At 44.7% G+C, this 144,179-nt stretch overlaps 1 protein-coding gene across 1 annotated transcript; it reads right to left on the bottom strand.

Annotated features, from left to right (window-relative positions):
- Positions 1-47,712: 47,712 nt before the first annotated feature.
- Positions 47,713-114,479, bottom strand: NOTCH3 (notch receptor 3). The gene is made up of 34 exons (XM_040414731.1): positions 114,359-114,479; positions 84,213-84,294; positions 76,664-76,806; positions 76,245-76,580; positions 76,038-76,160; positions 73,931-74,164; positions 73,519-73,674; positions 73,218-73,403; positions 72,999-73,112; positions 70,923-71,036; positions 70,239-70,472; positions 69,190-69,300; positions 64,833-65,025; positions 62,556-62,707; positions 62,360-62,473; positions 61,354-61,473; positions 60,121-60,273; positions 59,791-60,019; positions 58,053-58,254; positions 57,068-57,221; positions 56,801-56,985; positions 56,588-56,720; positions 55,773-56,024; positions 54,763-54,875; positions 52,704-53,257; positions 52,161-52,493; positions 51,903-52,066; positions 51,619-51,823; positions 51,439-51,523; positions 51,179-51,341; positions 49,999-50,297; positions 49,695-49,842; positions 49,514-49,611; positions 47,713-49,370 (listed from the first exon to the last, which is right to left on the bottom strand). Exons 1-34 carry the CDS (start codon positions 114,423-114,425, stop codon positions 48,102-48,104), a joined length of 7,218 nt encoding a protein of 2,405 aa, XP_040270665.1. The 5' UTR covers positions 114,426-114,479; the 3' UTR covers positions 47,713-48,101.
- Between the last annotated feature and the right edge of the window lie 29,700 nt (positions 114,480-144,179).

Raw genomic sequence — 144,179 nt, 5'->3', positions numbered from 1 at the left:
CATCCTGAACGGATTGCTCCCTCTTCAGAATACATGGGGATATGCCTGATCAGTTCTTTTCCGGTATTGAGCCCCTAGGACGGAACTCTATGCCGGAAAAGAAAAACGCTAGTGTGAAAGTAGCCTTAAGCTGTGTAAACCCGATCTGCTGCCGGGAGACAATGAGCCTGTATGAGGAAGAGCGATGGCATTAGCGATCACGCCTCCTCATACTCTGGAGGAGATCGCTGCATGTAAATGCAGCCGTCTCCTCCGCTGGTGAACAGCAGATTGTCGGGAAGGAGCGCTTTCTTCCCAACAATCTGCTAGATCGTCGTCTCATGTAAAGGGACCATTAGAACCACTATCTAGACCTTCACCAGATTTATCACAGTGGCTTAAGGCGGGTTTACACTGGCCGAGAAGTGTCGAGAAGGAAGCGACAGTCAGCTGCGTATTCAGTGAAGGTGACTGCTGCATTTACATGTAGCGATCTCCTTCACAGTATGAGAATGAGGCATTGCTATTGTCATCGCTCGTCCTCATACATCTGCATTGTTTATGAGCAACAGATTGCTGTTCAGACAGCACGATCTGCTGCCCAGAAATGATCATTGAGGTGCCTGACGAACAACAGGATCACCCGATGAACGAGCGTTTCGCTTGTTCATCGGGTGATCGGCAGCACCTTAACACGGGCAAATTGTAAGGAACGAGCGTTCGCAGAAACGTTCGTTCCCGACAATATGCACGACAATTGGGCCTTTAAATCTACCTTTTTGCTGAATGATAAATCTGGGTCAGGGATAGACACTTCTCAAAGGGGTTATCCTAGACTAAATCAGACCTCCAGAAGTGGCCGACCTGCAGTGGCGATGATACTCACCTGATCCCTAATACCGGATTCAGTCTCCATGTGTCCCGGACCAGCACTTCCTCTACCTTCTGTGCCGATATCAACATGCGATGACGGAGGGACACATGACTGCTGCGGCCCGTGCGTGATGCAAGGAAAGCAGGTCACTGCTGCGGCCTGTGATTGGCTGCAGCAGTCATGTGCCCCCCTGTCGATGGATGTTGATATCGGTGCAGAGGGAAAAGTAGGTGCTGGTCCGGGAGCAACAGAGACTGAATCCAGCGGCATGGATCAGGTGAGCATCATCACTACTGTAGGTTGGCCATGTCTGGAGATCTGATTTAATCTTGGATAACCCTTTTAAGGAATTTTTGCTAGGGGTCATCACATTCATGGACTGGATATCTACAGGGCACAATAAAACTCCTTAGGTATTATTTACAAAGACCGGCATTTTACACCGGTCTTTGATTCCCACCTATGCCGCCAGAGGACGTGCAGAATTTATGATTAGGCATAGGTCTCATCATAAATTAGGCACATCTATGGAAGTCTGTGAGCCTGTAGTGAAAATCTCCATCTTTTACACCTAAAGGTGGCGTAAAGGTAAATCAATATCCCAGGGCCGATGGAGTGGCCCTGGAACCCCCACCACAATACCCTAATGAGAATCTTAAAAAAGTCCTGGTGGGAAGAGCAAAAAAAAAAAGAGATGTTATCTCTGGTTCCCACAGCAGACACGAGGTCTACAGTTTGGTGCTGAAATTTATAGCAAAAGCGGGGGGGATCTAAATGCTGGGAGCAGTGGCGTACATAGAGAAGTAAGGGCCCCATATAGCAAGGATCAAACCCGGCCCCCCACACAGGACAGAAGGGTTTCCGCCTAAACCTCTTTCAGTGACCCTTGGGCTATTTTTCCACTGTCTCATTTGCTAAAAGTTGTTCCTTTAGAGCAGAAGTGGCCAACCTATGGCTCTTGAGGCGCATGCGGCTCTTTGTTTCTTCAAGTGCGGCTCTAGCTGTGGAGCCGGGAAGCAGTAAGGGGGGGCTCACTCTCCACCCCATGCTCAGATCTCTTTTCCTGATCGGGCACTGTTGCTACTTTGCAGCTCCAGCTCACGCTCCACTACGTCCTGATGCACACAGTGTGAGAACGTAGTACATGGAGACATGCACTGACCTGACGTTGTGCTCATCAGGTCACAGTGGAGAGCGTGTCAGACCTGCAGAGTAGCAGGTGCCCGAGCAGGAGAGGGAAGAGATTTTTTTAAATTATAGAACTGAGCATGGAGGTCTGATCTAAGCATGGGAGGTTCTGATCTGAGCAATGGGGGTCCTGATCTGAGCAATGGGGGGGGGGGGGGCAGATCTGAGCATGGGGGGGTCTTGTTTGAGCATGGGTTGGTCAGGCCTGAGCATGGGGGTCAGATCTGAGAAGGGAGATCTGAGCATGGGTGGGGGAATCTGAGCATGGGGGGGGAGATATCTGAGTACTGAGGGTCTGACCACCCTTGCTTTAGAGGGTGGAGTGCTGACCAAGTTCCCCCCCCCCCCTCCTCAGTAGAAGAGGAGATGATCCCAACTATGACTGGGCCCCTTCTTGCCCTGGGCCCCATAGCAGTCGCCAGGTCTGCCGATATGGTAGTTACGCCCATGGCTGGGAGTGTAAAAGATAAGGGATTAAATGAGCAGGTAAAGACTGCAGTGGCCGGGATAGAAGAGGAGAGGTAGCATGTAAATAGTGGAAGTTCAAGTACTTTCACACTTGCGTTGTTGGATTCCGGCAGGCAGTTCCGTCGTTGTCGACGTCTGTATGCAAACGGATACACTATTTGTTGTCGGATCTGGATGCGGATCCATCTCACAAATGCATTGCAATACCGAATCCGTCTCTCCTGTTGTCATCTGGAAAAACGGATACAGTATTTATCTTTTTCACATTTTTAAAGGTCTGCGCATGCGCAGACCGTAAAACCGGATCCGTTTTTCCGGAACATTAATGCATTTCAATTGAAAATAATGATGGATCCGGCATTCCGGCAAGTGTTCCGGAGTTTTGGACTGAGAAAATACCGCGGCATGCTGCAGTATTTTTTACGTCCAAAAACCGTACAGTGACTGAACTTAAGACATCCTGAACGGATTGCTCTCCATTCAGAATGCATTAGGATAAAACTGATCAGTTTTTTTCCGGTATTGAGCCCCTAGGACGGAACTCAATACCGGAAAGGTTTAACGCAAGTGTGAAAGTACCCTTAACTTCTTTGGTTATGCCTTCAGGGATAGTGGAAGGCTTGGTCAATCCCCAATATTGCGGACAAGAATAGGACATGTTCTATCTTTTTTTGCGGGGCTGCGGAACGGAACTACGGATACTGTCTGCATCTTTTGCAGCCTCGACTGAAATGAATGGGTCCGCGCCTGTTCCGCAAAATTGCGGAACGGGTGCGGACCCGTTCATACGGCCGTGTGAATGGGCCCTAAGACTGTATTACACCTGTTGATGTAATACTGCCGCTGTTTGCCTGATGAACATGCCTAAAGATCCTCGTTTGCCAGAGGCAGATCATGCTGTCTAATTACGATCTGCCGCCGGCAAACCACAAAACAGCATGAGGATGAGCGATGACATAACGGTTGCTTCTCCCCATACTGGAGAGGAGATCGCTTCATGTAATAGCAGCTGTCTCCTCCGCTAGTGAGCAGGCGATTGCTCGGAGGGAACGCTTCCGACAATTGCTTGAGAGGCTTTAGAAGATAGCTACCTTACGTCTGGTGGCATCAGAAGCTCAGCTTTCTTCTCTTTTTGGAAAGAGAGCTAATTTGCATACCTATTTTCCAAAGCACTATTGTATGGTCTAAAATACGTCTTATCTCTATTAGGTGCTCCCCATAAGGAAAAATAGTACCCCCGGATCCTGATGAAGGCCTCTCACCTCGAAACAGCTGTTGGCAGATGAGGTGCTGGCTTGCTATAATCCTAAATTTTGTGTCAAGGCCTGATAAAAGGTTGAACGTTGACTTATAGGACGCTTTACATCTGGTGGCATTTGAGGCTCAGCATTCTTTTCTGTTTGGAAATAGAGCTCATTTACATAGGAAGCAGCCTAAAGGAGCAGCTGAACTAAATCAGTAGCTTATAAAAAATGCTGATCTCAGTCACACACGTGTATGTGTTTCTGGAGTTCTCAACAATCGTAAACTCAGTGAAGAACATTCTGGCTGATAACAGGGAGCAATAGATTCAACTGGACAATTGCAGTACGCAGCCCTGCAGGGTAAATGTGATCCGTAGCCTTCTTTTGCTAAAAAACAGGTTTTACTAACCTGTCACTCAAAGAAATAAGGTGCCCAAGGGGATGTCAAGGGATGCATGATGCCCGCCGCACCCACCGCCGTTCGTGCCCAGCGCCGCCTTTCCAGACTTCTGCACCGCCTCCTAATCCTCTGTGCCGCCTCTCGCTCCCCCTCCATCCCCCTCCTCCTGCTGTAAGATCTCGCTCGTGCGCACAGGGCTCTGCCTGATGCGCCCGTGCGGACTTCTCGATTTGGCTTCTTGAAGCGAAGTGTGCATGCGCCGGCACTTCGCTCAACCCAGGTATGACCTGCACTCTGGTGCCGGCCTCTCAGAGCCCTGTGCGCACGCGCGATATCTTACAGCAGGAGGAGGGGGGAGGGAGGGAGAGCGAGAGGCGGCACAGAGGATTAGGAGGCGGTGCAGAAGTCTGGAAAGGCGGCGCTGGGCACGAACGGCAGTGGGTGCGGCGGGCACCTTGCATCCCTTGACATCCCCTGACATCCCCTTGGGCACCTTATTTCTTTGAGTGACAGGTTAGTAAAACCTGTTTTTTAGCAAAATAAGGCTACAGATCACATTTAGAAGCCCACATTAGGAATCGTGATGAGGCCCTGAACATCAGCATATGTTTAGCTGACAGGGGTCAAACCTGGTGACAGAATCCCTTTAAATATAATGAAAATATACATTAAAATGACATATCAAATACAATGGCCCTGTTCCACAGGAGGTGGAGAACAACGTGGCCCAATTGACCCTTGTGTAGTGCCCACATTTACCTAGTGGGACACTACACAATGATAGAAGAGAAGATAGACTTCAGGTTTTATGTCCCTTTATTTTTTTTTCTAGTATAGTAATGAAATGCCCTCACTGACATAATAAAATAAAGCACCCAGACAGAAATGTTGATTTCTACAAAACTCGACATGCACTTATGTCAGGGGTGCACCACCAATGAGGCCAGGTGAGGCGAAGCTACAGGTAGGGGCAAGAGGGGGGGGGGGCAGCGGTAGGGGCATGGGCAATGAGCACTTACATTGTGGCAAAAGGATTAGGTTGATAAATTGGCATGGGGGGGGAGCCGTTTCAGTTTTGCCTCAGGCAGCAGAAAGGCTAGGTGCACCCCTGACTTATGTCTCAGGCAGATATGTACACCCCTCACATTTTTGTAAATATTTTATTCTGTCTTTTCATGGGACAACACTGAAGATCTGACACTTTGATACAATGTACAGTCGTGGCCAAAAGTTTTGAGAATGACACAAATATTAGTTTTCACAAAGTTTGCTGCTAAACTGCTTTTAGATCTTTGTTTCAGTTGTTTCTGTGATGTAGTGAAATATAATTACACGCACTTCATACGTTTCAAAGGCCTTTATCGACAATTACATGACATTTATGCAAAGAGTCAGTATGTGCAGTGTTGGCCCTTCTTTTTTAGGACCTCTGCAATTCGACTGGGCATGCTCTCAATCAACTTCTGGGCCAATTCCTGACTGATAGCAACCCATTCTTTCATAATCACTTTTTGGAGTTTGTCAGAATTAGTGGGTTTTTGTTTGTCCACCCGCCTCTTGAGGATTGACCACAAGTTCTCAATGGGATTAAGATCTGGGGAGTTTCCAGGCCATGGACACAAAATGTCAACGTTTTGGTCCCCGAGCCACTTAGTTATCACTTTTGCTTTATGGCACGGTGCTCCATCGTGCTGGAAAATGCATTGTTCTTCACCAAACTGTTGTTGGATTGTTGGAAGAAGTTGCTGTTGGAGGGTGTTTTGGTACCATTCTTTATTCATGGCTGTGTTTTTGGGCAAAATTGTGAGTGAGCCCACTCCCTTGGATGAGAAGCAACCCCACACATGAATGGTCTCAGGATGCTTTACTATTGGCATGACACAGGACTGATGGTAGCGCTCACCTTTTCTTCTCCGGACAAGCCTTTTTCCAGATGCCCCAAACAATCGCAAAGAGGCTTCATTGGAGAATATGACTTTGCCCCAGTCCTCAGCAGTCCATTCACCATACTTTCTGCAGAAGATCAATCTGTCCCTGGTGTTTTTTTTGGAGAGAAGTGGCTTCTTTGATGCCCTTCTTGACACCAGGCCATCTTCCCAAAGTCTTTGCCTCACTGTGCGTGCAGATGCGCTCACACCTGCCTGCTGCCATTCCTGAGCAAGCTCTGCACTGGTGGCACTCCGATCCCACAGTTGAATCCTCTTTAGGAGACGATCCTGGCGCTTGCTGGACTTTCTTGGACGCCCTGAAGCCTTCTTAACAAGAATTGAACCTCTTTCCTTGAAGTTCTTGATGATCCTATACATTGTTGATTGAGGTGCAATCTTAGTAGCCACAATATCCTTGCCTGTGAAGCCATTTTTATGCAACACAATGATGGCTGCACGCGTTTCTTTGCAGGTCACCATGGTTAACAATGGAAGAACAATGATTTCAAGCATCACCCTCCTTTTAATATGTCAAGTCTGCCATTTTAACCCAATCAGCCTGACATAATGATCTCCAGCCTTGTGCTCGTCAACATTCTCACCTGAGTTAACAAGACGATTACTGAAATGATCTCAGCAGGTCCTTTAATGACAGCAATGAAATGCAGTGGAAAGTTTTTTTTGGGATTAAGTTAATTTTCATGGCGAAGAAGGACTATGCAATTCATCTGATCACTCTTCATAACATTCTGTTTGAAATCTCTTTTTATTAGATAAATAAAGATCATAATACAATAAATCAAATCAAAGTTGAGTGAGTCACCTCATTATGAAGGCAGATAAACATCATCAAGGGCAAAGCCAGACAATACACGTAAATACGAGGTGACCACTCATCTGAGACCACCAATCTCGTTAGACAAGTGATCTTACAGGAACAATAGTGTTGTACAAAACAGATGAACAGAGCAACGGCTCTAACACTGTGTCACCTCACCCATCAAGCTATAGTCCGTACAATGTTTGAGAGCAAAAAATATAGCTTAACGTAATAGCAAAAGGGGTCAGCATGTACATCTCGCCTCTCATAGGTTAAGTAGTGTCAGGATGCAATGAGTTTAAGTATTCCGCTCTATAGTGCAGCCAAGGCTGCCAGATCTGTAGAAAGCGGTCTCTGTTATGGTATGTCCATCCAATCAGTTCCTCCATTTGACATATCTGGTGGACCCTATCTCTCCACATATCTAGGGTAGGGGGATCCACTGATCTCCATTTTATAGGGATCAGGAGTTTAGCAGCCATCAGCAAGTGTGTGATCAGGTTGTGTTTTCCAGGGCGAAAAGCTGGGGTAGGTAGCCAGAGTAGTATCAATTGGGCTGTAAGCTTCAAAGACGTGCTACAAATCGAATTTATAGTACTCTCGACCTCCGCCCAGAACTTATGGATGCCTGTACACGTCCACCAAATATGAGAAATGGAGCCAGTGGCAGTATTGCATCGCCAGCACAAATCTGTGGCAAGCAACTGGATTTTATATAGAAATTCAGGTGTCCTATACCATCTGAATGCTACTTTAACTGAGTTTTCTTGTATTTTTATACATTTAGAAAAGCCGTGTGAACACTTTTGGATCCATTTCCTATCAGCTTCATTTAAAGTAAGTTGCAGTTCCTTCTCCCAGTCAGCTAACCATAGCGGGGCCTTGGAGTCCCTGGCATTAAGGATTTGTCTGTAAATGAGAGTGGTGCATTTATGAGGCAAACGTGGGAGTAAGACAAAGTTTTCCAGCCACGTTGGGTCTACTAAGGGGACTAGCTCGGAGGATTTGAACTGTCTACACATGGACTCAAAGTCATTTCTCTGAACAAAGTTTTTCCCTAGGTCTATATCGCCTGAAAGGGTGCTGAAGTAATCAATAGTATCATCAAGTTTCCCTAACTCTCCCAATCTATGGTTTGACAGTGAAAGCCATAAATCAGAGGGATGTTCAATTTGGGGGCACAGAAGGGTGGGTAAAACTGAGATGGGAGCTAAAGGGGAGATCCTGCTTTGCCCTGAATTAAGTTCCTTTGATCTATGGCAGGTGTGCAACATACCTCTGGTGAGCACACTATCAATTTTGGTCTCTCTCCCGGATCTCCTAGGTAGCCATATTCCATGAAACGAGCCTTTGCCTAAGAGGGCCAACTCCAGATCAATGTGCAAATATTGAGATTCACACCTAGCCAGTGAAAGCCATCTTTCTAGGTTAATAGCTTGTATATAGGTTGGAAGATCCGGAAAGGAGATGCCTCCTTGTTTTTTCCTGTGTGAGAGCAAGCGGAAGGACATTCTAGGGTGACCTCCGTTCCAGAGGTATTTACTCATAATTGATTGAACTTTATTTATATAGCTATTAGGGATAAATATGGGAAGGGCTCTGAGGGTGTACATAAGCAATGGGAGAATATAGGTGGTCAGGACATTCTTTCTGCCTAACCAGGAGAGAAACGGCGAGGAGCTTTTTGAGAGGATGGAAGTCACTTTTGAGAGTAAAGGAGGAAAATTAAGCTTAAATAAAAGTTTGGGATCTATTGGGATCATGACACCCAGATATTTAATTGCCTGCGGAGGCCACTTAAATGGGGTAAGGGTTTTAACTCTGCTACGTAGGGCAGGTGGTAAAGAGATACCTAAGGCTTCCGACTTATCAAAGTTTATCTTAAAGTTCGAGAGTTGACTAAAAGATTCAAATATCTGCATAACCTCCGGCAAAGCCTCCTCAGGGTTAGACATAAAGAGCAGAAGATCGTCCGCGAAAGCTGCCATCTTGTGACCAAACTTCCCCAAACTCACACCCTTAATCACCGGGGATTGGCGGAACTTTAATAACAAGGTCTCTAGGACGAGAATAAACAGGGTGGGAGATAGCGGGCAACCTTGTCGGGTGCCATTTTTAATTTGGAAGGCGTCCGATAGGGTCCCATTCACCATTACTCTTGCAGAAGGTGCCGAGTATAGAGTGAATATGGTTTTAATAAAATCTTCAGGAAAACCGAATGCATCTAAGGCTCTTTCCATGTAGCTCCAACTGACCCTATCGAACGCCTTCTCAGCATCCGTGCCCAGGAGCACCAGGGGGGACTTGGTTTTGATAGCGTGCGTAATCACATGTACCACTCTACTGATATTGTGTCTGCCCTCCCTACCCGCCACAAAGCCCACCTGTTCTTCACCCACAAGCCCAGGAAGCAACTTCGAAATTCTGTTGTTAAGCAGTTTGGCCCACCATTTCAAATCGGTGTTAAGCAATGAAATTGGCCTATAGTTACCACACGCCTCTCTATCCTTTCCTTCTTTATGGATAATTGTTATATGTGCCTCCTGGGCTTGTGGGGTCAGAGAGCCCCCCTTCAGAAGGGAGTTGCAAACGTCTACAAAGTGGGGTGTGAGAGTTTCTCTAAACCTTTTGTAGTAATAGATGGGGAACCCATCGGGTCCAGGACTTTTACCCGAGGGAATAGAGGATAGGACTTGGTCTACTTCTTCCAACGTAAAGGGCTGGAGTAGGCCACTTATGTCGCTTGCGGAAATTTTGGGGATGTCAATAGAGCTTAGGAATTCTGCAATATGTCCAGCTAACTGCTGACTTCTGCTAGGTGCCGGGAGGTTATACAGAGATGAATAAAAGGAGCAAAACTCTCGTGCTATCGCGGGGGTGTTGATGAGTCGGGAGCCTGTGGCTGATTTAATCGCTGAGATAAAGGATCTGTTCCTTTGACCTCTTAAAAGGTTAGAGACTAATTTGGAGCCCCTATTTCCATGCAGATATTGCTTGAAGCGCAATGTCTTCAGTGCTCTAGCCGCTCGTACATTCAATAGGTCAGTGACCTCATATCTCAACCGTTTAAGAGAATCCAAAACCTCAACTGATCTCGACTTCTTGTGCAAGATTTCAAGAGTAGAAATCTGCTGAAGGAGTGAGTCTAGTTGTCTCTGCCTATTTCTCTTAACTCTAGAACCCAAACTAATGAGCTCCCCTCTAATTACTACCTTGTGGGCTTCCCATAAGGTCGTCCCATTAGTTAAACCTCTAGCATTTTCCAAAAAGTAATTTTTGAGGCATTGTTCTATCTCCTTCTTATGTGACTCGTCCTCCAGGAGCGTCTCATTCAATCTCCAGACCCAGGATCTCGGAGGGACGTCATGTAATCTCATCCTCACACTCACCGGCGCATGATCGGATACAACTATGCTTCCAATACTGGCCTCAGAAACCGAGGGCAATAATTGGTTAGTTATAAAAAGATAATCGAGGCGCTGATATGTGTCATGCGTCCGCGAGTGGAAGGTGTAATCCTTATCTTCTGGATGTAGAATGCGCCAAACATCCGAGATCCTGAGGTCCGTGAACGCGAGAAGAAGCCTTCTCATTTGCTTTTTAGAGGGAGGGCGGCCCACAGAGGTCGAGTCCTTAGAGGGGTCAAGAGTAAGATTAAGGTCTCCACCTATGACAAGGTGGCCTTCTCCAAAGGTTTTTAGAACTCTAAGAGTGTGGAGTAACCATGTGAATTGGCCACTGTTTGGGGCGTAGAGGTTGACTAAAGTAAACATAGAGTTCGCTACCTTGCCTTTTAAGAACAGATAACGGCCCTCAGGGTCCACTAGCTTGGACACCAAAGTGAATGGGAAGTTTTGTCCTATGCCTATTGAAACTCCTCTAGCTGCCGAGGTATATGCAGCATGATACCAAACAGGGAAGTTATTGCTAATAACATTAGGGACGTGCAGGTGTCTGAAATGTGTTTCTTGTAAAAGAACCAAGTCAGCCCTTTCTTTGCGAAGCAAATGATAGATTTGACTCCTTTTTTGCGGTGTGTTCATGCCATTTACGTTAAATGACACAATCTTTATATCAGACATGGTGATATTTTGTGGATCTGTTCTGAGGACTAGCTAGGAGGTGACACATAAAAACATAAAAAACAAAAATACATAAAAAGAAATATAAACATTGTACACTGCAGAGAGACATCTTGCAGTGTCTATCTATGAGGTTAAGAAGAAACCCCAGTAGGGGGGGAAGTAGTGTGGACGTATCAAGATACCCAGGTCCCACACACTAAACCCAACATGTAAAGAAAAATGCATAGAGTGGAAATGTATGGAACATTCATAAGCATAAGCATGAGGCCCCTAGTTAGAAGAGCATTCTACCATTCCAACAACCCTTATCTTTTTTTTTTTTTTTTAATCCAATCACATCTGGATGGGGCACATCTAATGAGCTGCTGCCAATGTGAAAATGAGTAAAAAGAGAGATGCAGAGTGAGTGAAGGAGGGGGGGGGATAATAGGAGATGGGAGAGGTATGGAAAAAGCATATGGGTAATAAGGGGGGGGGGGGGTAAACGGAAAGCAAATAAGGAGAGGTAGGTGAGGGTCTAAGTAGTAGAGAAAAAATAAAAACCACAAGCAGGGTGGCTAATGTGGATAACAGAAGAGCTAAAGAAGGCAACCCCCAAAATAAGGCACCGTGTTGAATGATTTGCATAGAACCTGAGTCCTGCCAGGTGGCGATGCGGTCGTACGATCTCAATGACGCTGGATCTCAGAGTTTCTATTCATATCGAAGATTGTTTTCTCATCTTCGGGTAGAGGCAAATCAAAAGGCCCTCTTTTTTGGCGATTTTTTCTTCTGTGCCAGACGCCATTCCTCTGGCTGGGGAAGGCCCGGAAGGTCCGGGGATGGATTGCAGGGGAGCCAAGACGGAATGTCCAGGGCCTCGATTCCTAAAGCCTCCCACACAGACGGTAAGTCCTCCGGTGTTCTCACCGTGAATTGTTTCCCTTCGATCGTAGTAAATAAGCCGAATGGAAAGAGCCATCTGACCGGCAGCTTCTTTTCCCTTAATAATGAGGTTAGCGTGCGCAGGTTTCTTCGCTTGGCTAATGTACTAGCCGCCAAATCTTGAAATAAAAGAACCTTATTGCCATCTAGGGTGGCGTCTCCTTTTTCTCTAGCCGCTCTCAAAACGGCCGCTGTATCCAAAAAGTTCATCAGGGCGCATACCACATCCCTAGGTGGTTCTCCTGCAGCAGGTTTGGGCCTAAGAGCTCTGTGGGCCCTTTCAATGGTAATGGCGGCAGCCTGTTCCTCGCCTACTAGGGTAGCAAATAAGCGGCGGACTGTGTCCATCAGGTCTTCAGCCTGTATTGATTCGGGTATACCCCGTAGCCGAACATTTTTCCTCCGGCCCCTGTTTTCCTGGTCTTCCAGGTTAAAGAAGGCCGTGTTTATCATTTTGACATGGCTGATAAGTGGCAGTGAACCCCCCTCTCATGCTGGAGAAGAAGATCATGGCTGTCTTCCAGGCGTTCAACCCGGTGACCTAGCTGCAAGAACTCCGTCTTGATGTCTGAGAGTTCTTTCATGACCGGTGAAAGGGCTTGGGCCAGGGATTGCTGTAAGAAGCCGCGGGTTTGAGGGAGGGAATCAACCTCACCCCCAACGTAGGTTTCAGCGTCTGAGCTGTCTGCCTCTGAGTCGGCTCCTTCTCTCTCGGAGTTGATTCGCGCCTCCCGCGCCATCTTGCCTCCGTCAGGGTGAGAGATGATCTCCTGTTGAGGTATTTTGTCAGGTCCCCCTGCGTCTTTTTTGTCTTCAGGGTGTTTCCTGATGCACCATCTTTGTCTCTAGAGGTTTTCCCCATGTTGGATCTGTGTCCACTCGATTTAAAAGCTAATGAAGCTGGGATAGCGGTGAGGAGCTCCGGCAGACACGTCCTACACCATGACTTGCTGGCTCCGCCCCCCTTCATAACATTCTGGAGTATATGCAAATTGCTATTACAATAACTTAAGCAGCAACTTTTCCAATTTCCAATATTTATGTAATTCTCAAAACTTTTGGCCACGACTGTACAGTCAGTGTACTGCTTGTATAACAGTGTACATTTAGTGTGCCCTCAAATTAACTCAACACACCGCCATTAATGTCTTAACCGCTGGAAACAAAAGTGAGTACACCCCTAAGTGAAATTGGTCAAACTGTGCCCAATTAGCCATTTTCTCTCCCTGGTGTAATGTGAAATGGCACACTGACTGCTTCTCCATTCAAACCGACTACAGGGCTCAGATATCTTTGGCAGTCTCCTGGAGCTTGAATAGGGTGGCGGTGTGCATGCTTGCCCACCATTCCATTCATCCAAAAAAGTTCAGACAGCGCTCCAGACCTGGATACGGTAAGAAATCTGTGTACACCTTTAGTATGGAGTTGGGTCCAGACCAGCTTCTAAATAATAGTCCATACAAAGGGGGGGGGGGGGGAAAAGGAAGTGCTGTTTGTCTCCTGTTGGTCATTTCACTGTATTGGGCCACCCATGTGAAAGCCAATTGCTCTGATCCCACCAATCAGACATTAATTTGATGGTATATGTTTGTGATATGCGATCAGTGTTTGTCCTGACATGACTCTTAGAGCAGTATGAATATATTCTTGGAGCAAAGCCTTGTTAGTATAAACAAGGTTTCTTCATTACAATTATACACAAGAATGCGCAAAACACTATCAACTTCACAAAAACTGTATAATAAAATGTGGGATATGATAGATGCATGATCGTCAGCTCAAATGTCACTGATTATTCATGAACATGTTGTTCCATGTACAGGGTACATACTAATGAGTACGGTAATCATGGAGTCTCATGGCAGAATTTTAATGAGAGGCCTACATGGAAATGAAAGATTCCTCATGGTCCAGAGCACACACAGAGAACTCACACAGAAAATACATCACAGAGGAGGACATCTAGGACACTTTCAGAGACTGCTGCCAAAGTGAAAGACATGTCTAACCATGTCTACAACCATCATTGATGCTTGGTAGGAGCTTGGGGGCGGGGGACAATCACATGTGGAGTTGGTGATTGGTTTTGGTGAAAGGATTTTTTACTCTGAGGATCATGACATACTTATCAAAGAAGCTGCTGGTGTTCTCAGGACAATGGACTAGCCACCCAGCAGACTTTTACGTCATTGTGGATGTTTGGGATTACTTGGATTATGAGAAGCAAAAATGGTTCCAACTTCTGAGACAAAATCCAAAACTGCAAGGAAAAACTGCAAAAAGTTTAATTTTCCTTGTGGCCTTCTCTCCAGCCACTGGCTCCTTCCTCATGAAAAATTGTGGGCCAGGAACCTTTGTTCACCTGCTAGGTGGGCCTAGCCTTGTCCTAAAGGCTATGTGGGTCTTATCTTGTCTACAGTTACAGAAACATTAGCAAATTCGGCGGAATTTCTGTTTTCCCTGATTTATCTGCGGCCACTCTGGCTAAGCGCCGGGAATTTGCAGAAACCACCAAAATTCTACGAGACCACCAGGTCAGGTACCGGTGGGGTTTCCCGTTTTGCCTTCTCATCTTCTAAAATGGAGTGCAACACGTGTGTCGTACCGCTCAGCTAGCTTCTCAGAACCTCCAGGAATGGGGCCTCCAGGAATTGTATCTCCGTCGACCCAAAACCCCGATGTCCAACAAGACAAGCCCGACAAGGTCTCTCCTGAATGGGACACGGTTTGAGGACACTTCAAGATATTATTTATTAGGGGCGCTCCCCACTTTCTTTGCTACTCTCAGGGGTGTGTTATGGACCCGCCGTTTGGTTCTCTTTTACCCCTTTCTAGGTGTGACTCATGAAAGAGTCACGTCTCTCAGGACTCCCGACTCTGCCACACTGTAAGCTAAGTATCTTCTATGTTTTTTCCATGTTTTCTTTTTCGTTACTTTATGGACGTGTTATGTATGTTTTTTTTTTTTTTACATGGTATGACTGCACTGTGTTACTTAGACATGTGGCCCAGAATCTTCAGTACACTATGCACATGCTTCTCTGGAATCTTTCTACCTCAGTAGATCTACCTCCTTCAAACAATGGGACTGAAGGTTATCTCTCTAAATGTTAAGGGATTAAACTCCCCCTTTAAACGAGCACAGCTGTGGTGGGATGCCATTCAGTTCCATTGTGATGTTATTTTTGTGCAAGAGACGCATTTGCTATCTGCAGATGCACACAGGTGCTCATACCGCTTATTTACTCATATATATCACTCTCACACTCTCAAAAAGCGCAAAGGTGGTGTGTTTATAGCTGTTAGGAATATGATGTCTTTCTCAGTACAGAAATGTATCCCAGACCCTCGTGGAAGATATGTGATTCTGATTTGTCTGACTGATAATGTGCCCTTTACCATGGAAGCAGTGTATGCTCCTAATGCACACTAGCTCAGATTCTTGAAGCGGTTTCTTAATAAGGTGATGACCGTAGCTAGTGGTTCAATCTTCGTTGGGGGGGACGGACTTCAACCTACCAATTGACATTAAGATGGATTGTGACAAAGTGTCTACCTCTGCCAGGGGGGAACTTAAACAAACTGTCAGGGATTACTCTTACATGACTGTGGCGGAACCTGCCTCGCCACTGGGCATTGGAGAGGCCTGGCTGCCCGCCTCCTACCTGCTGACTATGGCCCCTGGTAAATTGGTACGTTTGAATGCAATATTTGGGCATGTGGTATTTTATATTGCTGCTACTGGCCCTTTAATGGCCATCCGTGGACATGTTATGACTTTTAGGAACAATGCCCCTTTAAGACTGTGTAGCAGATTGCATTCAGGCTGTCTTAAATATTATGTATGTTATTATGTGTTCGGTTAAATTGTATATGTGTATGCCAGGGTTCAAGTTAGTCCATTACGTTTGGTAATTGTATTTTGTGGATTGCGTCTCAGACAATGCTTATTGTGTTGGTTAATTACATCTCAGACAATGCTCATTGTGTTTTGTTTATTGCGTTACAGACAGAGGGAAGGGGATTTTGTGTACAATTGCTGGGAAGGTTTAAATACTGTAGATACATATGATTGGCTGTTTTTGCAGAGCCCTGTGGGTGGTAACCTTGTTGGAAGATGTGTATAAATCAATGCTTGTGTTAAAATAAAGTCAGTTCCTGTTTTAACCCTCAAGGTGAAGTGTCGTCTCATTCTTGGGGGAGGATCTATTGCATGCTGTCCCAGTTTGACTGCTAGGAGTGAAAACCTATTCGTATGGTTTCCTATTCAACTGTCTACAGCATTCATATGCTTGAAGAGGATTTATCTGCTTCTTCGGTTCAGTGATTGTGGTGTCTGCCAGAGTGCTTGGAAACCTCAGGAAAACGCTAGGCGCATCCGTCAACGGAGGTACTCAGTCGGGGTGCTGTCACGACTGTATGTGAGCAACAAGAGCATACACAGTGAATTAGCTACTGACCAGACCCAAACTAGGGAGGATGAAGGGTGACCCCTGTCAGACCCTAAAAGCTCTCCCTATGCTGCTAAGCACATGTCCAGATCCAGATGGTGGATCGAGACATGCCCGCATACCTAAGGCTGATGACCACTGTAACCCCTACAATAGTGGAAGGGGCACGGCCACCGGTGCCCTGCTCAGTATATGGACGGAACCGGGGTCGCCTCGGATCCAGTCAGCAAACAAACAGAAACACACAATGTCTGCACACTTAACTGAAGGAGCTGCAGCAGCAGTGAAAACAGATCCAAAGTCAGCAGACAATATCCGAAGTACTTGCTTCGGCAGAACACAGGTCCAGTGAAAAGATATCACACAAGTGAAGATACTCAAGCGAGAGATACAGCTCAAATGAAAAGTATAATCCGCACCCTACAAAGGAGGAGGGGTGATTTAAAGGCAGAGAAATCAAACACAGGAGGGACAGCTGGGAGGAAGGAAACAGAAAGTAAAGACCTCATCACAGGGGCGGAGAAACAGAGCAGAGAGAACTCCTCCAAGCTCTAGTAGTGACCACATCACAGGGGAGGAGAAACATAGCTGTGAGAACGTGTCAAAGCTCTGGTAATGACAGGTGCCAGGTGATCCGTTACAATGACATCTGGCGATATCAACATGCGGGAGAGAGGGATTATACTTTCATTTCCCAGGCCCACATATCCCAATCGAGACTGGATTATTTCCTAGTGTCAGCTGACCTGATCCATAAAGTCACCTCCTCTCATATGGTTTGTGCCACATGGTCAGACCCCCCCCCCCATCACTGTAGCAGTTGACAATAATGTCCCGAGTCCAACCCCTCCATAATAGTGGCTCAATCCATATCTACTCCGTCGCCCAACCAGAATGGAAGACTATCTTTCTTCCTTGAAAGAATATTTTAATCTTAATGATGTGGGATGTATACCTATTATATCACTGTGGGGAGCTCAAAAGGCGTATATGAGGGGTCTATTTCTCCAAACTGCTTCCAGACTCAAAAAAGCACGGGAGAGAGAGGTAAACGGCACGATTCAGGCCCTACACACTGTAGAAACACAACACAAAGTCACACCCACAGTAGCCCTCCAAAAGCAACGCATAGCTCTATGCTTTAAACTACGTTCCCTATTATTGTACAAATATGAACACTAAGTTCGCCGCATGAAGGCAAGATTTTACCACATGGGGGACAGATCAGGTGCCTTGCTAGCCAAACGCTTGCACTGCAGAGCGGCGTCTAGCAGAAAAGAGTTGTTCCAGTTCGGAGATGGCTCAGTAATAACACATCCCCAGCAGATTACTGATGCATTTGCTAAGTTCTATTCCTCTCTATAATCTCCGAGATGACTCACATACCCCCCCCAACCCTCTACAACTGGGATCCAGTCATTTTTGGACTCTATTGCCCTACCCTCCCTATCTGCGGAGGACTTAGCTGCGATCAATGCCCCCATCTCTGAATCAGAAGTTAAATCTGCTCTCAAATCTAAAGCCCCGGCCCAGATATATATGTTGCAGAATATTATAAGACCTACGCTTCTGTGCTTACACCTATTTGACCAAACTATTCAATTATTTCTTCACAACGGGGAACATCCCTAGGGACATGTTATCAACCACTATAGTCATGCTACAGGAAAGACTCCGAACCACCCGGCTAACTTTAAACTCATCTGATTGCTTAATGTGGATCTGAAACTCTTTTCTAAAATACTAGCAACTAGATTATACACAGTATTGCCTGAATTGGTTGCGGAAGACTAGGTGGGCTTTGTCCCCAAGAGCGAATGTAGAGATGGGACGAGACGTCTTATTAACCTAGTCCAGATTGCGGAGCTCTCCAGGACCCCCACTATTTTCCTATCACGTGATGCTGAAAAAGCTTTTGATAGAGTTCACTGGGGGTTCCTGGAGCAAGTCCTGAGCAAATTTGGAATTCAGGGACACATGTTGCTGGCCATTATGGGTCTATACTCTGCCCCGGAGGCGAGGGTACTGTTGTCTGGATTTCTCTCTGAGCTCTTTCAAATTACCAATGACACTCGCCAGGGGTGACCTTTGTCACCTTTGGTGTTTGTGTTGGTCATGGAGCCCCTGGCAGAGCTCCTCCGTACCAGCCCACTGGTGGAGGGAGTTCATGTAGGATCCTCGGTCCACACCATTGGACTCTACGCTGATGATGTGGGTCTTGTTCCTCACAAAGCCCCCTGAATCTTTTGCAGCTGCATATGCCATCCTACATTTTTCAGCTGTGTCATACTATAAACTGAATGTTACTAAATCTTCTATTCTGCCTGTCCAGATCCGGGAGGAATCCTGAGACCATATCCACCGTGACTATTGCTTTCATTGGGCAGATGACCATATTACCTATTTGGACATTCTGATCCCCAACTCGGTAGGGAGACTGGTGCCACTTAATTACCAAGCACTGTAGAGGGAACTAGCGAGTGAATATCAGAGGTACTCGAAACTTTGCTTGTCCTAGATTGCAAGGATTAATACTGTGAAAATGATGATTCACCCAAGAATTTTGTATAGATTCCGTTGTATCCCTTTACGTGTTCCTACCCATATACTCACCCACCTCCAAAACAGCTTGTTACAGTTTATTTGGGGCTCCTCCCTGCCGCGAATCTCCAAAAGGGCCTTGTTTCCCTCTATAAAGAATGGAGGGTTGGGGGTCGCGGACCTTCGCAAATATCATATAGCTAGCCTGAAAGACCAAACTAGGGTGTGGTGGTTTCCATCCAATACTCAAAGATGGCTCCAAATAGAGGAGTCTCTTATCAAAGGACATTCTCTCAATGCCTACTTAGGCTACTTTCACACTGGTGTTTCTGGGTCCGCTTGTGAGATCCGTTTCAAGGCTCTCACAAGCGGCCCCAAACGGATCAGTTTAGCCCCAATGCATTCTGAATGGATAAGGATCCGTTCAGAATGCATCAGTTTGGCTGCGTTCCGCCTCCATTCCGCTCTGGAGGAGGACACCAAAACGCTGCTTGCAGCGATTTTGATGTCCGCCTGACGATGCGGAGCCAAATGGATCCGTCCTGACTTACAATGTAAGTCAATGGGGACGGATCAGTTTACATTGACACAATATGGTGCAATTGTAAACGGATACGTCCCCCATTGACTTTCAATGTAAGTCAGGACGGATCCGTTTGACTTACACTTAGACTTAGATTTTTTTTGGACAGAATAATGCAGACGGATCCGTTCTGAACGGATACCAGCGTTTGCATTTATAGGTGCAGATCCGTCTGTGCAGATACCAGACGGATCCGCACCTAAACGCAAGTGTGAAAGTAGCCTTAGCAGCCCACAACCTAAGTAAACTTACACACCATCTCCTGTTACTCACCATGCAGACCTCCCTTTTTGCATGGGACTGCCTTCTCCGATCACTCCCTCCCTCCCCATTCCATATCCCAGATTTCCCACTTACAGTGCTGGAACACCACATTCCCCATTAAAATCTTTCCCTATGGAAATCTAAGGGTATTAATACCATTGGTCAGTTATACCAGGGTCAAATTCTTTTGGAGTTTGCCTCTCTCTCCACAGGTCCTTTTCTATTCCCAACTCTACCTTTTACCAAGACCTGCAGATAAGACACTATCTGAACACAGTCTCTCTTACCAACACTGCGAGTCCATCTTTCCCGCTTCACCTCCTATTCTATGACAAAGGCCCACACCGTAGAGGACTCTCCATAATCTACTCTGAACTCCTGTCCCCGATGCAGGGATCGGAAAAGTTGCTAGAGGAGGTTCTGGACACCCACACTCCCTTGTCTCCAGAACTGGCGATTCTGAGTATTGGTCTAGATGGCATTCATCCATCCTTCCGATGGCTACTGTCACATATTCTTACGGCCACGCGCAAGGTAATAGCATTGGACATTGGAAACAACCAGCCACCCCTAACATATCGGAGGTCATCCAAATGGTAAACTTACATATGATGTATGAGCTGGTTTTCACCCCCTCCTTGCAATCCAGGATAAGAGCACACAACTAATGGCTGACGTGGCTTTCTAGTGCCCACGCTACTCCACTGCCGACCGCCCTACTATAAAGGAATGTTTAAGGACTCAGTAGCCTGGATATAGACCCTCTTCACAGATCACGCTGTGGAGACTGTGGGCTATGAAAATTTGCTCCTGCAACTGTATATGTAAAGCATATACTGTACATGTAAATGTGACAATGCCATGGATCACGTCTTCCTTTTGTGTCATTTCGGATCTTCCTTTTTTTTTATTTATGTATTACTCAACATATATAATGTTGAAAAAATAAATAAATAAATTTAAAAAAAAACCTTTGGTGAAAGCTAATTGAGTTTCTCTCTTTGGGACCCATTACTATTAGGCTACTTTCACACTGGCGTTTTGGCTTTCCAGTTCTGAGATCCGTTCAGGGCTCTCACAAGCGGTCCAAAACGGATCAGTTTTGCCCTAATGCATTCTGAATGGAAAAGGATCCGCTAAGAATGCATCAGTTCCGCTTTGGAGACGGACACCAAAACGCTGCTTGCAGCGTTTTGGTGTCCGTCTGACGAAACTGAGCCAAATGGATCCGTCCTGGCACACAATGCAAGTCAATGGGAACGGATCCGTTTTCTATGACACAATCTGGCACAATAGAAAACGGATCCGTCCTCCATTGACTTTCAGTGGTGTTCAAGACGGATCCGTCTTGGCTATGTTAATACGGTTGTATTATCTGAACGGACCCGTCTGTGTAGATACATGACGGATCCGCACCAAACGCGAGTGTGAAAGTAGCCTCAGCTAAAGCTGCTAAATTAGTCTACAGGGCTCAATACAGTCAGTGGACTCCACTCCTTAGGTTTTAATAGGCATCCTGCCATGCTAGTGTTGATTGCTAGGACACACAGCATTGAGATTCCTCTCCCCCAGAAGGGACAGCCTTTTAATGGAACCTAACAGGAATGGAGTTAATTTAAAGTTGACCTTTTTGTGATTTTTTTCTTTCTGTTTTTACATTTTTTGTACCAGTGCCTGGATACAGCTGCTGTTCAGTATATTCACATGTTACTTTAGAAACTTAAAGGGGTTTTCATATTCAGACATTGATGGCATATCGCTAGGATATCCCATCAATGTAAGACAGAAATGGGACCTGCACCTAAGACCTGCTCCAGAATGGAACCTCCCAAGGGTGAGAGGAGAGCAGACGTGCATGTGTCACCACCTATGGGAGTTCCCATAGCATTGCATAGCCAAGGGCTCTTGCAGGTCATCGCTAACAAACTCCCATGGCAGTAAATGGAGAGCACTCCGGCGCATGCGCAGTGTGCTCTCCTTCACGTCTGGGGCCCCCTTCTGAAGAAAAGAGTGGGAACAACACCTATCTGACATTGATGGCATCTCCTATTGATATGCCATCAATGTCTAGGATGGAAATGCCCCTTTAAGACGTGGTTGGTTGGAGATAAGTGCTGCCACATGGTTGTATTCATGAGGTCTTATGTACAGGATAAGTGCTATATATTTAACCATAAGCATGAAATGGGAATCAGCCCGGTCATCTGTGATGAAATACTCCCTCTGCTGGAGGCCGTGCGGATAAGATGTATGGGAATGTAAGGCTATCATGGAGGGTAAACATCTTTCAGGAATACTTGTCAGTCATGCTATTGAAGAATAGCCTAGCCTCTCTTTAAAGGGAGTCTGTCATCAGCATTTCACTTTTTTAACCCTTCCCATAGCTCCCTAGCATGCTTACATTTAATAAAAACGTTACCTCTGAAATCAATCCTGGACTTATAGAACCATCAAAAACGATCTTTATAACTTATGCAAATGAGGGCTCGCAAGTGCCCAGGGGCGGCGTTACACTCGTAGGTGCCCTGCTAGCTCAGCCTTTTCATTGCATCCCCCCACCCCTTTTTACCCCCCGCCCGCCCATTCTTTCCCTCTGACCACCTATCTACCAACTTGTTATTCCGCCGAGATCCCGCGCCTGCGCACTCAGTCCGTCGGCCGGCGCATGCGCACTGCGATGCCCATTCCTTGTACGGCATCACAGTAACTATTGCGCATGCGCCGGCTAACGGCGCGAAGCTGGTGCATGCGCATTAATTACTGTAAAATCAGTTTTGAATACCTTGAGGGGTGTAGTTTCTAGAATGGGGTCATTTTTGGGTGGTTTCTATTATGTAAGCCTCATAAAGTGACTTCAGACCTGAACTGGTCCTTAAAAAGTGGGTTTTTGAAAATGTCTGAAAAATTTCAAGATTTGCTTCTAAACTTCTAAGACTTGTAACATCCCCAAAAAATAAAATGTCATTCACAAAATGATCCAAACATAAAGGTAGACATTTGGGGAATGCAAAGTAATAACTATTTTTGTAGGTATTACTATGTATTAGGCCTCTTTCAGACGGTCGAGATTTCCGCGCGGGTGCGATGCGCGAGTTGAACGCATTGCACCCGCACTGAATCCGGACCAATTAATTTCTATGGGGCTGTGCACATGAGCGGTGATTTTCACGCATCACTTGTGCGTTGCGTGAAAATCGCAGCATGCTCCTCTTTGTGCGTTTTCCACGCAACGCAGGCCCCATAGAAGTGAATGGGGCTGCGTGAAAATCGCAAGCATCCGCAAGCAAGTGCGGATGCGGTGCGATTTTCACGCACGGTTGCTAGGAAACGATTGGGATGGGGACCCGATCATTATTATTTTCCCTTATAACATGGTTATAAGGAAAAATAATAGCATTCTTAATACAGAATGCATAGTACAATAGAGCTGGAGGGGTTAAAAAAAATAATTTAACTCACCTTAATCCACCTGTTTGCGCAGCCCGGCTTCTCTTCTGTCTTCATCTTTGCTGTGCACAGGAAAAGGACCTGTGGTGATGTAACTGCGCTCATCACATGGTCCGTCACCGTGGTAAAAAAGATCATGTGATGGACCATGTGATGAGCGCAGTGACGTCATAAAAGGTCCTATTCCTCAAAGAAGAAGACAGAAGAGAAGCCGGGCTGTGCGAACAAGTGGATTAAGGTGAGTTAAATTATTATTATTATTTTTAACCCCTCCAGCCCTATTGTACTATGCATTCTGTATTAAGAATGCTATTATTCTCCCTTATAACCATGTTATAAGGGAAAATAATACAATCTACACAACACCTAACCCAAACCCGAACTTCTGTGAAGAAGTTCGGGTCTGGGTACCAAACATGCCGATTTTTCTCACGCGCGTGCAAAACGCATTACAATGTTTTGCACTCGCGCGAAAATTGAAACTTGGAAATTTGCTAATTTTTCCAAATTTTTGGTAAATTTAGTATTTTTTTTATAGATAAAAATGAATTTTTTGGACTCCATTTTACCAGTGTCATGAAGTACAATATGTGACGAAAAAACAATCGCAGAATGGCCTGGATAAGTCAAAGCGTTTTAAAGTTATCACCACATAAAGTGACTGGTCTTTAAGGTGAAAATTAGCCCGGTCCTTAAGGAGTTAACCTTGTCAATAAAGTGGAAGGAGAGTGTCCAAAGAAGTAAAGCTAAGGGGCACCGAGTAGCTATGGCCCGTCCTCGGGGCATCCATTGCATTCTCCATGAAAGCAGCCATCCATTTACTGTAAGGCCACTTTCACACGGGCGAGAATTCCACTGAATCCGGACCCATTCACTTAAATGGGGCTGTGCACATGAGCGGTGATTTTCACGCATCATTTGTGCGTTGTGTGAAAATCGGAGGAGGTTTTATATTCTGCGTTTTTCACGCAACGCAGGCCCCATAGAAATGAATGGATATGCGTGAAAATCGCAAGCATCCGCAAGCAAGTGCGGATGCGGTGCGATTTTCACGCACGGTTGCTAGGAAACGATTGGGATGGGGACCCGATCATTATTATTTTCCCTTATAACATGGTTATAAGGAAAAATAATAGCATTCTTAATACAGAATGCATAGTACAATAGAGCTGGAGGGGTTAAAAAAATAATTTAACTCACCTTAATCCACCTGTATGCGCAGCCCGGCTTCTCTTCTGTCTTCATCTTTGCTGTGCACAGGAAAAGGACCTGTGGTGACGTAACTGCGCTCATCACATGGTCCGTCACCGTGGTAAAAAAGATCATGTGATGGACCATGTGATGAGCGCAGTGACGTCATCAAAGGTCCTATTCCTCAAAGAAGAAGACAGAAGAGAAGCCGGGCTGTGCGAACAAGTGGATTAAGGTGAGTTAAATTATTATTATTATTATTATTTTTAACCCCTCCAGCCCTATTGTACTATGCATTCTGTATTAAGAATGCTATTATTCTCCCTTATAACCATGTTATAAGGGAAAATAATACAATCTACACAACACCTAACCCAAACCCGAACTTCTGTGAAGAAGTTCGGGTCTGGGTACCAAACATGCCGATTTTTTGTATTTTTTTTATAGATAAAAATGAATTTTTTGGACTCCATTTTACCAGTGTCATGAAGTACAATATGTGACGAAAAAACAATCTCAGAATGGCCTGGATAAGTCAAAGCGTTTTAAAGTTATCACCACATAAAGTGACTGGTCTTTAAGGTGAAAATTAGCCCGGTCCTTAAGGAGTTAACCTTGTCAATAAAGTGGAAGGAGAGTGTCCAAAGAAGTAAAGCTAAGGGGCACCGAGTAGCTATGGCCCGTCCTCGGGGCATCCATTGCATTCTCCATGAAAGCAGCCATCCATTTACTGTAAGGCCACTTTCACACGGGCGAGAATTCCACTGAATCCGGACCCATTCACTTAAATGGGGCTGTGCACATGAGCGGTGATTTTCACGCATCATTTGTGCGTTGTGTGAAAATCGGAGGAGGTTTTATATTCTGCGTTTTTCACGCAACGCAGGCCCCATAGAAATGAATGGATATGCGTGAAAATCGCAAGCATCCGCAACCAAGTGCGGATGCTTGCGATTTTCACGCATGGTTGCTAGGAGATGATAGGGATGAAAGCAACCCCGGACCCCATTAAAGTGTATTCCTTGTATTATTTTCTCTTATAACATAACATGGTTATAAGGGAACATAATAGCATTCCTATTACAGAATGCTTAGTAAAACGTAGATTGAGGTATTAAAAACTAAAAAAAATTAACTTACCTGTTTCAATTGATCGCGCAGCCGGCATCCTCTTCTTGCTTCTTCTTTCAGGACCTGCAAAAGGACCTTCGGCGACGTAATAGCACTCACCACGTGGTGAGCGCGGTGACGTCAGCGCAGGTCCTGCTGAATGAAGATAGAAGATTTCTAGATTATTTCACCGAAGGTCCTTTTCCAGCCAGGTCCTGCAAGAAGAAGAAGAAGAAAGAAGACGATCCCGCGGCTGCACGATCAAGTGGATAAGGGGAGTTACATTTTTTTTACATTTTTAACACCACAATGGACCTTTTTACTTAGCGTATTGAATTAAAGAATGCTATTATTTTCCATTATAACCATGTTATAATGGAAAATAATAAAATATACAGAAAACTGATCCCCAACCCGAACTTCAGTGAAAAAGTCTGGGTTTGGGTCTGGGTACCACAGTCAGTTTTTTATCACGCGCGTGCAAAACGCATTGCATCCTTGCGATAAAAACTGAACATCGGAAAGCAATCGCAGTCAAAACTGACTGCAATTGTGTACCTACTGTCACGATTTTCCCGCGACGCACCCGCATCCTATCCGGCACTCACACGCAACGCCCGTGTGAAAGAGGCTTAAATGTGGCACCAGGATTTTTGCATCTCCACCACCAGTAACCTCATGACTGCCCCAGGTAAGAGAAGGGAAACCATGGCTAACACTTTCAATAGGGCACTGTTACTAGCTTGGGGCCGGCAATGTTATGATTTCAAGGGCATTACATATAGTTTATAGAAGGGTACAAGTCTAAAAATCCTATGGGGCCTCTAAACAAAGCAGTCATGGACATAGATCAGAACATAGGAAATTATTGTCACCTCACTTGTGACATTTTGTAACGCCGCCAGTTGTATACATGTTGCCCAGAGTCTGCTTTCTACAGGGCACAATGGGACCTGCCACTCTAAAGGGAAATAAAGTCACAATATGCTTATTTGCCAGGAGGTAATATATGTTAAAGGACAATGACAGGAAACTAATTGTAATTTCTGACAGGAAGTAATATTCTGAATGAAGAACAACAGGAACCAGGACATGGGACAGGAAAACATTATAGTGACAATGAAGTAGCTGTGACACGGGGCTGGAGAGCGAGCTCAACGCTGCAGGAAGGTCTGAGGTTGTGCCTGTAGTCATAGTAGATACAAATATTTCCCACCATGCAGTGGATTTACATGAGGTATATACTGGATTGAGCACGTTTAACACATTTTTTACTTAGAGTAATGAAAAAAAATCCAGCAACAGGCTCGGGATAAAATCGCATTTCTTTATTGCATCTTCATAAAATCTTTAGGCCATGGTCATGATTAAGACGGTCAGTTGAAACGCGTAGACCTTTATCTTTCTGGTCAGCCTATGGATTGTTTATTTGTTTTTTTATCCCGAGCCTGTTGCTGGTTTTTCTTCATCACTCTGATTATTTCCCGTGCACGGCGAAGGAGGACGGTGGGTGAGCTGAAATCTCTTTATATTTCAAATTTTTTACTTGCCCAATTTTCAAAGTTCCAACAAAATAGGTGTCAATCACAGAAACCACCATAAGTACCTGGACGCTTGTAGCTGGCCAGGTAAGAACTGTCCTAGGTTGCTAACATAGCTTATATGTGTATACAGCTAGACCTGCCAATAACCTTAATATAGTTCCTATGTTTGTGTGTTAAAGACAAAAGCAGAGTTATTTACAGTGACTTCATGTTTGGATGTCATATAACTGTTATATATATTGTGTTCACAGAAGCAGAAAAGATAATATGCCTTTAAGATTCATTATATAGATGTAAGGTAGGCTCAATGACACAGCAGAAACAACAGAAAGCATAGAGTTAAACTGCTGTTGCTGGGCAGGAGTCTAGACCAATCCCAGCCAGCCTCACACACTACCTGTGTGGGAAATTCCCCTAGCAGGAGCTGCTAGAAATTATTATTCACTAGAGAGAGAAGCTGAACAGACATTTACTCCACTAAGAGCTGTGTTTTATGGAAGCAGAGAGGCCAAAATAGGTATTTTAAACAGTTATATAATGTTCCTACTGTTAATATAGTGATTAGAACTGTATACTGAACCAGTTATATATGTGTTTACTTACAGTTCCACCAATTGAAAACTAGAAAGTTCACAATCCAAATTCCAATTCCATATTGCAATCCAAATTGCATACAACCATACCAGATCATACTCAACCAATCTGCAAATAGCTACTACTAAACGCATATTGCAAATTGCGACCAAATTCAGCAAGTGAACTATTAGTTTGACCTCAGCTATACCTCTCAGAGAGATAATAAAGTGCTTAAATAACTTAAAGTGAGAGAACAGATACTGAAGAGAAAAATATATAGACCATTTTATGTTGAATGACAAGATTGAACAGTTGAACCACCATCTTATGCATACCGTTTTGTGATACACGTATTTTGTACATAGACTATCTGCTGCGGAGACGCCAGTGTTATATATGAAGAAAAGTTGAAGTTAATAAAGAAGTTATTTCAAGCATTTGGTGTGCTCTTTAAACCTACTGTTTCCATAGAACGGCGCTAGAGGAATTACAGAGTAACAGACAGTCTGGTTAGACTAAAAGTCAGAGATATCAAAATTCTTCTAATGCCACAGCGCAAAAGGCACTTCATAGTGCCGCGCCTGCCACAACACTATGCACTTTATAAACCTTTGTTCGTGTGTCGGCCGCATCTCCTGGGCCAGCCGCTGCTCCCCTGACCCGCAAGTGATTGTTTCATAGCTTTTTATTAGACAGTACTTATATGATGTGAGCACAGGACAAGTAAGATATTTTGGGCCAAGTGAAACATGCATGCTCTCAATTCACTTCTATGGGAGAATGCTTAGAAATAAATGGAGGGTGGTCGCACATGTGCGTTGTGCTCTCTTTCATTTTAGGGGCTTCTTTCTAGAGATGGGTGTGGGTCCCAGAAGTGGAACTTGCACCTATTTCACAATAACATAGTAACATAGCATATGAGACTGAAAAAAGACATCTGTCCGTCCTGTTCTCCTGCAATTTGATCCAGAGGAAGGCAAAAAAGAAAAAAATTCCTTCCCGACTCCAATCAGGCAATCAGAATAACTCCCTGGATCAACGACCCCTCTCTAGTAGCTATAGCCTGTAATATTATTACACTCCAGAAATACATCCAGGCCCCTCCTAAACTCTTTTAGTGAACTCACCATCACCACTAGAGATGAGCAAATTTCTAAAAAATTTGATTTGGCCGGTTCGCTTCGATCTGAATTAATTCGCGACGAATCGCATTAAAAAACATCTATTTCCGGGCTGCATAGAGCCTTTATAGTGGTGTAAAACACTGTACCTTGCAGTAACACGCATAGGGAGTCTGCTGGGGTAGTGAAATAATACTGTGAGTCCGTTTGACATGCAGATGACAGGCGTCGCTCTTAGAATCACTGCACACTTCACTTATTAGGGCAGTCACGGGGCCGAAACTGACCAAATAACTCAAGTATGAACTCAGCCTTACAGGTCAATGTTAGCGTCAAGAAGAAGCGCACTCCTTTTACACCCTCGTCAGCCGATTTCACATAGATGTCTATATCTTTTTCTCTAGAAATATGACAATAAATGTTTTTTAATGCAAATAACACCAAATGTGAACGGCGTGTATTTTTCTCTTTTTCTATGGAAATATGACAAGAAACGCTTTTAGCGCAAGTAACACCAAATGTGAACAGAGTCTATTTTTCTCGTACTGTACTATAATAGGGCACTAAACACTTTTACCGTATACAGTCGTGGCCAAAAGTTTTGAGAATTACATAAATATTGGAAATTGGAAAAGTTGCTGCTTAAGTTTTTATAATAGCAATTTGCATATACTCCAGAATGTTATGAAGAGTGATCAGACGAATTGCATAGTCCTTCTTTGCCATGAAAATTAACTTAATCCCAAAAAAACTTTCCACTGCATTCCATTGCTGTCATTAAAGGACCTGCTGAGATCATTTCAGTAATCGTCTTGTTAACTCAGGTGAGTATGTTGACGAGCACAAGGCTGGAGATCATTATGTCAGGCTGATTGGGTTAAAATGGCAGACTTGACATGTTAAAAGGAGGGTGATGCTTGAAATCATTGTTCTTCCATTGTTAACCATGGTGACCTGCAAAGAAACGCGTGCAGCCATCATTGCGTTGCATAAAAATGGCTTCACAGGCAAAGATATTGTGGCTACTAAGATTGCACCTCAATCGACAATTTATAGGATCATCAAGAACTTCAAGTAAAGAGTTTCAATTCTTGTTAAGAAGGCTTCAGGGCATCCAAGAAAGTCCAGCAAGCGCCAGGATCGTCTCCTAAAGAGGATTCAGCTGCGGGATCGGAGTGCCACCAGTGCAGAGCTTGCTCAGGAATGGCAGCAGGCAGGTGTGAGCGCATCTGCATGCACAGTGAGGCGAAGACTTTTGGAAGATGGCCTGGTGTCAAGAAGGGCAGCAAAGAAGCCACTTCTTTCCAAAAAAAACATCAGGGACAGATTGATCTTCTGCAGAAAGTATGGTGAATGGACTGCTGAGGACTGGGGCAAAGTCATATTCTCCGATGAAGCCTCTTTCCGATTGTTTGGGGCATCTGGAAAAAGGCTTGTCCGGAGAAGAAAAGGTGAGCGCTACCATCAGTCCTGTGTCATGCCAACAGTAAAGCATCCTGAGACCATTCATGTGTGGGGTTGCTTCTCATCCAAGGGAGTGGGCTCACTCACAATTTTGCCCAAAAACACAGCCATGAATAAAGAATGGTACCAAAACACCCTCCAACAGCAACTTCTTCCAACAATCCAACAACAATTTGGTGAAGAACAATGCATTTTCCAGCACGATGGATCACCGTACCATAAGGCAAAAGTGATAACTAAGTGTCTCGGGGACCAAAACGTTGACATTTTGGGTCCATGGCCTGGAAACTCCCCAGATCTTAATCCCATTGAGAACTTGTGGTCAATACTCAAGAGGCGGGTGGACAAACAAAAACCCACTAATTCTGACAAACTCCAAGAAGTGATTATGAAAGAATGGGTTGCTATCAGTCAGGAATTGGCCCAGAAGTTGTTTAAGAGCATGCCCAGTCGAATTGCAGAGGTCCTGAAAAAGGAGGGCCAACACTGCAAATACTGACTCTTTGCATAAATGTCATGTAATTGTCGATAAAAGCCTTTGAAACGGATGAAGTGCGTGTAATTATATTTCACTACATCACAGAAACAACAGAAACAAAGATCTAAAAGCAGTTTAGCAGCAAACTTTGTGAAAACTAATATTAGTGTCATTCTCAAAACTTTTGGCCACGACTGTACAGCTGCAGAAGTGAACAGAGTATATATTTCTCTTTTTCCACAGATATAAGCCACTAAAGGCTTTTCAACATAACACTTGCAACATAACAACGCTTTTCAACATAACACTTTCAAACATAACCAATTGCTGTAATGACAGAGCTGTATAAAGGCTATTTGGATCCCCAAATAATCTTTCCCTGCACTTGTAAATCGTATTTTATTTCCCAATGATGTTTTCTGCATGACTCTCCCCATTCCAGTTATTACTTTAGTTGCCCTCCACTGAACCCTCTCCAGCTCTGCTATGTCTGCCTTGTTCACAGGAGCCCAGAACTGTACACAGTACTCCATGTGTGGTCTGACTAGTGATTTGCAAAGTGGCAAGACTATGTTCTCAAAATATGTAGAAAAGAACCGCGGCACTCCAATGTCTTCAAAAACTGTTATTGTGTTTTATTCCCACCGGATAAGCAACGTTTCAACTCTGCGAGTCTTTATCAAGCTCAATGTGATACATAAAGTGCAACCTATATACATCCTATCCAAACATTTCATTGGACGCAGACAATTGAGGAGACGGCTTCAAAGATTAACTCCTCCCCTATCATATTTATCATAGGGGAGGAGTTAATCTTTGAAGCCTTCTCCTAAATTGTCTGCGTCCAATGAAATGTTGGGATAGGATATACAGTCAGGTCCATAAATTTTGGGACATCGACACAATTCTAACATTTTTGGCTCTATACACCACCACAATGGATTTGAAATGAAACAAACAAGATGTGCTTTAACTGCAGACTGTCAGCTTTAATTTGAGGGTATTTACATCCAAATCAGGTGAACTGTGTAGGAATTACAACAGTTTGCATATGTGCCTCCCACTTGTTAAGGAACCAAAAGTAATGGGACAGAATAATAATCATAAATCAAACTTTCACTTTTTAATACTTGGTTGCAAATCCTTTGCAGTCAATTACAGCTTGAAGTCTGGAACGCATAGACATCACCAGACGTGGGGTTTCATCCCTGGTGATGCTCTGCTAAGGCCTCTACTGCAACTGTCTTCAGTTCCTGCTTGTTCTTGGGGCATTTTCCCTTCAGTTTTGTCTTCAGCAAGTGAAATGCATGCTCAATCGGATTCAGGTCAGGTGATTAACATTCCACTTCTTTCCCTTAAAAAAACCTTTGGTTGCTTTTGCAGTATGCTTTGGGTCATTGTCCATCTGCACTGTGAAGCACTGTCCAATAAGTTCTGAAGCATTTGGCTGAATATGAGCAGATAGTATTGCCTGAAAAACTTCAGAATTCATCCTGCTGCTTTTGTCAGCAGTCACATCATCAATAAATACAAGAGAACCAGTTCCATTGGCAGCCATACATGCCCACGCCATGACACTACAGCCACCATGCTTCACTGGTGAGGTGATATGCTTAGGATCATGAGCAGTTCCATTCCTTCTCCATACTCCTCTCTTCCCATCACTCTGGTACAAGTTGCTCTTGGTCTCATCCATCCATAGAATGTTGTTCCAGAACTGTGAAGGCTTTTTTAGATGTTGTTTGGCAAACTCTAATCTGGCCTTCCTGTTTTTGAGGCTCACCAATGGTTTACATCTTGTGGTGAACCCTCTGTATTCACTCTGGTGAAGTCTTCACTTGATTGTTGACTTTGACACACATACACCTACCTCCTGGAGAGTGTTCTTAATCCGGCCAACTGTTGTGAAGGGTGTTTTCTTCACCAGGGAAATAATTCTTCAGTCATCCACCACAGTTGTTTTCCGTGGTCTACATGTCTTTTGGTGTTGCTGAGCTCACCGATGCGTTCCTTTTTAAGAATGTTCCAAACAGTTGTTTTGGCCACGCCTAATGTTTTTGCTATCTCTGATGGTTTTTGTTTTTTTTAGCCTAATGATGGCTTGCTTCACTGATAGTGACAGCTCTTTGGATCTAATCTTGAGAGTTGACAGCAACAGATTCCAAATGCAAATAGCACACTTGAAATGAACTCTGGACCTTTTATCTGCTCATTGTAATTGGGATAATGAGGGAATAACACACACCTGGCCATGGAACAGCTGAGAAGCCAATTGTCCCATTACTTTTGGTCCCTTAACCTCCTCCCAACCGCCTAACGCAGGGATGCATCCTGCGGGCGCTCGGTTTGTTCCTCTTGGACGCATCGGCGCGTCATCTCGCGAGACGCGAGATTTCCTGTGAACGCGCGCACACAGGAGCGCGCGTTCACAGGATCGGAAGGTAAACGAGCTGATCTACAGCCTGCCAGCGGCGATCATTCGCTGGCAGGCTGTAGATGCGATTTTTTTTAACCCCTGAAAGGTATATCAGACGTTGTTTTGTTAACAGCATCTGATATACCTGCTACCTGGTCCTCTGGTGGTCCCTTTTGCTTGGATCGACCACCAGAGGACACAGGCAGCTCTGTAAAGTAGCACCACACTACACCCCCCCCCTGTCACTTATTAACCCCTGATCACCCCATATAGACCGCAAAACACGGACACCGGCAATGTGCTTTCCGCATTTTGCGGATCTGCACATTGCCAGAACTATATAGAAAATGCCTTTTCTTGTCCGCAATTGCGGACAAGAATAGGACATGTTCTATAGGCTCTACAAAAAACAGTGTTCACCCGCCCCACCGCAGTGACAGAATTATTTTTTTTCTGATCACTGCAAAAACACCGTAAAATCGCTGTGGCGCTATAAAGATCACTTTTGAGGGGCATGGCGAGTTCATAGAAGATTTATTTTTTTTTGGCACAAGTTAGCAGAAATTGATTTGTTTTTTTACGTTTTTTCTTACAAAGTCTCATATTCCACTAACTTGTGACAAAAAATTAAATCTCACATGAACTCATACCCCTCACGGAATCCAAATTCGTAAATTTTTTTAGACATCTATATTCCAGACTTCTTCTCTCGCTTTAGGTCCCCTAAAATGCCAGGGCAGTATAAATACTCCACATGTGACCCCATTTTGGAAAGAAGACACCCCAAGGTATTCCGTGAGGGGCATGGCGAGTTCCTAGAATATATATTTTTTGGCATTCTCATTGGAATTTGGGCCCCTTTGCGCACCTAGGCTGCAAAAAAGTGTCACACATGTGGTATCGCCGTACTCAGGAGAAGTAGGGCAATGTGTTTTGGGGTGTATTTTTACATATACCCATACTGTGTGAGATAAATCTCTGTAAAAGACAACTTTTCCCATTTTTTTTATACAAAGTTGTCATTTTACAGAGATATTTCTCTCAACCAGCATGGGTATATGTAAAAATACACCCCAAAACACATTTCCCTACTTCTCCTGAGTACGGCGATACCACGTGTGACACTTTTTTGCAGCCTAGGTGCGTAAAGGGGCCGAAAGTCCAACGAGTACCTTTAGGCTTTACAGGGTTGCTCACAATTTAGCCCCGCCCAAAATGCCAGAACAGTAAACACACCCCACAAATGACACCATTTCGGAAAGTAGACACCCCAAGGTATTCGCTGAGGGGCATATTGAGTCCATGAAAGATTGAACTTTTTGTCACAAGTTAGCAGAAAGGGAGACTTTGTGAGAAGAAAAAAAATCAAATTCCGCTAACTTATACCAAAAAAAAGAAAAAACTTCTATGAACTCGCCATGCCCCTCACGGAATACCTTGGGGTGTCTTCTTTCCAAAATGAGGTCACATGTGGGGTATTTGTACTGCCCTGGCATTTTAGGGGCCCTAAGGCGTGAGAAGAAGTCTGGAATCCAAATGCCTAAAAATGCCCTCCTAAAAGATACTCATTGGAATTTGGGCCCCTTTGTGCACCTAGGCTGCAAAAAAGTGTCACACATGTGGTATCACCGTACTCAGGAGAAGCAGGGCAATGTGTTTTGGGGTGTATCTTTACATATACCCATACTGTGTGTGAGAAATATCTCTGTAAAATGACAACTTTGTATAAAAAAAATGGGAAAAGTTGTCTGTTACAGAGATATTTATCTCACCCAGCATGGGTATATGTAAAAATACACCTCAAAACACAATTTCCCTACTTCTCCTGAGTACGGCGATACCACATGTGTGACACTTTTTTTGCAGCCTAGGTGGTATGGCGAGTTCATATAAAATTTTATTTTTTTTCACAAGTTAGCGGAATATGAGACTTTGTAAGAAAAAATAAATAAAATAAAATCATTTTCCGCTAACTTGTGACAAAAAATAAAAACTTCCATGAACTCACTATGCCCATCAGCGAATACCTTAGGGTGTCTACTTTCCGAAATGGGGTCATTTGTGGGGTGTTTCTACTGTCTGGGCATTGTAGAACCTCAGAAAACATGACAGGTGCTCAGAAAGTCAAAGTGCGTAAATTCACATTTTTGCACCATAGTTTGTAAACGCTATAACTTTTACCCAAACCAATAAATATACACTTATTGCATTTTTTTTTTGTCAAAGACATGTAGAACAATAAATTTAGAGAAAAATTTATATAGAAATGTAGTTATATTTGAAAAAATTTACAACAGAAAGTGTAAAATGTCATTTTTTGGAAAAAATTTCGGTCAATTTCGATTAATATAAAAAAAAGTAAAAATGTCAGCAGCAATAAAATACCACCAAATGAAAGCTCTATTAGTGAGAAGAAAAGGTGGTAAAATTCATTTGGGTGGTAAGTTGTATGACCGAGCAATAAACCGTGAAAGTAGTGTAGTGCAGAATTGTAAAAAGTGGTCTGGTCATTAAGGGGGTTTAAGCTAGGGGAGCTGAGGTGGTTAACAAGTGGAAGGCACATATGCAAACTGTTGTAATTCCTACACCGTTCACCTGATTTGGATGTAAATACCCTCAAATTAAAGCTGACAGTCTGCAGTTAAAGCACATCTTGTTTGTTTCATTTCAAATCCATTGTGGTGGTGTATAGAGCCAAATATGTTACAATTGTGTCGCTGTCCCAATATTTATGGACCTGACTGTATCTATGTTGCACTTTATGTATCACATTGAGCTTGATAAAGACTCGAAGAGTTGAAATGTTGCTTGTCTGGTGGGAATAAAACACAATAACAGTTTTGAAGACAGTTTTGGAGTGCCGCGGTTCTTTTCTACATATTTTTCATATTGGGAGTCCATTGGGCCGGGACTCGACGCTGCTGGCACCACTACTAAATGGATGTTCTGAGAAAGTATCAGTAAGTAGTGCTGTCTTACGTACTAGGACTATGTTCTCTTTACGGGCTACCAATGGTGGTAGCGATATGGCACCAATGTTTGAGGTTTGACAACCCCTTTAATGGCAATTTTCTTTGCATATCTTACATGTTTATGTAGGAAAGTATAAACCCCTCTATAATGTAACTTCCTCTATAGAGTAGTATGCAAAAAATGCATTGGTTACAAAAAAAAATGGTGATGAGGAAATTTTAAATGAAGACTATTCAATTCAATGGTATTTTTGGAGAACAATTTTCTGGCCACAATACATCTCACAAATATCTACCTGCAAATACTCATGTTATCCAGACACAGTAAGTTTCTCAAAATCATAGTGCACACAAACTCGGACAGTCTCATCTGTAACTCACTTTTCATTTGCTCCCAGAATGTTTACCAAGATCACAGTATTTCTAAGGATGCAAGGTGTGTCCTCCATACCACAGTTTCTGGTGAATCTGCACTCAACCATGCTGCTGTTAAAAGATCATGGCTCCCCGATGAATTACATGAAGTCACAGTTTGTCCCAACTGAGGAGATGACATACTTTGTTTCAACATAAACTCTCATCAGCTAACAATAAAGTTGTCAGAGAGGAGAGTCACAAAGTGTCTTTTTTGCTGTGCCATAACATACTATGGGCCATAACTCATGTCCACTCTCTCAAAGACAATATACACACTTGTTGGAACAGATGTCACAAGAACCTAGACAATGGACTGTGGGATGTATTCATCAACTTTCAAGAGCTGAAGTTGTAGCTAAAACCCCAGCATCTGCCATGTGGTAAATCAGATTGCCCAGCCACAGTCCTCACTACAGAAGCTTCCACTTGGCACTGGGGTGCGCAGGTAGACAGATTGTGGATCCAAAAAAATGTGGCACAAGAAGAAGGGATTATCAGCCAACCTGAAAGAGCTCACAGCTGTCAGACTGACCTTAGTTCACTTCCAACCATACTTGCACAACCACTGAATGCTTGTTTAGTCAAACTACTTACCAAGCAGTTTATAACAAACAAACAGGCGCTCAAGGAGCTTCATAGAGCGAAGTGTAGCCTCAACTCTACAATTTTCTCTCAGGTGGTAAAGAAAACGAGCTCTGGATGTCCTGGCCTCAGAGGGATATACTAAAGTATCCAACTTTGCTCTATATTGTTCTCACCATGCTCTAGCATCAGGCAGTCTGTCGATCATCTGGGAGAAGAAGCTGGTGTATGTATTCCCACCACTTCTATAGTGCCGAGAGTGCAGAGGGCCTGGTTCTCACTTCTGTGGTCATTCTTGACAGGCTGGAGACTATCAGGCTTTCCAGACCTTGTCTCCCAGAGGAGGATTCTTGTTCCTCATCGATGCAAGTTACATTTCAATGCCTGGAAGCTGGCAAGTATTTTTACTGAGGTTGTTAGCGTTATGTTGGCTACCTGAAGGCCTACAACATTTTGCAGAATGGATTCATAAAAAGGCTTGAAGTTTGACATGCTAGGTGCACAGGGAAGATGGAGTGGACTTCTTCGGAGCCTTAAAGAATCTCAGTCCAGCCCAGTCCAGTTATTGCCCTGCTCCTCTTGTGACTTGTCCATGCTGCTACTGACTAAACATCAATTTACGCCATTGGCAGACTCTTCTGTCCAATTCATCCTATTCAAAATCTTCTTGATAGTTGCCATCACCTTTGCAAGACGTATTAGGCTGAGTTCACATCTGCGTTGTCAACTGCGTCACTGTATCCGGCGAACATGCTGCCTTTCAGCCGGACAAAAAAAATGCTACACGCAACATTTTTTGTCCGGCCAAAAGCTGGTATATATGCTGGAAAGCAGCTGGATTACCGCCAGATCTCATTACAGTGAAATGGGAATCTGGCTATGCCGGATACGGTGAACTACGGAACAGACTGCTGGAGTTCACAGCACAGATGTGAACCCTGCCTTAGTGAGCTACAGAATTTTCATACAAGGAACCTTATGTCAAAGATTTTGAGGATTGTCTAAATGTTATGAACCATGCCTGGTTTCCTTCCTAAAATCGATAAACTAAGAATATTACCTTGGAAATTGTCCTTTTTTTCCCCAGATCCACAAGGTCAGGAACATGGACGAATAGAACTTCCTAGATGTCAAGAGGGCTGTCTTAACATACATTCAAAAGACAGATATTTTCAGAACATCTAAAGCAGTTTCTTCAACATCAAGGGCACAATAAGAACCAGACAGCAAGTAATGCCACTAGCTCTGTGGATAAGGAAACCTTTGAGAAGTGCTACAAGCTATTTCACTTAAGAGTGCACTCTACCTGCTTCACTGCCACCTCCTGGATTGAACTGGGGCATATTCCACTGGAAAAAATGTGCAATGCTGCCACATTGTCAACATCTTCCCCCCAATAAAAAAAAAATTTGAGTAGCGTTCTCTCTGTAAAGGGATATAATTTTAGCAGAGTTCTTGAAAGGGGGTCTACTATCCCACCCATTTACACACTGCTTTACAAATCTCATTTGTGCTTGTGCTGCCTTAGGAGGTCCAGGAAAACAAAAATTTACTTACCGAAATTTTAATTTCCCGAAGTCTGTAGGCAGCACAACTTTCCCTCCCTTTAATAAATTTAATATTGCGCTACAAAAAATAAAATGGCTCCTTTCTGATTAGCTTTATAAGGTCATTGGTGATTGGTTAATTAATTGATCATCACTGCTTATTGACGCGTCTGTGTCTGGTTGTACCTAGTGGACTTTAACCCTTTTGTGCGCTAGTTTCGATTAGCACATTTTCGTTATACATGCTAGAATCAAAAACTGCTCCCTGTTAAAATGCATGGCGCCATCTGGTAATCCAAGCCAGGCAAATGTTGGCTGTCATACCCTCCATCTGCATACAGTGAGAATCTGACAAGAGCAATGTAGGTTTATGTGAAGGGGCTAAAAATAATACAGTCTTAATGAATAATCAGTGAAATCCATCCTCGTCCTCATATTCATATCCTGCCACGTTTCTCATCACACACCAAATTTATTTTTATTTTTTTAACACAAATAATTACTAAAACAGACATGTCAAGAGACGGGACAGGTGGACAAGTCCTCATAAGAAGCAAACTGTATGTATTCTTCTAAAGCATGGTGAGGTGGGAATAACTAATTTAATCTGAGGACCACATTGTTTGATGGAACATTTTGAAAGGATCACAATATGAAAAAAGAGACTTGTATATAGTCTCTTGGTATTCTAGATAAGAATGGCCTACTGCATGCATGCTGCCTATACTGTAGGTAACAAACAGTCCATTTGTGATTGGGGTTTCCTAGGCCGACCAGAAGTGATCTCGATTGGAACATAAGCATGGCCATTTTTAATTGTAATCTGTGTCATCATCAATAACATGTATGTTATTTGTGATTGTGAATAAACCCATAGACCATAGTTGGAAATGTTTGGTTTCATAATTATAATCAGCACCAAATTGAGTTTCCTTCTTTTGTCTTGTAGTGGAATGTAATAAACTTGTCCCACCACAGTCCAACCCTGTTTAGTGTATTCCTAAAAACTACTTTGTACCTACTTAGTCAAGCCATAGTATCTGCCCTTGGCTTCATCAGTCAAGGGTCTCCATATTTTCATTGTGTAAGCTGGACATAAACATGATTGAAACTGAGCTCATCTCAGGATCCTCTGGTAGTCTGGAGGGCCAGTCCAACCATGTTCACTGTATTTCTACATACTGCTGGTATCTACTGTGTCAAGCGCCAGCAAATTTAAGAGTGATCCCTTAACAATCTCAAAGACATGTGGACTATCCGCTTGCCTGTCGGCATCTGGTAAAAAAGGATTTAGAGAGGTAGATTTCAACCCAACCCATACTACTACTTTCCTCAGAAGCAGTCAAAAACCTTAAATGGCTATTCCCATCTCAAAATTGGGCCCTCCTGACCTCTTCCCACTTGGATGTGGTGGTCAGAACTAACCTGAGATTTGGAAACAGCACAGCATGGGTTGCTTGGCAGTTTCCGTAGTTAACTTCCAACACCTCAGGTGGGACAGGGTCAGAGAGGTGTGACTTTCATGTAACGTTTATGGCATATCCACAGGATGTTTGAGATAAGTATACCCCATAAAAAGGGGTTTTCTGGAATTGATATTGATGATCTATCCTCAGGATACATCATCAGTACCAGATCGTTGGGACACCCCACCATTGGCCGTTCATGGAAGCCAAAGTTATCTGAAGCTAAACAGTGAATTAAGTCAGAAGGAGAAGGTTCTATCCACTGTGTACTGACCATACCGGGGTGACTGGGAGCTGAGCTGTAGTATGCTGGCACTGGAAACGACATAGTGGACAGACCATTCTGTTGCCTGCTGAATAGATAAGTCATCAATAGCCATGTCTCGGCAAACCTCTTTAAGGCTACAATAATGCAGTAGTTTGACCATCAATATACAAAGGGTGTATATATGGTGTACCTGTAAAAGAAGATTTGCAAAACTGCATCCTATATAATGCACCAACATATGGCTTATGTGTCTTGTATTATAGGGTTTCAGTAGTTGGCACAGCCACGTAACTGGAACCATTCTGCAGACACAGCAAAATGTGATGGCACATTGTGATGACACTTTTATGAATAACTGTGTGTCAGGTACTCTACTAGGTGCAGTTCTACATTAAGGATTTTACTGTGCTGGTACTACTATGTGGCCTGTTCTTTTTATAGGCACCACAGTGGGGAATAGCTGCAAGGTTTGAGTTCCTAGGGATCCTGGTCATTAATGTGGCTCCTATTAGGAGGAGGACTGTCTACCCCGGTCTATAATTTGTCATGTTCACTAGTCTGTTTGCCACCACATAAAATGATGGTAGAGCCCCATACATTCCTATGGGTATCATATTAACAGGGTTTTCTGGAATGGCTTTTAGCAGATCTGATCATGTAGATGCTTGCTTCATATACATCTTCCCCGTGCTTTTTTTTTCCAATTTGGACTCTCCAGACCAGTGCTCACTAGGGCTGCGCATCTTCACTCGTCTCACGATTCGATGCGATTACGATTATCAAGTCCACGATTCGATTCGATTCGATGATGCATCACGATGCATCAAGATTATTACCCAAGTCCCCTTGTTTTTCAGAGGATTCCGGCAATCTGGACGCAAACGGATGCATTTGTCAGGCGGATCCGTCTGACAAATGCATTGAAATACCGGATCTGTCTCTCCGGTGTCATCTGGAAAAACGGATCCGGTGTTTATTTTTTTCACAGATTTAAAGGTCTGCGCAGATCGGAAGAACGGATCCGTCAATGCAGCAATTTTAATGCCGGATCTGGCACTAATACATTTCAATATAAGTTTAAAGCTGGATCCGGCAAGTGTTCAGGATTTTTGGCAGGAGAGAAAACTGTAGCATGCTGCGGTATTCTCTCCGGTCAAAAAACGTAAGAGGGACTGAACTGATGCCTCCTGAACGGATTGCTCTCCATTCAGAATGCATTAGGATAAAACTGGTCAGTTCTTTTCCGGTATTGAGCTCCTAGGACGGAACTCTATGCCGGAAAAGAAAAACGCAAGTGTGAAAGAACCTGAGAGACCATCAGTATGTTAGTCCTGGAGGTTTCAGGTTGATAGATCCTGTGTATGCTACATTGTATCCACAATAACCATCCTCTCAGTAGGGACTGATACACGTGTGAAGGGGCTCTGATGGTGCAGGATCAGTAACTGTCAGTAAATCTGACACCCCAGCAGTTTCAGATCCCTGCCCTTAGCTGAGAGTTGTCAGTGTGGATCACCTCCTGCTGGGAGCAATCTCCAATAGTGTGAGATAAATGTAGACATTCCCAGACTGGCCACTAGGGGCCGCTGTTTGACCGCCTTTCATAGACCCGGAACCTAAAGTTCCGTCCACTGTAGTAGACGGAGGGGAAGAATAAGAAGAGACACAACCGAAAAAAATAAAGAAGAAACATGGCGCGGGCGGCAAAGGTATGAGAAGTGGCAATATGAGCTGTGTAGGTGGCAGGCGGTAGGTGGGTGTATATGCTGTGTAGGTGGCAGGCGCTTTGGAGGTAGATATTACATACTCATAGGTGACAGAACTTACCTCGCCGCCAGCCACCGCACGTCCGCACTGCCGCCTGCTTCTGAGTGTCTGACTGGGAGCCGGAGATGCGCGGAAACCACCCCTCCGGCTCCTCCTCACTCAGTCAGACCTGGCTCACTCAATGTTGTGGCCACCCCCTCTGACACGTCAGCGGGAGGCGGGAAAGAAGGCGCCCAAAAACTTTTTTCCGACTCGGCTGCACGGCGGACGCGACGCTGACGTCATCAACATGCATCGATTATTTAAAGCAACCGCATCGATGCAGAATCGCCGGGGGTCGAATCGCGATGCATCGATGCATCGATTATATTCGACAGCCCTAGTGCTCACCATGTAAACCAAATGCTGGTTTGTTTCCATCCTGTTTGTAGCATGTCCGGTTGCTGTATCCAACCAAACCCATGATGCACTTCTTTATGTGCCAGTGTAGTGCCATGGAACAGGAGTACTTTGAAGTCTGGACATTAGTGAACATCTGTCCTGTTTCCCCTATGCAAAAATCAGGAACTCCTTACTTTATGTCACTTTAAAGGATTAACTTGCAGTGACTTAGGCCTCTTTCACATGACCGTATGGCTTTTTCAGTGTTTTGCGGTCTGTTTTTCACGGCTCCGTTGTTTTTTCGTATGGCATATACAGTATACAGTAATTGCATACAAAAAATTGGGCTGGGTATAACATTTTCAATAGATGGTTCCGCAAAAACGGAACGATACGGAAGACATACGGATGCATTTCCGTATGTGTTCCTTTTTTGCGGACCCATTGACTGAACTGAATCGCGCGCCTGTGTTGATTCGGCGCAGGCGCTCTGAGATGGAGGCTCGCCTCCTCAGCACTCCCTCAGTGCGCCTGCGCCGATGACGTCTTCCATTTCGGTGATGTCATCGGCGCAGGCGCACTGAGGGAGTTCTGAGGAGGCGAGCCTCCTCATCTCAGAGCGCCTGCGCCGAATCAACACAGGCGCGCGATTTTTGAAATGCTGACAGGGCCGGCCGGAGGAGGAGATCCCGGCTGGCCCTGTCAATCAACACGACGAGGGGGCGGTTTTCTGCAGCTGCTACCAGCAAGTAGATGCCCTACTTGCTGGTAGAGACCTAATTTACATATCATAAAAGTTCGTTTTTAGAAGAAACTGCTGAAGCAAAGTAAGTAAGACCATTATATTTTCATATATCGCAATATAAGTAATTTAACTAGCCCAAAAAAATAAAAAAATTACTTTAGTGGGGTGACAGAAGCCCTTTAATACTGTGTACTGTATACTATACTGCATTTTATATGTTGTGATATATATCCTGTTCATTTGGACTGTATTTGTGAGGCTCTGGGGAAAGGGTTAATGAATACTGAGAGACTTTTGGGACTTTGAATGAGAAGCTGGTAATTTTCCACAGCTGCCATAGGGTTTAAAAAAAGAGCATGCTTTAGGGGGAAAATCCAGACACTGTTTACCACAAAAACCAGACAGACTGACCTTTTAGATGTCTGGTTTAGCTCTGTTATTATGTGTGAAAACTTGTTTGTATCATTGAAACTCTAATGTAATTCAATGACAGACGGGAGTGAGAAACGAGAAGAGAAGCGAAACGAGAAGAGAAGCGAAACGAGAAGAGAAGCGAAACGAGAAGAGAAGCGAAACGAGAAGAGAAGCGAAACGAGAAGAGAAGCGAAACGAGAAGAGAAGCGAAACGAGAAGAGAAGCGAAACGAGAAGAGAAGCGAAACGAGAAGAGAAGCGAGACGAGAAGAGAAGCGAAACGAGAAGAGAAGCGAAACGAGAAGAGAAGCGAAACGAGAAGAGAAGCGAAACGAGAAGAGAAGCGAAACGAGAAGAGAAGCGAAACGAGAAGAGAAGCGAAACGAGAAGAGAAGCGAAACGAGAAGAGAAGCGAAACGAGAAGAGAAGCGAAACGAGAAGAGAAGCGAAACGAGAAGAGAAGCGAAACGAGAAGAGAAGCGAAACGAGAAGAGAAGCGAAACGAGAAGAGAAGCGAAACGAGAAGAGAAGCGAAACGAGAAGAGAAGCGAAACGAGAAGCGAAGCGAAACGAGAAGCGAAACGAGAAGAGAAGCGAAACGAGAAGCGAAACGAGAAGAGAAGCGAAACGAGAAGCGAAGCGAAACGAGAAGAGAAGCGAAACGAGAAGAGAAGCGAAACGAGAAGAGAAGCGAAACGAGAAGAGAAGCGAAACGAGAAGAGAAGCGAAACGAGAAGAGAAGCGAAACGAGAAGAGAAGCGAAACGAGAAGAGAAGCGAAACGAGAAGAGAAGCGAAACGAGAAGAGAAGCGAAACGAGAAGAGAAGCGAAACGAGAAGAGAAGCGAAACGAGAAGAGAAGCGAAACGAGAAGAGAAGCGAAACGAGAAGAGAAGCGAAACGAGAAGAGAAACAAGAGAAGCGAAACGAGAAGAGAAGCGAAACGAGAAGAGAAGCGAAACGAGAAGAGAAGCGAAACGAGAAGAGAAGCGAAACGAGAAGAGAAGCGAAGCGAGAAGCGAAGCGAGAAGCGAAGCGAAGCGAGAAGCGAAGCGAAACGAGAAGCGAAACGAGAAGAGAAGCGAAACGAGAAGAGAAGCGAAACGAGAAGCGAAACGAGAAGAGAAGCGAAACGAGAAGAGAAGCGAAACGAGAAGAGAAGCGAAACGAGAAGAGAAGCGAAACGAGAAGAGAAACGAAGAGAAACGAGAAGAGAAGAGAAACGAAGAGAAACGAGAAGAGAAACGAAGAGAAACGAGAAGAGAAGAGAAACGAGAAGAGAAACGAGAAGCGAAACGAGAAGCGAAACGAGAAGCGAAACGAGAAGCGAAACGAGAAGCGAAACGAGAAGCGAAACGAGAAGCGAAACGAGAAGCGAAGAGAAGAGAAACGAGAAGAGAAACGAGAAGAGAAACGAGAAGAGAAGAGAAACGAGAAGAGAAACGAGAAGAGAAACGAGAAGAGAAGAGAAACGAGAAGAGAAGAGAAACGAAGAGAAACGAAGAGAAACGAGAAGAGAAGAGAAACGAAGAGAAACGAGAAGAGAAGAGAAACGAAGAGAAACGAGAAGAGAAACGAGAAGAGAAACGAGGAGAAACGAGAAGAGAAGAGAAACGAGAAGAGAAACGAGAAGAGAAACGAGAAGAGAAACGAGAAGAGAAACGAGAAGAGAAACGAGAAGAGAAACGAGAAGAGAAACGAGAAGAGAAGCGAAACGAGAAGCGAAACGAGAAGCGAAACGAGAAGCGAAGCGAAACGAGAAGAGAAACGAGAAAAGAAACGAGAAGAGAAGAGAAACGAGAAAAGAAACGAGAAACGAGAAGAGAAACGAGAAGAGACAGCTAGCTCAAGCTCAGCATCAAACCCTTCTTCTGCCCGGGAGGAGACTGGAGAAGCCAGCCCTATGCCTCCCCTGTATTGTTTTGCACCTGAATTCCTCCAGTAGAGAAGCACCCTGGTTTACTGCAGGCCCTGGCTCTCTCGACCTATTTTCCATTGGGGTGCACCACACCTTACCATCCCTTCCGGAGAGCAGCAACATGTGGTGACACCTTGACGGTGTCCGGGGGACCCAGTGTAGCGTTGGGGCCACCACAAACCCAGCCACGGCACCACAGCTCCAGCACTGCCCATTACACTCCCCTATCCCTGCCCCACCCATGGACATACTATCTCAATAAATAGGAAAGAGCTGCATGGTCATGTGACCACAGCCCAGATGAGGAGATAGGAGCAATAAACATAAAAGAAAATACATTACAAAATTCCAGCTACCTTCATAAATGATTATTTTATAGGATGTTGATGCAAATCGGAAAACACAGGGTTCATCTTATTAGGCGCTTATATGGAGCCATAATATGAGGCCTTAGCTGCAATGGAGGTTTGTTGAAGTGGACCTGTCGTTCAAACCCAATAAATTCTTCCGAATCATAAAATAAGTTCCTATCTCAGGATTACCAGCAATTTCAATGATTTAAATAAAAATAAAAAAAATATTTCGATGACTACATTATTTAGTTTTTATTGAATTAGGCACTTTACATGAAGAATTCTGTATATTTACAAAGTATAAAGCTACCGTACATGTTTTTGTATTTTTTTATAACTTTTATTATTTCTTAAAAAAAGGACATTATGTCAAGAGTAATAAAATATACATATTGTTGATTAATAAAAAATATCTAACGTTCTATTTATTAAAAAGAAAAAAAAATGTGTATAAAAAACCCTCAGAAAGAATGTTTCTCCATTTAAAAAAAAAAAAAGCATATTTTTTTGGTCGTGAAATAATTTAAGACTGAGTGGTATTTAAAAAGTAACAGGTTATAATTAATTAATCCACAACACAGTTGCTGTGCAGCCTATGGCATACTGGCAGTGCCCAGGATAGCTAGCTGTCAAAATTATTTATATATTTTTCTTTTTCTTATAAATAATTTTGGGATTGTGACTTTTTTCATGGTATGCCTTGGTATCATACAGTGACATCTTATATAATTTATTTTCTTTTATTTATGGGCATAATGCATTGGAAAAAAAATTTGAAAAAAATAAAAAATAAAAATATTTTGGAAGAGGAACAACTCCACCTCCAGCGTCTAATGGTGCAGGCAGTTATCAGTCTGTACTTAATGCATAAAAAATAAAAAAATTAAAATAAAAAACTATCATATTCGTAAGGCAGTGTAAAAATTACACACAAATCATGATCTAGATATGTGCATATATATATATATATGTATTTATACCACAGTATAAATAAAAAGTACAATTTATTTTGTATATTATTAATATCCGCGCTTGGCTCAACCGATTCTTTTACTGAGCCTTTATGTCGCATTTCCAAAAATAAAAAAAAGGTTAATCTCTTCTATGTATACCCAGTACACAAAAAATATATATATATTTAAAAATATATATATAGACATATATGTGGCTACAGCCTAGCATTATACAATTTAAGTATTACAATCTTGGTAACACCAAAAGGTCTTCCCCCATTAACCACAGGGCATTGTACGCAGAAAAAACCCAAAATAAAATGCTTCAGCGTGAAAATTCGAAGCGATTCTTAAAATTTGATTAAAAGCCGGCCAAAATTGATCCCCACCCTCCCCCAACTTCCTTGTAATTTAATTCTCACATGAGAAATACTACTTACAAATTAGCAAGAGACACACATAAAAAAGACGAATGTAAAACATAGAGTCCAAACAATTTGCAGCTTTTACGCCCAAGAAATTGTCAAAGTGTCATATAAAAATTAAAAAAAATATATATAATTTTTTTTAAAGTGACGAATCGTCACTGACTATTTAATCCCAATAGGAGGTGTAAAAGCTGCAAATTGGTGACTTTACTACAAAGAGATTACACTTCTTGCTAAATTCTGTACCGCTTCCTTCAGACTCAGTCCAAGAGGAGATATATTTATGAAAACTCAAGAGCGAGAGGAATTTAAAAATCTTGTCTATTAAAAGTCCATCTGAAGTCATAATTAACCCCTGAATGTGGAGCAGCACAGGGCAGTGACAATAGCTTTTCTAAAATAAAATAAAAAAAGCAGGGAAAGTCCCCGTTAAAATGTAACATTTTTTTCTTTGCACATAATACATTTTATATCTGCGGATAGAAAATAAAATGGCAGTCTTTTATCCTTTCAACAAAAAAAGTTACTGTTATGAAAATGTCTTTACAAAAAATACAAATATATATATAATGGTCCCCTTGTAGAGAAGTTTTTTTTTTTTTTCTTCATGGTCCCGTCATAAAAACATTCTTACAGAATCATATGAAACTTCATTATATTTTTTTTCACTTGGTAGATTAAGAAAGAGCAAACTGGCAGGAGAGCCACCGCCTAAAGGTGGCAAGTCGAGAGTGGAACGTGAAGAGTAGGCAAGAGGTGAAGGCAACTACAAAACACTTAGGAAGTCCTGCGCAGGTCAGGCAAAGACTTGCATATTGGTGGCTTGCTCGGGTAGGCGAGACGTCTGGCCTTGAGTACCACCAACTACCACCGGGCTTGGGGTGGCGTCAGACCACTCCGATACCGAGTGAGGCGATGGGCTGGACCACTGCTCTGGTGACTCTGGAGAGGGTGTCAGATAAGGGTGCTCACTTGGGATGTGTAGGTAGTGTTTAGGTGTTTCTTCTTGAGAAGGGGCGAAGGTCGGTTGAGACGAGGCTGGCACAGTCGTTGGCGTCTGTATGCTGCCTTCATTAGGAACACTTTGCTGCTTAAAGAAGTTTCCTTCACTGGGGGTGAGTGGCTGAACAGACCGGTCAGCTACATGAGGCATGCTCTGCTGCCTTAGATGAGTTGTGTTGGGCATCTGGCACTGCTCCATAGATATCTTCACAGGACTCTGCATGGCCATCTGGTTATGTAACATCAGAACCTGCTGAGCATGAAACTGATTCAAGTTAGGAACAGACCCGGCAGGAGCCCCTGCCATTATGTTTCGTGCCTGATGGGGAGGATTCACAGGGCTTTGCCAAGTAAAAGGCAAGTTGCCTGGATTTATCATGCCAAGGTTTATGCCATTGACAACACAGCTTGGTGCCCGCTGCAATGGTATTCTTCCTTGCAGAGCCAGCATTGCATTCCCTTGAGACTCTCCTATCTCATTTAATCGTGCCAGTGACACCGCAAAAGGCCCTTCCATAAGCCCATTCACAAGAGGAGTAGAAGGCACCGACATGGAGCCAAGGTGAAACGTGCCAGGGGCCTGCATTGCTGGGGATCCAGGATTGGCACTATAAGCACGGGGTGAATCGAGGGAATCTACTGGTGAGAGGGTGACTGAGCTCTCCAGCAATCCTCCACTCCCAGGAGGGCAGTCGAGGGACAACTTTTTGTTTCTATTTTTTGCTTCCTTGGTATCTCCTCGGTTCAGACTGGCTCCGCCAGATTTGGCACCTGACCGGCGATTCTTTTTCCCTTGTTGTGTCTGCTTCATGTTGCCCATGAAGCCATTGGGAGGGCACAGAAGTGGTGACATGGTGTGTCCTCCCATCGTTCCCTGCGACCCTCTGACCGTGTTGTGTTCCTCCAGGAGCTGAACAATGTCATGGTGCAGTCTCTCCTGTGCTATGTCGCGTGGCAGTCTGTCCATGTGGTCAGTAATTTCACGGTTGGCATAGTGGTCGAGGAGAACTTTTGCAGCTTCGTAACTTCCCTCTCTGGCAGCCAGGAATAATGGTGTTTCCTCCTGGAGGGTAAAACATTTATTTAGAGAGGGTAGTACACATACAAGCTTTGTCACCCCTTTCATTCTACTTACAAATTGATAGCCTATCCTATGAAAAGTACCCTTTAACTAGATTTAGATGTACTTGTACCCTACACACTCACCTTGCTATCCTGCATGTCTTTATTGGCCCCATTCTTGAGCAGAGCCATGGCAGCTTCAATATTGTTGACAGCCGCTGCCCAGTGCAGAGCGGACTTGCCTGTTGAGATACACAATAATTATACTGCACTGAAGGAAAAAAAATAAAATAATACATAAATGGACAACAAAGTCAATACTGACCAAGTTCATCCACGGCATTGACGTCAGCGTGGCAGGCTATCAGCTCTTCCACCATACCCTCCACAGCCATTCGGGCAGCCAAGATTAGTGCTGTGGAGCCATCGCCCATCCGAGCGTCCAGGTCTGTTGAGCGGTTCCTGATCAGGATCTGCAAAGAGGAGGAAAAGGATATATTACTATTGGATTGGTAACAGCAGGCGTGCGGAAAACCAAGTAGCAACCTCTACGGAAGCTGTAGAGGCAACCACACAAGTTGTCAACCAACTTTTCCTAACACCAGATATAGCTATAGATTTAGCCTTGCCTGGAAAACTCCTTGCGCGTCGGCGGCCACTGCTGCGTGCAGTGGGGTGCGGCCTGTATGATCTTGTGCGTTAGGATCTGCTCCGGCATCCAACAACCTCTTGGCAGCATCTGCTCGGGCATAACGAGCTGCAAGATGTAACGCAGTCTCTCCGGTCCGATCTGTCTGAGCCCCGAGAGATGCTCCTTGGCAGATGAGGTCAGCGATAGCGGAAACCTCCCCTTCCTCCTCCTCTTCTTGTGATTCAGGCTCCAGGCCACCTCCCAGGAAGGAAGCCAGCATAAGTGGGGTGAATCCATCTAGAACAAGACATGACGAACAGTCAGAATCCTACCATTAGAGCACAGGGCTTGGAGGGTTCAACTCCACCATGGTAACTGTAAAATTACAAAGTTTTCTGCAAGGTGTATGGGTGTACTCAGGTCATTTAGCAATCAGCTATTTCTTGTTTGTGTGACCACCACATGTAGTGATGTACCGGTCAAAGCTCTATCATGTACTGCCTTGTAACCATACTGCAGAAGAAATCATGCAGAATCAGTATGAAAAAAGAACCAATAAATATATATATGTCTTAAAGGGAATCTATCGCCTACATTTTTACTAATTAAAACCATATACTGACTTGTTTTACCAATGGTATGGTTTTATTTTAACTTTTCTTATTCAGTTATCTATACATGACTACAGGGGAGGCCATCTTGCCTGAGATACTAATACAGCAGCCCCATGGACCTTAGGAAGTGGTAGTCTAGAGACTTTCATTGCCTTCTATGAGAAAGTTTTGTGGGCATGCTTTGTGACCTGTACCTAGGTCATTGTGCAGAGAGGGGGAGGAGGTGAGCTGCGGCCATCACCTATAGTAAATGGTAAACGTGTCACTTGTCATTGTAATCCTGACTGTGATAACGAGGGAGCTCTACAAGAAGTGTCAGACTATTGTGAGACAACAAGATTTAGATTTTTCCGATATAGAAAATTGCAAATTGCAAGGGAACCCCCCCCCCACACACACACAACAAGTCTAAAATAATCCACAGACGTTTCTTCAAAATATGTAACATTAAAACTTGATTTTTAAAAAATTAAAATTTCCTAGAAATGGTGGAAATGGATTCACTTGAAGTCCAAATCATAAATCTGTGAACTATTACTAGGAAGTCTTATTCTGCATCCTCACCTGGCCCTCTAACATTGACATCCATGCCATCACTCTCATAGTCACCCTGAGGTGGCGTCAATGCTGTAGCTGGAGGGAGTCGAATATCTGCAGCTGCTAAGTGGTGCTGTGTCCAGGGACGGGGGTCAACCGGATCCTGGCGACATGGTGAAAGCTCCTCAGTCTTAAAGGGATAAAAATGACACATTTACTCACACGATCAAGGGAATGTTCAGCATAGGATCCAACACATAACATAACCTGTACCTGTATTTACTTACCTTGAGTCTCTTTGTCTCTGGGCAGTCTGTCTCTGTCCAGTCTTCAGATGGATCTTCCATAAGACGTTCTGCTTTGGCAATGTTTCTGGAAAGACAAAAAAATAAAAAAAATTAAAATATGAGCATGGCATCATAAGTGACCTCGGACATAATCAACAAGAGGTCTTGGTCCATCCTTACTTGAGTCCAAGGGCATCTTGACCAACAGGCTCCCTGCGGTCTCTGTCCTTCTTCAAGATGAATCCTTCAGGGAACCACAGAGTGCTATGGGCTCTCTTTCTGCGAGACACCAGGACACCTAACACAGCCACCACCAATACCAGCAGTCCAGCTACTGCTACTAGTGGCAGCAGATGGAAAGAAGAAGGTTCTTCTATCTTATCACCTGTGAAGAAATACATACATTTATATGATAAAGTCTACCTCTTGTCTGAATCCCCCACCCCTTTGGTTCCAGGACTTACTGTACACAGATGTCACAGGGTAAGGAAAATTCAGCATGTCTACTGCATTGAGTGCCGCCAAGTAGTCTGCCGCGCCCTCTGCATCGGGGAAGCATTCAGTTATCTTCTTGTTGTCCACTTGTTGCTTACAAAAGCGATTGTCAATTTCCAATGACACCTCAGACCTGAAAATACGAGATAACAGAAATGATTCTCGGAAACTGGTCACAGAAAGATCAGGAATGAATACCAGCCCACTAACAGCAGCATCACCCTTACCCAATGATATCATGATCCATCTCTCTCCGTGCGCGCCGTTCAGAAGACTGGCTTTTTCGGTAGGGTTTAATCATGTACTGTCCGTTTTTATCCCGACGGAATCTCAGACTGGTCCTCAAGATGGCACTGAGCCCCTGCAGGAACGCCTTGCTCTGCTTCATCAGCTGCTCAGGTGGAAGCAGGACCACTATGACCAGCACTCCATCCGCTAGTTGTTCTCCATCTTGGCCTCCAACACAGTCGAGGCCATCCCATCCACATTCCTCAGAGTTGCATCCTTGATCACAGCGGCCATCTCCATAATGGTCCATGCAGTACTTTGCATAGACTGGGCTAAAAGCAAAAAAGTAAAAAAAAGAATAAAAATTTATGATAAAAAAAATAAAGTCTTAAAGCGCACATTCTAAAAATGATGATGAGATTATGGGAATCTACACTAGTTGTACAGTTCCCATGGTCCTATATCCATCACTCCATAAGCCAAACCTCCACCATCTCACTGCTCCTCCAACTATAGCCTACGCCCCAATGGATATGGCTTACTTGCAGCTGCGTTCTCCTCCACCTCGACAGTCAAAGTTATCGTAGAGGCAGTCTGCTGTTGCACACTGGAGGTCACATTGCGAGTTGTTGAAATTGGCCCTGCAGTCTTGTCGAGGACAGTTCTTCCATGGGTCTTCCCTTTTGAAGATGCAGTCTCCACCATCGTACTGACACTCCTTGGAACTGCATTCCTTATCACAATGCCCATCGCCAATCTTATTGAGGCACTGAGGCGGGCTACATTCTGGAGCCTGAGGTGGGAAACTGATTATAGGAGCTCTTGCATCACACCTTGCTCCTAAAAACCCAGCTGGACAAATGCATGTGAAGTATGGAAATTTGGGCGAATACACGCATTGGGCATTGTTGTGACATGGAGAGGGGGAACAAGATGCTACGCGGGGTGTCATCATAGTGGTGTTGAGACGACAATCGATGCCAGGTGGGCAAACACAGCGAGGGCCCTGGGGTGATGGGACACACGTGTAGCCAGAGGGACAGGTAAGGTCTCTGCAGGACTTCACTGGGTGCTCGCATGAAGGTCCAGAATAACCCTAATGGGGGCAAACAAAAAAAATAGTTGATCAAACTTTAGCTTTAATAGGATAGGAGAGATTAAAAAGGGGTGGTCTAGACTGGATAACCCAACAACCTATAGTAAAGGAGGAGAAGAGAGGAATGGCAATTTCAATGGATGCCCAGCTACCACTAGAGGGTGCTTAAAGAGAACCTGTCACCAGTTTTATGGTGTCCTAACTAAGGGCAACATAAATAAGTGACTGATTCTCTTAGCACAATGCTGGGTCACTTTCTTTAATTGACCCAGTCAATCTGCCAACATCTTGTATTGAAAAGCTCCAGCTGATAATGATGAGTCCTGAATATTCATGAGCTCCTGACTCTCCCCGCCCACCTGCTGCTGAGTGACAGTTATTTTCCATATGAATCAGCAGCAGGCGGGCAGGAGAGTGGCTATAGCTCTGAATTAAATATACGCTGGACTCACTGACATCACGCTGGACTCAAATCAGCTCATTAGCATGCAGCATCTTTGTGTGTATATTATAAGGTAACCATCTGTCACGCCAGTAAGTGAATACATCTAAGGTACTTTTTAGTAGTTAATGATTGTATATAATTAGTTAGATTATAATCAAATATCCACATGACAGGTTCCCTTTAACACTTGCTAATACATTGAACCCAGACAAAGGCTCCCTCTAGTGGTTGCTGAAGGAAGCCAAACTCTCAGAAACCCCCTTTGAAGTGTATGTCCGCCATTTATCATATTTTTAAGTCCAAAATTCTATACAGAGTAACTTAATGTGGCAAAGGATGCCTTTTTCTGAAAACAGAAAAAGGAATCCTTTGCCACATTAAGTTACTCTGTATAGAATTTTGGACTTAAAAATATGATAAATGGCGGACATACACTTCAAAGGGTTTTTCTGAGATTTTTATACCGATGACCTTTCCTCTGGATAGGTCATCAATATCTGATCTGCGTGGGTCTGACACCTGGGACCCCTGCCGATCAGCTGTTTGAGAAGGCCTTCTCACAGCTTCTCCTAGGCCAGTGACGACATGTTCATCGGTCATGGCCTAGGAGCAGCTAAGCCCTATAGAAGTGAATGGGACTGAGCTGCGATACCAAGCACAGCCACTATACAATGTACGGCGCTGTGCTTGGTAAGCGGTAAGAAGGAAACGTCACTCACAGGAGCGCTGGTGCCTTCTCAAACAGCCGATCGGCGGTGGTTCCGGGTGTAGGACCCCCACAATCAGATACCGATGACCTATCCTCTGGATAGCTCATCAGTATAAAAATCTCGGAAAACCCTTTTAAGTTCCAGGGAGGACTAAGAAGACTAAAATAAAGTATAAGTATATAGATATAGATATATATATATATATATATATATATAAACACGGGATGTTTTGCTGATTCAGTCATCCTACAATGCTCTAGATCAAGTTCTACAGTAATATATATGATAAAATATTGTAATATTGGAAGTGCTTGAACACACAAAAATAGGTATAACAGGAAAATACTTACTGAGGGGCAGCGGCAAGTGTACCCAAGAGGAGTATTTACGGTCACACGACACACTCCGCCATTGTGACAAGGCCGGAACTCGCAAGTGTTCACTACGCTCTGGCATCGGCGACCTGAAAGAAGAGGCATAAAAGTTAGCTATCCTAATGGATACACCAATATGGCTGCTAGTAAGACACTAGTTCATACCTATGAACACACATGGCGTCATAACCTTAGAATTCCTTTAAAAGGGTTGTCCAGCCTTTTTTTCAAGTGACAATGCATCCTAAATATAGGCCTGAACTAGCTGATCGGTGGGGGTCCGGCTCTCCGCACGCCTGCTGATCAGCTGTTCTGTGTAGCTCTGTCAACTTTACAGTGGACAGTGCCTGCCGCTGCAGTGTCGCTTCTATTTACTTTAATGGGAACCGCGCTGCAGTGTCAAGCACTGTCCACTAAAATGTTGATGGTGCAGTGTCATTCCAGTGACGGACCTACACTGGAATAGCTGATCAGAGCCGGTGCTGGACCCTGGCCAATCAGCTAGTGATGGTCTATCCCGAGGATAGATCATCACATAAAAAAGGCTGGACAACGCCTTTAGGGTCCATTCAGACGTCTATAAAAGTGTTTTGAAAATCCGCAAAACACGGATACTAGGATAGAAATGCCTATTCAAGAGTAGGACATGCTCTATCTTTTTGCGGGGCCGTGGAACGGAACTACGAATGCTGACAGCACACGGTGTGCTGTTGGCATCTTTTGCGGCCCCATTGAAATGAATGGTTCTGCACCCGTTCCGCAAAAGATGCGGACGCGTGAATGAGCCCTTAATCTGGCATCAAACCGGACGTCAGATAGTTGGACGGGGAATAAATTGCTATTCTACAAAGTTAAAAGTTGTTAAGTTGTTACAAGCTGTTCCTCAGTTACATCCTTCCCTAGATAACCACCATAACCTCTCGCTTGGGTTTCAGCACTCAGACAATTCTTACAAGACGTAAGATTTCCAGATCTCGTTCTCTTACCAGTATACCCGTTCTTGCACATGCACTGATAGTCATTGGCCATCTGGACGCAGTCACGGGTGTTATGGGCAACACAGGGTCCGGACAAGCACTCGTTGATGTCACCCTCGCATCTCTCGCCAGTGTAGCCCGGAGGACAATTGCAGCGGTAGCCACCAACTTTATCCACGCAAGTCCCGTTGTTCAGACACTTGGACTGTCCCGTATTTGTGAGGGTGGAACAGTCGTCCTCATTGATCTCACAAAGCACTCCTGTAAAATTCGGTGAGATGGGGGGGGGGGGGGTTGTTAGCAGAGTAATCCAGAGCCTGGAAACCTGTTCAGGTAGCAGCACAGTATATATGGGCCCCATGAAGAATGCAGTTGAAATTTTACACCACTATTCAAAATAGGCAGCCCAATATCCCATAATGTATTCCTATGTTTAAAGGGGTTGTCCCACAAAAAATATTCTACATTTTTCAAACCAGCAGGTCATGAAAAATTTTGTATAGCCACTGAGTTATTCAATAAAATTTATCTGAACAGCGCCACCTGCTGTTTGCTCTTTTTCCAATTTCTCTGTCCTGCTCACAGAGATGGAAGCACATGCTCAGTTCCATCCTTTAACGGTCACCAGCTGCAGTAGAAAGGACATACCCCCTAAGCTGCTAGCTTGAAATAAATCTAGCAGAGCAAAGAATGTGGAGAACTCGCTATCCATGTGAGGTGCAGGGCTGGTTCTAAGTGTGTTACAAAGAGACTGTCGTGTAGTATTTGATATTGGATTTTCATTTTATACATTAATCATGGGTTCAGAGGAAAGCTGGCCTTACCAAGTGTGCCAGGAGGGCAAGAGCAGATATAGCGTCCAATCAAGTCAATGCAGGACCCTCCATTTTGGCAGGGATGGGACTGGCACTCGTCAATGTCAATCTCGCAGTTCTTTCCTTCAAATCCAGCCGGACACTAAATAGGAAACGATGCCACGGTAAGTTATGGTGAGTCGCTGCCAGGAAAAGTTATACACACACATGAACTCTACTCACCTCACACACATATCCACCCAGGTAACTATGACAGGAGCCTCTATTCTGACAGGGGTCTGGGTCACACTGATTGATGGGGGTCTCACAGTAGCTGCCAGTGTAGCCCCCTCTGCAGTAACACTTGTGAGAATTGCCAGTAGTGATACAGGTTCCCCCAGAGTGACATAGCTGATCTACGCGAACACCTAAGACACAAGTACGGAGAGAATTACACGGATGTACTGGATGTATGAACACCAACCATGACCACTGTCGTCTCAGTCTTACCTTTCTTACTGGCTGCCACTTCACAAGAGACGCGGGGCACATCACAGTATATTCCCGCCCATCCTGGAGGGCAATCGCAGTGTAGAGAGGGGCCCTTCTGTGTACACCGACCTCCATTTTTGCAAGGATAACTCTGACACAGATCCACCAGACTCTGGAACAAAGAAAATGGACTAAAAGGGTTAAAAACCAGAGCATTTAGTTCCAACAAGAATGACAAGTCTTCAGTTTTATGTCCTTGTCAATAGGGGGCAGTGTTACAGTGTTTCGTGTTGGTAGATTTAAGTGCATCCAGGAGAGAGAAAAAATAAAAATACGCTTCTCATCACTCCTACACCCTCATGCACAGTGCTTTGTGGAGCCTTCTCCTAAAGATCAGTTACTTGAGCTGCTGACCTCTCCTAATCCACTAACAGGAAGCCACTGTCCCTGTCTGCCATGTTCCACAGACACAATCAGGCTGTAACCCACACAAGATAATCATTTCCACAAGCTTGCTGGCTCACATTACACCATTACCCACCCTCACCTACTAATACACTTCTACACAATGCTTGACACTGTGCAGAGGCTGCTGTAATCACAAGACTTTAGTTTATCAATACAGAAAGTGAATTCCGTGTTTGGTTAAGATATTCACGTTATTTTAGCTCTCTCTATAGCCTGCACCTGACATAAGCAGAGAGGAAGCAAAACGTCTTTAGTAGTTCGCACCTCCTCCTACTCTGCCCCTTATTGAAATGGAGTGTGCAGCCTGCCCACAAGTGAAGCTAATAAGCGGCATGGAATGCCCATTTCTAATTCTAAACTAGGCCTTGTGCACACGACTGTCATGGATTTGCAAAATATGCATACCTTCAAAGTGTGTTGCAACAGGTTTTATACTGGATTACAGGGGTATTGTTTCTGAACCAGTTTCTGAATGCACCCCCCCCAACATGGACAACACTCAGGATGGCACCCGCTAACACAGTCTATGCCTCACCTGACATTGTGTTCCCGTGTACCCATTAGGGCAGATACACCGATAGGACTCCACCTTGTCCACACACGTGGCTCCATTCTGGCAGGGATGGGAGGCACACTCGTTAACTTCATGCTGACAATGAGATCCGGTGAAGCCAGGGTGGCAGATACAAGTGTAGGTGTTGACGCCATCCACACAAGTACCGCCATTGAAGCATGAACTGTGGGCAGAAGGTAAATGGGGTGAACAGAGATTGGGGGCGAGAAATTGTCAAACACAAGAATCACACTTCCAAATTTAGTCAAAGTGCTCACTGATGAATTTTTTTTTTTTTGGCCATGGATCTGATCTTTTACATCCAAACTATAAACGGATACTCAAAAATAGACACAGAGAGGCAAGAAAAATTAGATGGACTAAGCTGTTTAATATTGGGTGTGTTAGGCTGGATCTCCTCTTGTCTGGCAATGACGCTCTGCCCCTTTTACCAAAATTAGACCCTATAAAAAATAGTTTGCCTCGCCTCAACAACACCTTTCCATATACCCTATTAATACAAGAATGGTCTCTCTCGCTGGGGTACCCGGCCCAGTCATGAACTTCACGTAGTGTCATTCACCATGAATAGTCACCTGTAATACCTCAGCCAGCAAAATTAGCTGATCATCATGGTGGCTTATCAGAGGGATTGTCTAGGATGAGACATCCACTTTAAAACTGGTTGTACAGGATTAGAAAAACATGAATGCTTTGTTACAAGAACTGCGCCACACCTGTCTGTGGGTTGTGTGTAATATAGCAGCTCAGTTTTACTGAAGTGAATGGAGCTGAACTGCAATACCACACACACAACCCACAGACAGGTGTGGTGTTTCTTTGCAAGGTACACAATTCTGTTAGTTATATTAGCGCGCTCTCTGTATTTTTCATTCTATATTTCCTGCACCACACATCAGCAGGGAGGAAGTAAAGGTCCACAGTAAATTTAAGTCTCCTGCTATTCTGCCCCTTATTGAAATAACTGGAGTGTGCAGTCTATCAGTGAATGAAGCTTAAAAGGGGTTGTCCGCTTTTTTTTTTTTGCATTGATGACCTATTCCCTGCTGATCAGCTGTTTAAAGAGCCCTCACAGCTGCTGCCTTCTCTTCACGGTTTACCTGCTAGCATTCGGAATTGCAGTGGTGAGCAGGTGTAATAACTACGCCGTCCCCATTCACGTTAATGGGATGGTTCCTTCCTGTTCAAGTGACTAGGACGGAGCTATCCTATTGAAGTGGATGGCGACGACAGGAGTTGTGATTAGACCTGCTCACCGCAGCGATTGCGAATGCAAGCAGGTAAAGCGTGAAGAGAAAGCAGTAGCTGCGGTCTCTTCAAACAGCTCATCAGCAGGGAATAGGTCATCAATGTAAAAATAAAAAAGCGGACAACCCCTTTAAGCTTAATTCACTGACAGGCTGCACACTCCAGTTATTTTATTAAGGGGCAGAATAGCAGGAGACTTGAATTTACTGTGGACCTTTACTTCCTCACTGCTCGGACGAGCATTGCTCTCTCTTCTAACAGCTGATTGGCAGGTGTGCTGGGTGTTGGACCCCCGCCAATCTGATATTGAGGACCTATCCTGAGATAAAAAGAGGCAAGAGAAAAGGGAAAACGTGCAGGGAACAAGAAATATCGGAAGGTATGTGCCTGTGAGATGAAGAGAAACTACCAAATGCTGTAAAAGTAATGCTATAAGACTGGTGACCATTACCTATCTGTGCAGTCCTGTATATTGGTCTCGCAGAACGGTCCTGTGTACCCGGGCGCACAAATACACACATAGCTATTCACATAGTCCAAGCAGCTCGCTCCGTTACGACAAGGGTTACTAAGACATTCGTTAATTTCATTCATGCATCTTGATCCTGTGAATCCAGGCAGACAGGTGCAGGAGAAGGAGTTTATCCCGTCTCTGCAGGCGCCGCCATTAAGGCAGGGATCTAGGAGAAAGACGAAGACAATAGAAAGCTTAATGTCTGCCAGGGACTGAATGCTGAAGGACGAGCTCTTCTGTGGGGGGGGGGGGGGGGGGGGGACTTACTGGGGGAGCAGTCATTAACGTCCGTCTCACAGTTGGCTCCGGTGTATCCTGGTCTGCAGGCACAGTTGTACGATCCAGGGAGGTTGGTGCACTGGCCGCCATTTTGGCAAGGACTGCGGCTACATTCGTTCACATCAGTGTCACATGAATCACCTGTAAGAGGGAAGATGGTGTGATGCTTTTTATTTTATATATGCATTTTAGTTTATACTGTATTAGTTGAAAAAAATTATATATATAGTTAATGTTATAATTGTGCAGGATAACGAATAAGAATCGATCATTTAACAGTTCTTCAACGTGTTGTCCCACGAACAAAATACTTTTGTAATAGTCTGTAATTAAATTTTTTTTATAGCCAGTGAATTCAATAAAATCTTTTGGTATAGCGCCACCTTCTGTTTGCCCTTTTCCTTATTTATTTGGCCACCTCAGTAACCTGAAGTGGACGCACATGCTCAGTTCCATCCTTCAACTGCTAATAGTCATATCTTCTGTTAGGACAGTTACAGTAAGAGTTCTGCAGCAGAGAGGACACAACCCCCCCGAGCTATGACAGGGAAAGAGCTGCAGAAGAGGGGACACACCACTGAGCTGTGATAGGAAGAGAGCTGCAGCAGGAAGGACACCCCCTTTATCTGCCAGCTCAAAATAAATCTAATAGTGCAACTGGAGTAATGAATGGGGACAAGTCTGGATCCATGTGAGGTACAGGGCCGGTTCTAGCCATAAGACTGTCACATACTATATAATGTCAGATAGGGATATAGATAGGGATATAGATAGGGATATAGATAGGGATATAGATAGGGATATAGATAGGGATATAGATAGGGATATAGATAGGGATATAGATAGGGATATAGATAGGGATATAGATAGGGATATAGATAGGGATATAGATAGGGATATAGATAGGGATATAGATAGGGATATAGATAGGGATATAGATAGGGATATAGATAGGGATATAGATAGGGATATAGATAGGGATATAGATAGGGATATAGATAGGGATATAGATAGGGATATAGATAGGGATATAGATAGGGATATAGATAGGGATATAGATAGGGATATAGATAGGGATATAGATAGGGATATAGATAGGGATATAGATAGGGATATAGATAGGGATATAGATAGGGATATAGATAGGGATATAGATAGGGATATAGATAGGGATATAGATATCCCTATCTATATCCCTATCTCATATGTTGTTTCACGTACCACTCCATCCTTGTGGGCATTTGCAGGTGTAACTTTCATAGTCTGCGGTAGGCATGCAGACTCCACCATTACGACAAGGCTCATGGCTGCAGGGAGCAAGCAGGGTTTCACAGGTCTGACCTGTAAGGAAAAGAAAAGGTCAAAAAAAGAGTGCCAAAAAGTTTTAACAAATAGCAGCTTTTTTTTGTATCATTTGACAAAAACACTACTGCAGATCTTGAAGCCAAAGCCAGAAGTCAATCCAGCAGGACGAGTAGAAGTCCTTCCTTGATTTATAGTTTCCATTCTCCAATCCACTTCTGGCTTTGGCTCAAAAAAACTGCAGTGACGTTTTTCTAAAAAATAAATGCTGTGCATGAAATGATCCCTGGGCCCCACGCACACGACCGTATCCATTTCGCAGTCCGCAAAATACAAATGCCGTCTGTGCTGCGTCTGCATTTTTTGCAGATAAGATTCTATCAATTTGCGGAGCGGATAGACGGATGCGGAAAGCATGCAGATCATCCATCTGCAAAAAGACAGAATATGTCCGCAAAATGCTGACCACTGACCCATTAAAAACAATTAGTATGCAAATAAAAACACAGGTGGCACACAGACCTTATTTCGTATTTTGCGGCTCTGCGAAACAGATACTGTCGCTGACATGAGGGTAACATCACAAAAATAAACTTTGGGTAAAGCCCCTGTTCAGACCTCCATCAATTATCAGCAAGCCCATGCATTACACTTACAGGCCATTGGTTTCAATGGACAAGTGTAATTCTCCATGACTCCTGTGGGGGCACTGCTGGGCAGCTGCCAACTACACCGCCACCTTTCCCTGAGATGACAGCTGATCGATGGGGGGGCAGTTAGTGTCTTCAGCTTATTTTCAGGGGACCCTGCTGGAGCAGACTACTGGATTTACCAAACCGATATGTGAACTTGGCCTCATAAGGCAAGATCTATTGTCCGATTAGGATTAACCCTTTAAGTCCCACCCATCCCAGCGCACACCTACCTGTGTATGGCAGCATGCACAAACAGCTGTATCCTGCAATGCCGTCCACACACGTCCCTCCGTTCAGACAAGGTGCCGGGGCGCACTCGTTGATATTGGTGTTACACAAGTTACCTGGAAAGGAAAGATCACCATAACTTACACGTCCTTATAATCTGCACCGAAAGCTACGTTCCAGCACGCGCAGCGACATTACCTATGAATCCTTCCCGGCAGCGGCAGACAGGCGCCCCCTTGTGGTCCACCATGCACGCGCCACCATTTTGGCAAAAATAGCCGGAACAGTTGTCGGTGCTTCGTCTGTCACATGATCTGCCATGCCAGCCTGGGTGGCATTCACAAGAGTACCTGCGATTGAAAAGGGCCAAAGACATTAGTTGATGTGCATTATAGAGAGCACAAAAGGGTTAAAGGTTATACTGAACCACACCGATAGACTATGAAGGTAGTGGGAGAGGGAGAAGTAATTGCTGCCTATGCACTGTATTATGTAACGTTCAGAAACTTTCTAATATACGCTGGCCAGATCACTATTATCAAGAGCACTCCTCTCGGTCAGGGAATGAAAACCCTACAAGACCTAGTCCTAACACACTGCTAAGGGCTCTTTCACACCTGCGTTATTGTCTTCCGGCATAGAGTTCCGTCGTCGGGGCTCTATGCCGGAAGAATCCTGATCAGTTTTATCCTAATGCATTCTGAATGGAGAGAAATCCGTTCAGGATGCATCAGGATGTCTTCAGTTCCGGTACGGAACGTTTGTTGGCCGGAGAAAATACCGCAGCATGCTGCGCTTTTTGCTCCGGCCAAAAATCCGGAACACTTGCCGCAAGGCCGGATCCGGAATTAATGCCCATTGGAAGGCATTGATCCGGATCCGGCCTTAAGCTAAACGTCGTTTCGGCGCATTTCCGGAGCCGACATTTAGCTTTTTCAGAGTGGTTACCATGGCTGCCGGGACGCTAAAGTCCTGACAGCCATGGTAAGTGTAGCGGGGAGCAGTGTACTTACCGTCCGTGCGGCTCCCCGGGCGCTCCAGAGTGACGTCAGGGCGCCCCAAGCGCATAGATCACGTCATCCATGCGCATGGGGCGCTCTGACGTCATTCTGGAGCGCCCCGGGAGCCGCACGGACTGTAAGTATACCGCTCCCCCGCTCCCCGCTCCTACTATGGCAACCAGGACTTTAATAGCGTCCTGGGTGCCATAGTAACACTGAAAGCATTTGGAAGACGGTTCAGTCTTCAAATGCTTTCAGTACACTTGCGTTTTTCCGGATCCGGCGGGCACCTCCGGCAACGGAAGTGCATGCCGGATCCCAACAACGCAAGTGTGAAAGAGGCCTAAGAGTTTGTTACAACTGCATACAGTTTGGGGTGCAAAATAAATAAATTAAATAAATAAAAAGTTTCCATTCATTTACAGCAACCCAAGAGCTTGGAAACTGAAGAACTGAATAGTAAAGTATATTGGAAAGTTGCAGAACTTATTATATTATGAATAAGCTTCAATTTACAATAAACTTAAAAACCTGTTTTAGGCCTCATGAACACGACCGTTCCAGTTTTGTGGGCCGCAAATCACGGATCGGCAAAATACTGATGTGTGTCCGTGTGACGTCCACATTTTTGTGTGCGCCCATGGACTTAATCGGGTCTGTGGTCCCATTCGGCCGGCCAAGTATGAGACATGTTGTTTGCAAAATGGCATCACAGTCCCACTGAAGTCAATGAGTCCACAAAAAAAAAAAACATGGATACAACACGGATGGACTGCAAAATACACCTGGTCGTGTGCAAGAGGCCACCGACAGACCATGAGGAATCCGCACGGATTTTTACCAACCTTATCTCGCGTACACTTTGCGTACTTTGTATGTGCAGAAATTGACTTGCCGCGTAGATTTTAAAATCTGCAGCCTGTCAACTGTTTGTGCGACTCCGCACCTTCTGTAGAGGGGTTTTCCCCCATAGACTTCAATGGGATTTTCGGCATACATTATGGCAATGTGAGCAGGTAGCCTAACCAGTTACCAGTGGGAAAGTTATGTATTTTTCTTTTTTTGTGCATTTTTTTTGCAAGGATTGTTCAGGACCATCCTTGCAGAGTTAAATGTGGTCCGCCCAGATGTATCCAATCAATAGGCACAGTTGGTTAAAGGATGTGGCACAGGAGTCAAATGAATGCCAAACCCATGTCCACAATGGGTCATTGCTGGGGTCAATTGGCATATTCACCACACCAGGAGTTACAGAAACCTATTGGTGCCCTCACTCTTGGCATAATCCTTCATGGTTTTGGTAGACTGGTGCCATCCTATATAAAGCTTCCTCTCCTGAGAACTTCTCAGCACTTCTTCAGCCAGGACGACTGTGATCAGTGCTTATATTATAACCCTGGATGATTAATGCCCGACCTCCATTACAGCTGTAAGGTCACAGGACACCGTTCTTGGGAGTCACAATGTCACTTACCCGTCGCCGGACTTGCGGCATGTCCCGTGAATGCACCCGGGTATACAAAGCTGAGTAGGGTTGCACAGGGAATCGCGAAGCACACCATCGTCTAGGCAGACGCATCGGAAGCCACTGTCAACAACCTGGCAGGTACCCCCGGCTTGGCAAGGGTTAGATGCACACGGGGACACCTTCACATTGCAGAGGGGACCTGGGAGACAAAAACAAAAGGCACATCAATAATCAGGTGTGAAAATTCACCGACCATAGGCGATAATAATCAATGTGCCAATCATGAGGGCATAGGGTACACTGGCACACTGTTATACCGGCACTTTTGTCTATGGGCTGTGTCTGGTATTGCACACATTGAGGGGGAATTTATGAAGAGCGGCGTTTCATACCCCAGCTTTGGTCCGGTTTACGCTGGCATGGGATGTGCCAAATTTAGGTAATTAAATTTGGTGACTTTTGGCAGTTCCATGCGCCAAGAACTGGAGTACATTTTAGGCGTAATTTATGCCAGTTTTCGGCTGTAAGTAATCTTGAAAATCAGTCAGGGAGCCTATGTCCTGTCCACTCACTTTTGAGAAAAGAGGACCTGTGCAAACATTGGCAACTTTTTGGCACCTCTTCTGTGTCTCACTGGATTGACTACCCCCATTTCATTGAAAGGGGCCGAGCTGCAATACCAGACACTGCCAAGAACAAGAGTGGCGCTTTTACTTAGGTCAGCCTCTTCGGTTTCTGGTAAAACTAGTATGGCAGAAATTCCAGCCTGCACAACAAGCTCCTCAAAAGACAAATCTGTCTACAAGTCAACCTTTCCCTTTCCCAATGTGCAATTCGTGGCTATGAGAAAGCTGGGGGAGGACCGGTATTGACGGCCATAACGTTCGCCCAGCTTTTCCAAGAGCAGAATTTGCCTAGACACAAATTAAGAACTTGGACAACTTTCTGGAAGACGATGAGTCAATGACTTCCCATGTCCAACGACATTCCTCAGTGTCTTTGCACTACTGTACCCAGTCACCATCTCCGCTTCCTAAAATGTGCTCTTCCTCCCAAATACCATCGCCATCTGCTCCTCATTAGGACGTCCCGCTTTATTTACTGACCATTTATGGTCCCAAGTCAAGGCTATGGTCATGGGAGTAAAGAAAAAAAGATCCTCCTCAGCTCATCCAAAAATAGATGAGAAAACAAATCAATTTACTAAAGTCCAGAAAAAAAGGACAAAAGCTCTATCCATTACCCAAAAATAGCCCACGTGGGTCATAAGTGCCAGCTGTCTGCATGTGAACCATCCTTACTTGGGCACCTGGTAGTTACATAAAGACGACTCCCCACCCACCCCCAATAAAACCACAGGGGGGTCGTCAGACTTTACAGTACAGACAATGACTGTAATTAGTCGTGAGGGGCATGCTGCGCAAGAACAGGCTCCAGAAAGGAGCACACAGAGGAGGCCTGGTTCTTATTAATATACAGGGACACCCCCACCAAGCTGTTTGAAGAAGCCACGGCGCAACGGTGAGCGCTCCTCACCGCTTACCAACCACAGCGCCATACGTTATATAGTGGCTGCGCTTGGTATGGCAGCCCAGGCCCATTTAAGTCAATGGGCCGAGCTGCAAATAGGTTACGTGATGTCACTGGCTGATTGAAGAGGCCGTGTCGCTCCATACAGCTCATCGGAGGGGGGTGTTGGCAGGTGATGAGATTTTGAGGATCTATCCTGAGAATGGGCCATCAATACTGAATCTTACACAGGTTGACGCTTGGCTGGAAAAGTGACTTCTTAAACACCTACCAACGGATGATGCTTCTAAAGGGCATCTGTCAGCAGATTTGTACCTATGACACCGGCTGACCTGTTACATGTGCGCTCGGCAGCTGAAGCCCTCTGTGTTGGATCCATGTTAATATGTGCCCACATTGCTGAGAAAAATGATGTTTAACAATATTCAAATGAGCCTCTAGGAGCAACGGGGGCGTTGCCATTACACTTAGAGGCTCTGGTCTCTCTGCAATTGCCACATCGTCTGCACTTTAATTGACAGAGCCAGGCAGTATAAACGTGGTCACGCCTGGCCCTGACTCTTCCTAAAGTCAATGAAAGTGCAGGAGGACGCAGCAGTTGCAGAGAGAGCAGAGCCTCTAGGTGTAATGGCCCCCGTTGCTCCTACAAGCTCATTTACATATAGTAAAACATCATTTTTCTCAGCAATGCGGGCACATATGGACATGGGACCAACACAGATGTCTTCAGCTGCCAAGTGCACATACAGGTCAGTTTCATAGGTACAAATCTGCTGACAGATGCCCTTTAAAACGTATCCTCCGGTAGTAATAGGCGTTTAAGAAGTCACAAACCTAACATTATACCTACACCAGCTCCATATAGTGTGGACGTGTAAGTACAATCCAGCAATCGAGCCTCCATACCGAGGCAGCAGAAATCCCTGCTGCATGAATGCGCCTGTAAACGACTTTGTCGCCATCTGTTTCCAGCTGGACAGAGATGACCGGGTTCCACCTCTACAAAGGTCTTATTGTATTCCAGAGGCCGTAAAATCACATTAGACTGCGCCGAACATTCCTTACATTTTTCTGCCAAGTCTACTCCTAGGGATCTACAACACCGGCTGACCAGATACAGGCCCCAGAATAACCACAAAACAAACACATCTCTGACCGGTGAGGCAGAGAGATCCGAGAACCAGACCTGAACATAGTAATTGGGGCGTGGTGGTGGTCTCACCTGAGGCTGGACAATTATTTGGTTGGCACTATATACTTTGTATTTCACTGCATCGCTTATTTTTTTACATCCATACCATTAGGCTGTGTGTATAATACTGATTTATGTACTCCTGAATCTGCACTTTATAGTACCTAATACTTTTTGCACTTGCACTTTATTGTGTTTATCCTGCCGTGTGGTCACCACCACTGTGTTGGTGTTTTTAACCTTTTTAATTTATTTGTGTATGCCAATCATGTCTGTAATATATGTTTAATTAAAATTTGATACTATAATCATGATGGACGTGTGATTAACTTGTTATTTATTATGGAACCACATATACTTCTATTGGTGTTCTATTCTATGGTGTATATGGGTTGATTATAGGTGGGGATATAGGTTTGGCGTTTAGAAAACATGGGTGCTTCCTTCCAAACGCAGCCCCCCGCCTGTACAGGGCTCCGCCTCATTCACTTCGATGGAGTTGAGCTGCAATACCAGACACAACCTACAGTCCGGTGCGGCGCTGTTTCTTTTACAAAGTAGAGTATTTCTGATCTTGGACAACAAGGGGTGTATAAGGCCTGGAAAAACTGGGTGACGGCCCCACAGGAGCTGTAATGGCAGCTATCACAGAAATAGAACTTATTTCCTTCAAGCTAGGATAGCTACCCTATAAATTAAGTACTCCAGAAGGAGAATACTACCAATTACTACCTGGTCAATGCCCAAAGTTTTTTTTTTTTTTTTAATGATGGGGCTCCCAAGAGGATTAAAAGAGTTTTCCGAGACGTCTTAACTGATGACCTATCCGCTGGATAGCTCATCAGTATCTGATCAGACCAGGACCCCAAAGGCAATGGTGCTCGGCCTTCTCGCAGCTCACCAAGCACACAGCGCCATACATTGTATTGTGGCTGTGCTTGGTATTGCAGCTCAGACCCATTCACCTGAATGGAGCCGAGCTGCACCTAGGCCGATGAACGTGGTGTCACATGGCCTACGCAAAGCTGGAGAAGGCCGTGGGGCTCACAGGAGTTCTGAGGCGTTCTCAAAGAACTGCATGTTGGACCTCTGCCAAGCAAAAAATTATGACCTATCCAAATATATTAAAAATAAATGGGGAATTTTATTAAAAAAAAATTGTGCAATCAGGGCCAAGGAATTTTTAGTTTAGAAAAGCCATTTTCATTCACCATATCGGGGTTCCTACAGGGGCATGTCTACTGTTCAGGATCCTGTTCTCTTGCTCAGATTGGAGAGTGGTTACAAATCGGGTCTCTTGCCCTGGAGGACCTGTCCTGTCCAAGACAAACCACTGATTTGAATGGGCACTGTGTAATGCTTAGTTCCCCCTGTGGTGGCGCTGTAGGGAAACTACCACAGATTACAGCTGATCGCTGGGGAATCCCAACAGCGCGACACACTGTGTTTCATGTCAGACCCTTTTAACAAGTAGGGATTGTCCAAAGCAAAGAACCCCTTTAAGGTTTGTTTTTTAGCACCTTTTGTATGTGGCACATTGAAATGGGCTGAACTGGAACACCGGACAAAAAGTAGACCCCCTTTTTCTACTCCCGTACAACCTCTTTAAACTTGTCATCCCCCCTAAACACAACTTCTTACCTGTAAATCCTGGTTTGCACACACAGTCATATCCGTTGATGCCATCTTTGCATTCACCATACTCGCAGGGGTTGCTAGCACACTCATCGTAATTGTATTCGCAGTTAACACCTACAATGCAAGACAAGAGATTGTTTACATGGTGAACTCGTCTTCGCCGACTCCCTGTTGTGACCTGGATAATGTCTTGCCTCATAGTTACTCCAGTATATAATAATGTCTTTTTATAGGAGCCTCTTGTGTCCAAGGATGTCAAACCCTTTAATGACCAGGCCAGCGTCTGTTTAGCTTTTTGTAGATTTTTAACTTTGGATAGCAGTGTATTCTATTCACGCTCACCTACTCCCCCCCACAATGCTCCATTCCAGCTCCATGGCTCCCTTCAGCGGTCTTCTAGTTCCCGTCCTCTGAACTTCTGGACAGTCACATGTGCTGCTTCAGCCAATGACTGCCTCAGCAGTGAAGTGTCCCCAAGTGGCACGTGACCCCAAATGTCCAAAAGTCTTTGCCAGCCTGTCCTTGCTAGGCCCCACCTTGCCAGCCTGTCCTTGCTAGGCCCCACCTTGCCAGCCTGTCCTTGCTAGGCCCCACCTTGCCAGCCTGTCCTTGCTAGGCCCCACCTTGCCAGCCTGTCCTTGCTAGGCCCCACCTTGCCAGCCTGTCCTTGCTAGGCCCCACCTTGCCAGCCTGTCCTTGCTAGGCCCCACCTTGCCAGCCTGTCCTTGCTAGGCCCCACCTTGCCAGCCTGTCCTTGCTAGGCCCCACCTTGCCAGCCTGTCCTTGCTAGGCCCCACCTTGCCAGCCTGTCCTTGCTAGGCCCCACCTTGCCAGCCTGTCCTTGCTAGGCCCCACCTTGCCAGCCTGTCCTTGCTAAAGTCCCCTTTGATCATGCTGCAGTCACAGTCCATGGAGGGGGTTAAACGACCAGGATTAACAGTTCCTCCAATCTTAATCAAAGATACTGATGGGCTGAAAATGGATAATATGCACCCACAAAATACTTGTCACTAAAAATTTTGGTTAACCCAATAAGCTCTCCAAGCTCTCACCTGAGGTTCCTGGCTGACAGTAACACAAGTACTTATTGACCAGGTCAATGCATTTTCCTTGATGTAGACAAGGGTTGCTGTTGCATTCATTGATCTGGTTTTCGCAGCGATAGCCGGTGTACCCAGGATCACATGTGCAGGTGAAGCTGGCAATGCCATCGCGGCACTTTCCATGGTGACATGGGTCAGGAGAGCACTCATTGATGTTACGTTCACAGAGGGGACCTTCAAAGCCTGAAACAGGAAATGATCCAAGTGAAAATGGCATCACAGAGAAATGAGGGGAACAGGCAAGGGGTGGAAGGAAGCAGAGACAAGCAGCATATGCCAATATGGTGGAGCCAAAAGCATTGGATGGCTTTCATGAGCCAACAGCAGAAGATGACTCAAAAGGAGTCAAAAACTGAGCAAGGCCATGTTAAAAGCCATACCCAAGCACTGCCACTGGAGAAGCACAAGATGAAAAAGCATGAAGCACAGCAACTCAGGTCCAGCTAGACCAAAGGGATTGGAAAAGCGATTACAGCAGGGAGATGAGAAAAGATGGAAATCTAGGGACAGGAAGAGACTTACCTCCCTGAATATATAAAGAGACATCCAGAGAGCGTGAGAGAGAACAGGATACTGCATCAGAGACAGGAGTAAGGTTACCCTCAGTCAGTTAACCTGGACCGAAGAACTCACCCTCCGCACAACGACATTCATAACCATTGGGTCTATCCACACATTTGGCTCCGTTCTTGCAGGGCGTACTGGCGCACTCGTCAATGTCAATCTGACACATGGTGCCTGTGAAACCTGATAGGACAATGCCACCATTACTCCAACGGGTACAAGTTTTTATAAAAGTAAATTCAGATTTTTCTTTCAGCTAATCCTCTCCTGGGAGCCTAATAAGTATGCAATGAGAGGTCGTCACAAGCATAGTCACTGTGGCTCTGTTGATTTTGGTGCTCTCCCAACTTCCATAGGACATCTGTTTTGGTTGCAGAGAAAACATTTTGGAACGCAGCATGTGGTTCATTTGTTCATATATGGAAATGCAGAAAAATGGACTGAAACCAATAGATCCTATTCATCCACTTCAACCTGTATTTCTTAGATCTTTCACTAGAAGCAGAAAACTATTGCCGAAAACATAGGGCCAGGATTTTATGACTGTAGAGCTCAAAGGAGAGATCCACCAAGTTAGGGAGTGGTGGGTCTCATCTACTTTTCTCACCCTATAAATACATGGGCCTATGTAGACATCACATGTCAAGGTCACCTTGCTGGGACACAAATCTACCATGTTCCACCATCAAGTTACTCCGGATCAGGAGGAGAATAATTTCTGATATGCCAATTATAGGGGTATTAATACCAGAAGAAGTGATGGTATACGAGTGGGCTGTGCCATCCCTTCTTGATCACAGTGGTCCAACTGTTCTCCTGACACACTGTGAAGGGAAATGCAACCTACATAGAAATGTTTTGGTGGATGGTAACAGAAACGTGTCGAATAACTGCCAAGGAGCTTAACCCTTTGCCTTTTGTATCGCCAGGGGATTCGCAGGATGGACCATCACCAAACATGAAGTGATGGCTTTACTTAGCAAAATGCCATCCCTTCTGAAGATGAAATTAAGGGGTCTATTTAACCAATTGCCAACCACCGCACAACTTGATACATACATAGCGTGTAAAATATATTTACACACATTTCTTTTATAAAGAAAATAAAAATATAGGTACAGGTATACATAGGTAAAAAAAAAATAATAAAAAAAAAAATGCTTAAAATGTCTAAAGTTCAGGTTAGAGGGTCTATCTATCTATATAAAAAGTCACTTTGAAGGAGTTTCTAATGTTTTGGCTCTGTACAACATCTGTTCTGGCATTTTGTTGATTTCAAACCAGCAATAGAAGTCTTTGAAGTCTTGTGGTGGGCCCAGCCAGTAGGTAAATTGCACATATAGCATTCATTTTCACAGTACAAACATTTGGTAATGTTTTTAGAATTTTTTTTTTCTTGAAATCTTTTATAACAAAAAAGAAGAAAAAAAATTGATAAGAAAGCAAAAAAGATACATCTTTTTCATAATTTTCAGTTTTTCCTTCAATATTGAAAAAGATATATATATTATTTCTGTCATCTAATGGCACAAAAGAAAGGTCTAATGTCTCCTGTGAAAAAATATCAAATACATATAGGTTGGCTTAGAAACTAGTAATTTGTAGTTAAACAGGCCCATTGATAAAACTGAAAATAAATAAATAAATAAATGTCCTGGTAAGAAAGGCGAGTAAAACGCTCCAGCAATAAAGAGTTTAAGCTATCCTCTACTACAAGTATAGGCTCATCAAAGATCAACCTCAACACTAAAAGGGTTGTCCCAATATTTTAACTTGTCTGATTAGTGGGGTCCAACAGCTTGGAACCCCTCTGATCAGGAGATCGGGGGTGTCTACCTGTATGAATGAAGTGAAGGCTGCGAATGTGCTGTCATTCCAGTCATCTTTAAGGAACTATCGGCAATAGCCACTTATCCCTCCATGGACGGAGCAGCAGCATGCATGCCTGACCACCACTCCATTTTCATAGCAGGAAAGGAGGGGGACACATGACTCCCCATTCTTTTGATTGGTGGAGTTCCCAACAGTTGGAGCTCCAACGATCAGATGCAATGCTTTGCGACAACCCATTTAAGCAGCGATATCCAATGCCAATGTGTACTATACAGACATGACATATAATGCACACTTATGAATAATACTTACCAGCCGGACAACTACACGTAAACCCATTCACCACATCTTTACAGACTCCTCCATTGACACAAGGGCTGCTATCACACTCATTGATGTTGAGCTCACAGAATGTACCAGTAAATCCTGACGAGGACAAAATAAAGATTTACACATCCAATGAAACCACAGGGGTAATAGGCAGCATGCCCTGTACATAAATGTGGTTAGTAATGCCACGGGGCATCTCACCAGCCATGCAGATGCAAGTGAACTCTCCGATACGGTCCAAGCAGGTGGCGTCGTTCTGGCAGGGGGTGGACAAACACTCATTGACGTCCGTTTCGCAACGAGGTCCAGTGTAACCACGACCGCACTGGCACTGGAAGGATCCCTGAGTGTTCACACAGCGCCCAAAGTGTTCGCAGGGGTTGGCACCTTGAGGAAGACACGGATGCTTCAATAATCCCAACTCAACCTCAATCCCACCGGTTCATCCCCACCACACCCAAGATGCCTTCCCATGGCCAAAATCAAGTCAATTGCCCATTACCTATTGAGCATTCATCCACATCCTGGTCACAAGCTCCCCCTGTAAAACCAGGAGGGCATGTACAGATGGCGCGTCCGTTCACTGGGTTAGTGTCACACATGGCGTCTTTATGGCATGGGTTACTGACACACGCGTCCTCCAAATGACATAGGAGCCCTGGAAAAATCAAGAACAAGAAATCCATCAATGGGTTGATCAATGAGGTTTACAAACCTAGATTTGACCCCATCATAGTACAGATCACTGACTAAAGTGGACTACACCGGTATGAGAGTCCATAATCACAGCACTAACGACCAGTTACTTAGTGACTTACCATGTGCCCCTATCAGCCAATAATGCAGTTCAAGGGTCATCATAGATAGGACGTTATAATCTTCTTACATGGAGAGGATCTGTGCTCTGCACTTACCAGTCTTGCCCATGGGGCATTCACAGTAGAAGGAAGCCACTCGATCATGGCAGGTGGCTCCATGGAAGCAGACGGCAGTGGCACAGTCATCGATGTTCTCGCTGCAGCTTTCTCCTGTCCAGCCATTGACACAAACACAGGTGTGCCCACCCTGGGTGTTGAAACAGGTGCCTCCATTGTGGCAGGCATTGGGCTGGAGCTGACACTCATCCACGTCTTCTGTACAGAACTGACCTGTCATGAAAATGTCACAAAAGATATTCAATACGACCATCATACCCGATTCTTCAGATGGGAGATACTCGCTCTAATACAATTGTGCTTTGTTTTCTTGCCATTTTCAAGATCTTTGCTGGCTGCCAGTGAATGGAAATATTTATAGTTTACCTCCAGCGGCAAAAAACGCTGGCACCTGGTCAATATCAGGGAACATGGATAGCAGATGGCTGGTCCGCAGCTGCTGCAAGGAAAATGTGCGGCCAGTCCAAGTGACACGGCGGCTTTTTTTTTTAAGGGAAACTACCCATTTAATAGGTACCACCAACGATGCCAGCTGCATCTCCAACCGCAGAGTGGCACCATCAGGCAACCAGACTGAACACTCTCCTGTCCGCATCTCCCACCACCACCTTTAAATTAGTGTCAGCAGATATGGTCGTCATCATTGATGGTACCTTTAAAAGGGACACAAAGTCAATAGTCATAGAAAATGTATTAATTTTTTTAGAATTTTTTCACTTCGGCATTACTCTACCACTGCAAATGAAATAAAAAATAAAAAAATTGTCCTTCTGTAGCAGTCAGCAAAGAGATAAACCTCCTACACAGATAGGTATTCCATTGTAAGTTTACTGCTGCTGTAAAGGAAGAAGGTTATCTCGAGGGTAATCCTCGTGATAACAGTAGGTGTAGAACTGAGAGCCTGGGAAAAGCCTAGAAAAAGGTGCACACAGAAGAGCAATGCCTTGATAAGTGTGATGTTCTAATGGAGTCACTACAGGGGGTCTCTCTCTCTCTCTCTGGCCGCAGTGATGGTCTGACAGAGTTAAGTGAGAATGTCTGCTGTGCTAAAAGTCCAAACAAAAGGACAGGAAGTTAAAGAGCCAGGACAGGAAGTAGAATACATGGAGCGAAATCCAGAAAATCATCCACCCGTTTATTTTTATTTTTTTTCCACGTACAGGCCATTAATATGTGGGGGAAATTTTTTTTTTGATGGAGGTGTCCCTTTAAGTGTTAGCTACAATGAATAAGTGTAGATGAAGTGTATCCACCTCAAGTCCTTTAGATGCCCTCCTATGGAAGAAGAGTTCCTTCCCACGGGAAGTGGAGATAGGTAATCCTATAATAGGATTTAAGGATTGGGTGCTTCTCTTTTGGGATACTATACAGTTGTAATTAGAAAGTGGACATGATGGGGGTCCAGAGAGTATTTACTACAAAGGCATGTCACCCTCAGGCAGCGTTAGGAAAGCCTATGCTTAACCTTTCATTAAGTCTGCATTAAGAATATAAAGAAAGACTCCTCCCTAACCCCAGTTTAAATCCTATCCAGGTGAGAAATAGAACTTTGCTCATCCTGCTCTTCTTGGTTCATGAAGACAATACTAGAACTGCACTGAAGACTGACAATCCACAATCCAGCAGTAAGACGGAAGACATTTTTGCATTTGTAAGCAGAGAGTTGGGTGACAACCCAAGTATTTTAGATTTTTTTTTGGGGGGGGGGGGGGGGGGGAAGGATGGCTAAAATGCTAACTAGGGCTACATGCACGACTGTATTTTCATACTGTGTTTTATCCGCATCTGCAGATCACACGAGGACCCATCAACTTTTCTATTGGGCCGCAAAAAATGCAAAAAGCAAACGGATGTCAGTGCGGCTGTGCTGCAAATGATAGAACATGTCCATTTGTGGTCTGTTTTGAATGAAAAAAAAAAGAAAAAAAAAGGGGGCATTGTTACAATGGTGCCCACGAAAAATGCAGGATGCACATGGACTGCTTAAATCTTTCGTGGATTCGCCATTTGTGGACTGCAAGATGGATACGGTCGTGTGAATGTAGCATTACCAAGAGGTTGAGCATGTTGACATATTGGCACTCACCTGTCCACTCTGGAGGACACTGGCAGTTATAGGTGTTCACGCCATCCACACACGTACCGCCATTCATACACCTGTGATCAGGGCAGTCGTCAACATTTATCTCGCAGTTCGGACCTTCGAAACCTGCAGGATAGAGAACGACAACGGTGAAGCCTAACGCTGGCCAATCTTCAATGCCCGTGCACAGATCCTGAACCATCTTCTTACCTGGTAGGCAGACACACTGGTACGTGAGGTCACCAGTCGGTCGGCAGGTGCCTCCATTTTGGCATTGTGAAGGTGAACATGGAACGTAGGGTACTTCACATAACTGACCGGTAAAGGTGTTGGGGCATCGGCAGCGGAAGGAACCAGCAGTGTTCATACACTGGCCTCCATTTTGACAAAGACCAGGAGTTCGGCATTCATCAATATCCACTCGGCAGCTTCGTCCTTGGTATCCTGGGGGGCACGTACAGTTGTATCGCCCATTCCAGTTGGTACAACGAGCCCCGTTCTCACACGGGTTGGAAGCACAGGCGTCAATAAGCGAGCAATCCTGCCCTGTGAAGAGCAAAAACATTAAGATTAAAGATGGACCAATGAATGGATTCCCACCAAGAGAAGTCCCAAGTGTTAAGACTCACCTCTGAAACCCTTGGGGCAGCTACACTCATATTGTACAGTTACTCCTTTGATTGAGCTCTGGCAGACGCCACCATTAACACAAGGAGTTGGCACACATGGATCTTTAAACTGGCAATATTCCCCAATCCAACCAGACAGACATCTAGAAAAAAAGAAGAAGATCAAAAAAAAAAAGTGAACCCTACTAAAGCAGACTTGGCAAAGATACCCCGGTGCCAACCTTCCTAAAATGTCCACATTAGACATGTAATGATTAGGACATGATCCATAACCGCAATGTCTCTTTACTGCTCTGGGCGGGTCACGATTTGCAACAGTTTACTTTACCGCAGGCCACAGCATCACATCTGAGGTGACGCTTTGACACACATGAGAAAAGCAGGGATCAGTGACCAGAGGAGCAACCCGGTAAAAGTTTAGTTTCTATAAGAATTTCTATGCTCCAAGCAAACAGAAAGTGAGCAAACAGGGAAATACACAGGGAAAAGTGAACAAAGAGGAAAAAAAAGAAAAGACCAAAAAATAAAATAAAAAAAATAGCAGGAAAGTTTATAAAATGCATAAATGAAAAAACGTGTGAAAAAAGACAGATCTGAGTAAACCGGAAAAAAGGAGATTGAGGGGGGGGGGGGAATTCAAGAACCAGACGTGTAACAGCTGGAAGACATTAGAGCACATACTGTAACCCTTTCCAGGTTAGGCTACTTTCACACTTGTGGCAATGATCCAGAAGCAGTTCCGTCGCCGGAACTGCCTACCGGATGAGGCAATCTGCAAGCAAATGGACAGCATTTGTAGACGGATCCGGATGCGACTCACAAATGCATTGCAAGAACGGATCAGTCTCTCCGTTTGTCATACGGACAAGCGGATTTGTTTCTATTTTTTTCACATTTTTACCGGTCTGCGCATGTGCAGACCGGAAGGACGGATCCTGCATTCCGGTATTTTTAATGCTGGATCCGGCACTAATACATTTCAATGTAAATTAATGCCAGCATTCCGGCAACTGATCCACAATTTTGGATGGAGAGAATACCGCAGCATGCTGCGGTATTTCCTCCGTCCAAAACGCCGTTCAGTGACTGAACTGAAGAAATCCTGAACGGATTTCTCTCCATTCAGAATGCACGGGGATAAAACTGATCAGTTCTTTTCTGGTATTGAGCCCCTAGGACGGAACTCAATGCCAGAGAAGAAAAATGCTAGTGTGAAAGTGCCCTTAGAAGATGGATGATCCTTTATAGACAAAGCCCAGGAGAAGCATTATCATGTACAAGCGGCAGTGTGCCAACAAGATTAAGGCTGGCAGGAAAATTTTTGAATTATCGAAAACGTAACACTTCCCTATGGAAGAGCTGGTCATGTGACAGTCGAAAAAAATTCCGAACTTCTAGAAAATGAAGGCTCAGCTCATGAGTGACCAAAAGTCTTCATGGAGCCTGAGTTTTTTTTTTTTTCTTCTCATCACTTCTCATGGTCATCAAATTTTTGCCAAATTTATTAAGACTTAAAAAGGCGACGTTCACTCTTGGGGACCTTTACTACAGACCCTCAGGCTGGACCCAAGGTGGTAATCATACTTAACCAATTCCCGATACTGGATTCCGGCTCTATCGCTGCCCCGCCAGTTCTGCAGATCCGGGATCTCCCTACATTTAACACTGGATCACCCATAAAGCATGTCACGTGATGCATGGGTGTCACATGACTGCCGCGGCTAGTCACTTGCTGCAGAGGTTACGTGACCCCGGCATCCAACTTTATGTTGACGCAAGGAGACCCAGCAAAGGATCCAGAACCCGGCGTCAGGGATCAGGTAAGTATGATGATAACCGCTAGTCCGGCCATACTGGGGAGTCTGTAGAAAAGGCCCTAAGGCTGTGGTGGCGAACCTTTTAGAGACCGAGTGCCCAAACCGCAACCCCAAAACCCCCTTATTTTTCGCAAAGTGCCAACGCGGCAAGTTAACCTGAATCCTACAGTCCAATATAGTATATCTTTCATGTACTTTATCATGTAGTAGCTATAATAGCCGGCCTGCATTCAGTGCGCTGTTCATGGTGCGTCCTGCGCTGATGAATGGCAGGAAAGGTCTAAGGCATATTGGTACACTCAGACTTTTTCCAGGGTGCGGGTGCCCACAGAGAGGTTTTAATGAATTTGAAGGAAATCACTCCAACCATCTCTTTTTTTTTTTTTTTAGGTATAAAAGGTCTCCGCACACACTATTGTTGACCAAATCTACCGAGAACGATGGGTTCAGCTAACAGGGTATAGGGCTCCCCCAATAGATGAAGTCAGGGGAGAAAAGGATGGGGCAAAATGAAGTTTTTTGCCTGATCATTTTGTTCTTCCAGAAGATAAACCGCCGCCAAGTGTCTGACATCAGCTTTCTTCTCTCTACCCCTTGTTAACACACTACTGAATGGGTATGGGCACTTTAAGAATCTCAGTGATCGTCTGAAATCTTTGGGGAAACCTGGCAATAAGTGTTCAATTTTCCTGCAGCGCCACCACAGGGCAATGAAAGCATTACATAGTCTAAATCATGCAGGACAGGACAAGTCCTCCAGAGCAAGAGAGGCTCTTTATACCCAAATATGGAACCCCTCTATTAACCTAGAATTCCCGAATTGTTCATGAAAAAGGCTTTTTGTTAAACTGGACATCCCCCCCTTTAAGTACGACATAAGGGCAAGAAAACGGGCAAGAAGAAGTTAACGAATAAAAGACATAATTCAGAAAGAATGCGCTGCAGCCCTCTCTTCTCCTATAAGACATCTAATTTAAAACTGGAGAAACTGGGTAGAAGAAAGCCAAGAAAATCTGCTGCCAAAACCTCAAAATAAAAAAAAAATAAGAACTCCCAGAATGCACTGCAAGCCTGAATCTACCGAGCCTGGATTTCTTCGCTTCGGGCCAGGGCTGGCAATGAGATCGAAAAAGCTACAGACTGGCAAGGACAGGTGGATATATTAATCCAGATGAAAACCAGATGTCCCAGCTCGGTCCCAATTTCCCACGATCCCCCTGCTCGCCCCCCTTCGTGAGACAGCTGGACCTGAACGTAATTGTACAAGAGGGGGATAAATATTTTAGTTTCACCCCGCTCTCTGCTCTTCCTTCTTTCCAGGAGACTATACACATCCGGAAAGAAGAAAAAATAAAATAAAAATCTCAATAAATCATAGGATGTCTCAGCTGCCTCGAGACGCTTATGTCAATGCCTAGGGCCAAGCGTGCTCGCTCTACAGCTTAGTGTGGGATGCTGAAACACGACTCGACCAGGACTCCAAAAAACGTCCAAGAAAAAGTCATAGAAAAGCTGAAGGAACGGGGCGGCGTCTTGGACTATGCGGGGCACCGGGTCCGTCTTTCCATAGGAGGCCCTGCCGGCCTTACGGGACATAGGTGTCCTAACTCATCTGGCAGAGAAGATGGGTTTATCAGCGCTGGCATGCGTACAGCACTCCACCCCACGCTCTCCCGCACCCCTCAGCGACTAACCAGACCCGTTCGGCAAGTTCTGCCTGATGCTCGTTTCCCACGATAGGCTGTTTTTTTTTTTTTTTTTCAGGCCGTCTCATGTGGGTCTTTAAACTGTGAGATTTGTGTGTGAGCATTTGCAAACATTGACAGTGTTTTAAGATCACAGGGTCCTTGGCGAACGTAGTCACACAGACAAAAGGAACGTAACTCCTCAACATACAGATAGACATGAATGGGCCCCGCTCCCACGCTCTTTCCCATTTAGTGCGTGGAAAAATCAACAATTGGTCAGATACAAAAAATAATAATAAAAAATAATAAGTAAAAATCTGTCGCAAAAATGCAACAACGCCAAGTAATTAACTCTTAAAGGGGCTGTCCGGCCACATGAACATTACTCGAAACGGTATCTGTCAGCAGTTCTGTACCTATGACACTGGCTGACCTGTTACATGTGCGCTTGGCAGCTGAAGGCATCTGTGTTGGTCCCATCTTCATATGTGCCCGCACTGCTGAGAAAATGAATATATGCAAATGAGCCTCTAGGAGCAATGAGGGCGTTGCCGTTACACCTGGAGGCTGAGTAACTGTTGCGCCTTCTCCACTTTGACAAGTATGATGTTTTTACTGCCTGGCCAAGCACTCATACAACAGGGCAGCCAGTTTTATAGGTCCCTTTTATAAATGCTTCCCTTCCTGATCCTATTCCGATGCTTCTGTAGTCTCCCTCTCGACACCGATCGGTCACAGCACAGCCAATCACTAGCTTCAGTGATGACCTGCTACAACCAGTGACTGGCTGCAGCGGTCACCTATCAGGAGAGGACCAAGAAGCATGGGAACAAAAGCAGCAGTAATGTAAAAATTACTTCCATTCTGAGCGTTTTTGGGGTTTCTTTTTTTTTTTTTTTTTTTAAAGGCTGACAACCCCTTTTAAGTGGACGCACATATTTATTTTTTTCCAGGATCATTTATGCCCCTTCGGCTGTAGGTAGGGGGAGGTTTATGATATTAGAAAAACATGGCTGCTTTCTTTTGGAAACAGCTCCTCTCTTGCCCATGGGCTGTGTGGGGTATTACACCCAAGGCTGCAATATTGGACACAGCCCTCGGACGCGAGAGTTGCCGTTCGGTCCGGTGAGGCAGAGGTCGGAAATTATCAGTTATTAATGTCAAACACCATACGGGCAAACAAAGCATACCCCGGAGGAAAGTCAAGTCACGTGAAGCCAGGAAGCGGCCATCTTACTCTACATTTCGTCTGGAGGCTGATAATCCAGCAATTCTGAAACAGGACTGCCCGACAATCCAGAATATATGGAAACGCCAGACTATCAGAACCTCAGGATTCCACAAAAAAGGTCAGCGGAAGGCTGATTCACTGCAGAGAAGAAATGGTGAAGAACACATGCCAGACATTGCTTCACGCAGCTTGTGTTACAGAGGTGGAGTCCTATTGTCAGCCCCTGGCTGAATACAGGGCACACGGAGCTCGCTCTCACCGCTGCACATACACACGACACGGTCAATGGAATGTAAGGGCGCAGAGGCCCCCGACCATGGCCGCCACTTTAGTGTCCATACACTATCACTTACTGGACTATGGATGTAGAAGTCCAGAATGGGAATACAAGTGGGAGGCCTGGACGCTGGCATATTGCAGGTGTTAGAGAGTCAGCTCCTATGGTTTCACACAGCTGTATACCCTGGATCTACACAGCTTCTTTCCACCTTTGTTCAGCACACCTGTCGGGCACTCCCTGGTACTTAGCTTTCCTCCCCGCGTGCACACACCCTGAGAATACAACCTGTTCTACTCCTTCTGCAGAGGTTTAGCCTGCGGTGAGCGAGACCCATCACTTCTTCTCAGTAAAACAATAGTCATTTGTGCCAGCTACCGAGACTGCCGATACCTTACTCACCGCCTGTAGACATCACATCCATAATACGGGCCCCACACACACACAAAATGGTATTCTAAATTTACATACCACGTAGCGCTATTATCACGTGAACACACCGTATACCGCAATGTATACAGGATATACTGCATCCTACTAATACCACCTACACAGTATACAGCCCCTACCATGCTCATATATATGCTCATGTGCACACAATATACCGCCATCCTCCTAACACCAGCAACACATAATATATAAACTACTTACCTCTACCAGACTTCTCATATATACGTTGATATATCAAGTACATACAATATACCACTATACTCCTTATGCTAGCAACACATCATATATGACACATACATATATATATATATATATATATATATATATATATATATATATATATATATATATATATATATAGTGACACAGTGAGTGAGGGGTTGTGTCGCTGGGCTGGTTTCCAGACCGGAGTTTAAGTGCCGGTCTGGGTTTTGGCAGCACCTGGCTGTCCTTAAATAGGCAGCTGGGCTCAGCAGAGATGTCTCTGTGTTTGGGATCTGAGGCTTTGTGCCGTGCTGGAGGCCTGAGAGCCGCATGCTGGGGAAAAAGGCCTCTAAAGCCTACTGGAGGCAGAACTGCCAGCAAGGTGACTTGTGTTATATGAACTATTCATTGTGTGTGAATTGAGACTGCAAAGTTACGTGCTGTTTTGTGCAATTGCCTCAAGTGTGAATAAATACTGACGTTTTCAGTTAAAAACTTGTATTTTGCCTGTGTACTGATATATATATATATATATATATATATATATATATATATATATATATATATACACACACACACACACACACACACACACACACCACCACCCTCCTCATACACAGCTACACAACATACATAGGATACCACCACCAACCTGCTCATATACTGCTATACAACACATACACGCAATATACCGCCATATTTCTCACATACAGCTACACATCATATACAAAGTACACCACCAGCAACCTTCTTGTATACTGCCACACACTAATGTGTATTCCACCCAAATAGTATACAGTACCACCAACATGCTTCTCATGTACTGCTTGTATAGAGAATACTGCCAACAGCCTCCTTAAACATGGCTACAGCAGCAGGGAAAAGAGCAGAGTTGAAATCGCAAAGGGGAGGGGAGGGGGTGAACTCAGTAGGTTTTTTAAACTTTATTATGGCCCATTTTAAAATAAATTTTCTCCCAGAAAACCTCTTTTTGGTCCACATCCGAGCCGCAGTTTTGGCGGCTCGGATGCAGACCCATTCACTTCAATGGGGCCGCAAAAGACGCGGACAGCACTCCGTGTGCTGTCCGCATCCGTTGCTCCGTTCCGTAGTCCACAAAAAAAAAAAAAAAACTATCCAATTCTTGTCCGCGTTTTGCAGACAAGAATAGGCAGTTATATTAATGGCTGTCCGTGCCGTTCCGCAAATTGCGGAACGCACACGGACGCCATCTGTGGTTTGCAGACCGCAAAACACACAACGGTCGTGTGCATGAGGCACTAAAGAGGAGCTGCCGCCATTCCCGACAACTGCTTGCTTTACCCATGTAATAACTATTCTAGAGCGTCTGTTCTTATGGCTATGTTGTGCCATTCTTCTATTATCCCTGCTAGAAGTTTATGAATGGACTGGTAGCAATTTGCCATGAAGGTCCAGATGGTTGTTACCAGTTGGGGGGGGGGGGGGGGGGGGGGGTCCCTGCATAGTCTGCCATTGACAACATTGATTGGATAGCTTTAGACTATAAAGGAACATGCCCCGAACAAGTAACACCCAGAAGGGCATTCACTGCACACTGCTGGCAATGAAATCATAAACCTCTAGTAGGAATAATGGAGTGACAACACAACCTAAAAAGAGTAGATGCTACTGAGTTGTTATGCAAGTAGTTAATAAAGCACTCTTAGTTTGATTGCAGACAATTTGACAGTATATTCACAGTACTCGGAACACAAGAAATCAGCACGGAATAGTTTGTACAGTTTGAAGCACCCCTTATCGCTCCCGTGGTGGGATACAAAAAAAAAAAAACACATGCAAAGGACCGGTTATCTTTATGGTTTATAGGATTTCCAAAATAGTCGTAAATGTTAGTACTTACACACAGGAGGCTTCTCCATTAGAATACATTGTACATTTAGCGCCATTGAGACACGGTCTGTAGGTATCAAGACACTGGAAACCTATGGATAACAATATAAAATAAATTCATGATAAATAGTCAAAATTAGGTTTGGCACAAATCAGAAAATGTATCAAGTTTAAAAAAATAAATAAAATTTAACGGTAGTTAAAACATTTTTTTATTTAGGTTTATATAAGTATTGTATTATTCTGTATAGTATTTTGATGAAAAATAATACATTCAAATAAAAAAACTTAAAACAAAAAACTAATTATTTTTTAGAAAAAATAAATAAAATGTATTAGTGAGGAATGTTTCATTTGAATAAAATGTGGACGCTGGAGTCTTGGGTCAATTGTTCTGATCGCTGCCTTTAAATGAGGCAATGTGAACTGACAATTGACGGAAACCAATTGGGTACGATAAAAAACTGGTTGTCAGACAGGCTCTAATGTGGTGATCACCGTGAGAGGTATTCAGCCATTAGCCTTTATAAAAAAAATAGTTCTGATCCAATAAAAAATTTTTTTTTATATATATATATATATATATATATATATATATATATATATATATATATTTATTTATTTATAAAAAAAATTTTTTTTTATTGGATCAGAACTATTTTTATATATATATATATATATATATATATATATATATATATATATATATATATATATATATAATGATGCAAGTATGCAATATTTCACCATTATTAGACCTATAGAAAAGGTCCAAAATTCTAAGCAGAATAATCCCTTTATATCTCTAATGGTTGAAGCGACATTTTGGTATATAGACTTTCATATCTTTTGCATAGCCATAGCACTAAATAACATCATGCTGACTGTCTGCCTCCACCTCTAGGAGATGCTGACGATCTTACTGTAAAAACTCAATAATAATGGCAAGCTCCCTCTAGTGGTGGCTGAGCGCAGTCAGGATCTTACCATTTAAAGGGAGTGTTTGTCCAGGAAACCGACTGATAAAACAGGCCGACTGTTTTGTAGGGCCAGCTCAGCTAAATGTCATGATACCTTTCACTTAGTGATCCGTTCGTTCTGGAGAAAAAAAACTTTTAATCCAGGTGGAAACGAGGAGTTAAGTGCACCGAAGGCGGGGCCAAGACACTCTGTGCTGCCTAACTCATCTTGCTTTCTCTGCCAGCCCCTTCCTCTTGACTGACAGGACTAGGTTCCTGCATAGTCATCTCGTCTGGCCCCATCAATCCAGAGGGAGAGGGAGGTGCAGGCAGAGAAAGCAGGAGAAGCAAGGGTGCACAGAGGGGTTTGGAACCACCCTCGGTGCACTTAACTGCTCATTTGAATTACATTGTGTAAAACAAAAAAAGAGGAAAAATCACTTTAAGAAGAAATATTCATCCTTGCTTGGATTGAGAAACTTCTGTTGACCACGACAGCAAAGACAGGTTCCCATATTTGAACTTCTGCCTAAACGCCAAATACAAGTTCATGCATCTATAGAGATTTGAGTCACTATGACCCAGTCTGTCCAATGTCAGAAGGCATGGTAGACAGCCTTCATGTCCACAGATGACATCACACCTGGGAATCTAATCTGGAGAAAATCCATAAATGAAGCGTGTAAACCAAGAGCATCCAAAAAGCACCTTTATCGGTCTAAAAATCTCACATGCGGACTAAAGTTCTCGTTTCACAGCTGAGATGCTGCCCTCTATGAGATGTGCCCGATTGACCATATCCATAATGTGGTTCTATCAAGACCTCTAGGTGACCGCAGCAATCATTTTATGCTGATTAACATCCACAAAATAAGCCAGGAAAAAAAAAAAAAATTGTGGCAGTATGAAACAAAAAAAATAAAAAAAACATAAAAAAAACAAAAACAAACACAACATAAAAGTAGCATACAACTTCCAATAGATATCAGACAATGTAAACCTGTTCCAAGTATCAAGTTTTTTGAAAATTGGGCACCTCCCCAATCTGACCCCAGTTCTTAGAATGTGACCTGCAGATTTTTAGCCTAACCACATAAGATGTAGAGTGGAAACCACTTCCCACTAATTAATAATCACCAATATATTTTAAATTAGTTGTCAACCCTAATAAAACTGCAGTAATTCGTGCTGGGACAGGGTTAATGGGACAATACAGTAATAATGTCTCCGTTTTATTTTCGGGTGGGGAACCGTGGGAATGTTACACCTCCTCGGATTATTTACGGGGATACAAAAATTACGGGTGGGGTTTCGTTTTGTGGTTTGCGTTAACCTGAAATCCTAGACACATACCTACTATTGAGACGGGACAAAGGCTGCGTCAAGCCTATTGTGATCTTATTAGACAGGGGTGGTGTTACTCCATCCGTAGGTTTTTTTTCTGACATGGGGTTGTGCTTTTAAGACTGGCCTCTAGCACAAGCAAAACAAAAATCTTACAACACGGGACATCCAACACTACCACCTGCCTAGTGGTAGAACAACCCGCCAGTAATACAAACCCATTAGCACAATAAAACTTTGCGCCACACGACACGGAGACAAAGTAAATAACTTTCCCACAACATGTTGCAACATTAGGTGTAGATTTTTACGGTATGGTTTTACATTTTGAAAAAAAATGTATGTGTAAAAATCATCCTAAAATTCACAAAACATGCAAAAAAAAGTAATAGAGTAAAAACTAGGGTGTGGTAGGTCGTGAAGCTGTAAAAACAGTAAGCAAGGAAACAAGATAAAAGCAAGAGGTATAGGTGCGAACATGTTTCTGTGCATTGATGTGTGGCAAGAAGCTGTGGAGATAAATATAAGGTAGAGAGGTTTTCAAAGTGGTTCTCATGCATCCAAGAATGTTTGTGGGCAGATTTTGTTTTGTTAAAAAGGGACCTTGGAGAATCTCCTCGTTAGAGGTGTCCACCAGACCATGAGTAGATCATAAAGTGTTCTACTGTTAGCAAACAGCAGTGTGAAAAACCAGTATCAAATATTTTCACAGCACCACCAGAAGACAAGTTAACCACTATACAGCTCTTATTATAATTTGGGTTGGGTCCTCCAGAGCAAGAGAAGGTCTTTGTAATCTAGGAGGGTCCTACTCCCTTGAATGACAGTCCATGGATTGGAGTTGTTTTTCTACCACAGATAATAAGGAGGCCAAGAAATCTGTAATGTTCCTCAAACCATTTCTGAACAGCTTTTGCAGTGTGGTCAGGTACTATCTCGCTGAAAAGGCCACTGACATTAGGGAATACTGCTGCCATGAAGAGGGGTACTTGTCTGTACAATGGTTATGTTGGTGGTACGTATCAGATTGACATGAACGGCAGCAGAACATTGTCCAGTGCATCACACTGCCTTCGCTGGATTGTCTTCCTACCATAGTGCATCCTGGAGCCACCACTTCCCGAAGTAAGTGAAGCAAGTGATCAGCCAACTGTCCACAAGATATCATCATATCAGGCCACCTTCTAGGTCAGTGATGGCGAACCTATGGCACCAGTGCCAGAGGCGGCACTCAGTCATCTATGTGGGCACCCACTTCCTGTAAAAAGTCTAAGGTGTACCAATATGCCTTCGATTTTTCCTGCCATTCATCAGCGCAGGGCGCACTATGAACAAGCACAGGCAGCACATTGAATGTAGGCAGCTATTATAGCTAAATGATAAAGTACATAGAAAATATACTATATTGGACTGCAGTATTCAGGTAAAATTGCCGTGTTGGCACTTTACAATAAATAAGTGGGTTTTGGGTCGCAGTTTAGGCACTCGGTCTGGAAAAAGTTCACCATCACTGGTCTAGGTAGTGGACAGAGCAGCTACGCAGACCCTTACGCTAAAAGCTCTGATGCCCTGTGTGATACAACTTTTGATCATAGACGTCAGATCAGCAACTTGTGCTACAGTAGCTCTTCTAAGGGATCAGGAGAGCTTCTAGCATCATCGAGCTTTGGCGTTTGTCAAAGTCACTTGGGTTCTGCCCATTTTTCCTGCTTCCAACACATTCAATTTCAAGAACTGTTCACTTGCTGCCAGATAAGGATGTAACATCTGTGAGCCCTGTGGTTCTACGTTTGGTTCTGGCTTAAGTCTAAAAGTTTGTGACTTTTTACATAGAAACATTCTTCAAAAACTACAGATGACCATCTCCAGCTCCTTGGCAAGTCCAAGACTATAGTCATTGTGGTCCGTCATTCTCAGTTAAAGAGAGTCTGTCACCAATGTTTCATGTTTTACACTGCTTATATTGCCTTCTTACACACACACGGTAATAACGGTACCTTTCTTGTTTTTGTCCAATTCTGTAAAGCTGCAGAAACAAGGTTATAATGGTATGCAAATGAGGGCTCGCAAGTGCCCAGGACCCTAGGCGTTTTGCGCACCTAACTCCTCCCATGTGTATCGTCTGGTAGGCCCTTTCATGATGTGTGTGCCCAGTTCACTGCCGAGCCCGGGCATGAGGACCCCGCTCTCCAATAACCACTGAGGGCATCGGCTTTGGTTTGCAGCAGTGTGCATGTGCTGGCTACTGGCACAAAATTGCCAAAGATGGAAGAAGCGGAGCAGGAAGAGACAGCAGCTGCAATATGGTTATCAGAGAGCGCATGCCCGGGCCCCCCGTTGAACTGTGCACGCACGGGATGTCGGGAATTGGAGAGGATGAAGTAACGTCATGAAAGGGCTGGCCAGGCGATACACTGAGGAGGAGTTGGGCACGCAAAATGCTGAGGGGCCTGGGCACTTACAGCAAGAACATCACCCCTGGGCACTTGAGACCTCATTTGCATAACATTATAAACTTATTTTTGCAGCTTAACAGAATTGGTCCAAAACAAGAAAGGTACCATTATTATCGTGTGTGTGTGTGTGTGTGTGTGTGTGTGTGTGTGTGTAAGAATGTAATATAAGCAGTGTAAAAACATGAAAAGTTGGTGACAGACTACCTTTAAAAAAAATATATATATTTGAAGTTACTCTTTACAGGGACATAAAAGTATATGAAGAAAATTGAAGAAAGGAAAAAATAAAATAAAAGGATGTAAATGTTGGAACACAAAGAACAGAAGGAGGAGGAGGAGGAGGAGAGGGGAAGGGGGGGAATCTGAAAACCAGTCTGGTGACTGAGAATACAAAGACACAACTGATCATGGGGGCAAAAGGGACTCAGGCGGAGGATGAAGGACAGAATGCAAAAGTGCAGGTGGAGGAAAGAGCAGGGAGGGGAATGAAATCAAAAAGTCAACATCAAGGGAAAAACAGAAATTGGAGTAGACAACACAATGAAGAAAGGAATAAAGGAATGACCAGATAAAAGAGAAAACTGGGAAAATGTTGACCGACTCTCCTTCGAACTATAAATTATATATTTTTTATTTAGGTTTCATATTGGGCACAAAAAAACTTCCTCTGTTGACCTGTTTTGGGGGGACAAGGTGAGCAAAAAAACAAAAAACAAAAAAACCTGCAGTTATTTTTTATCTGTTACGGCGTTCACCACATAGGATATTTAATGTTTATATATTTTATATGTAAAATTGGGAAAGTGGATGATTTATACTTAATATTTTTGTGGAGTTTTTTTAAACTTTTTATTTAATAACTATTTCCCCCCCTTAGGGGCTAGAACCTGGGATTTTTTGATCCCTTGTCCTATTCACCCTAATAGAGTTCTATTAGGGCTCTTTCACATGAGTGAATGCCGTGCGGGTAACCCGCTGCAAGAAAGAGAGCCAAGCCCCGTTCCGGACAGCAGAGACACGGAGCATTAACATGATTGATAATGCTCAGTGTCTCTGCACCACCAATATTTTTAATACGGGGGCGGGGGGTGTAACTGCCGCTGATCGCAGCTCCCTGTTATAGAGGTCGGGTGCCAGCTATGTGATTCTGCCGCCGGGACCCGCCTCCTGTATCTGTATTAAATGTTAATTATCATTGGTGGTGCAGTGGCCACAGGCCCACCGCTTCTTCACCTCTCTCTCTCTCTCTCTCTCTCTCCTCATTGGCGGCAGAGGGGGGGGGGGGGGGGGAGCGACTCCTTCTCCCCTGTGCTGCTGAGGGAACATGGCGCTCGCTGAGAGCAGCACGCTCCATATTCTCTGATACTAGGCTGCGCTAGTAAAAGGCAAATCCTGGTATCGAATCGATACCGGTACAAAAGTATTGATTGGGTATCGATATTTCGATACCCGGTAAAACCCTAGTCGGTACACCGCTTCTCTCAATTCAATAAAAAGCAAAAGTGCCTACATGGCCACTTCGGGACCAAGGATGGAATCATCTCATTCTTTGAGGATCTAGTTGTCCAAGGGTGCCCAGACACCCTAAGACTAGCCAAACATCTATTGTGTATGGGGCTCACCAGACTTCCATGACTGCAGATGTCAAGATAAAGAAGGATCTGGCATGATGGACTTCAGTACAGCCTGGCATCAACTTGTCTCCCTCTACCACTGAAGAAAACATGCGCATTCGGCACATTGAACCAAGATATTTAGGGCTCATGCACACGAATGCATTTTCTTTCCGTGTCAGTTCCATTTTCTTTTTTGCGGACTGTATGTGGAAGCACTCACTTCAATGGGTCCACAAAAAAAACAAAAAACGGAAGTTTTGTCCACATTACAGACAAGGTTAGTACTGTTCTATTAGGGGCCAGCTGTTCCGTTTCCGCAAAATACAGAATGCACACGGACAGTTAGGAATAGATCTCAATCATCTTAACTATATGGTGACCTTAAGGCGGGCCATGCATATGAGACGAGTACCAAAGACATTAGATGTCATCTCTGCCCCAATGGCCAAAATGACGATCCAGAAGCCAGTGGAAAAATTGGTAAATCTCCATAAATATATATAAAAAATAAAAATACAAAAACTTTCAAAAACACAATAACAAGCAATCAAAAAGTTAGGGCTCATTCACACGACAATTTTGTGGGACAGGTGCGAACCCATTCACTACAATGGGGCCGCAAAAAATGCGGATGGCACACTGTGTGCTGTTCCCATCCGTAGTTCCGTTCCGCGGATATACGTACATATCAGCAGCGATCTGCTTCCAGATGTCCAATCTTCTAGACTTTTACAAGCCAACAACTCTACTGGGATTTCCACCCTCAACGAGTAACCTTCACACCACTTGAACTTCTCCTAGTCTCAAATTTTTTTTCCTCTCCTGGATCACGTTACATTCCCCCCCCCCCCCCTTCCTCCAACATGAAATACACCCTCAGCGCCTCAGAATAATGGTTTTTTAACCGTGAAAGCGATAAAGATGAATGTACAGCATAGAGAAGAGCAGTGGAGGGTGGTGTCGGGAGAGAATGGGAGAGGGCGAGCATGCAAAAAAGAAAAAAAACCACCAAGACGAAAGCTCAAAACGAAGAGAAAGAAGTAAATGAGGGGAAAAAAAAAACACAACACTAGTTAAAATAGGAAACCTAAAATAAAAACACATTTTGGTATAATTGCATTTCTTCCTGGAAAATGACTTCAATTATTACAGATGTTACTATACTATATTTAATCCCTCCGTACACCAGGCAGCCATTTTAGAGAGGGTGCGACAATTATGGCCTGAAACTCTGAGATGGCCTCAGGAAAAAAAGAAAAAAGCAAAAAAAGCTGAGTTTAGCAGCTTTCTTTGTCTTCTGTTGTAATGGTGCCAGAGCAGAAGGAAAAGAGAGAGAAAAAAAAAACTCAACGCCCTCAGTACTTTTTCTTTTGTATGTTTCAGTTTCAATTCTGCACCAACTTAAAAAAAATCCAAAAACACAAGATGTCAAAAAATGAAAGTCCCCACTGCCCCCCTTCCCCTTTTCAAGAAGCCCTGTGGTTTCAAGCAACTGTGGTTCCCCCTTCTGATATGATTTTGCGGGTTTCGGGCCAGCCATGTAAGCCATACAAAAAGTTTCTCTTTTACAGAATTAACCACGTAAAACTTCTTGCACTTCTAGGCTTTTTCCATAAAGAAATTCCCAATTCCACTACGCACGGGGATGGAAAAAATTTAAAAAAAAAAAAAAAAAAAAAAAAATCAAACCCTACACCAGTCATGGTCTAAGATTCATTACTTCAGAAGATTATACTAGTCTCAGCTATAGGATTTAGCTTTAACAGGGTTTTTTTTTCTCCTCAACCTTTGCCGCCTCACGTTGTAGATGCAGCTTGCCGCAAAGCTCCTATTCCATCTTGAAGATTTTTTGTGCCCCCCTCCTCTCTCTCCCACATCTCTTTCAATAGGTTCTTTTCTTTCCCCCTATACCCATGGTCCTCATTAAAATGCCAGAAGGGGAGAAAAGGGAAAAAAAAAAAAAAAAATATATAAAAAACCATCCACTACGCCATGAGAAATCCGAGTCCTGCTCTCCCCTCCTCCTGCTTTCCCAGACAGGCTTTTATAGGGGAGGGAAACATTCCCATAGAAGACGGACGTGTGTATTGTTCCCTATCAGACTATAGAGGGGGGTTGGAATTAATAAGGGAATACGGCTCGGAATTATTTAACTCCATGTCTGCCAGACATATCCCATCAGGAATTTAAAGGAATGTTACTGGGAGAGGGAAGTCAAGGCAAATCTAATTTGAGAAGATTTTTTTCCCCTCTGTCATGTTAAACAGAAAAAAAAAAAAAAAAAAAAAAAAAGGGATTTTTCCATGAAGATTTTTCACTAAACAAAAAAAACAAAAAACTTTACAATCATTTTTTCTTTTTGATACTTCACAATTTGATAGTTGATCAGTGACGGATTTCAGATTTGCTTTGGAAACATGATCCATAAACTTGACTCCACTTCCCCACCCCCACTACATTTGTGAAGCATTTCTGGCCCTGATTGGCACAAAACCACGCTGTGCCAAACTTGCGGTCAACAATATGGGTAAGTCGATATATATTCCTGTAGAGGGAACTAGCACCAAAAGTGGCCTATAAGATAACAGAAGGGCAATATAATAAAATAAAAAGCTAAAACAGTAAGGAAAAGGCTAAAATGGGGAAAACTTTTGGCAAGGAATGCGATAAAGTACACATCTGTGAGTGAAAGAGACACCATTCTGGATGAGATGATGGATTAATATGGATAATAAAGGAGCAAAAAGGTCACAAGGGTGCAGAGGTAAGGTGAGGAGTGGCACTGAAAGAAAGGGGTGAGGTGTAAGAAAGGTCGGAGGCAGGATGGAATTTATTTATTGCTCATTAACACAACAATTGGGACAGAGTGACCGAAGGGTAATGACAAACATTTGGAGAACAGGATAGATAAGACAGAGGTCGATAAAAGAAAATTTACCAATTAAGACCGGCCATACACATACCATAGGTCTTGGTTGAAGGCTCATTTGGCTGACAGCCACCACTCCCGATCCTCCCATACACATGCCTGCTTGGCCAACTACCCATTGGTTCTCAGTAGGAAGAGGAGAAAGAAGCCACTACCGGACACCACTTATCTCCCCCAAGAACAAAAGGATCGGGAAGCTAAAATCCAACTAGTCCGATGGTTATATCCCCCGCATTAGATGCTGGCTAGGTCCCGCTGACCCATCCGATGTGTATGGCCAAAATACAAAAGAGCGAACGTCGGAATTTTTTTTAAAAGCAACCACTTCGCTTAAAAAGGGTTTACCCATCTTTCAAATTCCCCCACCTAGCAGGACCCGTCACAGGAAACATACTTACCTCCCCTCGATGCTCGGTTCTGGATCGGGGCGTCCACCGCTGTCTTAACTGTGCTTCAGTCCTTGCAAGTAAAACTTCCGGCATAGACGGGGGTCACATGCGCAGTGAGAGCCTATGACTAGCAACTTTGTTAATGTATCCCCCAAGTGGCACATGATCGTAGTGAGTGTAGGGGAGCAGGTTAGTATGCCTCCCTTGACAAGTTCCACTGGGTGGGATTATTCAAAAAAGAACTTTGGAGATGCACAACCCATGTAAGTAAGTGGAACAAAAAAATAAAAATGACCATAATTAATATTATTATTATTATTATTAATAAACAGGGACTTAAACATAGACATAAGATAGGCTGTATGCGCACTGTCTGATCACTACATCTGGTGTGATAGTATGTGCTAGGAAACTCGCAGACAAACATATCAATAGGGATCCATTCACCGACAAAGGACATAAGTGTTCCTTTGGCTTCCATTGGGCTGGTATTTGTCGATACACCTCTTTTTTCTTCTGTACAGTAGACCACCCCCACCAAAGAAAAAACAAAAAACAAACAAACCCACAATCGTGAGGTATACGTTTTTAACATTGTGGACAGGGGACAATGTAGGAGACTATGACTACACAAAGTCATATTTTGAAGACTGCTGTCAGGAGAACAACTCCAATTCCCAAAAAGTTGGGATGCCATGTAAAATGTAAATAAAAGCAGAACGCAATGATTTGAAAATCTCATAGACCCATATTTTATTCACATTTTACAATTTCCTGATTTATTTATTTTTTAACTTGATGGCAGAAACACATCTCAAAAAAGTTGGGACAGGGACATGTCTACCATTGTGTAGCATACCCTCTTAAAACCAGTCTGCAAATATCTAGTAAGTGAGGAGATCAATTGCTGGCTGTTTTTGGGAGAGAAATGTCCCATTCTTGTCTGATGTAGGATTCTAGCTGCTCAACAGTCCTGCTGGATTTTTAATTTCATGATGCGCCAAATGTTTTATATTGGTAAAGGGTCTGGACTGCAGGGGGCCAGTTCAGCACCCGGACTCTTCTTCTGCGAAGCCTTGCTGTTTTGGTGGATGCAGTATGTGGTTTCGCCTTGTCTTGCCGAAATATGCAAGGACTTCCTTGAAAGAGGCATTGTCTGGAAGGGAGCATTTGTGTAAGCTGCCTACGCCATAGGCACTAATGCAACCCCATACCATCAGAGATGCAGGCTTTTGAACTGTGTGCGGATAACAAGCTGGATGGTCCCTCTCCTCCCGAGTCAGCAGGACATGGCGTCGATGGTTTCCAAAAAGAATTTCAAATTTTGATTCATCGGACCACAGAACAGTTTTCCATTTTGCCTCAGTCCATCTTAAATGAGGTTTGGCCCGGAGAACACTGCAACGTTTCTGGATCGTGTTGTCATATGGCTTCTTTACATGATCTAGCTTTAGCTTGCTTTTGTGGATTGCATGGCAAACTGTTCACAGAGAATTATTTCTGGAAGTGTTCCTGAAGCCATGCAGTGATTAATAGCACAGAATCATGCCTGTTTTTAATTGTATGCCACCTGAGGGCCCATAGATCACGAGGATCCATTATTAATTGTCAGCCTCGTCTCTTGGGCACCTGAATTTCTCTGGATTCTCTGAAGCTTTTGATGGTATTATGTAATGCACCTGGTGGTATATTCAAAGTCTTCACAATTTTATGTTGAGGAACATTTTTCCGAAATGGATTGACAATTTCGTTTTTTTGTCAGATTGCTGAACTTTTGAAGATCTTTGCTTCTGAGAGAGACTGCTCCTCTAACATGCTCTTTTTTTTACCCAGTGATTGCTCCTCCAGTTTTTTATTAGTACCACTTAGGCTACTTTCACACTCGCGTTTTGGGCGGATCCATCATGGATCTGAAAAACTGATCCGTTACAATAATACAACCGCATGCATCCGTCATGAACGGATCAGTTTGTATTATCTGTAACATAGCCAAGACTGATCCGTCATGAACACCATTGAAAGTCAATGGGAAACCGATCCGTTTTCTATTGTGGCTGATTGCGTCAGAGAAAACGGATTTGTCCCCATTGACTTACATTGTGTGTCAGAACGGATCCGTTTGGCTCAGTTTCGCCAGACGGACACCAAAACGCTGCAGGAAGCGTTTTGGTGTCCGCCTCCAGAGCGGAATGGAGGCGGATCGGAGGCAAACTGATGCATTCTGAGCGGATCCTTTTCCATTCAGAATGCGCTAGGGCAAAACTGATCCGCGAGTGTGAAAGTAGCCTTACTTTTTCAGCCTTTTGTTGCCCTATCCTAACCTTTTGAGATGCGTTGCTGCCATCAAGTTCTAAATGAGTTTATTTTTTTCATGAACTGGTAAAGTGTCTCACTTTCAGCATCTGATATGTGTTCTGTAGTCTATTGTGAATAAAATCATGGTCTATGAGATTTGCAAGTCATTGAATTCTGGTTTTATTTACATTTATAATTTTAACCAGAGTCCCTAATTTTTTGGAATTGGGGTTGTGTAAGGCTACTTTCACACTGGCAGCAGCAGGGTCCGGCAGGCTGTTCCGGCGGGGGAACAGCCTGCCGGATACGTGCTAAAGCTTGCCCACCGGCGGCACAGTGGGCTAGTGTTAACACGGATCCGGCCCCTGCTGCCGCCAGTGTGAAAGTAGCCCAAGTCGGAAGATCAATCAATGACCATATTTTATGTTGGTCTTTGAAATCTTCCGTTCTTCTGGAGGATGCGCTGAATTTATGAAAAGGAACAGGCCTGCACTTGTCACATATTAGGGGTAGGGCTACATGGCAACACTGGTCGCTGCCAGGATTGCAGGATTCTGCTGGATTTTTTTGCGATTCAGGGGACAAAGTTGCAGTACACATGTGACTCACGCTGTGACCCCCATTAGTTTCTATGAGATCACCGGTACAACAAATGCCCCTGCGATCCTGGCTACAGGCAATTGGCTACGGCCAATGTACCCTTAGGTGCATCACCCGTCCGTCAGAGCGCCTGAATGAAAACAGGTGCAAATGATGAAATGTGTCAGGCCACTGGCCCAATCCCTTTTCAGAAAGTGGAAAGGATGGTGCAGAAACGCCATAAAAATTGACGAAGGGAGATGATAAATATCCCAAAGAAGAGGACATTTACTAAAGCTTTTATGCCACTCTCGTGGCATAATAAAAAAAAAAGTTGTAAATTATGGTGCATGCCGTATTTGAGACTTTTTGAAATTCTCACCACTTTTCGGGAGAAGTGGAGCCTACAACAGCCCTCTGGGTTTACTATACCTTGTGCTACAAACAGGTAGAAGTTATAGACCAAGTCAATGCCAGCCCTAGGCGCCAAAACAGAACGCGGGCACAGTGTGGCAACAGAGCAGCGGATCAGGAAAAAAAAAAAAAAGAAAATACTGCAATGACATCTAATCTTGGCCTACAAAGTAAGGTATTGATTTTAGAAAGGTCCTCTTTAAGCCAGCGTAGGCGTAAAAAAAAAAAAAAAAGTCGCAAAGAACGTTTTGCAACTAAACAACCATGTGCCCTCGACACTGGGGAGTGGCGGGGGCTGTGTGGGTGCGTGGCAGGGTTCTGGCCATCAGCCCTAGCAAATTCAGGAACATACAGTATATGCCAGGAAACTGGCATAAATAAACCTTGAAACCTACTCCAGTCAGTGGCTAGGGCAAGTAGATTTCACCCCCGGCACACAGACTGGCAGAAGATGCATCTAATTTATGGAGAGGTCTGCGCCTGATGATAAATTAGGCGCATCCTCCGGCAGCACAGGGGATATCAAAAACCAGTGTATAACACCGGTCTTTGATAAATGACCCCCAATGTGCACAGAGACGTACACTATTCATGGCTGACAAGTTTGATCATACATATTCATATTATGCCCCATTCTAAATTCTGCATGTTAGGCGTAAAAAGTACTTGCCGAGTACAGTCACATGTAGGTGACAGATGGCAGGAAGTCGGCATCAGAATAACCACAATCTGCCAATTTTTATTTCTTAAAGAAGCGGTCTAGGTTTAACTCCTACAACTGTCTCTATGGAAAAGTGTCACCGCAGTATAGATGATCTTTTTTCATGCCATCGGATGGACTTGGTAAAATACAACAGCAGTAAAAAAAGGAACAATAATAGTTAACGTGTGAACAAACCCCTAACAGAACAATACGACTATCTGGCAGTGCACATTGGACTATTACAGATACTTTTTATTATCCTCCCTTCACTTCCCTCACTGTCAAATACTCTTTAGGCCCGATGTACACAGCACTGCACAGCCTCCACGTGCGGCTATACAGGTTCTGTCATGTAGAGAGAGAAAGAAATTCATCCCTAGTATCAATGCTTCACAAAATGGAGCCATAATACAACCGAATGCATGAGGCCTCAACTGAAATCTATGTTTTTGTTCATTCTCATTAACGAATTTATGATTTAATAAAACACAGGGCTGTGACCGCTCTAATAAGCTTCTACCAGCGACGAGTCAGCAGTTGAGTCATGGCTGTGCCGAGACATAAAACTGAGAAGCTCGGAGTAGATACCAAAAAGCAGACCTGTCACCTACACAAGATGAGACAATCCTACCAACCATTTTAGTGGGTTCCTCCTCCACAATGATTACAAAAATCTTATTAATATGGCACGATGGGATAAAGAAAAGCATGGTATGCAGAGAGATCAGCCATTTAGCCAACCTGAGATGGACTGGCTGATAGGGATGTGTTGCTTCTCAAGCCTGTACAAATAGTAGGTGTTGTTGGGTTACACAGGACTGGCACTATGGAGACATCAGAGAAGGACAGAGTAGAGAGGCAGTAGTCATGCCCATATTATCGCCAGCTCAGTTTGCAGTATTAGGCTACATGCACACAACCCTTGTTTTGGTCCGCATCCGAGCAGCAGTTTCTGCGGCTTGGATGCAGACCCACTCACTTCAACGGGGCCGCAAAAGATGCGGACAGCACTCCGTGTGCTGTCCGCATCAGTCGTTCCGTTGTCCGCAAAAAAATATATAACCTGTCCTATTCTTGTCCGTTTTGCGTACAAGAATAGGCAGTTATATCAATGGCTGTCCATGCCGTTCCGCAAATAGCGGAAGGCACACGGACTCCATCCGTGTTTTGCGGATCCGCAATTTGCGGACCGCAAAACACACAACGGTCATGTGCATGTAGCCTAAATCAGATTTTTCTAAAATGAGGTGAAACTTGGTATCACTCACGCCTATATCCAGTCCTATGCAGGGTTGCCAACCGTCTAGAAATCTCTGGACAGTCTGTAAAAATAGGCAACTTTTTTCCTGTGTTCGTGAAAAACAAACAAAAAAAAAAAAAAGACGTGCCGTGATTTATTTTTTTAGGCTGGTGGTACTTGAATAGATTAGTCCGGTAGTAATTATTAACATTTTACAGCTCAATTCTTGAGTTCTTATCAGTATGTTGAGTTATAGGCATGTACTACCTATAATCTATCATTCGCTGGTTTTCCAATTTGTCCATAAAAAAATAAAAATAAATGTTGGCCGTCTGTGATTTTGGGATAAGTTGTCCAGAAAAAAGAAAAATTCTGGTTGGCAAACCTGGTCCTATGTACCACAGTGATTTAAACTCACTACCAATACATTTTTAACCCTCATTCTTTCACATACTGTACAGAGTAGAGCGGCAGTAGTCATGCCCATATTATCGCCAGGCCAGCTCAGTTTGCAGTATTAATCAGATTTTTCTAAAATGAGGTGCAACTTGGTATCCCTCACGCCTATATCTAGTCCTATGTACCCCAGTGATTTATACTCACTACCAATACATTTTTATCTCCCACTCCTTAACATACTGGGTCAACTTGCAACATGGCTGCCCAACAGGAGTGTAGCCGACAAACATTCTTTAAAAGTGAACCACCCAGATTAACTAATGGAGATGAATCATCTGCGAAGATGCTCTTATACATAACACTAATGGTGATAAAATCTCGAAAGAACAAAGCACGGTGAAAAACCAGGGCATGTTCTGGGGAAACATCTGTAGCCGTTACCATACTCTCCATATGAAAGGTACACATTTTGCATTCTTGTAGTGTGCATGGCTTCACAAAAAATAGGCCTGTGTCTCTAACTCAATGCGAATTGTTCTTTTCTGCTCAGCTGTAAATCACCAGTCTGGCATCACCCTCGCCCCCGGACCCGCCCTCCATCTCCAGGCTGACTGCAAGACTCCCTGACTAAGAGGACCGTAGCTGCACGGACCACAGAGACTAGCCTTCCACGCAATGCAACAAATTAATAAGTACAATTTTATGTAATCAACTGCATGCATGGCAATTACACAAGGACACACTGTAACAGGAAGGCAGCTGTTACTCAATTTTCAGAAGGTCCTCCCCATCTTGGTGACAATCGCTGTCACGTACTGATGGGGAGCGTTTACAATTAAATATGATGACTGGATTTCCTGAAACGCCGGCTCAGTGCTATTAGCATTTACGGACGGCCTATTTCCTCTAAAGGCAGCAAGCAGGGTGGCTAGGTATATATATAGGAAGTGGTAAAAAGCAGAGGCCCCAGTCAACTCATAGGTCTGATCTAGGATGAGATTTTTATCTAAAAAAGGACATAAGTTATGTGATCTACAGTAAAATTTTCAAAAGACAAGGTATCCCCTAGACAGACAGCTGTAGCAATGTACTAACAATAAGTATATCCTGAAATCCCCAAAAAAACATAACCTGATGGGTTACAAAGAATTTGATGGCAGAAGGACAATGTACATAGGGAACCAGAAAAAAAAACACCACAAGAGAACCTGGTCTAGATCAGGGGTCTTCAAGGAAGTGATCTTGTGGAGGTATCCTTGGACATGGAGTTCCCATATACTTGCTTACCACGATGAAGCATAAACCAACAAGTAGTATTTTCCTGAACGTCCCCTAATAAACCATAAAATGTAAAATCTCTCCAACAGGTCATCTCATCGAGAAGACCACATCTAATCCTAAAGGGATCTGATTGGTGCAGGTCCAAAACCCAGGACACGCACTGATCAGCAATTTGAGAAGGCAGAGGTGCTCGCAGTAGCACTGTGGCCTTCTCTCCCATTTGCCTAGGCCTAGTGACGAAACGTTCATCTGTCACATGGCCTAGGCGCAGCTCAGTCCCATTGAAGTGAATGGGGATGAGGAGCTGCAGCACCAAGCACAGCTGCTATACAGCGTATGATGCTGTGCTTGGTGAGCATGGAGAAGGAAGCAGGGAACGTGTCGTCACTCGGCCTAGGGAAAGCGGAGTGTGCCGCTCCCTTCTCAAACAGCTGATCGGTGGGGTCCTGGGTGTTAGACCCCCACCGATCAGATACTGGTAAAGTCCCTTTTTAACTGGGTTCTTCTTTAAAGGGCTTCTGTCACTCCACTAAACTCATTTATTTTTTGTCTCCTTAAAATCCTTATGCTGCGATTTCTCAATATATAGGGCTATTACTCAGTTTGGTTCAGTAGTTAGATCAAAAAACTGACTTTTATAATATGCAAATTACCTCTCTAGCAGCCGCATCCTCCATTCATAATGACGCCCCCTCCTCATGTTGATTGACAGGACCAGACAATGCGCTCGTCCTCTGACTGGCCCTGTCTGCGTTTTAAATCTCGCGCCGGTCTTCAGTTGGCGCAGGCGCACTGAGTGGAGGACGCTCACTCGGCCGCTCCATCCTCAGTGCGCCTGCGCCGATGACGTCACATGTACACCCGGCGCAGGCGCACTGAGGATGGAGCGGCCGAGCGAGCCCCCTCCACTCAGTGCGCCTGCGCCAACTGAAGACCGGCGCGAGATTTAAAACGCAGACAGGGCCAGTCAGAGGACGAGCGCATTGGCTGGTCCTGTCAATCAACATGAGGAGGGGGCGTCATTATGAATGGGAGGATGCGGCTGCTAGCAGCAAGTAGCCGCCCTACCTGCTGCTAGAGAGGTAATTTGCATATTATAAAAGTTAGTTTTTTTTTATATAACTACTGAACTAAACTGAGTAATAGCCCTATATATTGAGAAATCGCAGCATAAGGATTTTAAGGAGACAAAAAAAAAAAAAAGTTTAGTGGAGTGACAGAAGCCCTTTAATGCATCTTGGAGATCAAGAATATCTTTTACTGCAATGTTCCTCGGTCCTCAATATAGCTAGAAGGGGGAAACGTATCAGGACACGAATGAGGGTATCTGTACATACCTACACACATCTTTTTACTATATTTTACAGGACTTCCAGGGCTTTCCCAGTATTGCTGAGAACGACACTGCCTTAGGGACAAGGTCACTGACTGCTAAGTGTTCTCAACCCTTGTGTCAATGAACTTTACTGGATGACTGTAGACATTATAACCACATTTGGTAGTGGACATCCATATGTACAACATCATTGGTACTCAGACCTTTCCTATTTAACTTAATGGATAATTCATCAAGATTGTATTCAATTTAATTACTGCAAAGGTGGACATAAACACCAGACTATGGTCAGCCAAATCCCAATAAACACAAACGTGGTCATTTACGAACCGATATGAGCCACTTTTGTGACGTTTATCTGGCCAGATTCTGTTTAACGCCATGCTGTGGCAGAATCTATTACTTCTTTCCCGCTCACGCCAGATCTAAAAAAAAAAAAAAAAAAAAAGGGGGCATGGCATTGGGCGGAAAGGGGACGTGCCGGGAGACCCGTCTCATTCATTGTTTTCTATGCCTGGTTTAGGCGTAGAAAATGGTCTAGAAATGTAAGACAGCAAGGAATCTGTCTTAGATTTAGAATCGGCAGTGGATACGCCAAAGTTATTTTGAGGCCGGCACCTCTACATCACTTCGGCGGATTCACCGCCAGTCTTAATAAATTTGCCCCAAGATACTTAGTTGTTCTCTTCTGCCAAGCTCTAGAAAAAGCTAGCTGACCACAACTATGTCTATCATAAGATCCTAAACATCCCAAATTTATCAGACCTTTGTTTGGAAATATATTAGCAAATGCCCTGCCTCCAATACTATAATATAATTTAACAGAAGAGGACAACTCAAAGACTTCTTTTATGTATTTATAATAATTGTAGAAAGGCCACAATTGACAAATTGGACAAGAGAACAAGAAAATTTTTGTAGTCTGAAAACAGTAGTAGCGATCTAATGGTCATTGGACCAAAAGACATTTGCTCAACAAGTCTTGGGGGGGGGAAAAAAAAAAAAAAAAAGCAACTACGCTTTATCAAAGTTTCAACACACTTTTTTGACTCTGTAGAGCAAGACACTATTACTGTTACAAAAAGAAATCCACCTGTGACCATCTGGTTGTCTCCATGTCCAGGGACAACTAGAGCAGCCGTACTTTGTAAAGACCCCACCAAACAACTTCTTATATCTCAGTTTCCTAAACTCCAGTGATTGAGACACAGGAGGAGAAAGATGTTGGTAGTCAATACCAAACTTTTAGATGTTTAGTGAAGTTGGTCTTTAAAAAATAAAAAATAAAACACAGGAGAAATATGTCTCCAAGAAGGAGTCAGTCAATTAATACGTTTATTTATGCATGTTATTGGTGTTTTTAGAATGACTAGCGGGAAGTAAGATTGAGTCGCCCTAGCCAAGGCCAAGAAGAGTAGTCATGGCAACTAATGCTTAACGGAGCGCTCATTGAACAAAACGAAAACGTGGGGCGCCCATGCTCCATCAGATGAGCTGGCACCGGGCAACAATATGGAACCTTGCCAAGATGGTCGAATACATTACTTTTATTCTTTGAAACGAAAGGTTGGTGGGGTGGGGGGGTTTGGGGGAGGATGTTGCACAAAACAACCTTTCCTCTGGCACATTCTGATCAATGACTAAGGCGACAGCCCATAGGGTGCTTTTCTGGGGGCCCCGCCATCAGCCTACAGAAATTAGTAGCCGGAACATTGAGAGCAATCCTCTCAGTAAAGAAGCCAGCTGCTCCTTGGCATGAAAGATCTGCTTTACTAAAAATTCTGCTCATGAAACACTGAAAATGCCAACAAAGGCAGGGGGAAGGTACCAGTAGGGCTAGTAAATGTGGCCTTAAAGCGGTATTGCTATAAAAGAGATGGCATACTGTCAAACCTTTGGCACCCCAGCAACTGGCCACCCACTGTGCAAGGGAACTGCAGATCAGCTCCATTCAAAGGATGGTGCCAGTTGCAGTTTCCGACACAGCGTTGTGGCCAGGAGAAGACTTGTTCAGACAAAAAAAAAAATAATTAAGGGGCTGTAGGGCTGATTTAGATATCAGTATTGATGGGGATCCTATGTGATGGTGTATCATAGCACCATTGGTAATATGCCACCAATGTCTGCTTGGCAAAGGTCTGACTGCTGTAACCCCCAAGGATTCTACTTCATCTTTGGTTGGTTCCTCATAGCTTTCTCCAGGTGATCACATGGTCATCAGATGACAACGGATCAACAATGCTAAACCAGAAGACAACATGGTGCAGACATCTACCACCATTGTTATTACATTCTGGTGGGGTAACAATGGTCTAACCCCTGCCCCATGCCACTAATGTCTATCCCCTTTAAGTTGGCTTCTATTCAGCCATTTCAAGTTGCATGATAACACATAGGTCAACACTTCAGCTCCCAAAAGGTGTTGACTCCCAGTTTGTCTACAGTACTGTAAAAGCAAGCCTGTCTAGATATTTAGGAACGTATAATCAGGTTAGGCTTTACGGTTTAATTCCTCATTCAGGAGTCTGGAAAATCTAGGTGCCTGGCTCTGTGGAAGAAATTTTTATTGCAATTTTATAGGATATTGGTTGTTATTCAACAAATTTTAAAACTCTAAAAATGAACAAAGATTTTCCAGAAACAACACGTTCAATGTCCAAATCCCTATTAGATATTAAACCACTACAGCATGCGAAATCCAGCAGCAGCTTTATTAGCTCGGGTTAATTTAAGGTAGTTCCGGTTTTTTTTTATGTCCCTGTCATATACCCGTCAGTCAGGAAATGGCATAACAAATGTATAAAAAAAAACAAAAAAAAAATATTACCCCTTTATTGTATTTACCAACCAAAAGGGGAAGTACCATTGCTCAACAGTTTTTTCCCTAAGCACTATTACCAATATCAGTATATGCATGGTTATTTTTAGAAACCTAACTCAACTTTATATAGATCAAATATTCTGGATTATTGGACAGCGGGAGAAAATCTGACCAGAAAGACAATCAGGGTAACCAGAACTTCAATACTGAGGCACAACACAAAGCTCAGAGAAGAATACCAGGGTCCTACAGCCCATTAGTATTCTGTGCCAGTCAACACGAAAGTAGGGTAGCATCTGGCAGCTGCCATTGTGTCGCTACGAGGCATAAAAGAGTGCGGAAACTTGAAATTCACCAGTGATCGGACATAGGATAGATGGGGGAATTTACGTTTCGAAAGTTTTCAGCAGAACACTTATCAGGAAAGGGATAAACAGTCACGTAGACTTTTCTAGTGCCATGGACATATTGTTAAAGGGTTTGTCTACTCAGGGCAAACCCTGTCCATAACCTCTATCAGGGCATATGGACACCGCAGAAAGTGTTCAAGCAAGGAGCCGTCTATTAAAAGCCAGAGCAGAGAGTCAGAGCAAAGAGTATCTCTCGTGGACTAGGCGTAACCATGTAAAACCACATTACGGTGGTCAAGTTTGCTCATACTAGCCAAACCAAAGAACCCCATCTGTAGACAGTTGTTTTGGTGTTCGCACCCCTCATCAGTAGACAACAGGGTCCTGGTTGGTTGGACGAGATGCCTTAGATTGGACGAGAGGTACAGTTTCTTATTTAAGAGACATAGGTAGCTAATTTGCACACTTTTTTTCCCCATGGAGCACTGACTGAAAAATAGGTTTTCAGATAGCTGTATCTCTTTAAAGGGATAGACATCATAAAATGTCAGATAGATGCAGTTTCCACCTATGGAACCCACATCTTTTTTTAGAAAGATATATCTCAATAGTATAATGGTGGTCAAGCTCTTTAAAAAAAATTTTTTTTTATAGTTAACGTTGATCTTTACATCTATGGTCAAAAATGGAGATCTCTTATGACTGTAAGGCTGGGCTCCAAAGAGACAATCACAACTACCATAACCTAAATGCTTCTCTCTGGGACACAAAGTCGCTGGCGATCATATGACTAACAAAGTATGCAACCCAACTGGTTGCAAGCCCACAGCCTTGAGGTTGGGAAAACCCTTGTATATTGCTGCAACCCATATCCCCAAAGGGCTTTGCAGGATTTAAAAACATGGCTGCTTTTTTTTTTTCCAGGATCAGCGCTATGCCAGGTAATGGATTGTGTCAGGTATAGTAGCTCACCTCCACTGTAGGAAATGGGACTAAGCTACAATATCACACACACACAACCCGTGGACAAGTTTGACGCTAGTTTTTTAATCCTGGGGCTCTGACACCAAAATGGTTACAGTGCCTCCTCCAAAAATGGTACACTCAATTACCGGTAGTGGTGGAGACTTCAAATACTAGCAGAGGACTCAGTCATTATGCATCTTCTATTTGTATGGTCCTATGAAGCACGTGAACACTATAAATTAATTACATGTGGTTTGCAAAATATTGCAAGTCACTCTGGACATAAAAAAAACAACCTACATGTTAATAAAAAAAAATAAAAAAAAAGGAGAATGTTTTACATCATCAAGAAAATTCCCTTTTTTTCCCCCTCATCCTGTTTCAAGTTTCTTCATCTTTTTTTTTACAGCAAAGCCTGCCCATAAAGACAAAACAACGCTAGTACTACTTCCCTCTAGTTCCAACATAGAACAAAAGGATAGGCAAACAACTTTTTAACACCATCCCATTGTAAAATACTATATAAAATACTGCAGTAATGCTGTAAAGCAATTATATGAAAATGTTTTCTTCTCCATTTACCACTAAAGGCAAATCAAGAAAAGATAGTAGTAAATGGCCAGACCCTATGAGACGATTCCACAGCTAGCGCTCATCTATGTGCCAGATTATTAAAAAATCTGAGATTTCTGCCACGTATTTAGAGCTTGTCCTGCCACTGCTTCGCCATATTCAATAAGGCTAATTCGCTGCAGATTCCGTGTGGATCCCACAAAAGTGACGTGGCACTTTTCCCACAAAAATGGAATCTTGAATCCGCAAGAAAAAATCCAGACATAAGTTCACGAGAGATGAAATACAAAAGGTTGGACGCAGATTTTGAATTTTCTCCATGTGAACTTGCCCTTAGCGCTAAACTATTATGTTATAGGTCAGCAGGGTGGAGCAGTTTCCAGGAGGCCAGCAGTAAAATTCTAAAAGTCATGATAAGAGATGAGCAAATCGATTCTAAACATTTGGAAATTCGGCTCAAATTTTCCCAAAATTTTGTCTCAATTCTGGAGAATCAAAGAGAGGAAATACAGACCCCTTCTGATATTAAAAAAAAGGTGTTGTCCAAACCCACAAAACGTTTTCAAAACCACATACGATGACGTAAGAGAACAATAGTAGTAGTATTTTACCAATCCCACGCCAATGCTTCCCCAATCAACCACCAGTCTTTGTTCTTTCCGCTTCCATGATGACGTGTTGACTCAACATGTGACCACTAGTGGCCAATCAATGGCCGCAGCAGTGATTGGCTTCAGAGGTCACATGTGTCGACAGAGTATCTCTGCATCAGGTACAACAGAGATCGGTAGGTACCGTCCAACTGGCACGGATGCTATACATGTATTGTCCGTTTAAAAGGGCGTTCACGTTTACCAGCCAGAAGAACTTAGTAGAGTTTAATATGGCTCATCTGAAAGAGTGGTAAAGCTACACCGAGACTGCTGCTGTCAAAAAGAATACGAGTCCTATGCAATGTTGTGGACTTCTAGTGTAGCCTTAGTGGAAGCCATGTGTGAACAGTTATGACCTTCAGTATAAGTTATAATTTTGCTGGTGTGTTGTACACTAGGACCTCGGCTACGGTACTAGTGTAAGATGAGACATTCCATAAAGGAGGTGCAGCTCTGGAGAACTTTTTGACATTAGATTAGGAAGAGGTCACTTCTGGAATGTAGGCTAGATACCGAAGCATATCAGCCTTTAGGTCAGATGTAAGAGAGGGGTAAAATAATAAGAGGATCTCCATGCCATGGAGGGAGAATACGTGAAATAAACCAAAGGTTCCTTTATTTGACATTTCTTTTATTACAGGACTTGGCCAGGCTTTGAAAAACATGGCCACTTTCTTCCAAAAACAGCTCTTTGGGTTGAGTCTTGCATTGCAGTTTAATGCGCTTCAGAGGGGTTGAGCTGCAAAACCAGACACATTCTGTTGACAAGTGTGGCACTCTTTTTGGAAGCAGACCTGTTCTGGTAATCCTGGACAGTGCATATCCCCAAGCATGCCAACCTATATTCTTACCAATTAGAATAAAGTTATTATAATCTAGCAGCGTGTAACTGGAGGCCATGCCAATCACTTCCTATCCAGGCAGTGCAGTAATACAATGGAATTTTTTTTTGTTGTGAAAGAAAAAAAAATATTAAAAAAAATCTTGCAATCTGAAATGTCTAAATGGAAATGATTTGTGGCTTTGATTATGTAAAGTAGAATAGATTATGTTTGACTGATTTCTATGATAACGTTATACTGACTACCAGGGAAAATCTACTATCTAGGTTCTCAAACGCTGGTTCATGTACCCAAAGAGGTACACCATATTTTAGATGGTTCTCACACTTTTCTTAAGCTGCTCATTTAAGAGGAGACATGGTGTATGTAAGGTCATGGGGGTACTTTAATGTAAATTTGAGTAAGAGATCAGGGTACACTGGCTAAGAACCTTTGAGGAACATTGGTCTATTTTATTCACAGCTCTTGAAAAAGCCAACCGTAAAACACACATTGGGGTTTCCTTCCACAGGTTCCATGCTAGGAACTGTAATATTCTTGGTCTACCATTAGGTCTTTAATAGTTTGGTTTTCGATTATATGAAGCTCTGATGTTTTCATAGTATATTTAGTGTTCAGAATGATGCCCCTTCGAGAACTGTACTCATTGGTTTTGGAGGCATATATAATAGGCTACGGGCCAACTGTAGTCACGAGATACTTATGCACATGGCAAGCCAAGAACGGCAACACAAAGCACTCACAGGCCCATATTGTGTGCCAACACTGACAAATCAAGACCGTCTCGTATTTATAGGTTGCACGCTAGTATTTTCTTCTTCTGGGTGGTCAAACAGAAATGTGACTGCCTTAACACCTTAAATTAGATTAGAGATTTTACTACTGATTGCCTACCCTCAGGATAGGTTATCAATATCTGATCGATGGGAGTCTGGCTCCTGGCACTCCTACCTATCCGCTGCATGAAGAGGCTGAGGCACTCTGTGAGCGCTTAGGCCTCTCCCTAGGCCATGTGAGGACAGGCCATCAATATGAAAATGCAAAAAAAATAAAAATCAAGTCACTGATGTACTCCTATGGAACTGAACATTGGTTGCCCATTGTTAGCCAACCCTAGCCCAATTACACATCTCTCTTCAGATCTCATCAGTAGTAGAGAAGAGTTTCCATAAAGAAAAAGGAAGCATGGTTGAATAGTAATTGAGCAAATGATCGTCTAGGAAGCAATAGTTGTGCCAATGCCGCCATACATATTTTGGTCCATACATGTTCAACAACACCAATCGAAGGAGGAAAGATCATTCTAGGAACAGATCTATTGGCCAAAAATTTCAAACACAGCCAACTTCTTCCAAACCGTGCCTTTCTCATTGGGTGGCAAAAACGTTACTGCATTGTTAAACTCCATCGATGAACGATTGTAATGGCTGAAAATCAGACATTTTCGTCAACTTTAGTCTAATGTGTATGGGAATCTTTAGTGAACGTGTCGACTTATGTCAAGGTCTGGTTCATTCACCTTTTTTTTTATCCAGAGCAGCACCTCCAAAACCTAATATCATAGGGGACAGAGTATAATTTTTGGTCAGGTCCAAGGAGCAAATCACTGGGTGCTCAGATGAAAAGGTTGAAGGCCACATTACCACATACATAATATGGCCGAATCCCAAAGAGCGTAAAAGAGTGTAGTAAAATGCCCATAGTATTGCCAACTTCATACAATTCACAATAAGGTTAGCGGGCTATCAAAAGCACACAGTATATGGGCACCTGCAGACCCGAGAAAGACTTTCTACAGAGTAGAAGATCAAACAGGCTTTTTTTCCAGGATTACAAATGACCATTTCAGCCTTGTCTGCCTATGCAAACCCATGAGTGATAAGTCTAATGTATGCGGTCATTTAAGTAAACAGACAAATACAAGATAAGAACCTCTGGGAAAAGGAAAATGCAGGCGAAAGAGAGTCACAAGGAGTATCTGCTCAGTGATTTATCAGTCCCTTAATAAACTTATGAAAATCACTAATGGCTGCACAAACAGCGACCTGGGAGCAACACACAGAGAGGACTGTGCAAAAGCTGAAATCGGCATAGGAATCAATGGTCTAATTGTTTGATCCTGGTCAATTAAGAATTAAAGTCTGTGGAATGTAAAAAGAGTCAACCGCGAAGGAAATGACAGAAAAGTATAATTTTGCATTTCACACATCAACAAGCAGAAACTGTCTCATGCAGAAGGACAAGTGGATGATTGATTAAACCCAAGGCAACTTGAAACGGTGGTGTCTCCCATCAAGACCAGGTTACACCGAGGATTGTTAAAGCTGCAAGCTAAAGGCCCACTTATATGGGGCAATAATTGCTCAAAAGAGCATTCACAATCTTTGACCAGTGTAAACATGTCCAGCGAACAAACGAACTATGACCTGGCGTTGATCACATGTTTTATGAGGACATAAAAATCACCTTGTGAAGTCAGCATATCTCCCTGTGTAAATCAATCGTGGCCCTCAGGACTGTTGTACCCTAAAAAGATGAGCTAACACTTGGACATTTTTGCTATAAGGAACCTGGCCCTTACTTTTTCTCCAAGACAAAGAGGGGTCAGATCAATATGAGGTGGAAACATAAGGGTTGGGGGAAGATGTTCCTTGGTTGAAGAAACATCTACCTTCGAGATGCCAACTGACTACGTCCATGACCTTCTTGAGCTCCTATATAAAAATCATCTAATGTTTGCCTCAAATATTTTTCAAAGAGAGGATGACCAATCGAAACGAGAAGTGAGAATCTAGGAGGGATAAACAAATACCAAGCTATGGGTCTCAAGACAAAAACAAAGTCAAAAAGGAGAAGTCCAATCAAGCCCAGTGTCGGTGGATTTCTTAAGATAGGCACACATATGAGAACGGCTGAAGAGTGCAAGAATAAAACAGCAACAGCCTAAGAGTATAATGATGGAGGGGGTTTGGGAAAGCAAAAAGAGACCGAGAGGGTACGGAATAATGAGGAACCCAAAGAAGAGACAAGAAAGACACAGAGTCAGAATAAAGGGGGAGGAGAAAAAGGGAAAGTGTGAGAAGAGAGAGAATAGACAAGAGGAGGCCAGTGAGGGTGAGACAAGAGGGGACCGGGGGGGGGGGGGGGGTGCATATTGATAGATGCAGACAGTGGTAGAAGAGGGGGGGTAATGAAGATAAGAAGACAGTCTCAGTGGTAGAGGGTAACTTTAAGAGGTCAAAGGGCAAGAAGACAGACAGCTGGCCGCAGGCAACAAAATGGTTAAAGACAGCAAAAGAAGACTGGCTGGTGGACTGGTGGAATGGGGGAGGGAGATGGAAAAAGTAGACAGATTGATGTGAAGCAGTAAGTGCCTGGTGACAATACAAAGTAGGTGTAGATAAGGATGGAGGGGTGATCTGTTCAAGACAGACCCAATGATGAGACCAAGGCACCAGATAACTAATCGACCCTTGTCTAAGTATGGTGGAAACTTCTTAGAACGTTCTAAAGTTCACTATAAGGATCAGGAACCTACAAAAAAAATTTAGCCTTTTTTTTTTTTACATTGCCAATGGTCAAGAAAACAACTAGGACCAGCCTAAGACTTAAAGTTGGCACAGGAGAAAGGGGCCACGACAACGGCATAGGAGAGCAGCTGGGTAGCGAGGAAAGTGGGGGTACGGTAAAAAAATAAAAACGCCAAGGGAGGGTGGTGGTGGTGGTGGGGGGAACCAGAGAGGAAAATTCTGCAAAGAAAAATGGGGTCAGAGAGGAGGCAAAGACACACAAGATAGACAGGCGGGCAGACAAGGAGCAGCTGAGAGAGAACAAATAGGTGAGAGATGTGGAGGAGAAAGGGGGGAGAAGAGAGCGGCAGGAGGTAGCAGACAGATTTGTGGGGGCAGTTTGGGAAGCGTCTACCCCCCTCCCCCTTATCCCAATTGTTATCACACAAGAAAAGTCCCTTCTCTCCCTGACTACGCTCTGCCCTCCTCCCCCACTCCTTCCCTCTGCCCTGAGGGAGAGAGAGAGGAGGGAGAGAGAGGGCGAGAGAAGGGGGATGGGTGGGAAAATTTGGAAACTGGGATTGAAGAGGGAAAGGAAAAAAAAAAAAAAAAAAAAAGTCAGTACCGACTGTGGAGCAGCCTCATGTACGGAGCACAAAGGATCACACACATCCAGCTGCATCCAACCCGGGACTGAAGTCCAAAAATAAAAAATACTTGGAAAAACAGGAACCAAATTTTCCGCCTGTGAACGTAAAGACTTTAATCTGCGGATTGCAGCCCTTTATCCTAAAAACTGCCCCCATTAGGGATTCTCAACCACAGCCTTAGGCCTCTTTCACACGACAGTATGGCTTTTTCAGTGTTTTGCGGTCCGTTTTAAACGGATCCGTTGTTCCGTTTTTTGTTTCCGTTGTGTTTCCGTTTCGTTTTTCCGTATGGCAAATACAGTACACAGTAATTTCATAGAAAAAATTGGGCTGGGCATAAGATTTTCAATAGATGGATCCGCAAAAAACGGAACGGATACGGAAGACATACGGATGCACTTCCGTATGCATTCCGTTTTTTTGCGGACCCATAGACTTTAATGGAGCCACGGAACGTGATTTGCGGCCAAATATAGGACATGTTCTATGTTAAAACGGAACAACGAAAATACGGAAACGGAATGCATACGGAGTACATTCCGTTTTTTTTGCGGAACCATTGAAATCAATGGTTCCGTATACGGCCCGTAAACGGGGGGGAAAAAAACGGTCATGTGAAAGAGGCCTTACACATCAGCGATGTAGCAGAGCTGACATAGGTTTGCAGCTAAACGACAGGGTTGGCAAACGATATCGCTTCAGCTCTGCTACATCTGTACATGGACTGGCAGAATCGTCCAGAATTCCTCTACATCGAGGCTGAGACGTGGCCACTGATGGGTGAACGATTCCAGACCCCTGCGCCCCCCCCCCCCCCCAAAAAAAAAAAAAAACACACACAACTAAAAACTGAAACTGGGAACCAGAGACACCTGGCGCCAAAGAAGAGCTGCCCACGAAATACACCATCTAGCCAGGCGGTCTATGCCCAACGCAACTTTTTGGGTACCAGAGTGGATAACCTATAGGATCAAAACCCCAAAATTCAATAGATAAATTAACAAATAAAACACCAAAAAGCAAATGAGTCTCATAAAATAAAAAAATAAAAAAAAACACTTTATGAAGAATTCGGACGGGCAGGAAGAAGTGGCGAGTCCCACCCCAAAGGGTTCAAATTGAAGCCATAATAAATAAAAAGTTAATAAAATATATATATACACAAAAAAAATACAAGATCAATGGGATCACAGTAAATAAACCTGTCAAACAGGGGATCAGCGGCATCTCCTCCCCAGCTGTTGGGCAACTACAACTCCCAGCATGTCCTGACAGCCAAAGTGCACGCTGGGAGTTGTAGTTTTGCAACTGACGGGGAGCCAAAAGGTTGTCGATGGCTCCTTCAAGTCAACATTTTACGCCTTCAAGGGCGTCCGTCCGTAGGATCCGGCACGAGATGGCGGAGACTGGGACGGATCAGCCCTGAGACACAGGGTCCTGCCAAATCTCTGCGCCCTGTCATGTGTGGGAAACGTAAAAAACCCATCATACACTGGGGGGGGGGGGGGGACAGTGGGTGCAAAACTGGTCACAGACAAAAAACAAATTGGGGGGGGGGGGGCACCTCTTGCACTTTTCAGGGGTCTCATCCACACAACTGATGTCAATTTGGAAAATTTGCAAAATAAATGTTTTAAAGAGTTTCAAAAGTTTTTGCAGCACAGCAGTGACGTCTATGACACAAATGACAACTACTACTACTACCTCCATCATTGCACGTCACACTCCCTCACTGCCGCACAGCACAGTGACCCGGTAAGCCCGGCATACCAACACATGACGGGGCTGACTACGTGGATGCCGCCGCCGCACACTTCCCCACCCCCCACAACATGCAGGACGCTACACTCACCATAGACGCCTCGGCTCAGCAACACCGCAGTGATCCACAGGAATCCGTAAATCCCCGGCCGCCCCATGCTGCAATCCTCCCCCGGGGAGCCCTCCAAACCGGGAGCTCTTCTATCGTCCGGTGACTGAGCCACACTAATGTGTGGGAGTGCTAGAGTCAGCCGAGCGCAGACACAACCACGCCCCGCACCGAACTCAACACCAATCAGCGAACGGTTAAGGAAGACGTTTACCCAATCACCACGTTGGAGGCAGTTTAGGCCACGCCCCCTTGCTGTCTTTCACAGCGGAGGAGGCTCCGCCTTCATTGTTTATAACCCTTCTATCATTTTACGCATATTTTCCCAGTAACTACAGTCCGGGAGGGGGCGGGGTTACGAATCAGAGTTTAGGCACGCCCCCTTCTGGATTGGATGGCCCAATGAAAGCGTAGATGCTACTTCGGAATGCGTTCGGGAAGCGGGAGGGGATAGCGTCTCCTAGCAACGCGGGAGGAGGGCGCTGAGATTCCAGCACAGCACCAAGTGGGGTGGCTAGTCTGTGCTATGGATCAGTCTGGGCTCCATTGTCCGCTGCTGCGCTGGCCTCTGCTGGGACAGAAGGCTTTCCCGCCATGACTAATGTCAGCAGGAGCTTTGTTTCAGTGTAGTGCAGCCGCAGGGTTCTAGTCTTATGTGGAGGTGTCAGTGTGGGTTAAATCTTAATCTGCCCCAGATCCCATTCTGATATTGATCTGCTGGCCATCTATGCCATCACCAATATAACTAAATCCAAGGTAAGAGATTACACAAAGCTTAACCCCTTAGGGAGTTATTGGCCTTAAAGGGATTGTCTTTCTTTTTTGCCTCCCGTCAGCAGTAATTGTGGAAAAATACCATACTCACCTGCTCCTTGCCGCTCCGTTCTGGCTCCCTGACTCCATACACTGGACTTCTGGTCTCCATATGTCACCGTGTGTCCCCCAAGAGGTTCATGACCCATCAGTGACATGACATGAGATCAGCCATTGGTTGCAGTGGTGCATGTGACCCTGTCCTGGACAGACGGGGATCGGAAGACCAGAGAAGAGAGACAACGGAGCGGCGGGAAGAGGTTTCCACAGGTAGAAACAGTGGAAAGTAGAAGACTGGAAAAGGGTGATTTGGAGCGACGAGGTGGAAGTCAATAGACTGGGCTCTGACGGGTGAAAATGGGTCTGGAAGAAACAAGGGAAAAGAGGGCTTATGGATCGAGAAATTGAAGGAACTGTTAAGCTTGGTGGAGGAAGCCTGATGATATGGGGTTGTTTCACAGCCAAAGGTGTTGGATACTTGACCAGGATCGATGATGAAGTATCCTACAAGACAAGTTACTTCGTACACTCAAGTATGATGGGTATGAAAAGGACGATTTTGTGTCACGGTGGGGAGTGGGGAATAACTCCCCACCGTATAAGGAGGGTAGAAGAGGAAGCAGCTAGGCCTGGACACCAGGAATGGGAAGCAGGTCACCTCCTAATGCCGCCCTAATCCTGGCCCTGACTACTAACCGTATAAGCAGACCCAGATGGTAGGTGGGCTTATACTCCGGAACCTCGGACCCTGAATCGCCCTGATGATCCCTAAAAAACAGGTAAGGAACTAAAGACGACCTGTTCCTCCACAACACGGACGAACAGGAGTCTCCAGGGGCCTAGCAGCAGGGAAAATAAAAGGCAGAAAACAGCAACTGGATAGGCAGGTAAGAGCCCACAACAACAAGCACTCACCTGCCGAGGCAACAGCGACTGGAACCCGATCACCTACGAGGACACAGCACAAAGACAACAAACACGGAGTCCAGCGAACCAGAAACTGCCTGGACCCCCATGTGGACAGGATGCATGACGGCCCCTGGTGGAGCTGTTACTGACTGGTAGTTCCCCCTCAGGGGAACCCATGGACCCCCTTCCAGAGGAGAGAGACAAACAGAGGAAATGTCGAGCAAGCATGCTGGACGAGAGACACAAGACAGCCCAGACATGGTACACAAAACTAGACATGCAACTCTTCCAGAACATAACCCATACCAAACAAATAAGGGAAAGAAGAGAATGACATTGATGTCAAACTAGGTGAACCTCTCACTCGGCAGATGGTATAATGCTAGAAAGAAGCAGAGCTCCAGCACACACCATGGCCCCTTTCACACGGGTGAGTATTCCGCCCGGGTGCAATGCGTGAGGTGAACGCATTGCACCCGCACTGAATCCTAACCCATTCATTTCAATGGGGCTGTGTCACGAGGGTATCAAGAGCCACGTCTGACTCCGTTATACCCGGGGTCAGGAGGTCGCAGCGGGTGGCTGCGCTCTCTATATCTAAAGATCACGTTGTTTCTTAGTGATTGTTTTCTGTGTTTGCCTTGCTATCCTTTTTGTCTCAATCAGGGATCCGTAGCTTCTCCTTCTCAGCTGTTTCTTGTCTGCCACTCCCAACCTCCTTATATTCTCCCCTCACACTTCTCTAGTTGCCAGTTATAGAGCTTCCTGCCTGGACATCTATACTGACCCACTGGAGTGGTTAATCCTGGTTGTCGTTCCAGAGTGCTACCCTCCGGATCCCTGTTGGGCTTCTTGTTGTCTCCTGTTGTCGCCCACCTGGGATTATATGTTGAGTTTGTATTGTCTGTCCTTCCCTTGGTGTTTTCCTTTAGAGCTAGTGGTGCGGACTAGTGTTCCCACCGCCCTGTTCACTATCTAGGGCTCAGCTTAGGGAAAGCCAGGGCTTTAGGCACGTGATCGGCGTACGGGTGAGGAACCCCTCTAGGGACGTCAGGGCAGCCAGGTGCCAGCCGCTAGGTGAGTCAGGGGTCACCACCTTCCCTCTCACTTGGGCAGGGCCTTCCTTGTTCCCTCCCTCTGCGCCACGTATGTGATAGTCACGCCGACCGTGATATTATAACTGGCCCTTACTTTTTGAGAAAAAAAAAATAATTTTTTTTTTTTTTTGTTGTTTTTTTTTTTTTTTCCTCTACTTAGAATCCAATATGGATCCTATTGCTGCCTTGGCAAAACAGCTTCAAAGCCTGTCTTTGGAGGTGGCAGGATTGAAGGCGTCTGTCCTCCAACAACAGCAGCAAATGCAGCTGACCGCACCCCCAGCGGTTGCTATGGGTAACCAGGTAGTTACAGAACCCAAGGTTGTTCTTCCTGACAGATTTTCTGGGGGAAGGGACAAATTTGCGACGTTCCGTGAGGCCTGCAAATTATACTTTAAGTTGCGCCCTTACTCCTCAGGTAATGAAGAACAGCGGGTAGGGATTGTCATTTCCCTGCTTCAGGGGGACCCACAATCCTGGGCGTTCTCGTTACCCCCTGGTTCCCAGGCTCTCCGGTCAGTGGAGGGATTTTTTGGGGCTTTGGGTCTCATATATGATGACCCTGACCGAGTCGCCCTGGCTGAGTCGAAGTTACGGAGACTCCTACAGGGAGATCGGTCAGCAGAGGAATATTGCTCAGAGTTCCGTAGGTGGGCTACGGATACTCAGTGGAATGACCCGGCTCTCAGGAGTCAGTTCTGCTCGGGGTTATCTGAAAGGGTTAAGGATGCACTGGCGCTGTATGAGACCCCCCTTTCCCTTGATGCTGTTATGTCCCTCTCTATCAGAATAGATAGGCGTCTTAGGGAGAGATCGAAAATTCCTGAGCAATTGGTTACCTCTCCCAAACAACAATTAGTCTGTACTGACTTAGATGAGCCTATGCAGCTAGGCGGAACTTCTCGTCAGGTCCGTCCTCCTGAGGTTCGCCGCAGGGGGGGGGCTTGTTTTTTCTGTGGGGGGAAGGGTCATTTCATTAATGTCTGTCCCTCTTTTCTCAAAAACAAAAGACTGTCGGAAAACTACTAACCCCAGGCTGTGCGGAGGATGTCAGCCGGGGGGTATACGTTTCCTCCATACGAACATCTCAATTTGTGTTACCAGCGGTTATTGTTTTTGGTGTTAAGACGGAGTCTATTTCTTTTTTTCTAGACAGTGGAGCAGGGGTAAATTTGATAGATGCCCATTTTGCCCGCACTATGGGTTTGTCTCTCTGCACGCTGCAGAGACCTATTCCCGTATTCGCTATAGATTCGGCTCCTCTGTCTCAGAGAAACCTCACCCACATTGTTCATAATTTACACCTTCGGGTAGGGGACCACCATAATGAGTGTCTTTCATGTTATGTTCTGGAGGGCCTTCCCTCTCCTGTGGTATTGGGTCTTCCCTGGTTGGTAGCGCACAATCCAGTGGTGGATTGGCAGGCCAGGGAGATATTGGAGTGGAGTGAGCATTGCAGAGAGAATTGCTTAAATAACAATTGCTTAATCGCCTCCATAGCTTCCCTACCTACATTTATTTCGGACTTTGAGGACGTTTTTTCTGAAAAGGGTTGTCAGAAGCTACCACCTCATCGTCCTTATGATTGCCCGGTTAACCTGATTCCTGGTGCAAAATTACCCAAGTCCAGGTTGTATAATCTTTCGGGTCCCGAGAGACAAGCCATGAAAGATTATATCTCCGAGAGTCTGGCTAAGGGACACATCAGACCCTCTTCTTCACCCGTGGCTGCAAGGTTTTTCTTTGTTAAAAAGAAAGATGGGGGCCTGCGTCCTTGCCTAGATTTCCGTGAGCTAAACCAGATAACCATCCGAGACCCATACCCTCTTCCTCTCATTCCTGACCTTTTTAATCAGATTGCGGGTGCTAGGTGGTTCTCCAAACTTGATCTTAGGGGGGCCTACAATCTGATTCGTATCAGGGAAGGGGATGAGTGCAAGACAGCTTTTAACACCCCTGAGGGGCATTATGAAAATCTAGTTATGCCTTTCGGTCTGACCAATGCCCCCGCTGTCTTCCAACATTTCGTTAATGATATTTTTAGTCATCTCATCGGCAGGTTTGTAGTCATATACCTAGATGATATCTTAATTTATTCGGCTGATCTGAAAACACATGAGGTGCATGTCAGGCAAGTACTGCAGGTCCTACGGACGAATAAATTATATGCGAAAATTGAAAAATGTGTCTTCGCCGTTCAGGAAATACAGTTCCTGGGATATCTATTATCTGCTTCAGGTTTCCGTATGGATCCTGGGAAGGTCCAGGCAATTTTAGATTGGGATCTTCCTGAGAACCTTAAAGCCCTACAACGGTTTTTGGGTTTCGCAAATTTCTATAGAAAGTTCATTAAAAATTATTCAGTGATCGTTAAACCCCTTACCGACATGACTAGGAAGGGGACTGATTTTTCCAAATGGTCTGACGCCGCTAAAAATGCATTTTCCTCTCTAAAAGAGAGGTTTACCTCGGCACCTGTTCTAATTCAACCTGATGTCTCCCAGCCTTTTATTGTTGAGGTAGATGCGTCAGAGGTGGGAGTGGGGGCTGTATTGTCTCAGGGTCCGTCTCCTGGCAAATGGCGCCCTTGCGCTTTCTTTTCCAAAAAATTATCTTCTGCAGAGAAGAACTATGATGTTGGAAATAGGGAACTGTTGGCGATTAAACTGGCGCTTGAAGAGTGGCGTCACTTCTTAGAGGGAGCAATCCACCCCGTCACGGTGATTACGGATCACAAAAACCTTCTGTACCTAGAATCGGCTAAGCGTCTCACCCCTAGACAAGCTAGGTGGTCGCTATTCTTTACCAGATTTAACTTTGTAATCACCTATCGTCCTGGGGCAAAAAATACCAAGGCAGACGCGTTATCTCGTAGTTTCCCTGGAGGGAGTAATGTTAGTGATCCGGTACCTATTTTACAAAGAGGAGTGGTTGTCTCTGCTGTACACTCTGTTCTAGAGGGAAAGGTGTTAGAGGCCCAGGGGGACGCCCCGGCCTCTTGCCCCTCAGAGAAATTGTTTGTACCGTTAAACCTGCGTCTTGAATTATTAAAAGAACATCATAATTCGGCACTTGCTGGGCACCCGGGTAGTAAAGCAACCTTGGAGCTATTATCTCGTCGTTTTTGGTGGCCAAGGTTGCGTCAGGATGTAATGGATTTCGTGTCTACTTGCTCTACTTGTGCACGCGCGAAAGTCTCTCATACACGTCCAGCAGGGTCTTTATTGCCACTTTTTATCCCCAATAGGCCATGGACACATCTGTCAATGGATTTCATCACTGACTTACCGTTGTCTGCGGGTAAAACAGTTATTTTGGTAGTAGTAGACAGGTTTAGCAAAATGGTACACTTTATTGCGCTACCCGCACTTCCTAATGCTAAAACTCTTGATCAGGTGTTTATCAGTGAAATCGTGAAGCTTCACGGGGTCCCTTCCGATGTGGTTTCGGATCGGGGAACCCAGTTTATTTCTAAGTTTTGGAAAGCTTTTTGTTCCCGTTTGGGGGTACACTTGTCCTTTTCCTCAGCTTTCCATCCTCAGTCGAATGGACAGACTGAGCGTACCAACCAAAACCTAGAAACATATTTAAGGTGTTTTGTGTCTGAAAACCAAGAGTTGTGGTCATCATATTTACCGTTAGCTGAGTTTGCCATAAATAATCATTATCAGGAGTCCACTGGCAAGTCACCATTCCTTGGTGCATACGGTTTTCATCCCCAATTTTGTACTTTCAAAGAGGGGGGGTCTTCTGGGGTTCCCGAAGAGGAAAGGTTTTCTTCATCTCTTTCATCGGTATGGCAGAAGGTGCAAGTTAACTTGAAAAAGATGAGTGGTAAATATAAATGCATGGCCGATAAGAAACGGTCGCCAGGTCCGGACCTAGGAGTGAATGACTATGTGTGGTTGTCTACTAGGAATATTAAGTTGAAGGTTCCCTCTTGGAAACTGGGCCCTAGGTTCATTGGTCCTTATAAAATAGTAGCCGTTATTAACCCTGTGGTTTTTCGCCTGGAGCTACCTCAGACTTTTAAGATCCATAACGTCTTCCATAAATCGTTACTCAAGAAGTATGTTCCACCTCTAGAACCATCACCACTGCCACCTCCTCCTGTTATTGTGGATGGTAATCTGGAGTTTCAAATAGCCAGAATTGTTGATTCTCGTCGGGTCCGCCGCTCTCTTCAGTATCTGGTGCATTGGAGGGGTTACGGTCCCGAGGAAAGAATGTGGGTTCCAGCGTCAGAGGTAAACGCCAACAGGTTAATTCAGGCTTTCCATACCTCTCATCCGGAGAGACCTGGTCCTGAGTGTCCGGAGGCCCCTCGTGAAAGGGGGGGTACTGTCACGAGGGTATCAAGAGCCACGTCTGACTCCGTTATACCCGGGGTCAGGAGGTCGCAGCGGGTGGCTGCGCGCTCTATATCTAAAGATCACGTTGTTTCTTAGTGATTGTTTTCTGTGTTTGCCTTGCTATCCTTTTTGTCTCAATCAGGGATCCGTAGCTACTCCTCCTCAGCTGTTTCTTGTCTGCCACTCCCAACCTCCTTATATTCTCCCCTCACACTTCTCTAGTTGCCAGTTATAGAGCTTCCTGCCTGGACATCTATACTGACCCACTGGAGTTGTGAATCCTGGTTGTCGTTCCAGAGTGCTACCCTCCAGATCCCTGTTGGGCTTCTTGTTGTCTCCTGTTGTCGCCCACCTGGGATTATATGTTGAGTTTGTATTGTCTGTCCTTCCCTTGGTGTTTTCCTTTAGAGCTAGTGGTGCGGACTAGTGTTCCCACCGCCCTGTTCACTATCTAGGGCTCAGCTTAGGGAAAGCCAGGGCTTTAGGCACGTGATCGGCGTACGGGTGAGGAACTCGTCTAGGGACGTCAGGGCAGCCAGGTGCCAGCCGCTAGGTGAGTCAGGGGTCACCACCTTCCCTCTCACTTGGGCAGGGCCTTCCTTGTTCCCTCCCTCTGCGTCACGTATGTGATAGTCACGCCGACCGTGATAGGCTGTATACCTGAGCGATGTTTTTCACGCATCACTTGTGCGTTGCGTGAAAATCGCAGCATGTTCTATATTCTGCGTTTTTCACGCAACACAGGCCCCATAGAAATTAATGGGGCTGCTTGAAAATCGCATAGCATCCACAAGCAAGTGTGGATGCGATGCGATTTTCACGGATGGTTGCTGTGGAGATGAGGGATTAGTGACCCGGGACCCTATTTACTTTATTATTTTCCATTATAACATGGTTATAATGGAAAATAATAGCATTCTTCGCTGACATTGCGCTCACCACGTAGTGACATCAGCGCAGGACCTTCAAGAAGAACAAAGAAGAGGATCCCGGCTACGCGATCAAGTGGATGAGGTGAGTTATGTTTTTATTATTTTTTAACCCTCAATTGACATTATACTTAGCATTCTGTATTAAAAAATGCTATTATTTTCCATTATAACCATGTTATAATGGAAAATAATAAAATCTACAGAACACCAAACCCGAACTTCAGTGAAGAAGTTCGGGTCTGGGTACCACATTCAGTTTTTTCTCACGCGCGTGCAAAACACATTGCACTCGCGTGGAAAAAACTGAACAACGGAACGCAATCGCAGCCAAAACTGACTGAAATTGCGTCGTGCCTACTCGCACGATTTTCCCGGAACGCACCTGCATCGCATCCGGCCCTCACCCACGATGCCCGTGTGAAGGGGGCCCAAGGCTGGAGGACAACTGAAAACAAGCCACAGGCAATATACACCTAGTGGCCACACCCAGCCAGGTAATTAACCCCTCCAGCACCAGACAGAGAGGAACCAAGGCATGAGGGGCAGAGCACATACATGCTGAATAACAACACGCTGCCCCTGGCAACCAGCATGCACGGCAAGATGTCACGGCGCACAACACCGAGGCCGTGACACTTTGTGTTCCAGCAGGACAACGACCCGAAGCATACGTCGAGATTGGAGAAGAAATGGTTCAATGACAATGAAGTAGAGGTGCTGGATTGGCCCCCATAGACCTCAACCCAATCAAACACTTGTGGGTAGAGTTGAAGAAAAAGCTATATTCGTACCCAAGTGAGTCGACCAGTATTCACCAACATTTGGAACATGTAGAAGAGACCTGGAAACAGATTTCAGTCAAGACATGCTTGAATCTGATTGACAGCATGCCCAGAAGGATTCAGGCGGTGTGCCAAAGGTGGATTTACAAAATAATAATAATTTAAGTTTAGAATTTTAGGAGAACAACAGTAACAATGCAGTTACATGACAAGAATCTGCAGAACTAATCATATGCTGAATAGTTGCAAGCCCAATTTATGTATGAGATAGCCAAGATGATTGTCTATAAAATGATGGTAGTCTCACGTTCAAAGCTGTAATGGATGGTGAGATATGGAGCCTGAAACTCAAAAGTTCAAAACATTGTTACCCTTTTGCTCGTCAGTGTAATTTACACATTTGGACAAAACATTCCTGGTGAAGAGGGTCCGGACAAGAGATAGGTGACATAGGTTCCTGCCTAGGTCGGCATTAAGCTTGGACTGCGATGCACAGTCTAATCAGAAAAAAAAATACACTGTACATAAATTTCAGACTTGGGGTATATTTTAAAATGTTGAGCACCAAGCAAGCATGAGCGAAGAGGCGTAACTCACCGTTTTTTACTTATTGAAGTGTATGGCCAACTGTACATGGGTCCTCCATTACCACCACTGCCTTCTCCCATTCTTCTGTATGGCACTGCTATGCTCATTATTCTCCACATCCCACTATTCTCTGCTTCTTAGGTCATGGCTTTCCTCCATGCATCCTGGACTAATCCAACTATTCTGCATTTCCTACTCTTACATTAGTTCCCTTTAGATGTCCATACCCAGTATCACTGCACCTCCTGTCCTCCTTCTCCATTCTCCAGTATCACTGTACCTCCTGTACTCCTTCATTCACCATTATCACTGTTCCTCCTGTCCTCCTCCTCCATTCTCCGGAATCACTGCACCTCCTGTCCTTCTCCAGTATCCCTGCCCCTCCTGTCACCCTCCTCCATTCTCCAGTATCATTGCACCTCCTGTTCTCCACCTCCATTCTCCAGTATCACTGCACCTTCTGTACTCCGCCTACATTCTCCAGTATCACTGCATCTTCTGTCCTCCTCTTCCATTCTCCAGATCACAGCACTTTCTATCATCCTTTTCCATTCTCCAGTATCACTGCACCCCCTGTCCTTCTCCATTCTTCAGTATCACCGCACCTCCAGTCCTCCTCCTCCATTCTCAAGTATCACTACTCCTCCTGTCCTCCTTCTCCATTCTCCAATATCACTGCTCCTCCTGCCCTACTTCTCCATTCTCCAGTATCACTGCACCTCTTGTCCTCCTCCTCCAGTATCACTGCACCTCCTGTCCTCCTCCTCCAGTATCACTGCACCTCATGTCCTCATCCTCCATTCTCCAGTATCATTGCATCTTCTGTCCTCCTCCTCCATTCTCCAGCAATACTGCCCCTCCTATCCTCCACCCTCCAGTATCACTGTACCTCCTGTCCTCCTCCATCCTCCAGTATCACTGCACCTCCAGTCCTCCATTCTCCAGTATCACTGCACCTCCTGTCCTCCTTCTCCATTCGTCAGAATCACTGTGCCTCCTGTCCTTATTCTCCAGTTTCACTGCACCTACTGTCCTCCTTCTCCATTCTCCAGTATCACTGCACCTTCTGTCCTCCTCCTCCAGTATAACTTCTCCTCCTGTCCTCCTTCTTAATTCTCCAGTTTCACTGCGACTCCTGTCCTCTGCCTCCATTTTCTAGTATCACTGCATCTCCTGTCCTATGCCTCTATTCTCCAGTATCACTGCATCTCCTGCCCTCCTTCTCCATTCTCTAGTATCACTGCACCTTCTGTCCTCCTCCTCCTCCTCCCCCATTCTCCAAGATCACTGCACCTCCTGTCGTCCTCCATTCTCCAGTATCACTGCACCTCCTGTCCTCCTCTATTCGCCAGTATCACTCCACCTCCTATCCTCTGTCTCCATTCTCCAGTGTCCCTGCCCCTCCTGTCGTCCTCCTCCATTCTCCAGTATCACTGCACCTCCTGTTCTCCGCCTCCATTCTCCAGTATCACTGCACCTTCTGCACTCCACCTCCATTCTCCAGTATCACTGCATCTTCTGTCTTCCTCTTCCATTCTCTAGTATCACTGCACCTCCTGTCCTCCTCCTCCATTCTCCAGCATTACTGCCCCTCCTATCCTCCTCTTCCATTCTCCAGATCATAGCACTTTCTATTATCCTTCTCTATTCTCCAGTATCACTGCACCCCCTGTCCTTCTCCATTTTTCAGTATCACCGCACCTCCAGTCCTCCTACTCCATTCTCCAGTATCACTGTACATCCTGTCCTCCTCCATTCTCAAGTATCACTACTCCTCCTGTCCTCCTTCTCCATTCTCCAATATCACTGCTCCTCCTGCCCTACTTCTCCATTGTCCAGTATCACTGCACCTCCTGTCCTCCTCCTCCTGTGTCCATTATCACTGCACCTCCTGTCCTCCTCCTCCAGTCTCACTGCACCTCCTGTCCTCCTCCTCCTCCATTCTCCAGTATCACTGCATCTTCTGTCCTCCTCTTCCATTCTCCAGCATCACTGCACTTCCTGTCCTCCTCCTCCATTCTCCAGCATTACTGCCCCTCCTATTCTCCTCCTCCATCCTCCAGTATCACTGCACCTCCAGTCCTCCATCCTCCAGTATCACTGCACCTCCAGTCCTCCATCCTCTAGTATCACTGCTCCTCCTGTCCTCTTCCTCCATTCTCCAATATCACTGCACCGCCTGTCCTCATTCTCCAGTATCACTGCACCTCCTGTCCTCCTCCTCCAGTATAACTGCTCCTCCTGTCCTCCTTCTTAATTCTCCAGTTTCCTTGCGACTCCTGTCCTCTGCCTCCATTTTCCAGTATCACTGCGTCTCGTGTCCTCTGCTTCTATTCTCCAGTATTACTGCACCTTCTGTCCTCCTCCTCCATTCTCCAAGATCACTGCACCTCCTTTCGTCCTCCATTCTCCAGTATCACTGCACCTTCTGTCCTCCTCCTCCATTGGCCAGTATCAGTCCACCTCCTATCCTCTGTCTCCATTCTTCAGTATCACTGCTCCTCTTCCTCTATTCTCCAGTATTTCTGCACCTCATGTCCTCCGCCTCCATTCTCCAGTATCACTGCAACTCCTGTCCTCCTCCTCCATTCTCCAGTATCAATCCACCTTCAGTCCTCCTCCTTTATTCTCCATTATCACTGCACCTCCTGTCCTCCTTCTCCAGTATCACTGCACCTCTTGTCCTCCTCTTCCATTCTCCAGTATCACTGCTCCTCCATTCTCCAGTATCAATGCTTCTCCTCCATTATCACGACACCTTTTGTCCTCCTCCTCCATTCTCCAGTACCACTACACCTCCTATGCTACTCTTCCATTCTCCAGTATTATTGCACCTCCTGTCCTTCTCTAGTATTACTGCACCTCCTGTCCTCCTCCTCCATTCTCCAGTATCACTGCTCCTCCATTCTCCAGTATCACTGCTCCCCCTGTCCTCCTCCTCCATTCTCCAGTATCACTGCTCCTCCTGTCCTCCTTCTCCATTCTCCAGTGACTCGATCATAGGTTTATGGGATCGGCGGTAGTCGGACCCTGGAGAGTTCTGGATATTATTTAGGCGTCTGCTCTCAGAAGAAGAGCACCTAGTAACAGATTCTTCTTAGAGCAGAAACGCTCAGGGAAGCCAAAAGACAACGGGCTGATGTTAAGTAGTTAATTCTCCAGTATCCCTGCTCTATGTCCATGTTCACACGTTGCAGATATGTGGTGCTGATTCTGCATTTTCCAGTAAAATGCCTGTGGATGGAGTTTTTTCAAGCCCCAACTGCATACAGTGGAAACAGTCCACATGAAAATCTGAATATTTACCATTCGTTTTGAATTTTACACATAACGAGAAAAAAAATCACCAAAAAGTATGTACATATGGTGTACATAGATAAAGTGAGTCACTGTACTGATAAAGGCAGTTGGACGCCCTTCCTAAAAAGTGTGAATGGATTTGACTGTCATCGGCAGGAAGCCCCTTCTAATAACAGTACTACATCTGTCCACAGGTGGTGTGTAGTATTGCAGCTATGCTCCAACAGATGATCGGACCAGAGTCGGATACCGTCTGCCAATATGATGTTGACGAGCTATCCTAAAGATAGGTCGAGGGTGTTTTAAGCGCCACTGAGCTTTCAGCAAACTTTGCATTAACTAATAGTACAGTTTGTACTATTCTGTGCATGCTGAATATCTGGATTGCAGTTCTCTCAGACATGGTGGGTGGAGACTAGCTGCCATCCACTACACACACAGAAAGTAGAGGAGAATCTCCTTCCTAATTTTCTCTTACTCACTCACAAGCAGCCCCAGGATAATAAAGGACATTATGAAGAAGTACTGATCTGTAGTTTTGTGAGTAAAGCACTTGAGCTGAGCTAGAAGCAGCAGAAAAAAGTTCCAGCACTATTGAAGATTCTGTTGCTTTGTCTTTATTTTCAGTAACAAAGTACATCATGTGGACACCATCTCACACCCCCGCACATTGACGTGTTTCGAACTATACCGTTCTTAGTCGTAACTGTGTGCACTGCCTGACCCTTGGATTTAAATTTAAACTTTTTTCTGCTGTTTATATCTTGAGAACTTACCTGGTTCGTTTAGTGCACGGAGGATAAAGGATACATGATGAGCTGGACATTTTGTTTATTTTTTTTTAATCACATATAATTTGAAGAGAGTACAAATACAGCATTTGCAAAGAGTACAGTTCTGAAAATACAACATTTAGAAAGAGTACAATTCTTCATGATATCAATCATGTACTCCATGTAGAAGTGCTATTGTCACAATATTTTAACAGTATTATATAACAGTAAATGCAAATACAGAAAAAAATGAAAATTAGAGCAACATAATACATTTCTAGTACAAATAAACTTCCCCCCCTCCCCCCAACCCTAACCCTACGGAGAGACTACCGCACCAACCCCCTCACGGATGAAAAGAGACAGAATGTTATGATAGGCCTTTCGAAAGGGTAATTCTGCATACGAGTGCCTATATCGGAAAACGCAATGGGCTATGTCAGCTGCCCCATCAGGGACAATTGCCCCCTCAGACGATCCCTCATTAGAGCCACAGATGCCATACCGGGAACTGCAAACCAACCCTGCCAAATTGACATAAATTTACCTGGGCATCTCCTCTTCATGTACACCCCTTTTTCAAATCGTAAAACTGTATTTAATCTATTTATATACTCCTGCTTAGTAGGAGTCTTCTCCTGTATCCAGTGTTTGTCAATTAAGACTCTAGCCTGGAAGAGCATTCTTTGGATACTCAGAGATTTCTTATCATCCACCCCCAGTGAGTCTAAAATGCCCAGTACGCAGGTTGAGTCTAAGCGCCATCCTATCTTAAATAGGAATTTGGGGGTTCTATATACTCTGTGAATCAGATATAACTGAGACAATCTTTGGGATTTACTAAGCGTTAGACTAGGGCTCAGGGCCAGAACATCGTCCCACTGCTCCTGGAAGATCTCACCCATGTTTTGCTCCCACTTTCTCTTAACAGGCAGGGGTCCGATGTAGTACATTTGTGAAATAGATGTTTATATACAGTCATGGCCGTAAATGTTGGCACCCCTGAAATGTTTCAAGAAAATTAAGTATTTCTCACAGAAAAACATTGCAGTAACACATGTTTTGCTATACACATGTTCATTCCCTTTGTGTGTATTGGAACAAAACCAAAAAGGGAGAGTAAAAAAAGCTAATTGGACATAATGTCACACCAAACTCCAAAAATGGGCTGGACAAAATTATTGGCACTAGTGATGTCCGGATCATGAACGAATCGTTCATTTGAATCGATTCAGTTCACTGAACCGGAAGAGTCGGTTCCTCTGACTGAGCCGTTCCGAGTGAAGCTGCTCAGTCAGATTAGCATAGAGGCAGCAGCAGGCAGTGTAATAGGAGCCTACAGTGGAAGCTAGCCCCGCCCCTCCCCGCCCTCCAACCAATCAGAGGCAGCCAGCACTGACTCACAGTGCAGGGACTCAGAGAATCGTCTGACAGTTTATTAGTTAAATAAATCGAATGAGTCAGAGACTCATTTGATTCTTTGAGTTAAAAGAATCGTGTCACCGAGTCCCTGCCAGGCTTCCTGCTCTGCGGCTCCCTGTCTCCCGACAAGTCCGTCCGGGGGGGGCATTAGTATAGCATGTAGCGGAGCTGTGTGTGTACAGGGTGCATGCAGCAGTGTAGCATGTATGTCATGGTCTTACCTGCTTGCTGCTCTCCTTCGTTTGACATGTGCTGGCGGCCATCTTGGGTCCTGGGTTTCTTGTAGCCTTCCACCCTGCGGCTCCTCCTTCCCCTGGGAGGAGCTGGATGCCTAGCTCATATATATAGGAGGTCTGTGGCTTCAGTTCCTTGCTTGGTCCTCTTGTGTTCACATGCTTCTAAGACTGCTGCTGCTTCTGGTTCCTGATCCTGGCTTCGTCTGACTACCCTGCTGGTTCCTGATCCTGGCTTCGTCTGACTACCCTGCTGGTTCCTGATCCTGGCTTCGTCTGACTACCCTGCTGGTTCCTGATCCTGGCTTCGTCTGACTACCCTTCTGGTTCCTGACCTCTGGCTTCGCTAAGACTCTGCTCGGTTTCACCATCCGTTTGGACTTTTGCTTTACAGCTTTATTTTCAATAAAGCCTTCTTATTTTCACTTATCTCTGTTGTACGTCTGGTTCATGGTTCCGTGACATTAGGACCAAGCCATGAATTCTGACGGTACAGGGCCATCCTCGCTACCCACGCTGGTTGCCAGACTTGATCAGCAGGATCACCTGTTGGGTCGGTTCGCTGTGGCGTTGCAAACCCTGCTTGAACGCACGGCTCATTTCGCTCCCGTTGCCGATGGGTCGGTTGTCGCTCCTGGGCTCGCTCCTACTGCCGCTCCGGTTGTTGCGCCAGAGTCTACCCCGACACCTGTTGTTGCGCCTGCGGTGTTTCGGGGTATGACCGGTTCTGCCCCTCTTCCACAGCGCTTTGGGGGAGAGCCAACTCAGTGCCGAGGTTTCCTTAACCAGGTGGGCATTTATTTCGAGTTGCTGCCACATGCCTTTCCTACTGAGAGATCAAAGGTGGGCTTCTTGATCTCGCTGCTCTCGGACAAGGCCTTGGCCTGGGCCAGCCCTTTATGGGAGAACAACAATCCGGTGGTTGCCGAGTTTTCCGGTTTTGTTGCTTCTCTTCGGAAGGTATTCGATGTGCCGGCTCGTGCTGCCTCTGCTGCGAAGCTCCTTATGTCCATCAGACAGGGTTCACGATCCGTAGCTGAATACGCCATTGAGTTTCGTACCCTGGCAGCAGAGGTGGGCTGGAATAATGAGGCTCTGGTCGCTGCTTTCTCTCATGGTCTCTCGGATGCCTTGAAGGATGAGGTTGCAGCTAAGGACCTACCAGTTGAGCTCGAGTCTCTTATTTCTTTCCTGATTTTGATTGACACCAGACTCAGGGAGAGACCTTCCTTTAAGGAGAACCTGCGGAGGTCTTCTAACAGATTGGTGCCTACGTTTGCTGTCCCACCCGTGCCTCCCTCTCCTCCCACGCCTCCTGGGGATGACTTGTCTGGGGGTGAACCCATGCAGCTGGGGTTTGCTCGCCTGTCCGAGGGGGAGAGGGCACTCCGGAGACGCGAGGGCCGATGCATGTACTGTGGTCTCGGTGGGCATTTTCGGTTGGCATGTCCGAACCGTCCGGGAGACGCTCGTACCCTGAGATCCTGTCGGGGGCAGATCTTGGGTGGAGTCTCCTCGTCCCCGGTTTCCCGTGTTGACAAACCACTGATCACTGTTGTCCTCTCCTGGGTCGGGGGCTCGGTGACGACCCAGGCGTTGGTGGACTCTGGTGCTGGTGGTTTGTTCATTGATAGTGTGTTCGCTGCCGCCAATTCCATTCCTCTGCAGGCTCGAGGTTCCCCACTGGCTCTTGAGGCGATAGACGGCAGACCCCTTCTGCCGCCACACGTGACTCATGAGACCCTTCCAGTGGGGATAGCCATTGGTGCCGTTCACAGAGAGTCGGTCTGCCTCCAGGTTATTTCGTCTCCACACTACTCGGTGGTCTTGGGGTACCCCTGGCTCCAGAAGCATAATCCGACTTTCGATTGGAGATCGGTCGAGATCCTCTCGTGGTCACCGCAGTGTGGGGCTAGTTGCATCCATGGGTCTGTCAAGTTGCTGTGTACTTCCTCGGACTCTCTGTTGCCTCCTGAATACGAGGAGTACCGGGATGTATTCGATAAGGTGCGCGCGGTTGCCCTACCTCCGCACCGCCCATACGATTGTGCCATAGAGTTACAATCTGGTGCCGTTCCTCCTCGTGGCAAAGTCTATCCACTGTCGGTAGCGGAGAATGAGGCCATGGAGGAGTACGTGAGGGAGGCGCTTTCACGCGGACACATTCGCAAATCTTCGTCCCCGGCAGGGGCTGGATTTTTCTTTGTGAAAAAGAAGGGCGGTGAGTTGAGGCCTTGCATCGATTACAGGGGTCTCAATCGCATCACGATCAAGAACGCTTACCCGATACCCTTGATTTCCGAGCTGTTCGATCGCCTTAAAGGGGCCACGGTCTTTACCAAACTCGACCTGAGGGCGGCATATAACCTGGTAAGGATCAAGGCGGGCGATGAGTGGAAGACCGCGTTTAACACCAGGACCGGTCATTACGAATCCTTGGTTATGCCCTTTGGGTTGTGCAATGCGCCCGCAGTCTTTCAGGAATTCATCAACGATGTTTTCCGTGACCTGTTGCAGCAGTGTGTGGTAGTCTATTTGGATGACATCTTGGTATATTCTGAATCCATGGAGGCCCACATTCGGGATGTCAGACGAGTGTTTCAACGGTTACGAGAGAACAAGCTGTTCGGTAAGCTTGAGAAATGCGAATTTCACCGATCCCAGGTAACCTTCTTAGGTTACATCATTTCCGCTGAGGGGTTCTCCATGGATCCTGAGAAGGTTTCGGCTGTCTTACAGTGGCCCCAGCCCAGTGGTCTTCGTTCCCTGCAGCGCTTTTTGGGCTTCGCCAATTATTATCGGAAGTTCATCAGGGACTTTTCCATGCTGGCCAAGCCTCTCACGGATCTGACCAGGAAGGGCAGTAATTCCCAGGTCTGGCCGCTCGAGGCCATCCGAGCTTTTGAGGCCCTAAAGTCCGCCTTTGTGTCGGCTCCGATTCTGTCGCATCCCAACCCTGGGTTGCCCTTTGTCCTCGAGGTGGACGCGTCTGAGACGGGAGTAGGCGCCCTTCTGTCTCAGCGTAGAACACCAGAGGGTCCTCTGCTTCCTTGTGGGTTTTACTCCCGGAAACTGTCTTCCGCGGAGTGCAACTATCAGATTGGTGACAGGGAGTTATTGGCCATCGTGCAGGCCCTTAAAGAATGGAGGCACTTGCTCGAGGGTTCGGTGGTTCCGGTTCTCATCCTGACGGACCACAAGAATCTGACCTACCTTTCTGAGGCCAAGAGATTGACACCACGTCAGGCCAGATGGGCTCTGTTCTTGTCACGTTTTAATTACGTGGTCTCCTACCTACCCGGTTCCAAGAACATCAGGGCGGATGCCTTATCACGGCAGTACTCCGAGCTGTCCAGGGAGGAGTCGATTCCGACTTCGGTCATACCTCCGAATCAGATCCTGGCCGCCATTCGCACCAGCCTGACCTCTCCCCTGGGTGAGCAGATTTTGGCGGCTCAATCGGGTGCTCCCTCTGGGAGACCCAACGGCAGATGTTTTGTGCCTGAGGAGTTGCGCACTCGGTTGTTGCGAACCTACCATAACTCCAAGACCGCGGGGCATCCTGGAAAGAATCAGCTGTCCTGGGCTGTTTCACGTCTGTTCTGGTGGCCTTCCCTACGTTCCGACATCGCCGCATATGTAGCGGCATGCTCCGTTTGTGCCCAGAGTAAGTCCCCTCGGCACCTTCCGTTGGGCCTTCTGCAACCCATAGCCACCGGGGAGCGCCCATGGTCACACCTGGGGATGGATTTCATTGTGGACCTCCCTGCATCCCGAGGCCATACGGTCATTCTCATGATTGTGGATCGGTTTTCCAAAATGTGCCACTGTGTTCCTCTCAAGAAGTTACCCTCTGCACAAGAGTTGGCCACGATTTTTGCCAGGGAGGTCTTCCGGTTGCACGGTTTGCCTAAGGAGATTGTGTCGGATCGGGGGAGTCAGTTTGTGTCCAGGTTCTGGCGCGCCTTTTGCTCCCAGTTGGGGATTCATCTCTCCTTCTCCTCGGCCTACCACCCTCAGTCCAATGGGGCCGCAGAACGATCCAATCAGGCCTTGGAGCAATTCCTTCGGTGCTATGTCTCCGATCACCAAGACAATTGGGTTGACCTCCTGCCTTGGGCTGAGTTTGCCAGGAACACGGCGGTGAACTCTTCCTCTGGGACGTCTCCCTTCATGGCCAATTATGGGTTCCAACCTGCCGTGTTACCGGAGGTATTCTCTCCCCAGGATATTCCGGCTGTGGAGGATCACCTTTCCGTCCTACGTGCTTCTTGGGTACAGATCCAGAAGTCCCTTGAGGTCTCTGCGCAGCGCCAGAGATTCCAGGCTGATCGCAGACGAGCGCCTGCTCCTTCCTACCAGGTCGGAGACCGTGTATGGTTGTCCACCCGCAACCTCAACCTTCGAGTGCCCACTCCCAAGCTGGCGCCTCGCTTTGTTGGTCCCTTCCGAGTGCTTCGCAGGGTAAACCCGGTAGCCTATGCCCTTGCGCTTCCTCCTGGCATGCGGATCTCCAACGTGTTTCATGTCTCCCTGTTGAAGCCACTGGTGTGTAATCGTTTCACTTCCTCGGTTCCTCGGCCTCGTCCGGTCCAAGTGGGCAATCGTGAGGAATATGAGGTGAGCAATATCCTGGACTCACGCCTGGTCCGCGGTCGGTTGCAGTTTTTGGTCCATTGGCGTGGTTATGGTCCAGAGGAGCGTTCCTGGGTTCCCTCCGCAGATGTCCATGCTCCTGCCTTGCTCCGAGCCTTCCACGCACGCTTCCCTCAGAAACCGTTTTGTGCTCCGCGGAGGAGGGGCCCTTGAGGGGGAGGTACTGTCATGGTCTTACCTGCTTGCTGCTCTCCTTCGTTTGACATGTGCTGGCGGCCATCTTGGGTCCTGGGTTTCTTGTAGCCTTCCACCCTGCGGCTCCTCCTTCCCCTGGGAGGAGCTGGATGCCTAGCTCATATATATAGGAGGTCTGTGGCTTCAGTTCCTTGCTTGGTCCTCTTGTGTTCACATGCTTCTAAGACTGCTGCTGCTTCTGGTTCCTGATCCTGGCTTCGTCTGACTACCCTGCTGGTTCCTGATCCTGGCTTCGTCTGACTACCCTGCTGGTTCCTGATCCTGGCTTCGTCTGACTACCCTGCTGGTTCCTGATCCTGGCTTCGTCTGACTACCCTTCTGGTTCCTGACCTCTGGCTTCGCTAAGACTCTGCTCGGTTTCACCATCCGTTTGGACTTTTGCTTTACAGCTTTATTTTCAATAAAGCCTTCTTATTTTCACTTATCTCTGTTGTACGTCTGGTTCATGGTTCCGTGACAATGTAGCAGAGCAGGAAGTCTGGTAGGGACTCGTGACACGATTCTTTTAACTAATAAACTCTCAGACAATTATCTGAGTCCCTGCAATAACTATAGCCATAGCCACTACATCACTGAGTCCCTGCAATAACTATAGCCACTACATCACAGTCCACTGCAGCAGAGCTGTGTTTGCTAGGAGCAAGTCCCTCCTGACCTTCAGTTCACTTGAGAGCCGACTCAGCAAGTGAACCGAAAATTCGATGAGCTGAGCATGCACATTGATATTGGCTTCACTTGCTTCTGCCGGCTCAGGAAGTGAACCGAAGATCCGATTCATGAATCGGTTCTTTTGAGTGAACTGATTCAAATGAACCGATTCATGAAAAATATTCGAACTTCCCATCTCTAATTGGCACCCTTAACTTAATATTTGGTTGCACACCCTTTGGAAAAAATAACTGAAATCAGTCGCTTCCTATAACCATCAATAAGCTTCTGACAACTCTCACCCGGAATTTTGGACTACTCTTCCTTAGCAAACTGCTCCAGGTCTCTCTTATTGGAAGGGCATTTTCCCAACAGCAATTTTAAGATCTCTCCATAGGTGTTCGATGAGATTTAGATCTGGACTCATTGCTGGCCACTTCAGAACTCTCCAGCGCTTTGTTGCCATCCATTTCTGGGTGCTTTTTGACGTATGTTTGGGGTCATTGTCCTGCTGGAAGACCCAAGATCTCGGACGCAAACCCAGCTTTCTGACACTGGGCTCTACAGTGCGACCCAAAATCCATTGGCAATCCTCAGTGTAACGAAACGCCTAGCACCCCGATCGGGTACCTCCATTGATAGATGCTCCTAGTGCTTCCAGAGGACTTCAAGCACTCCACTTGACACCGTCAGCACTGCAGACCCCACGAACCGCCGAAGCTTGGTGGAGGTCCCGCCGTCTCCTACCCAACCTGGACCTATGCCAAGGCTCCAGGTTCCAGTGGGTGAACCTCTCCTAAATGCAGAGACAGGAACCAGGAACAAGCTCTTACAAGAGCTTATACTCAGGGGAGTATTATGATATAGCAATCCCCAAGAGTGTAGTTATCCCATCCCCCAAACATGAGCCTAGACTTCATAAAAGGGCAAAGCAGGAACTCTTTAATGGGTTATTTTTCAGCCTTTTATGCAGGTCTCCTAGCAAGGGACACTCCCCCTGGGGCCCTTGTAAAAGACTGTGACAGTTTATATTTTAGCCAATCACATGCATTTACAGTATTGAAACCCTCCCAGCAATTGTACACAAAATCCCCTTCCCTCTGTCTGTAACGCAATCAACAAAATACAATGAGCATTGTCTGAGACGCAATTAACTAACACACTGGCATTGTCTGAGGCGCAATCCACAAAATACAATTACCAAACGTAATGGGCTAACTTAATCACTACCAGACAGAAAACACACATTTTTCCCAACACACAGAAAACACCTCAAAACCCCACACATCCCCATAATGTATACATCCATGGATAGCTCTGATCTGGGTGAACAGCATATCCAAAAATCATGATACTCTGGTCCCATTACCATCAATTGGACTACAATACATTGTGGACAATCATCCCATTTATTGATTATCTGTGGTACCTACCTAAGTGTATCATTCCAAGCATATAGGTTTTATGGTATTTTATTGTATTTTATTTTATTGAATGACTTGATTTTATGTATATACACGTGTTGACCTTTGGATTTAATTAAATTTTATGCACTTTATGATACAAATGAAGTGTGCTCGCCCATTACTTTAGTTTTACATATTTACCCTTCTGAGGGTGGGTGTCTCTCAAATTTGGGCTAGTAGCACCTGTTCCACATTCCCGTCCAGAGTGAGCCACCGTCCCACTGTTTGTATATCCAAAAATCACCCAGATCCGAGCAGGGGTTTCCAAATTCCATGGAAGTCACATTTGGCCGGCCGCAAGCATGGCTTTCCTGCCCAAAACAGTTCCACAGATTTAAGCTGCGCGGCTGGTCTGTCTTCTCCTTCAAAGTTAGTATGGGCCATAATCCTGGGGCAGGAGGCGGGCAAACAGCCCCCTCCAAAACACTGTGGCGAGGTTGGTTTCGCCACACTCAGATTTCATGATGGCACCCAATGCCAGAGGGAGCAAAACAACCCCAAAACATCAATGAACCTCCACCATATTTCACTGTCGGTACTGTGTTCTTTTCTTTGTAGGCCTCATTCCGTTTTCGGTAAACAGTAGAATGATGTGCTTTACCAAAAAGCTCTATCTTGGTCTCATCTGTCCACAAGACGTTTTCCCAGAAGGATTTTGGCTTACTCAAGTTCATTTTTGCAAAATGTAGTCTTGCTTTTTTATGTCTCTGTGTCACCAGCGGGGTCCTCCTGGGTCTCCTGCCATAGCGTTTCATTTCATTTAAATGTTGACGGATAGTTCGCGCTGACACTGATGCTACCTGAGCCTGCAGGACAGCTTGAATATCTTTGGAACTTGTTTGGGACTGCTTATCCACCATCCAGACTATCCTACGTTGACACCTTTCATCAATTTTTCTCTTCCGTCCACGCCCAGGGAGATTAGCTACAGTGCCATGGGTAGCAAACTTCTTGATAATGTTGTGCACTGTGGACAAAGGCAAATCTAGATCTCTGGAGATGGACTTGTAACCTTGAGATTGTTGATATTTTTCCACAATTTTGGTTATCAAGTCCTCAGACAGTTCTCTTCTCCTCTTTCTGTTGTCCATGCTTAGTGTGGTGCACACAGACACACAATGCAAAGACTAAGTGAACTTCTCTCCTTTTTATCTGCTTTCATGTGTGATTTTGTATATTGCCCACACCTGTTACTTGCCCCAGATGAGTTCAAAGGAGCATCACATGCTTGAAACAATCTTATTTATCCACAATTTTAAAAGGGTGCCAATTAATTTGTCCAGCCCATTTTTGGAGTTTGGTGTGACATTATGTCCAATTTGCTTTTTTTCCTCTCTTTTTTTGGTTTTGTTCCAATACACACAAAGAGAATGAACATGTGTATAGCATAAAAAAAGCTGTCCTGCAGGCTCAGGTAGCATCAGTGTCAGCGCGAACTATCCGTCGACATTTAAATGAAATGAAACGCTATGGCAGGAGACCCAGCAGGACCCCACTGCTGACACAGAGACATAAAAAAGCAAGACTACATTTTGCAAAAATGAACTTGAGTAAGCCAAAATCCTTCTGGGAAAACGTCTTGTGGACAGATGAGACCAAGATAGAGCTTTTTGGTAAAGCACATCATTCTACTGTTTGCCGAAAACGGAATGAGGCCTACAAAGAAAAGAACACAGTACCTACAGTGAAATATTTTGGAGGTTCATTGATGTTTTGGGGTTGTTTTGCTGCCTCTGGCACTGGGTGCCTTGAATGTGTGCAAGGCATCATGAAATCTGAGGTTTACCAATGGATTTTGGGTCGCACTGTAGAGCCCAGTGTCAGAAAGCTGGGTTTGCGTCTGAGATCTTGGGTCTTCCAGCAGGACAATGACCCCAAACATACGTCAAAAAGCACCCAGAAATGGATGGCAACAAAGCGCTGGAGAGTTCTGAAGTGGCCAGCAATGAGTCCAGATCTAAATCCCATTGAACACCTATGGAGAGATCTTAAAATTGCTGTTGGGAAAATGCCCTTCCAATAAGAGAGACCTGGAGCAGTTTGCTAAGGAAGAGTAGTCTAAAATTCCGGGTGAGAGTTGTCAGAAGCTTATTGATGGTTATAGGAAGCGACTGATTTCAGTTATTTTTTCCAAAGGGTGTGCATCCAAATATTAAGTTAAGGGTGCCAATAATTTTGTCCAGCCCATTTTTGGAGTTTGGCGTGACATTATGTCCAATTTGCTTTTTTTCCTCCCTTTTTTGGTTTTGTTCCAATACACACAAAGGGAATAAACATGTGTATAGCAAAACATGTGTAACTGCAATACTTTTCTGTGATAAATACTTCATTTTCTTGAAAAAATGTCAGGGGTGCCAACATTTACAGCCATGACTGTAGCAGTGATATCAGACCCCTAGCGGTGCTACCGCCTAATAGCTGTTTCACAATTGAGGGGGAGGTGGACAGTTGCAAGTCATCCTTAAATTGCTCCTGAAAAGCATGTCTTAACTGCAGATATAGGAAGAACGTGGTTCTAAGTAGTCCAAATTCCTCCTGTAGCTGCGTGAAGGATTTCATCACCCCTTGTGATTGTACTTGATATAAAAATAAAATACCTTTGTCTTCCCATGGGGAAAAGCCCTCCAATCTAAACATTTCTAGTAGTTGAGGGTTACGACATAACCCGGTGTGTAATCGTTAAACTTCACCAGGCCTATTAATTCTTTAAATTTCGACCAGACCTTTGTTATTAATGTATCGTATTTTTCGCTTTATAAGACACACTTTTTTTCCCCCAAAAGAGGGTGGAAAATGACAGTGCATCTTATAAAACGATGGTTGACTTTTTTTTACAGGGCTGACACTGATATATCGCCGGCCGCTATGCTGCACAGCGTGGCCGGCGATACATCAGTTACAGTGCGGGGAGGGAGGAGGGGCTGGAGGAAACTCACAGCGGGGCCCGGTACAGTCACTGTATTACACCGGGCCCCGTGCACAGAAGTCTCTTTGTATGTAAAATCTTTCATTATTCCTGAATCCATCGCTCTCCTATTGATAAACTAGCCTAATCGCCTGCATCAGTACTCACTATGAATGTAGCGTGCGGTCCCTCCGGCGCATGACTTCATCCTGCTGCTGCTTCATTAATGAGGTGGGAGGAGCGTGACTGACTGAGTGACGTCAGTCACACGCCGGCCGGACCGCACGCTACATTCATAGTGAGTACTGATGCAGGCGATTAGGCTAGTTTATCAATAGGAGAGCGATGGATTCAGGAATAATGAAAGATTTTACATACAAAGAGACTTCTGTGCGCGGGGCCCAGTGTAATACAGTGACTGCACCGGGCCCCGCTGTGAGTTGCCTCCTGCCCCTCCTCCCTCCCCGCACTGTAACTGATGTATCGCCGGCCACGCTGTGCAGCATGGCGGCCGGTGATATATCAGTGTCAGCTAGTTTATCAAAAGGAGAGCGATTGATTCAGGATTAAAGAAAGATTTTACATACAAAGAATAAAGTACTGTAATGCTGTGAAACATAGGGTCATGAGGGGGACCAGCATAAGATGCTATATGTGTGTCATCCACACATATAGCATCTTATCCTGGCCCCCCTCATGCCCTATGTGTCACAGCACACATCCCCCATAACAGTGCATCATCCACTGATTCCCCCCCCCCATAACAGTGTGTCATCCACAGATCCCCCATAACAGTGCGTCATACACAGAGCCCCATAACAGTGTCATCACCAGACCATTAGTTCAAAAGCACACCTTTTGGTTCAAAATATTTTTTTTCTTATTTTCCTCCTCAAAAACCTAGGTGCGTCTTATAATCAGGTGCGTCTTATAAAGCGAAAAATACGGTAATTGTAGGGCAGTTCCCAGCGTAAGACTGCGGTCTTCCCAGTTCCGCTAATGTAATAGGTGTTTTCTGTTTCATGACTACGGAGGCAATTCTGGCAGAGGGGTCTAGCTGTACATGTCGTCCCCATCCTCTAAAGTGTTGTAACTGTGCAGCCATGAAGTATAGCCACGGATTTGGGATTCAAAGGCCACCATCCTCTTTGCCTTTCTGAAGCCTTTTTCCATTCGGATTCTAGGTTGTTGTTTTTTCCAGATCAAGGAATTAAAGATACTTTGTATCTTGTAAAATATATGCTGGGGGATCCATATAGGGGAAATATGTATCACATAGAGCAATTGGGGCATCAGTATCATTTTGATTAAGTTGCTACGGCCAATGACAGAGAGAGGCAATTTGCACCAGGTATTAGTTTTCTCAATTAATCTAGAAATCAGGGGGTCTACATTCCTTTTGACATATTCTGATCACCTTGGTGTTATCATAACTCCTAAATATTTAAAGCTACTGGTCATCTGTAATTGGGTATTGGTAAGGTTGAACTGTGGCGAGGGAGGATCAAGTGGGAGAATCACAGATTTGTCCCAATTTATCGTTAAGCCTGAATATTTCCCAAACTCAGTGATATTTTTCATAATAGGAGTAATGGAGTGTTGCAGATCACCCACATAAAGGAGCATCATCTGCATATATAGAGACTCTCTCTTCTTAGGATCCCAGTGGGAAACCTTTCAATTCAGGGGAGGTACACAAAAGGCAGGTCAGAGGCTCTATAGCTACCGCAAACAGCAGAGGGGACAAGGGGCAGTCCTGCCTCATACCCCTATATAATGGAAATTGGGCAGAGAGTATGCCATTTCTTTTGATTTTTGCTACTGGTGAGTTGTACAGTAATTTGACCCAGGACATAAAACATGATCCAAATCCCATAGCCTCTATTATTGTCCATAAATACTCCCATTCCACGCTGTCAAAAGCTTTGGCAGCGTCTAGGGATATTACAGCCCTACAACCATCAGTGTCCATCGACCTCTAAAGATTTAGAAATAATTTTTGGAGGGGGATTAAAGTGCTTCTGTCTGGCATAAACCCTGATTCATCTACGTGTATAAGGGACAGGATGACCTTATTGAGTCTGTTGGCCAAGACCTTCGCTAAAACCTTCACATCAGTGGACATTTTGTTTATTAACTTGTGCTGAGCTGTAACATTTCTATGAAACTGTGCAGTCTCTCTTTGTATGTGTCTGTCTCCTCAGCTCCTGCTCACTCATCCCTCCTTCCCTCTCCATAGAGTTGCATTGGCATGCATAATGTGATCCTACTGCAGAGATGATCTGTCATGGATGGGAAAAAGGCAGTTTCCAAAGGGTAAAGCAATTAGCGGTGGATGGGGAGGAATAACTTGCAAACAGCTGATGATAGGAGAACTAGACAGTTGTCACCGATAAAACATATTACAAACTTTATTGTGGTCGACTGTACTATTAATTTGTGTGAAAAGTTAGAGGTAATTAACGTCCCAGAAAACCCAAACTGAATCTCAAAACAAATAAAATCAGCATGAAACACAAGACCAAGGCAAGAAGCAGAAGCCAGACTGGAATGTAGTTCACATAGCAAAATACATGAGGTACCAAAAATGTTCTGCATAACATGGAATGGACTTGACTGTGGTTGGAAACAATTACATTTGCCTCCCTAGTGTTGTACAACCAAAACAGATAGGTCATCAGTAATTAAAGTAATAAAACAACAGCCACGAACCTTCTAGAGTAGTCAAGAAACGCCAAGGTGGTGCCTACGTGCTTGGCCTGAAGTGTAGTTAGAGAGTCGAATAAAATGAATCATAAAACCAGAATGCAAGAACCTGGCATATGAGAACCTAAGCAAGAACTCGGCATAAAGCAGCAAGTGGTAACCAGAACCGGCACGGTGATGAACAAACAAATGTGAAGAGACAAATACTGTTGCTCAGAGCATAGCTTGAGGGCACCCGCAGAATTCACTCAACCTTCCTGTGGAAAATTCAGCTGGTGCTAACCATGCCAGTTGAGAGGTAAGTGTGGTTATTAAAGATATACAGTGGATATAAAAAGTCTACACCCCCCTGTTAAAATGTCAGGTTTCCGTGATGTACAAAAAACGAGACAAAGATAAATCATTTCAGAACTTTTTACACCTTTAATGTGACCTATAAACTGTACCACTCAATTCAAAAGCAAACTGAAATCTTTTAGGTGGAGGGAAGAAAACAAAAAAAAACTAAAATAATGTGGTTGCCTAAGTGTGCACACCCTCTTATAACTGGGGATGTAGCTGTGTTCAGAATTAGGCCATCACATTCACAATCATGTTAAATAGGAGTCACCATACACCGGCCATCATTTAAAGTGCTTCTGATTAACCCCAAATAAAGTTCAGCTGCTCTAGTTGGTCTTTCCTGAAATCTGTGTAGACTTTTTATATCCACTGTACATAGAACAATGGTTGCCAACTTGTGGCTCTCCAACTGTTTCAAAACCAGAACTCCCAGCATGCCCTGATAGCGGTAGACCATCATTGTTCTTGGAATGGAACAGCAAAAGTGCCCCCTAGATAATAGCAAATGACAAGGCTCAAGGAACAAATGTGGTTGTTTTTTGATTATCAATCATGATGACATGGGTCAAATAAACTGTGGATTGGAGAATTTCTTTCTCAGGCCTTTGGAGTATAGAATTCTTGTTTGCACACAGACACTCCTAGGGCGTGTTCACACGGCAGATTTTTTCCATAGAATCGCAACAGAGATCCAAGGCTGTTGCATAAACAGTAACATGGATTCCCACTGGAAACAATGGGGAGCTGATTTTGCATGGTTTGCAGTGTGGAATGTGTGTCAAAACCCACATGAAATTTCCACCTTGTGAGCATACCCTTATTGGTCAAGTGAAGGAATGGCTTGGTTTAGAAATACAGTTTCAAGCACCCTATTATGGGATACTGACCCTCGTCTATCAGCCACAGTGCAGATCCCTTATAAAAGAATGTATCTGTAGAACTCAATACATTGATTTTAATGGAAACTGTGTAATGCCTTATTTTTCCTATGGTGCTGCTGCAGGGAAATTGAACATTTAGTGCCAGATTTCCCCACAGATTATGACTGATCAGTTTGTTGTAGGTCAGCCCTTCTGACAATAACTAGACAACCCATGCATAATGAAGGTCAGTTTGTTCCCAAAGTTAAAGGGATTGTCCATGATTTTTATACGGATGGCCTATCCTCAGGATAGCCCAACAATATATGAATGCCGGGGGCCTGATCAGTTGTTTAGTTGCAGCTCAGACGCCGGAACTATACAGCTCTATCCATTGTGGGGAATTATGCATTACGAGGTTAAAAAGGTTGTCCAGATTTTTTCTACTGATAGCCGATCCTCAGGATAGACCATCAGTGATTCCAGTGCTAACTACCAGCACCAGAGCTACATGGTGACAGCTGATCGGAGAGGGGTGCTGGGTGTCGGACCCCTGACGATCAGATACTAATGGTCTATCCTGAGGATCAGCTATCAGTGAAAAGATTCTGGAAAACCCTTTTAACCTCGTAATGCTTACCGTAATTCCCCACATGTAAATATAAAAATAAGTAAATAAGAAATTTTTTTAACATAACAGGTATCACTGCGTAGAAAATAGTCGGATCTATAAAAATTCTAAATATTTTTCCTGCACAGTGCCAACTGTAATAAAAAAATATCTATTTTTTGGTCACCTTGTCCCCCCCCAAAAAACAACAGCA

This window comes from Bufo bufo, chromosome 1, assembly GCF_905171765.1.
Source record: "Bufo bufo chromosome 1, aBufBuf1.1, whole genome shotgun sequence".
Classification (NCBI taxonomy): domain Eukaryota; kingdom Metazoa; phylum Chordata; class Amphibia; order Anura; family Bufonidae; genus Bufo; species Bufo bufo.
Note: the sequence above shows the minus strand (reverse complement) of the source record. Positions and strands in the feature narration are given on the sequence as shown.

Coding starts and splice junctions, on each gene's coding strand:
- NOTCH3 (XM_040414731.1), bottom strand. CDS start 114,425: ATGGGGCGGCCGGGGATTTACGGATTCCTGTGGATCACTGCGGTGTTG. Junction 74,165..76,037: donor GTGTCCTCCAGAGTGGACAG/GTGAGTGCCAAT, acceptor TTTTCATGACAG/GTCAGTTCTGTACAGAAGAC. Junction 52,494..52,703: donor GGAGGAGAACGCAGCTGCAA/GTAAGCCATATC, acceptor TTTTGCTTTTAG/CCCAGTCTATGCAAAGTACT.